The sequence below is a fragment of the Oreochromis aureus genome, linkage group 22 (genome assembly GCF_013358895.1).
Source record: "Oreochromis aureus strain Israel breed Guangdong linkage group 22, ZZ_aureus, whole genome shotgun sequence".
Classification (NCBI taxonomy): domain Eukaryota; kingdom Metazoa; phylum Chordata; class Actinopteri; order Cichliformes; family Cichlidae; genus Oreochromis; species Oreochromis aureus.
The window spans coordinates 7,188,946-7,333,124 of NC_052962.1; the positions used below are offsets into that span (position 1 = coordinate 7,188,946).

General features: G+C 42.0%; 5 protein-coding genes and 2 pseudogenes across 11 annotated transcripts; 4 read left to right on the plus strand and 3 right to left on the minus strand.

Annotated features, from left to right (window-relative positions):
* The first annotated feature begins 12,625 nt into the window (after nucleotides 1-12,625).
* arid1ab (AT rich interactive domain 1Ab (SWI-like)) lies at nucleotides 12,626-66,484 on the plus strand. 2 transcript variants are annotated; one of them, XM_031741717.2, is made up of 20 exons: nucleotides 12,626-13,932; nucleotides 34,612-34,833; nucleotides 37,157-37,858; nucleotides 38,687-38,794; nucleotides 53,232-53,472; nucleotides 54,279-54,353; nucleotides 54,820-54,990; nucleotides 55,493-55,793; nucleotides 57,257-57,402; nucleotides 57,543-57,640; nucleotides 57,724-57,933; nucleotides 58,065-58,269; nucleotides 60,155-60,287; nucleotides 60,666-60,841; nucleotides 60,926-61,055; nucleotides 61,179-61,298; nucleotides 61,478-61,574; nucleotides 61,749-62,565; nucleotides 62,848-62,978; nucleotides 63,090-66,484. In XM_031741717.2, exons 1-20 carry the CDS (start codon nucleotides 13,036-13,038, stop codon nucleotides 65,019-65,021), a joined length of 6,912 nt encoding a protein of 2,303 aa, XP_031597577.1. In that variant the 5' UTR covers nucleotides 12,626-13,035; the 3' UTR covers nucleotides 65,022-66,484. The 2 variants fall into 2 exon arrangements, with proteins under 2 accessions (XP_031597577.1, XP_031597578.1); XM_031741718.2 differs by having other exon boundaries at nucleotides 12,626-12,914.
* A 10,718-nt stretch (nucleotides 66,485-77,202) lies between these two features.
* Nucleotides 77,203-78,743, minus strand: LOC116321781. 6 transcript variants are annotated; one of them, XR_004199571.2, is made up of 5 exons: nucleotides 78,612-78,743; nucleotides 78,471-78,529; nucleotides 78,150-78,385; nucleotides 77,322-78,034; nucleotides 77,203-77,256 (listed from the first exon to the last, which is right to left on the minus strand). XR_004199571.2 is itself a non-coding variant. In XM_031741725.2 (5 exons), the coding sequence occupies exons 1-4, from the start codon at nucleotides 78,650-78,652 to the stop codon at nucleotides 77,325-77,327; spliced, it is 1,068 nt and encodes a 355-aa protein (XP_031597585.1). In that variant the 5' UTR covers nucleotides 78,653-78,743; the 3' UTR covers nucleotides 77,203-77,256; nucleotides 77,322-77,324. The 6 variants fall into 6 exon arrangements, 3 of the variants coding, with proteins under 3 accessions (XP_031597585.1, XP_031597582.1, XP_031597584.1); XR_004199569.2 differs by having other exon boundaries at nucleotides 77,322-78,051; XR_004199570.2 differs by having other exon boundaries at nucleotides 78,145-78,385.
* Nucleotides 78,744-87,935: 9,192 nt separating this feature from the next.
* On the minus strand, nucleotides 87,936-91,783 carry tpbga (trophoblast glycoprotein a). The gene is made up of 2 exons (XM_031741740.2): nucleotides 91,184-91,783; nucleotides 87,936-90,892 (listed from the first exon to the last, which is right to left on the minus strand). Exons 1-2 carry the CDS (start codon nucleotides 91,435-91,437, stop codon nucleotides 90,043-90,045), a joined length of 1,104 nt encoding a protein of 367 aa, XP_031597600.1. The 5' UTR covers nucleotides 91,438-91,783; the 3' UTR covers nucleotides 87,936-90,042.
* Nucleotides 91,784-94,422: 2,639 nt separating this feature from the next.
* tmem222b (transmembrane protein 222b) lies at nucleotides 94,423-101,442 on the minus strand. Its single transcript, XM_031741713.2, has 6 exons — nucleotides 101,274-101,442; nucleotides 100,571-100,655; nucleotides 99,333-99,364; nucleotides 99,122-99,218; nucleotides 98,900-99,030; nucleotides 94,423-96,416 (listed from the first exon to the last, which is right to left on the minus strand). Exons 1-6 carry the CDS (start codon nucleotides 101,387-101,389, stop codon nucleotides 96,329-96,331), a joined length of 549 nt encoding a protein of 182 aa, XP_031597573.1. The 5' UTR covers nucleotides 101,390-101,442; the 3' UTR covers nucleotides 94,423-96,328.
* Nucleotides 101,443-110,433: 8,991 nt separating this feature from the next.
* Nucleotides 110,434-115,839, plus strand: paqr7a (progestin and adipoQ receptor family member VII, a). The gene is made up of 2 exons (XM_031741726.2): nucleotides 110,434-110,620; nucleotides 113,385-115,839. Exon 2 carries the CDS (start codon nucleotides 113,422-113,424, stop codon nucleotides 114,478-114,480), a length of 1,059 nt encoding a protein of 352 aa, XP_031597586.2. The 5' UTR covers nucleotides 110,434-110,620; nucleotides 113,385-113,421; the 3' UTR covers nucleotides 114,481-115,839.
* A 7,925-nt stretch (nucleotides 115,840-123,764) lies between these two features.
* LOC120435827 lies at nucleotides 123,765-124,465 on the plus strand (annotated as a pseudogene).
* A 17,143-nt stretch (nucleotides 124,466-141,608) lies between these two features.
* Nucleotides 141,609-142,497, plus strand: LOC120435820 (annotated as a pseudogene).
* Nucleotides 142,498-144,179: the final 1,682 nt, after the last annotated feature.

The following is a 144,179-nucleotide window of genomic DNA, read 5'->3' on the forward strand; positions in this document are numbered from 1 at the left end:
GAAGGCGAAGCGCGGTTTAATCAAACATTTGGGGGTGCCTCTGTTTTCAGTGTCATGTGCCACCATTTCAAAGAAATGAAATACTAAGAAAAACAATCAGGAGAAATCACCCCCTTTGGAGCAAAAAGACTTCAAGCCCATGCACATGTGAATCTCCATTTGGGTGCATTTGGTCTTCGTGCAACCAAGATCATCTTTGAGCCAACTTCAAACAGTTCCTTATCGTCTGTTTCTGCGACACGAACTGCAATCATTTTTGAAACCCACATCTTTGCATTAATATTTCAGGTCACTGATGGGCGGCCAATTATCGAGTGTCACAAAGACAGAGCGTGCTACATGACGTTCGATTAAGCAACTAGAGGAAACGCTGGAGTCGTGTCGACGCTTCTCTTTGGATTTGGACTCTATCACCCGGTGCGTATGCCCCTGCTTGGCCTGATAATACCCTTCTCTACCCAGGCCCTTTCTTGACTGTCACGTCTGGTTGACACAAAGTGCTGCCACACGGATGGGGGTTCACCCCTCCCTTGAAAGCCCAGCTGTCAGTGGTTACATAATAGCTGAGCCTTGTTGGGCTGGCCGGATGGCTTTGTGTGCTTGTCACTGAATGTGATTGTGGGTAAGATTAAGCGGCGGGTGAGAAGCCACAGTTAAGGGGTTCCTACCTGGTCTCCTGCAGAGATGACAAGAAGAAGCAGAATCAGAGGTTTTGGAGAGTGCTTTAATGTGGCTCTGCGAGAATTGCATCCTCTTTTCACACCACACATTGTGTTGATGAACAGCGCTTCTCGCTTACATCCTTGATGTTTTATGTATTGCCTAAGTAAAGACCTCCGAGGGGAAAGCTCAGCTGCATGGGGGTGCCGATGAACTGAGCATCCAGTGGTGATATATTTAAACAAATGGCATTAACCAAATGCTTTTTTTTTCTCTTTTTAAACATGGGTCTAAATCTGTAAAAAAAAAACAAAAAAAATTCCTCCACACAGATTCAAAAACCAAACGCTCTGATGAATTTTTTAGCCCTCGGCCACAATCAATAAGTGCTTATGAAATATCATGTAATGAATTCACCTAAAAGGGAAAACAGGCACTTTAGAAATCACAGACCAAGACCAGGACATGCGTGTGATTCCAGTAAACATGATTTAATAATAACTCTGTTATTGAGCTTGAAACCATAAAATTCACGGGTAGTGGGTGGGGGTTGCTAATTTATTGTAGAGAAACCTGATTTCCCCTGGGCCTATTGCATTATAGCACTCTTTACCCAAGGAACTGGCAGGAACTGCTTCTGCTGGGGTACCCTCTTGCCCTGAGAGTGGATGGTCACAGTGATTCCTATCAGATCGAATCTCTTCTAAAACACCTCCAAGTCCTCCATCCACAGGCTAATGACTTGGTCTGCTGGAAGATACTCCGCTCCCTTCTCCTCTTCCTCTCTGTCTCCCTCCTCCTGCCATTCCAGACCAGCTTTTTCCTCTCTCCCCTGCTTATAACAGAGAGCCAAGCCTTACATTAAATCTGTGTTTCTGCATAACCGGCCTTGTATGTGTTTTTTTTTTCTCCTCAGTCTGCTCGGCCCTCTGCTGTCTCCCTCTCTCCTCTTTCTCTTGCAGTGGAAATAGCGCAAACCAAGCCAGTGCTTCACTATCAGCGCTTTTCTGCACAACCTGAATTCTTCCAGCACAACAGCAAATAAACAGCCATGCAAAAAGGGGGTGGGGGCTCTGAGTACAGCACGACAGTGCCATTTAAAACTGTGGCTATGGAAACCCCTCTGTCTTTTCTCCTAATATATGTTTATGTTGCTGGGTTTGATTGACAGATAAAGGCACACTGGGGGAAGAGCCTCCTTTAAAATGCATTGTCTTCAGCACCTCCTCCCTCTCTCTCTTTTTTTTTATTTTCTCTTAAAATAGGCCTCTCTGGCAGGTTAAAATGAGGCAGAATAAATTACTTTAGCTGTGTTTTGCCATTCTCTCCCTACTGTCTTGATTTCTACAGTTGCAGGACAAAAATCGCTCTCCTCTGTGCCTGAAATTAAACATTGCTGTTGTCCATGACTGTGTTCCTAGAGCTCCTTTTTTATTGTAACAGTCTCAGCTAGGATTGCGTATGTGGCGCCTGCTGCTATCAAACAAGGGATATCAAAATCTCTTGGAGAGGCATCCGGCCAAATCCTCAAGTAGGAAGGTTCAGGGTAAAGATGCCGTTACGCTGGGTTTATAATTGAAGCGATATTAGTTCTCCTTGTCGGTTTTTCATTTGCAGTAATGACTAAAGCGAATAAATGGCACTTGTTATTAAGAGGCACTTATTTTTTCACGGCACAGCAACTCTGTAAAAGTTATTTATTAACTTATTTAAATCCAAAGCAAATACTGCGCTGTATGCTAAAGGAGCATACAGTCATACATTTGCACCTGTGCTGCTATTGATCCATATTCCTCCACCTCTTGTGTCATGCCAAGAGCTTTTTAATGAATCACTTTCCGTTTGTAATGCTTCTGTAACCTAATGCTAAGTTGTGTTTGGGCCAGTTGTCTGGAGGAGACAAACCATACTACAGAGACACATGCCAAACAAAACCCTTGGTTGGCACTATGATGTGGGCATCATGCCTTTGCCAGCCTTCACTCTGTAGGGCCTGTGCCAGCCTTTTATAAATGCCCTATTTGGCAAGAGCTGTGCCCAGCAGTGTCTCTTAAGGTTCTGGTTCAAATACCCTCTTCAAATGTGAACCCAATCCAAATCCTAAATGATCCAAATGATGCGTTCCAAATTGTAAGCTCTCATATCACATTCAGAGGAAATCGTGGATTATGTTTTATCAACTCCACTGGCAACAGATGGAGAAAATCTGGAAAGTCATATGCACAGCCTCGTTTTACTTTATTGTCACACACTATAGTACATTTTGTTTGTTAATCTCAGTATCCTTGTCCCTTTGCCATGTGCGGAGAATAGGAATGGAGCTGCAACATATCAGTGTTCACGGTGGATTTTCCAGGTATTCAAAGGTGAGGTGCGTCAACCACAATTGCTGCAAAAGAGCAATTACAGTTGCATGTTCTCTTTCATCAGCAATTCAATGCAAAGATTTGAAATCTGACCCTCAAGCCAGTACCACCTCTATCTTCATCCACCTTCCTGCAGGCCAACAATCAGCCCTCAGAAGCCTTGTTGTCCCCTATCTCAGCACCTCCCCGCAGAGTCAAGATAAAGTTTTGTTTTCACAGTTGACTAGTGGGTGGGTGGTGCCCCCCCCGCCATACACACTGGCTCCAAAAGGTCATTCTTGACGTGTGCCATGGGGGCATGCTCGCTGTTATCCCACATGCCGCCTTGCAAATGTAGTGTTTCATGTGACAAAGTTTGTCCCCAACCTTTCCTCCTGTTTCAGTGACTCTGACACTCACATTCATTCCCTTCTTCCTTCCAGTTTTACTTCATCCTTGGCCTTTGTGAGTAAGAATGATCACGCCTGAAACAGCACAAACATCAGCCCCCATAAGAGGGAAGAGTTCAGGCACAACGGAAGGCGCATCTGTAAACAATGGGTAAAAGACTGGGACAAGAAAATGATTCAGCTGGAAACAGCTGAAATATATCCAATTTCAGAATATGAGAAGATTGGTCTCTTGAGCATCTTCAAGGGCCCAGGGATTGAATAACATCAGCCGTTTTTCAATATAATATCTTGTATCAACATACTGATATTATGCGCTGAAAATGGTTTCTCCATAAAAATGCTCCTTTTGGTTTTTACATAGACTCGATTTTCCGTGCTGGATAAGTGCGGCAGCTCGCAATTCTTTATTTTCTTTTTCACACCATCCATTCATTCATGTCCAATTCATCTTCTCAGCCTGCCACAGTTCATATTGATGCATGCTCAGGGCTGTTTTGTAACAGGTAGCTTAATCACACCAGTCTTCAACATGTCAGTTTTGTCCATCTCTCTGCTAGCCCACTCTGCTTTTCATTAAGTTTGCATTACAGTCTGCTATTTCACCTCCAAACAAACACAGGTCCCCTGACTGCCACCGCTGATTGGAAACTTGTAGCTCCTGAATCCCTAATTCAAACAATCATATTCGGTTCAATTAAACTTTTAAATATTCATTCATTCTTTCATGAATATACTGCATGAGTGGAATCTAAAGTCCAGTCGGTCATGTGCACGTGGAAAGGAGAGCAGCACCATCAACATCCACATAAATCATTTTTTGAAATGATTTAAATCTTTTACAACTAGTGACAACTGAAAAAAGTGTTATTTTTTTTTAAGTATTTCTAAGGCAAAACAATGCTTTTTTTCGTATTGTTTTGATGTTTTAGATTTAATTTCACACATTTTATTGTTTTTTGTTTTAAAATTAATCATCACTTGAAAGAAAAATATCTGTTTACTTATTTCATAAATCAATGAACGCCTTTTCCAGTCTCACAATGCCAGATTTCTGGATGATCTTACTGTCTTAAAATTTTTGTCACTCCACCGAGACAAATAGGAAGTGAGGGACTTTATGTGACTGTAAAGTCATTCAGGTCAAAGCAACAGCCAGAGAAAAGTTTGAAATGACATACATTTGGAGAAAAGGAAGTGAACAAAAAGCCTAGGAAAACGGATAAAGTACAAGAAGCCCTCTGACAGCACAAACCTCCAAGGCAGCGCAGTATTTACTTTTAAATACTTTGTTCTTTTTAAATGTACTTTAAGAAGTTTGTAGTGCAGTAAAAACAAGCACAAAGTGCATGGTTTTGTTATTTGCCCTGCTGAAACCCATTACATACCCAGTATAATTATTGTTTTTATTAATGTGGCTACAGTACATGTGTAGCATTCATGCCATTACTTAATACATTTGTTTAAATGTTTTTTACAAGTAATAAATATTAAAAAATCATTTAAAATTGAAGTTTTTTTAATTCTAAAAAAAAGGATTCTTATTCAGGAACAATTGTTGTGTATTTAAATAGTTATATCTGGTTACTGTAATGCACATAACAGTCATAATAAAATAATGTGATATTTAGAATCCCCATATATCATTCCTCATACATGGTGTCAATACAAACAATGGCAGTAAGGAAAATGAGGAAAATAGTTCTATTTTAGCTCTATATAGTATTATTATCACTTTGACCATCAGATCAATCTATTGACCTTAAAGGAGAGGTCAAAGGTCAGATGTGACATGATATTTTAAATCCTTTAAATCCTATTTTCTATATGTTGAAAATGCACATCACACTTGTAAGAATCAGATTCTAATTTATAAGACTTCTATATTGGTGTTAAAAGGGAGTTTTTCCAAAGTGCTTGCTCATAGGGGGTCATATGATTGTTGGGTTTTTCTCTGCATGTATTATTGTATAAATGTATAAATAAAATTGAATTGAATTATTCAATTTTCTAAAAATAAATAATTAAGTTAGCTTTTAAGACCTCGGGAAATGTAAGACAAATTTGAACGGATCCTTAAACAGACCCAACTTTTTGAGCTATCATATCATCAAAAAGAATAATTCACTTTGGCGACAGTGGGAAGGAAAAACTCCCTTGTAACAGGAAGACACCTCCGGCAGAACCAGGCTCAGGGAGCTCCGGCCATCTGCCGCGACCAGGTGGGGAGAGAGAAGGAAAACAGGATAGAAGACATGCTGTGGAAGAGAGCCAGAGATTAATCAGAAGTATGATTCAATGCACACATGCACGCAAATGCTATTTTATAATTTAGATTTTTCAAAATTTCTAATTTATTTAACACAGCTCTTGAGTGCTTGACTTCTGTAAATTTGTGTAAAAACCAACCATCCAGTGCTTTCTTTTGATATACTTATTGAAAAAATACAATATGAACATGAATTTGTTGGCACCGTCTTCAAAGATGACTATTAATATTAATGAATATTAACCAAAATATTCACAGTAGTTGGCAAGTACAAAATAATATGGTGTATTAAATGCTAGCTATGACGTCTCACACTTTGTATTTAAACATGTTTTTGTAAAGCTAAGTCAAGACTTAGGTATGCATGAATCTGAAAAATTTAGCAGCCAAATCAGTTAAGTCAGTGTTGCACTTATGCTCATGTAAATCTTTTGAGTTTATCTTAAATTGAGGAAATATGACATTATGCACCAATAAGCCATCTTGAGAAATGCATTGAAAAAAAGGCATGTATTCTTAAAAGTGGCTTATTTCTCCTTGGAGCTCCTTGGATATTTTTTTTCAAATCAGGAATTCACTCAATGTTTAAGTTTCATTTTAAAGTAAATTAAAAAAAAATCTTTTAAAAGCAATGTGGTGTTGCTTTTGTTGCAGTCTTTATTTCATATTTAGTGGTGAATCTGGTGGTAAATTCCACGTACATTGAATGTTACACATTGAATTAGCAGGGGATGATTAAATTATATGATTATTACATATATATATATATATATATATGTGTATATATATATATATATAAATATATATATATATATATATATATATATATATATATATATATATATATATATATATATATATATATATATATATATATATATATATATATATATATATATATATATATATATATATATATATATATATGTAAATATATATATATATATATATATATATATATATATATATATATATATAAAAACACCCAGCACGCCCCCTGCGGCGGTTTTATCCTTCAAGCTCGGGTCCTCTACCAGAGGCCTGGGAGCTTGAGGGTCCTCTGCAGTATCTTAGCTGTTCCCAGGACAGCTATATATATATATATATATATATATATATATATATATATATACATGTAAGTCATATGTTGTCAGCATGACTGTTAATAATTACTAAACTAGATCACTCGGTGGGGCATAACTAACGGTTATAGCCTAATACCATTTTGCAAATTTAATCAAAGCAAAATAACTGGTTTGCAATACATCAATTAGTACTAGTAACAAAACTTTGAATACCAAACTTCTGTCTGACTTTCCAAACTGTTTCTCTGACTAGAAGCTTCGAGGGAATTTTTCCACTAGAAAATTTCAAATTAATTCCAATAAAACTGACGTTTTACAATGAGGCGCATGCAGCTTTTACAAGAAACTCAGCGGGGTGTGTTCAGATCTGACGCTGTAAAATTTAGATACAGTCAGACAACAGAAAGTCGTGCATGTCTTAAAGTCGCTGTAGGTAAATTATAGACTGAATACTTGGAAATTTACTCTGTGAATTAAAAAAAAAAACTGATAACATATCCACTGCATAATGGTTCCCAGAAAAAAACTGGATATGAGAGCATAAAACAGACATTGCTGATAATGATTTCTGTAACTCGCTATGCCTAGCACGTACAGAGACTGTGGCTGGCATGTCTGACCATAGAGACTTCTACAGGAGTCATAAACAGGTTAATACTTAGAAGCTAGAATATAAACTTATTGAAAATAAAAAGAAGCTTTAGTGTTTTTTGAGGAATCCAGGTTTTGTAATCCCCTATAGAAGCCTGGGGTGGTCTTATTTTTCTTATATATTTAGCTCCTGCTTCATAGCTAAGAGACTGAAAAGAAGCTGTGTGTGATTTACGGGGACCTGTGAATCACACACAGCATTGTTTTTCAGTCAAGGAGCTGCTCACACACTGGGCTCTCTGACCCACAATGGAGCAGTTCCTACTATGCTCACAGTGATGAGTTTCCTTACTACAGAGATGATTCCCCTGACGGTTTCTTTTCATCCCCGCTGAAAAGAGAGCGAGTACTTCTCTGTCCTTGCAGGGTGGACACCGTAATTTTGAGTGCTCTTAACCTTGCCTGGCTTTGTTGAGATCGGGAGTCTTTCCTTTGCTTCTCTTGAACACACTGCGAGAAAATGGAGTGTTTAGAATTCAGCACCGGTGCCTGTGTGGACTTTATGAATTTGGGGACTTGGAAAAAAAAATGCCCCCTAGCAAATTATCACCCCACACAAAAAAAAGGTGGATGAAAGTGCTCCTGTGTAACCTGGATATGTCCTATCGGCTTTGATTTGAAAGCCTGTCATGGGGCATAGAAGTCCCCTAGTCTATTTTCACCTAAGGAACAGAGAGAGGATTTCGGTGCTTGGGAGAAAATAATACAAGGACTGATTGAATGTGTGCTCTGCAGTTCAGGGTGAGCTGTGGCCACTAGCAAAAAGTTTGATTCCATTTGATCAAATCAGGTAAGAACAATGCCTGAAAGATTAACTTGAAACATGACCTCATAAGGTTGCAGAATAATTCCCAAAGTGCTTTTTTAATATCCGTTAATCTATCAAAGCAGTATGTTGGGATTAAATGTATACTGTCTCTCCTGACTGTGAAGGCCGGGCCAACATATGTGGTTTGCTTTGTCTTAAAGCCAATATAAAAACTGTTGTCCACATTTATTAATGAACTGTGCAGGAAACCGTGCAGGTCACCTACTGGACATTTCTTACTCCTGCAGTGTTTACGAAACAGTGGGTGTATGTTTGCCAGGTGTACATTTAAACAGCAGGTTCCACACACAAACTGTCTGGGAACAAGCCGGATGCCAATTGCACTTCGCAAAGTGGCACTTCCTTCCTCTACACACTCCAGACTATGCGTTGAACTGCTGCCTGGCAACCATCTGGAAGGGACCCAACTGTTTTGATTGTGTGTGGCCGGGACAGCGCGAGTGTGGGATTGACACTCGTGTTGGGTGCAAGTGTGCGTAAATGATGGAGTCTTGACAGCCATAAATTCTCAGCGTGTACAGTATTGTCAGGTACGTGTTGTGTGTGGCTATTGTACACGTGGGTGTGCACCATGCATGTGCGCCTGAATTCAACTCCAGTCTTGTTAGGGAATTCCACACCACATTATTGGGTTGTCTTGGTGATTGTATGGCTTCATTCCCAGACTGGATCCCAAGGGATTAAAAGAAAAGCAAAACTCCTGAATGATCAGTCACCAGTTAACTCAGCAAGAGTGACACTTTTACAGTCCAGTGCTGAAATTAAGTGAACAAAGTTGCTCTATTAAAAATGCATATTTAAGAATATCAAAGGCCTACATAACTGAACAGACATGGAATATTTTTGGCTTTGTTGAGTTTGTAAAACATTTATGGCCGCAGCCAGTCCAGTGAAATGACTGTTGTATTGGAAAACCAGATATGACGATATGAATAACGGCTCTAAATGCAGCTGCTGTTTTCTTTCTTTTTCCCTTCTTATGATCTACGCCTGATAAGAAAACAAAAAAAGGAGGGGGGCACTGGATGAAGTCCAAGCTGCTGCCCTGGTGACGGCCAGGGAAGCCATGGCACCAGGGCCGAAGGTGATGCATCAAGCTCATCCTTGCAGGGAGGCGGTGGCGAAGCACAAGTAAACACTCTTAAATCATCGTCCTGGGACACATGAGGGGAGAGTGGGGGGTGTTGGGGATGTAGCGAGGAGAGCGGAATGCCACATGACCCCCCCCAACCCTTCTGGCTCTCCCTGAGCAGGCATTATCAATGGTCAGAGCAAAGACACAAATTACAGTCCAGGTGAAACAGCTTGCAGGCCTTCATTACTTCTTCCTCTTTGGTGAAATAATTGTAAATTTGACAAAAGACACAGGGATCAAAACTCTGTAGGTAGTGTGAATCTTTTCCTGCGTGTGCCAAGCCAGATTATGACAGCGAATTAGTGAGTAGTAAGTTTTCATGGTAACACTTTTTCATCAAGTCATCTGTGGGAGGCAACAGTTATAGTACAGGGACTGTATACGAGCAGCAGTATCAATTACTGTAGGTGGCTGTTGTCTGATTCAGCTCCAGCACTTCAGAGAAAGAAACTCTGCTTTCGAAGTTTCATCCTGTCCCTATTAATTCGGTGCTAAAGGAGGTCCTCGTGCCTGCTGCCGCTGAGCTTGTCCGAACAGGCAGCGTGGCATTTTAAAGAACACCATATCCTTGTAAAACAAGAATCACATAAATAAATGCATGGCACTCTCTGCTGCACAGGAGGTCTTTAGCATCATGTTGTTGCTCTCCCACAGAGATTTAACATACCATATGATCTCAGGGCTTTTAAGTCACTTTGCAGCCACACAGGCGGCTGAAAAAACAGATAAATATTTTTCAAGGTGAACCCAGATAAATGGAGCACATTTTGAAGCCTCTTCTAAAATAGGACTGAGAACATGCAGCATAGAAAGCAGATTGCAGTGCGCTTTAAATATATATATATAAATATATATGAAAGAGAGAAGAGAGACTGCACCTCTTTATAATAAACAGCAAGTTTATGCTAAAAAGAAAAAGAAGCTCCCTACCCCCTCCTCCCTTACAGCCTTCTATCTGTGCTCTCTGCTAACACACACACACACACACACGCACACACACACAGCACACACACTCCTCCCTTAGCCTATATAAGCAGACAGCAGCTGAGCTGACCCCCTCCACCCTGCATTCTCTCCTTTATTAAACATACAAAAGCTGTCTATGCAGCTTTGAAATACATGTGGATATGTTTGTTGATTTCTTAGCAAAACTTCAGGAAGAAAACATGGTCTACTTCTGCACAGATAGGGTGAGCAATATGAGCAGAAAGCCCCGCATTGTAGAGAGAAAGGGCTGAGCAGAGCAGGGCGCTGCTGCTTCCCATCCCCCACATTCACATAGCAAAGTTCTGCTGCTTTTGCAAGCGGCAGTGCTGCCTTCACGTGCTCCACGTGAACGCTGCGAATGCACAGTGTCGCAGCGTTCAGGCGCTACAGCTCGGAAGTGAACGTTATTTTTTCACAGCCTTTTCACTTAAAGTTGTGAGCATCTCGTGTTATTCGATGATATGAAAACGGAAATACAATGTTGTCAGGCTTGTCTGGTTTTTACATTCAAAGCAAAAAGCACGTGCAATGCGGTTAAGTACGTTATTTACTTTAATGTGCGCTACGTTATTTAAAGTATAGAAGGAAGGTGTCGTTTCGTGTGAAACAATGAAAAACATTATAAAATGTTCACTTTCTTCAATTTTGGTTATTACTTGTAGTTGTCTGTAGAGTAAACCAATATTTTTTCTTTCAGCTTGTGACCTGTGCGCGCGTCTTTGCTTTAAAATCTTTGCTTTGCTGTTTTTTTTTTTTTTTTTTTTTTTTTTAAATCTAATGAATTCGACACTTGTTTCCTGTAAAAAGGTCACCTTAGACCTATTAGAACAGAAGTGCTCCTTTCACTCTCCTGACATTTTTGTTGTATTCATAAAGGAGATTTGGCACTCTGACCGCACTCTAGACAACCTTAGCTTATGGCAGTTAAGATGTTAAAACGTTTTATACTCTCTTTCACATTTACTTAATTTTTCACTCCCTATAGTCTTTAATATCAGACCAGGTGACGTTGATTAGGAAAATTCCGACAGCACTTGAAAGTAGCACGAGGGCTGATGCTGCTGCTAGGAGAGCGCGAGGCAGGCAGGCAGGCAGAGAACACGAAGAAAAAGGGGGTGGGGAGAGAGAGAGAGTGGTGGAGAGACTTAGGGTGTCTGTTCCTGTTAATTGTATAGGGCTACTTTATGCTTTCTCCAAATATGTCCTGTCCACTGTGTGCTGGAGTGAGCCTCGACTCCTACATGATATGTTCAAATATTCAGCGGCCTATACACTGTCACTTTTCCCACCATCGCTGTTTCTCCTTTTCTATCTCCACTTCCTGGTCTGAGACTGGCTCAGTCCATCCCCCATTCTTCTTCCTTTTCTGCTCCCTCTCTCTCGCGCGCGCGCTCTCAAACACACACACATGCGCCACAAACATGCACAGGTTGTAATTTCATGCTTTCCTCCACTTTCCTCCGCTGTACCCACTTCTCTCATTTGCTGTTGTAGACACATGGAAGCAGTCACTTCCACCCATTAGCCCACTCTTATAGAAGATGACATTGTAGCCTATTTTGTTCCACCCCTTTCACCAGCTGATAGAAACCCACAAATGAATGTAACAGAAGCGCTCACAGCTTACGCACGAACTGCACAGTTGTGGCTGAAATTAAAAAAAAAAAAAAAAAAAATAGTATGGCAAATGAAGACACGGCAGAAGTGTTTTGATAACACAAAACAGTCAATATTTAGCAGTGAGATATATAGAGAAAGACCATGAGCACCAAGCACGTGGCTATTTGAAATATATTTGAAGTGAAAATGAAATGTGGGAAATTCTGGTTATTTGTAACGACAAACAGAGCTATTCAATATCTACTTTGTAAAGTTATGTGTATCGTAGCAGATATTAGCCCCAGTATAAAAGCATACAACTAAAATAGTGTTTTATTTCGTAGGGTTATATTCTGCATTATATTATAACGCATATTGATGAATTCCTATTTAAAATGAAAGACGCACAGAGAAATAGTGTAACTTATTTTCTAAATAAACATCTCTCCAGGAGACATTAGCTTTTTATTAATTTGCGTCATTTAATTATCCTCTGTACGGCCGGCACTTTATGCTATCAAACACCGCTTCTCGAATACGTCGACGGTTTTATGTATGCGCTCAGTTCAAAGCGTATTAGACCTTCAATAACGGCTCTCCTTGTGTATAAACAACAGGGAACAAGCAGTCCGAATCCAGTTGCTGTAGATTCCGCTCCGGGTTTTTATTTTCTCGCGACATGTCGGTAAGATGGCTGTATCTCGCGGAGCCTCGTGCTGGTTTGGTTGATTTCTAGCTCGCGCTCTCGTTCTGTAACAGAAGGCCCCCCTCCAACACACACACACTCACTTGTGTCGGTTAAATTCACTTCCCTGGCTCTGTATTTATACATTTTTTCTTTCACAAACTTTCCCCTCTCTGTTTTAACTTTAAACGGAGTCGCGGTGGATTACCGGATACCGGTCCGGGCGGAGGGAAAAGGGGGGAATGAACCGGGACAACGGGTACGTTGTTATAAATATACTTGTATTTATATTCAATGGTTATTCGAAGTTTGATTGTGTGTGAGTCGCCGTGCTGAGAGAGAGGCAGAGAAAGAGTGGGGGAGAGAGAGAGAGGGATATCATGGCCGCTCAGGTCGCTAGCGTCGCCACTCTCAACACTAGCCCGCCATCCGAACTAAAAAAGCCGGATCGGGACACACAGGAGGAGTCGGTACCGGGAGAGAAACAGCATGAAAATAAGGAACCGGGACCTGACGGCGGATCTCCTGGGCAGAAGGAGCTGCAGGACGGGACCGATGCTGGAAATGCTGGGGGAGGAGGGGATCCTGACATGAAGAACGGCAACGGGAATTTACCCAGGGTAAATAATAATAGCAGTAATCAGAATGATACAGGCGGGCCCGAAGGGAATAACCATCCCGGGATGGGACACCACCACCCGGGCCCCTTTCCTCCACCTCCTTACGGTTACAACCAGCACTACACCCGGGCCCCTTTTCATCAACATGGCGGACAACAAAGCCCTGGCATGGCAGCTGCATCGGGGCCGGGCATGATGGACTCTTACCCCCCTAATTCACACGAACACGGCTACCCCAACCATTACAACAACTACAGCCCGTTCCAGAACAGGACTTCTTACCAGGGCCCGGGATACGGGGCCATGAATTCCCCGCGTAACAACCAGCCTCCGGCTGGGGGGCAGCCAGGCAAGCAACAGCCAGCAGGAGGAACCACAGCTATGGCTGCCTCTTATAATAATCAGAGATATAACATGGGAAACCAACAACCTACGTCTACGCCAACTTTAAATCAGCTTTTGACATCCCCCAGCCCTACCAGGAGCTACCCGAATTATCCCCAAGGAGACTATAACAATCAGGAGGGGGCCAACAAGGGACCAGGGGATATGGGCAGCAGTCAGTATGGTGGGGTCCATCCGGCTTGGCAACAAAGGACCCACCATCCGCCTCCCATGAGCCCGGGAAACACTGGACAACCTCCAAACAGAAATCAGGTAAACTTCACTCACTGCACTGACACACTTTGGCTGACTTAAAGTCTCTCAGTCGCTGAGAAAAAGCACTGTAGAGTTGAATATTGCATTGGACCAGCCATTGTCTATGTAGCAAGAGCTCTAAAATGGCTGCCTCTCTCTCTCTCCCAATACCACCCCTGCAATAGTGTTTAGACAGAGAAAGAAGCCGCATATTCCGTCAGAAACAACTTTCCCAGACGTGGGTATCGGTGTGTGTCCCTGCTTGGTACAGGGCAAGAGTTTGACTAAGTAGAGCAAGAGTTAGCGGGGAGAAAGTGTGTGCGTGTGTGCAGGGAGATGAGGTGATATTTGTTCGCGGTATTGCTCTAGCCTCGCTGTCAGTGCTGTAACCGCTGTCATTTGTGCGAGAATCCGCAGCGAGTCCGGTTCTTTTCGGTGCTGAGCTCCCTCCGGTGCTATCAAAAGTTGTGTCAGTGGCTGTCGAGGCGATAAACAAGATGCAAACGACAGCGATAGCCGTTAAATAACATTTGCATAATCATTAAGAAAAAGAGCGCTGTGTCTGTTAAAAAGCCGCTGCAGGCCGGAGTAGAGATGTGTCTCAGAGTCGGGTGAATGGCAACAATTCCATCCCGATAAAGTGTTTACTCGGATCAAAGTGTGATTGTGACCGCGATTGATTCGTCTCGACTTGAGGGTTTTCATTCATTGCGGGATCGGTTCGACTCGGTTCGCTGTCTTTTTTTCTCTGCCTCTTTCCTCCATGTGCCGCCTGTAAACACGGCCCCGGCGCTCAGAGTTGGCAAAGTGCAGATTGCCTTTGCTTTGGGATTTGAATTATGGAGGTAAAATCCTGCTGTCAGAGCCAGGAGACAGTTGGTCTTAGGTTGACATGCGAGCCGAGATCTGATTGGCTCCCCCATCCCTCTGCTCTCGGCCATTTATAATTGCATCTAATGGAAGGCTGCAGAAAAACAGCCCCCTCTGCCCAGTGTTCCTCCACTGCGTAGAAAACATAGTCCCTGCCTCTCTTTTTTTGATTTTTTGTTGTATTTATTATCATTTTGAGCGATTTTGAATGCAGCTATATGGTCGTGTAATTAAAAAGATTAGTAAAAACATATTTATTATTCTAGTGATATCAACAGAAATCTAAAACACAAAGACTATTTATTTATCTGTAGATGCTAACCTATGATTTGGTTGCATTTTATTTGTGGAAGCATTTTGAGAATACAGTTTGCTCAGTTCCTCCCACTGCAGTAATTTGCATGATGATGTAGTGATGTGGATTTACCGTTGTTTTTATTTGTGTGATTAACGCTGGCACGTGCTCAGTCATGGCTTTGCTGTTATTGACCTCACATGTAAAGTTTGGGGGGTTTTTCTTCATTTTTTTCCCATTTTTGCTTGTGGGGGGAGGGGGGTACACAGCGTGCACTGCTCCTTCAAGTCAACTGACTCCAGAACAGCAGAGAGAGTAGGTGTGGTCATATAGCCCCTCTCCTACAACTGTGTTCTGTGCTGTTTCCAGATCAGGAGTTGAGGAGACTGGTGTGGCCCTGAAAGTCTTGTGGCCACGTGATGGAGCCTGACTGGCTGCAGTTGTGTTTACAAGCAAGCAAGGTGTCAGCCAAGTGTCACAGCTTTTTTTTTCCTCCTTCTTCTTCTTCCCGGCAGGTAGCCTAATTTACTTCCACAGGCAGAGTATGTCAACAGTGCTTACCTACATCTTTCTCTTAAGAGATAACGGCCCCTTGTGTAGTGTTTTATGCTACAGCTATGTGTCATAGATAGAGTAGTTAGAGTATGGATGCATTTGAGAATATTTTGTGGGTTTTGGCTTAATTAATTAAACATATATAGGCCACAGAAGGATGCTTTATCTGTGTACATACAGGATTGCGGGAGGCATAAAATTCAACTCTTTATTTGACATTTGCTTAAAAACATTTTTATATCTCTTCTGTATTCTCATTTACTTTCAGTGTCCGTTTTATCAAAACATTTTGCATGTGGCTTTTGTAAATGAAACGTGATAGATGGGCTGTTTTTTAGGACTTTATTTCCAACCAAAAGATGTTTCATCAGACTTTTCATCCAGAGAGGTGAACCCACCACTTGTTGCTTTAAACTTTTAAGGCGACAGCTTTTCACACATTTTGATTGCCACTTTCGCTGCATCCACAACAAGTTAAATTGCCGGCACTTAGAGCCGGATGGTGCACAGTTGTAGAGTGGCGGCAGAAGTGCTCGGTTCAGTGTGTTTTAGAGCAAACACCCAGATATTCCGCGGCAATTGGACACGGGCTGTGTTTGCTTATCGCCATCGCTTTATACAAAAAAACCCCTACATATTCCAGGAAGGATGAGGGGTGTCGCGCTGAGTGCGCCCATCTTTCTCCAGAGTGCCCCTCGCTGCTGTTTCCAGGAAAGTTAGGATGCTCCTTTTTACTTTCAGTTTGTCACCTCCAGCATGTGGAATAGTGTCTGTGCCCGGGGATGGCTTTAAATTTAGGGAAACTGGGATTGCTGCTGTCAGGGTGGATGAGTTCAATTTGAGCAGGGTCCAGCCTTTATTGCTGTAGAGTTGCCATATTTACATCACTTGCATAAATATTGGATGTTGGCAGTTAGATACATGCAGATTACGTTCCTGACATTGCATGTATATTAAATAGCGCACATCTGAATCCCATCTCATTTTATTTCTTTTCAGTTGAATATATTTTAGAAAACCTTGCACATTTTTCTAAGTGTCAGTGTGTCTAAATGGCATTTCTTTCATTTCTAAACTGAGCATTCATCAGGTTTGCGTAGTACTCAGGGTGTCAGATTGAGAGCTATGAACTTCAAATAACCCTTTTTATATTTTCTATTATATCTGATTGTGTCAAAGAAATGCCCTGCCACCTTTCTTGGAATTTGTTGCTATGTTTGTGGCTGGTGATAGATTGTGTTAGCACAACATCTTTAACTGATTCAAATGATATTTGTGGGGGAGCTTTAATTAATTATTAAATAGACTATAGAAGGTCCTCAGCTGTAAATATTTTAATTGCCAAGTACCTTGTTATTGCAGTCTTTCCCACACATAGACTATACTTGGGCAAGTTGCCCAAATATAGGGTGCCCTAGTGTATCCTTTTATTACTTTATCCATTCTTTTTGATGGTAGTGACCAGAGTCACCCTTGGGTAGGGTGGTTAGGTGGCTGCTGTGGTGGTCCTCGATGTTGGTCTGCTGTTTGCAGTGTCACATCCTGTAGTTTGACAGAACTCCATAGTCTTAAACCACACCAGCGGTAGTTCTTGTTTTGCTCTATAGAGCCACCATGAGCTAGAGGGCAGCTCTAACCAGACCCTGGAGTTGGTGGAGAACTGGTTCATGTCCCACTACGCTTAGCCCACTAAGACAGCATCAGTAGTCCTTGCTTTGCAATCTGCAGTCGAGGGAAACACTGGCTGATATGCTCAGCTGCCTCTCCAGTAAGTCTGCTCTGGAGGTGTGTTGAATGCTGGCCGGTCACTTTAGTGTGAACCTGTGATGCAGGTGGAGAACTGTGCTGGAATACCAAAATCAACTTCCAGCTGCAGTCTAAGATGGTGTACTTGAGAAACTGCACTAAATAGACAGCTAAATAGCAGTGACAATAGCAAACTGTCCAGCCAGGAAATGGTACTGGTCAGTGCTTGCTGGTTAGCAGTAGGTGAACTTTTAAAATAAGATACTGTTATGTGCCTCTACAGCTAAGTGTATGTGAAATGCTTTAATTAATTCCTAGAGGGTGTCAAACTCTAAGATGGGTTTAAAAAATACTGCACATGGATTGCTATGTATTCTATTGAAGCAGTCACCCTCAGTGAAAGCAGTGAATTATCATGAAAATATGCAAACAGAAGTTAAGATGAGCTATAATTTGTTAATAGAATGATTTAGCTTGAGAATGCATTAGCTTTGTTTGCTTTTATGTCCTTGTAGCCTTGTATTTTCTCAATTTCTTCCACAGGAAGACTGATGTCTAATCCAATACCTTTCCTTCATTGGATTTACATCTGTGGATGCTTTTTCAGTGGGCTAATGAGCCTTCAGAGCAATTCCTTGCAAAAGAATCCCAGGTTTTGCTGGAAAGCTGGAGGATAATTGAACATTTTTTGGTTGTTAAGCAAATGTAAAGGTAGCAATGACTGTATTTTAGCAGAAGGGAAAAGGGCTTTGACAAACTCTCATTAGTGTAACTGAATTGAGCAGACTCACAGTAACTTTAACTCTACAAGAGTTTGTCTTGATGTCAGTGGTCCAGGTGCAGAGAACACATTACCTTAATGGATATGATCTAAGACATGGTGTGTGGAGGACAGGACCTTTCACTAAGGGCAAATAAACACGTGTGGGACCCAGACTGTTTTCAAATCATAGCAAAGGGATGTCACGTGAGGCCACTGCTACATACTTGTTATGTTTAGTCAGGGAGATTGTATGTTTGATGTCTGACTGCAGAGTTTGATGTGGCAGCCGGTAGACCAAAGTTCAGGTCAGTTTTTCACAGGCTACCCACTGCTGAAGAGCTGTTCATGCTAAGTGCTGCCGGCTACATTTCAGCAGAGTTTATTAAAGGCTTCAGCTTTTCTGTCATTAGCAGTGGCACGATCAGCCTTTTAATTGGTGGCTCTGGTAATAATTCAGCAGCTGTTGGGTTTTTTTTGTTGTTGTTGTTGTGTTTTTTTTAAACAAGCCACTCACCTGCCTTGGGCCACCTGCTCAAGATGAATTAATGCGTTAATTGAATGGTGGATAAGGGCTCATATTATGGGTTCCCATAACACCTTGCGCACAAACAAATACTCTGAAGTGGATTGTAGTGGGGTTTGTTTTTTTGTTTTTTGTTTTTTGAATGGTGTAACGCCAGGTGTGTCCCCCACCTCCCACCACCACCACCATCACCAGAGATGTTCAAAAACTTTCCCTTTTGCACGAGTAAGGCCACAGTTACACATTTATTAGTTTATTTAATTAACCAATAATGACAAAGCACAATAAACAAAGTTGTAGATTAACTTGGATTTATTGTTATTATTTTTATTGTATGTACTGTTTGAGAGCGTGGGAATTTGTAATGACATTGTTTGCTGCTGAGAAAATTAGAAAAAAGTTATTTTGTTAGTTTATTTTTTCCACTTAAAAATTGAATTAGAAGATAAGTGAAGAGAAGAGAATATTTCCATAGTGTCAATGACTAGTTTAATTTCAGTTTATGCCAGCTTTTTTGGGTCCAGCCTCTTGAATTTGTGGAAAATTATCTCTCCTAAAAATAAGTGTGCATAGTTGCCTCAGTTTAGTCATTGACAGGAGTACCACCACTGAGATACAGACTGTTTATACACATAACTGTATAGCACACTATCTACCGTTATTCAGTCGCTTGAGAGCCTAATGCTGGTCTTTGACAGCTGGGCCAGCAGTTTCTGTTTTGTTCCTGTTCACTAAACACAACTCCCAGTTCTAAGAAAACACACAGCGCAACTTCCCACTACTGTTTGGACCCCTGTTTAATAGGGCTTGGTGCCGTGGAGAAGAGGAACACTGAGCATTCGAAAAGGAAGTTCACTCTCGGCTCTTTAGTCTGCTCTGCTGAGTAATGATTCTCCACAGGCCTCATGGACAGCATGCTGCCTCCTGGCAACTGTATTTGTGTGCATGTGTGTGTGTGAGAGAGAGACTGAATAGTGTGTGTGTGTGTGTGTGTATGAGGGAGAAATGGTGTCAGTGATACCCGGGGGAGGGGGTGGTGGTGTTTTGTGAATGATCTTCGTCTGCCCCTGACAGCTGTGTGTATTTTTGTGTAAAGTGCAGCAGTTACGTGGTTGTTGTGTATTTGTGTGTCTGCCACTGCCTCAGGAGCCTCTGACCTGCTCTTACTCCACGTGTCACCAGCCATCCGTCTTTCTTTACTAACATCGCTCTTTTTTTTTTTTTCTCTCAGCCACAGCACACAGCTGTGTGGTCCAGCTCAGTGTTTTTTTGTTTTTTTTTTCTCAGCTCCTTGCTGTTCCACCGGCATCTCCCAAACTTTATTGATTTCAAGTTGTCTCTAAAACAGTTTGTGTTGGGAGTCTTTGGTTTAATGACTCAAAAGGTTAATACAGACACTGTCATGGTGGAAATGACTTGATCTGAATAATTGTATCCTCTGTGTTGCAATTGAAAATACACTGGGAAAAACAAGCTCCTCGTGGACAAATGTCAGGCTTGGGCTATTGCATCAGGGCATGCTGGAATGTAAAGGTAATTCATTTCTTTTGACATTTACCTTCTAAAAATGCTTCGGATTAGCATAGTAATATCCTTCTCTGGGCCTGTGCGGGACTACAGACTTCATTTACATGACGTATGGTGTGTGTGTTTTTATGGAATAAAGTGGTTAACCTTTAAATGGGTGCAGTTGTTGATACTCTGTGGTAGAGAATGATGCTTCCTCCCAGCTTTCATGCAGCTCTCACCTTTGATCTCCGCAAAGGGGGAAAAAAAGCCAATGGCTCATCTATAAACCGGGGAAAAAGGAATATAAGGGCACAAGACGCTGCTGATTTTTCTACCTTTATTTCCTTTGTGGAACTCGTCTGTGATGTGAGCTGTAGTTGCAGTTGTGCCCGCTGGTCATTACCTCGCTTTCTGTTTTGCCTAATGTGATATTCACAGTTTTTTGGGGGGTTTTTTTGGTTGTTGCAAATAAAAGCAAAGCTGTGGAGATGACGAATCCTGTGAAAGCCCCATGTTTGAGGGGAAAACATTCTGTTAGTAATTGATAGAAAAGAAATGTGTAACAGTGAGATAATAAAAAGCTACAACATCAGAAGCAAATATCTGAGGAAAAAAAGATTTTCTGCCTTTAACAAACAGGTTAGTTGATAGAAAGTAGTATTAACTATTCTAATTAATGATCATTTATCTTTTTTTTCCACAAATACAGTTGGTTGAACTTTTCAGATGTTAGTAGAGTCATTTTTTGTTTTTGTTTTTAATTGTGTGACCTGCAGTTTCTAATTTTGTGTGATTCTGACTTTCAGTCTTGCTAAAAGTATCCTTTGTTATATAGAAATTTCAGTTTATAGTAAGTTTAAAAAACAACCCCCCCCCAAAAAAAAAAAAACAACAACAATTTGTTAACTTTTATAGGTTGGTGGACCTTTATCACTTTGACAAAGATCAATATATTGTAAAGCAGTCTTGGAAAAGAACTTGTTAGCAAACCTCCAGAATTCTAGGTAGCACTGGGTGTTTCTTTCGCACTCTGTCTTTGTGCACTTCAAAAAATGCAGACTAAGCTTAATCTATCTTTGACCAAAATAAGATCTGAAATAACTCCAAGCGAAGGAAAGGAGATCTGATCTGAGTCTTTGGTGAAAACAAGCAAACAAACAGAGGGCATATTGCTCATTCTCAAATCAATAACTGATCAGAGGGAGTATATGTTGCAGACTGTGTAACTGCTTTGTAATTGTAATGTGTAAGTATATTTTCAGCGAGTCTCTGCTGGATACTTTGACATGCACACAGTACTGCTAGATAAAGTATTTTTTAAGCAACTGGTTCCACATTTCTGTTTGTTCACAGTCTTAGTCTTTCATGTTAACAACTAGAATCTTTGGGTTTTGGACTATGAAAAAGTGGCTATGTTTGACAGTTCTTAAGAGTTTATAGATGAAAAGATGAAGTGTCTGATAGAGGAAATAACTGATTAGTTGGCAGCCTTGAAGTGAATCCCCTCTGGACTGTCGGTGAGATAAAACTTAAATGTCACTTTTGTGTCTGGAAATGTAAGAGGCAAGCTTTACTGCTCTTTGACACTAGAGATTATAAAGTAATCTACTTAACAGTTTAATTGACAGTGCACATAATCAGTAGCAACAACCTTAGCAGAAAGTGACATCAGAACAGTTCTTACTGCTGGAGTCTGACTTGGACTCTGTTTAAAGTTCAAAATGATGCTATTAAAAGTAAGGTACTTGTTGTTGCTTGACATAAAATAAATATCATACACTTTTACAATAAAAACAGGCCACGTTCCAGTTCAGTGTCACGGTTGGTTCCTGTACAGTAATGTACCAGGTATCAGCAGCCTGTTTGGTTGATGGTTTGTTGGGCACATAGATGAGCAACCAGTGCTCAGCAGGTGCAAAGCTGCACAGGGACAAGCAAAAGAAGCACTTTACTAGCAGTGTTGTTTCTGCCTTGTGTAGTGGGTGATTTCTGATGTGCCAGGCTGCTGCTAAGATTGCGCTGCTTTGGTGATACCTGTGGTGGCATGGCTGTAGAAAGAACAGTAACGGGTGTTGGCATATTTCTCTCTCTACCTGGACATTTGCATGAGCGTGTATGTGAGAGGCGATTCTACCCACAGGAGAGTGCAAATTAACAACCCCAACGGTCTCACCACTCCACTTTACTCTCTCTCATTTGTTTTGACATGTATTGAGAACAGTTTTTTTTAAATTTTACAGCTGTCTAGCTTTATTTATGTATGTGTTTAGATTATTTTAAGACTATAAAGCTCTGCTGTAAAGTACAAAACCCCTTTTATTTCATTAAAATGACCCGTCTGTGATTCAGATTATGACCAGGCATGTTTTCCTTATGTTGACAGAGTGTCTGACGTCAGCATCAGAGTTGTGACTCTAACCATGAGGCAGCCAGTGACCCAGCCAGGTCCTTAAGTGGCTTCGCCTCATTCAGCAGCCAGGGTATTTTTGGCATACTAGTGAGTGACACACTTATCGTAATGGGTCGTCCAGGGTTCCAATGGTCAGCCTGAATAAGCATCCTTCTCGGCAGCGCCTGCTGAGCCTCGGCAACGTGATGTAACCGTCTTGCCTCCAATGCTGACAGAGCATTGGAGGAGTTGCTGTGCCCGCTAACCCATCGAGTGGCTTATCTCTGAGCAGAAGAGGAGAGCAGAGACCACTTTTTCTTCCATGAGCGTTCCCGGTAAAGTGTTCGTGTGACCAGAGCGCCAGAGCCACTCTTGAACTGTACTCAACAAGCCACACCGGTGTGCTTTACAGGATGAGTGTCCACTGTAACTACATTTTAACAATATTCTAAGGGCTGCTGTGTAATTGTTAATGTGTCATTAAGTTTCAAATTGTTTCACAGGTTATAATTTAAGAAATGTTTTTGCTATGTTTCACTGTGAAGGTGGGCTTAGTGTAGTTTAAATTAGTTCAGTATTCTGCTTTTTTTTTTAAACCTGATTTGAAAGTAAAAATGTATTTTCAAAATGCCTTTTGTTCTGTTTAACAGTCTGTTGATAAGTTCTTCAACAAAGGTGCAATATACATGTATTACTTTCTATTGTGCCACTGTTGCATGTTGAACATCTGGTTTGCTGCCTGCTGTTTCTCACCACACACTGCACTCTTTCCACTGGCTTGCTCTCAGCCCTGCTGATCTCCCATCCAAACTCTCCTCACCTTGTCTCACTCCTGGGACACAGCTGCTGTCACCTGGAAATATATGTTTGGCCTGACAGGTTGACAGCTGGGAGTCACAGCCAGTGTTCACTCTCTTGTACCACCAAACCTTAACATTGCACTGACAGGCCAGGGAGTTTTCCTACGCTTTTTTTGTACTGGGTGGTAACAGAAAGATTTTCTGATCTACCTAATTGGAGATCCACACACACACACACACACACACACACACACACACACACACACACACACACACACACACACTCTGAGTCTATCAGTACAGTGTGGGAACCAGTTAGCACCTCACAGCTATGTTGTTAATCATCAGTAAACAGTCGCTCACATGTGCCAGTCGCCACAGTCCTGTTGGTTCTGATGAGTTGAGCTTCTTATTTTTAAAGTCATGATCAAGTAACATTTTGGTCAGCTGTGCAGAATCACGATTCTGTACAATTCTAACTACCTTTGGTCATGCAATGGTTAGTGAAGTCCTACTATGGAAAGCTCAGCTTATTCACTGTCATGGTTTTAGTTCTTTGAAAGCAGTCGCAGCAGAATGGCAGACACACATTGGCCAATGACTTTTAACGGACACGTCGTTAGCATGTTTTGTTTAGTCTTGGACTTAATGAATTGATGCTTTTTTTTGGTAACAGGATAAGTGCAATCACAGGAAACCCAGTGCCAAGTTTGGGCTTTAACGTAACACCCCAGCTGTATTCATTTAACAGAAACATGATTAAGCTCCTGTATTTGACACATATTAGCTTCAAATTTCACGGTGTATTAACATATATATTTTAGCATAAAAAATGTCTAAAAATTGTTTTAGCAACAGATCATATTTCTGCAATCTAACCACAAACCAGTTTGAGACAAAGAAACTGGAAGTCATTAAAGTATTCAAAGCCTTTTAACATTAATAAAACTGCCGACAACCTTGCTGTACTTTTGACCTGCCTTGTCTACACATACTGTCCGAATGCCAGGTGTTTCAGATTCCGTTGTCTTTAATAGCACATGACTGGAGTGTGAGTGGTGCCTACTGGTTTTTTAACTTTATGAACTCATCAGTTTGACACTCACACCATATTCATAGGTCTTCTTGATGAGGCTGCTTGGAAATATGTCAAATTATACCTGTTTTTAAACCATATCTCTTGAGCTTTTCTTTCCATCTCGAGTGTGGATGTTTAAATCGGATATGAACAAGTTTTCCTTCAAAATGCACTTGTACTGTTCTTTTTATTTCTGGACTTTCTCCTCATTTCTCAAACAGTCATAGAAGATGGATGACCCTCCATGAGCCTGGTTCTGCCAGTTGTCTCTTCCTGTTAAAGAGGAGTTCTTTCTCCCCACCATTGCCATGCTTGCTCATAGGGGACATCTATCCTTACCTCACTTGATCTTGATCTTGGGAGAAGTAGTTTGAAAAAATAAATTTAAGGTTAACCTGTTACCATATCTCCTATTTTTTTTTGGAAGATTGAGTTGTCTGAGTTCATGATCTGGTGGGATGACGAGCAATTTAGCTGTCATTATCTGAGTATTTGTTCCCCAAATGCAATTGAAAGTTCAAAAGCTACAAAGTCGAGCTCCAGTTAAGTTGTTTTTGTCAAACTACATTGCCATTAACTGAGCTAGCAGCATGTGCAGACACTGCTGTCTGTGCTGCCGCCACGGTTTATTTCTCCCTGTGTGATAAATGTCAGAGTAAAGTGGAAGCTAAAGAAAGAACCGACTAGTCTTTAAGGTTTTACAAATGTTCTGCTATCAAACCTTATTTAACAGACCCAGGAATACCTGTAATATATGCGACATCTACCTTTGGCTGCTTGTCATTGGAAATAAAAGTGCCCAGGAATGCAAAGGGTCCCTTTTGAGCAGCAGTGTTTTCCTTTACTCCTTTTAACCCAACCCTAATTCATGCAAGAGCAGCGCCTTGTGTTTTTTCCTAACTCCTACTTTTTTGTTGTCGCCTCTGTTGTTCTTCTAAGCTTTAAATAGCCCTGGAAGGGCTTCACTTCTTCCTTCATCTCCCGGAGATGTGAAAGCAGATTTTGTCATCCGAGTGCACGAGTTCCCTTCTTTCTCTCCTCCCAGAACAGCTTTTGAATTCTTTGGAACAGCTGGGTGAACATCTGGGTGTGTAGGGTGCTGTTGCCTCTGCTCAGTACGGATGATAGCACCAGCAGGCGCCGGCTGCCGCCCCCTCTACCCAGCCCAATCCTCGTGCTTGCTTTTATTCAGAGTCATGCAGCGGTCAGCACCAAGTAGAGGTTGATGCATTTGGAAAGCTAAGACTTAATTGTTTAATTGAGAATGTGCCCCTCCTTCTTAGCTTGCTTACTGTAGCTCACAGGTATAGATTTTTCCACAACTATTTGGACACATTGGTAGGCTTTGCTTAAGCTTTACTTAAGCTCTTCTGAACAAGCACTCTCAATTGTTTACTACGCTGGAGCTGGGACTGTGCTGTGTTTGGCACTCGGTTCAGTTATTATAATGATCGCACAGTTTTTAACACCCCCAGGAAAATTTTAAAAGTTGTCTTTTAATTTGATTTAAATAATGTTATGAATTATTAAGGTAATAAGAATTTTTAATAAGGTTTCCCAAAATGTAATTAGCCCTTAGATACTGATATCCAAATGGTACTAACATTACAGCCTGGGGCAGGTCTTGGTCATCATTTATTTAAATGAATCAGTATGATTGGTCATTGCTGTAGTGCAACTTTTTATTTTTTGGCATAAAGCTTCTGTTGTGTTTTCATGTGACTTGAAAAAAATGTCTGTGCTGTGCTGACGTGAGACCTGAGTTCTGGTTTCAGGATGTTGCGTTTCCTGATATGTTACGTTGAGGAATATACATTTTCTTTATACTAATCACTATAGCCTTAGCTTAATAAACGCTAAATGATGTCAAAACATGGACAACATCAAGATCAGTTCATATTACAGTCTAATGTAATTAGGATATATATAAAGAGTAGGAATGGAAATGGGTTAAAATCACAGCTAGCTAAATTATGTTCCAAATAATCTTTAGGTGAAAGAATTTTAAATCCAGCTCTCCAAGTTTGGTACTATTTTAAGTCTAATCTTAAAAGTGCAGAGTGTCTGTCTCCTAAATCTAAACTGGGAGCTGGTTCCACAGAGGAGGGGCCTGAAAGCTGAAAGCTCTGCCTCCCATTCGACTTTTAAGGAACCACAAATAATCCAACAGTCTGAGAGTGAAGTGCTCTATTGGGATGATTTACAATGACTTTAAATTTGATTCTGAATGTAACAGGGAGCCAATGAATGCAGTCAAGGACAGCTACAAGCAGCTTAGCCAGCGACAGGATTGCTTACGTGTAACAGTGGTGTTCTCTGGGAGCGATGAAGGCTAGAAATTCTAAAACGAGTCATCAAATTTATTTGGATGTGAGTAAATGAAATATGCGGTATGGTATATATATATATATATATATGTGTGTGTATATATATGTATGTGTGTATGTATATGTGTGTGTGTGTATATATATATATATATATATATATATATATATATATATATATATATATATATATATATATATATATATATATATATATATATATATATATATATATATATATATATATATATATATATATATATATATATATATATATATATATATATATATATATATATATATATATATATATATATATATATATATATATATATATATATATATATATATATATATATGTATATGTATATATATGTATGTATATATGTGTATATATGTATATGTATACACGTATATATGTGTATACACGTATATATGTGTATACACGTATATATGTGTATATATATGTATGTATGTGTGTTTAGGTATATTTTATGATGATTTTGTGTTTTTTCCCTTGCATAAAAGATAGGATGACTACCTCCAAAAACTATACATGTTCCAGATGTGGGAATAGTTAATTTAAGCATTATTTCCACATTGAAGACACCCATAAACATATGAGTAGATGAATTGAGAATAAAATAATCTCTACAGGTGTAAATGGATCAAAATCTAATAATAGATGTAACGGCAATTTTTGCTGCTAAACCATTTAAATAAATAAAGACGAGAGGTTTAATACTCAGCCTAGATTCTTGGCCCTCTGTCTGCTGTATGTGAGTTTAAAGGGAAGTGTTACCAGCATGACTCCTCATACAGCTGTAAAAATGTCACTAGAGAAAGTGGATGAGGACACTGTCGCTTACTGTGGAGGAAAGTGCTTAACCCTTCACTTGTGCAGCGATAGTTCGGAGCTTAAACGGTGAAGTCGGGTCACACTGGGCAGCTCCCACTGTGAACGTGAGTGCCTGCATTAACGTGGGGTCAGTTTTTGCTGTGCAGGTTCACCTGACGGACCCATAGAAACAAATCTTGGCGTCTGACTTGACATTGGTGATAAAGAGCAGGATATCCTCTGTCTTTATGGATGTGACGTGTATGACGTAGCCACCGTCTGAGGGGGGCCGTAGCCAGCATGTGTTGTTGCTGTAGTGTGTTTGCATGTCCAAGGGCTTTAACGCAGAACAGTGGTGTGTGTGTGTGCCGAGTCAAGGCCATGTGGCTGTGTGGCGGATTAAATTAACAGCAGTCCCCCCCCTCGGTCCATCTGCTCTGCTTTGCACTCAAGCTCTGCCCCACCCACTACACCCTCCCCAGTGCCTGACAAATCCCTTTCCCCAACCCCATGTCACACACGCGCTTTTGACTAGTTGCTATATCCACCAGCAGCCCTGTTATCATGACACAATATACTCCGTGCAACCTCTTCTGCCAAGAGTGCTCTGGCTTCCCTCTATGCAGATTAGCCATGTGCTAATTGTAGTTATTTATTTTTTTATTTTTTTATGGAACAGAGGGAAAAAAAGGAGGGGAAGCGTTTCCTTCAGAATTGATTAGATGACTGAGCAGAAAAAGGAAAGAGTACCGTGTTGTGGCTTGAGACACAATCCGGCACGCATATTTAAGGCTTCTGCGTGAGGAAGGTTTGTTGTACACCTTTAAGTCATGTCAAGTCGAGAACAATGTGCCAAGAGTTTCGTGAGATTCTGCCTGCAAACAAACACCTCAGAGACCTGAACTGATTCTGATGAGGGGGTTTGTAATACGTTTTGATGAGTGTATTTATACCTCCGTCCTAGGTTTTAGTGTAAATTTTATTGATTTAAATCTATTATGTATTATTCTTGAGGAAATATAGTTCTAATAATTTTTGGCATGCCAAATTATTTCCATAGAATACTGGTTACTGGCATATTTTTCATCTTTCACATGAAAAGATGCCAGTGACCTTTCTAAAGGTGTAAAAAAAACAAAACAAAAGAAAAATCAACCTGACAGGAAAAAGTGGTTGCTGCAACACTTTGTCACATACCGTTTGATCTGTGTTTGTCAGGGAATTCCCCTACACAACAGAACATCTTTTTTCCCCCCCCCCAAAGTCACATTACTTTTATAATGCCATACTAAAAATTTAATGCCCACTGAAAATGAATGTTAACTTATTTTACACTCTGATTTATGGCTAAATGCTGAGGACAGTGACGGGCACACCACCTCACCGGTTATATGACAAGCAGTTTATTTCATGAGAATAGAATATGATAGAATATTTTATTTGTAATTGAAATTAGTTATTTTCAGATACCATGTTTTTTTCCTTTGTTGTCTGATTTGCTCTTTTATGTTGTTTCTGCGTGGCTTTAGTAAACCACTGGCAGTCGCAGGGTCATGGTAAATGTTAAAAGTTCACGGACATCTATTATGATCCTTTTCGAAACCTTATTTTTATATTTGGACTCCATCATAATAGCTTTGCATGATTCATAGATCAAAATAATTCTTAATTTATCTTGTGCTGAGTCTTGCTACTGCTCCTCTCTCTGAAATGAGCCTCTATTTAATTTCTTATTTGCTGCCCCTCATAATCTTTCTACAGAAGATGTGTGCTATGTGCTTTAGATGACCATATAAGGGATATCCTCTCTGATTCTCAGTGGCACCACACAGATGCTACAGCAGGAAAAAATATATATGTGTGTGTGTTGTGTATGTAAATGACACTAAATGGGGAAAGCAGATTATAAAAGAGAAGAGTTATAATGTGACCAAGCTAATTTAGTGCTATTGTTACCCAGAAGTATATGTCTAAAGGTTGCTAACATCTCGTAGGGTTAGCCATCAAGCAAGAGAGCGCTACCTGTTAATTTGGGGGGGGGGGTTGTAAGTAGAACAATAAATATAACAGTTTCTCTGAGGTCTTTTTTTCTCCCAAATGTTGTGTTGTTTTAATGTTCAGTGCAATTTGTTTGGCTGTGTCATGGCAACATGCTAAAAGCCCTTTCAAGGTAACACCAAAAAGCAACTAACATGTTAAAATTGGTGAGAGCTCTGCATAGACTGTTGAATTTAGTCTTTGATGCATCTTTATTGTATATCAAAGTAAACTGGAACTTAATGTCATTTTTTCAGTCAAAACATAACATTTGAATTCTCTGCCGTACACTGTGGGGATTTTAACGGACAAAGTCAATTGGTTAGCCAAGAAAGGGGAAATAGTTCAAAGTGTTAAATGCTGTTCTAAAATAGACTCGAATGTTTATCATTCACAGAGTGGCCTTTGTTGAAAAACTGGAATTGAGAATCTAGCTTTTAATACTGTCTGCTGTAAGAAAGTAATTTTATAAATTCCATGAGATGAACCATATTTTGCCAGTAAGTGGCAGGTGGCAGGTTTCTCTGCGAGACCTTTATTGTGACCATTTGTCTTTCAAAGCACTTGGATTCAAAGCACTTGCACTCAGCTCGGTAGTGTTGCGTGCCTTATCGTCTTTCCGCTGTGTCCATCTTGCCCTCACCACCAAAACCACTGACATTCTCCTGTGATACATCAGAAACGAATCTCTTTCTGTCCTTTGCCTTGAACATTCAACCACCAACCATGCCCATACTGTTAAAGATATGGCTGTTTCACCTTGAAATCCAGTGTCCTTTTAAATAGATCAGAAACTAACAAATTATATGTATTTATCCCCTCTGTTGGAATTTTTTCCCCTCAGCCTTGTACTGCTAATCTTTGCTAACATAATTCTACTTTTATTCATTTTTTTTGGTTTTGATAAAATTCTCAACTTGAGGGGCAGCAGCAGTGCTAATTCTGTAAGCAAGAAAACAAGGAACAGACTCTTGTATAGCATTCACAGGCCTCTGTCTACAAGATGCAGTAGACTCTTTAGTTGGGTTAAAGCAGACATACGCGCACCTACAAAGGCCTCTACAAAAGCTCTCTGGGAATTTGAAGGATGTGTAATGGTGTGTCCGATGTGAACAACTTAAGCAATGCAAGGAAAATACTGGTAAACAGATCAATGAAGTGCCGAGCAGTAGGCCGGCCACAGCTATCTCCCAGCCTGCAGAGTACAGATGTGTTAACATGATCGAATGAGGCAGAGAGGTAAAACAAACACCCTGCGTTCCTCATCTTTATGCTGAGCTGTAAACCATATGCATTTAAACCCATCGAGCCAAAACATGTATGTGATAAGATTATATTGAGCGTGGTTTTAGACACGTCCCACCCATATTGTGTGGTCATGATGGCATTTCATTGGATTTTTGGAGTTTGGCTTCAGCTACTTTAATTATCCAAACAGGTTATTGAATGCTAATTGACTAACTACATTGCAGATCAAATTTTCCACATTGCCAGTAGTGTAATAGCAGATTTATAATTTATGTTTTTCTTTTTTGTTTTTTGGGGGTTTTTTTGTGATTTAACGCGTATGAAGGCCAAAGCCTGCAAAATAGGGCTCAAGGTAGTAGTTATTTTTTATGCTTCACTGATTTCTAAAAAGGTCAGTGACTTTGCAGTTAATTATTACAATAGTTGCGTTACGTAGAAACAAAGTTTATAAATCTGTTAATGCCGTGCTGCTCATTGTGGCAAGTCATAATCACAAATTATTGTGGTCAGTAATGTCATCAGCGATTAAAAACACTTGCTCAATTCAGGCTTTTGAAGCATCATGCATTTGTTGAACTTTTTTTTTTTTTTTTAAGAGTGGATTTCCATGAACTCATGAAGCCTGTCAGGTAGGGCAGCTGCTAGTCCCCACAAGCTAGAGCCTACACCGTGGAAGGTCTGCGGGTATATCAGGGAAAATAAATACATTTATGCTGTCAGTATACTGGGAGAACTGGTGCACGTAAAGTGGAAAAACTGCAAAACAAGAGCATTATTGATTCAACGAATACGACAAATAAATTTTTCTTCTAAATGTTGTTTTCATAATCTTTAGAAGCACAACTTGCACACAAAAAAATTCAATGGAGTGCAGTCTGGCTTTTTCACCTCATTTTCCTACAGAAAAGATTTAGAATGTTTAATAGTTATGAGTCAAAAAATGAGAAAATGAAGCCTAATTTTAAATACGTTAACACACTTGTGAACAGAGCACGCTCAACTTAACCATCTCCTGACCTGATCAAAGCACCCCTATCTGCATCTGTGGAGTGGGTGATAACTGAGACACGAGAGGGAGAGGAGTGGTTGTTTCGGGAGCCGTTACTATGCACGTTCCACTCTGGGCTGGAAACCCCGATTGTAGTCGAGTCGTACTTGCGAGCTCTCTCCCCGCTGAGCTGGGCGCCGAGCTGTCATGGCTCTTAATGGAAAAGCCAGTTTGTTCGCTCATTTAGAAATATTCTCACTGCTGGCAAAAGTATCGACCGAAATTGGTGAGGGGAAGAAAGGTTGATTGTTTTATGGCCCAGTCATCGCTGGGAGATTTTTGTCTAAATGAGAAATAGATTTTACCTTTAGTGTGCCGGCTTTTGTAGTTTGTTTGCATGCTAGTCATTTTTCATGTGGATTGGAGGACGTTACCAGTGATTCAGGCCTCGGTGGCACACTTTACAGATGACTCAGGAGGCTCCGTCTAACTGCTTAAGCAGCTCATTAGAAAAGAGCTATAGGATATTTCTGTCCAGTGAAAGAAACCGCTCCAGTTTTTTTTTTTTTTTTTTTCTCCTCTTGGCTCCTCGTTGCCATAATTGGACAAAAGAAACTTTTAGAAATGTGTAAAAAAACCAGCAACAATGTGGTGTCTGCTTCACTGCTTTCTACCAGTCATCTTTAAGCTGTGCAGAGTGATGTTTGGACTCCTATCTTGGCATGACTGGGGAGGGGGGGGCAGCAGTCCTTTCTTCGAGTCTCGGGTTAAAAGTGCATTAGAGGTCACAGTGAAGCCTGTTACCTCTTCCCCTGGTGCGGGCGGTAATGACCCAAGGGAGTGCAAGATACCCCATCCCACCTCCCACCGTTCCCACCTACTCCTTCCCTGCACAGACACAACACACAAACACACACTCTTCTGAACCTGGAGGAGCTCAGGAGAGTGTGGCCTGGGGGAGGCTAGAGGGAAAATCTGGAGTGGAATATGTTATCTTGGATAATGTCGGTTGACCACGCTGACAGCTTGTTGATCCACCCCTTCTCCACACACCCCCACCACCACCTCCAACAGCTACAGTCTTCCGCAACACACACTCATATTTTCACACACTTGCAAACACACAAGCCTCCTACTGAGTCACCCCCTACCCCGACCTCCCCCTCTTTCATTGCAGCACTGTCATTCATAGAGTGCCAAAGCCTGCTGCTTTATTAAAGCCCAGGAAGAGCAAGCCCTGGCCCGGGTTCAAACAGCAGTGCAGCTGGGACCTGTTACATTTTCGGCAGACTGCCCTCTCCGTCTCACTGGCTATAAATAGCCCCAGTGGTTGTCTCCCTTAACCGAGGAAAAGAGGTTTTTGGGGGAGGAAAAACACACCCGTGCGCACACACGCGCGCGCAGACACACTCATACTCACACTTGCACACAGATTAATAACCGTGGGAAGCAATGAAAGCTTTGTGTCTGCTGCCCGAGGTCAGCAGGCCAGGAGGTGTTGCTACTTCAAAGACCCCGTTGTGGCTTGTACTTTCAGACGCCGCTGCGGTGGGTTTGATGGGAACACGCACAGGCTGTCAGAAGTGTGATGTGTTGATGGCATCAGACCATGGCAAACGAGCAGAAAACTTGTTGTGAATTGCTGTTTGTTTGTTTATTTCTCCACTTGATGACCAGTTAATAATGCTGCAGTGAAATCCCATTTTATTAATTTTTTAGAAATATTGGATATACTTTTTTTTTTTTTCATGCCGGGGTAGTGTTGTGTTGGAAGGGATCCCACCATGTGTTTTATATACACACACACACACACACACACACACACACACACACACACACACACACACACACACACACACACACACTTTATGACATAGACATTTTATGACAGTGGTTCCAGCTGTTGACAGATGAAGCTACCTCATTATAAACCACCACCAACCCAGAATATGCCATCTGACTCCGTAACATTCCCTGTTTTTACCGTGTGAATCTCTACGAGTCCAGGATGCCCTAGGTCGTTCCCTACATCCACCATCCAACCCCTTATCCTTACATGGCTTCCAGCTGAGAGGTGGGCACAGCTCCAGCCACCGCAGACACTTCCACTTCCTTAAGCTTATTTTCATAGAAACCTTTACCAACGTCTCCGCCGTAACAGTATCCACCCACTGGCACAATGATCTCCTGGGCCGGGAAATGCTCCTGGCGGATGTAGTGGGCTTATTCATTCATTCATGGCCAATTTTTTTTCCCTTTCTATTTGGAAAGTAAATCCACTACAGTTTTTTTCCCTCCCTTCTGCTTTTTGTTCTATATTTGCTTGATTACACTGTGGCTGGTTTATGAGATGATGCTCATAGGACACACTGCAGTGGAGTCATGCTGAGTAATGCCTTCTCAAGACAACTCACTAAAAAAGGTTCTAAAATAACTCTAGGTAAATTTGACCTGGACTGCATTTTCTCATCCTTTCCTGTCACATCACTGTGCTCGGAACAAGGTCCCTTTATTTCTATCATTATAGAGCTTGTTAGGAGGTATGACTGAACCCTCTAATAGGGACTCTAGACATGCCATTACCATCAGCACTAAAATCACAATAATTGTGTGGATCACACAGTTATTTCTAAAGTCAGCTTCACCATACAGCTTTAATGTCAGAATTGTCATTCCAGCAATCTATTTAGTCATTTCATGGATGTATTACATATTCTCTTTGTATCTCCTCCAGCCTCCAGGCCCAATGGACCAGGTAGGGAAGATGCGCGGCCAGCCATATGGAGGGCCCAACCCCTTCTCGCAGCAGCAGCAAGGACCTCCTACAGGGCCTGGACCCCAGCAGGCAGGCTCTTACCCAGGGCAGGGCTATGGCCCTCCGGGCCCTCAGAGGTACCCTATGGGGATGCAGAGCCGACCACCCGGAACCATGAGTGGCATGCAATACGGACAACAGGTCAGTAATGATTAACTTGGCTCTCTATTTGTACAGTTTTAATTGAAACCTTACAGAACCAATATTTGCTGTCACAGAGACTTAAGACATTTCTGTGTAGATTTTTTTTTTAAATATCTGGTGATTTAGGCTAAATTCTTTTCATTAATTATGTCAGTAAATTTAGCAGATTGTCCACTAAGTAGGTGATGAGATGTTTTTGTACATTTTGGTTTACTGCATAAATTTAAAAGTCCTTAAAAAGGAAAGTAAAATCATTTGAATAAGAAATATGACAAGAAACACATTTGTGAGGTGATATGGAGCAGTCGAGTTTAAAAAGCAGCATTGTGCAGTTAGAATTTGTTCCATAAATTTGCACCATCTAGTGAGAAGAAGACATGAACTAGGATAAGAAACTACAGCATGGTTTGAGAGGAGAGCCTGTAGTATCGATGGGGTGACACTATTCTGCCATACTGCAAGAGTAATAGAGCATTGGGTCAACTATGTCATTACTAGAAGGTCTAATCCAGGTCAAAACAACCCTTCCTTAGCAGAAGATATTTAACAAATGTCATGTATCCAGGTACAGTGACTTTAAGGAGTTGAAAGCCATTAAGGCACGACCCTGTTCTGACTGTCATCGGGAAGATGGCGTGGTATGATGTGTATGCGTGTGTGTGTTGATTACCAATGTCATTTCTGAGCCTGCAGACAGTTAGCTTAGCATAACAATTGTAATTGAACAAAAAGCTAAAGATCTGAAAGACTTACAGTGTGACCCTGTATCTGGTTTGTTAAACCAGATATATCTTGTAAAGTAGAGAAGTTAAAGTGCATTAACGCATTGCCAAATAACGTTCACCTGCTCTGCTAGACATCAAAGTAATATTGTCATTGTCACCTTTAGTGTCACTTACCTTGCATACTTAAACAGGACTTAAAATAATAGGTTATAATAGGCTATGTATTAGGGTGGATGAAAACCCCAACCAAAATTCTGCCTCTTCTGTCACACCCAACCCTTTGCGCGCCTTCCTCGACTACATCCATGAACCTCCTCTGAAGAGTCTCTCCAAACTGTGTTTCAGTATCTTTTTCACTTGAATCCCAAAAGACTCTGAAGAAAGAAGAGGGGGAAAAAACTCTTTACAGGGATAGACCCAAAAGAGAGCAGCCCATCAGTTTCCCACTGTCTGATTTATTTTCATGCTTGAAAGCCAAAGATGGGGGGGAAATCCAAGCTGTGTCGACAGGCACAGTGGGCAGCACCTTCTGACAGCGTTGTCCAATTGAAAACGGCAAACATCCAGTTTGCCATAGCTACTTACTCATAGCTAGGAATAAGCCCCTTCTTGAACTCTCTCAGCCAGGCAGTTCATCTTAACAGAGAAACGCATGCAGGGAAATCCCGTAGAGTCGAGCCTTTTTCTTGTGCGTCCGCTGCCTGTGGTCTTGTGCCCATTGTGTGGTGTGATTATCTCATACTGGCCTGCCTGGTGTTTGACCGTGGACTCGATAAGTGCCCTGCAGAGAAGAAAACGGCTTCCCCGCCTTTGTCAGACAGATACAATACAGCCACTTCATGTTGTTTTAAATGTGAGGCCATTCTTTACTATCTTGTATTTTCTTATAGTTCTTGAGTAGCTGAGCAACACCCCCCCCCCCAATCCCACTTCAGTCCCCTTGCGAAGAAGAAAAAACCCCACACATGGCTCCCTCCCCTTCTTCTTTTCTTATTACAGTGTTTCCTCACAAGGTCAGCGCTTTCTCCTTCCATGTTCCTTGAGGGTAATGAAACGAAAACACTGGTATTGAAAGGCATTCCGCGAGCAGGTTCGGGCAGAATATGAAAAGGCTCATATTGAAGTTCAAGGAGATGAAGTCAAAACTCAATTTTTATTTTCATGCCAGTAATTTAAAGCAATACACGGCTGAATTCCGACACTTGGATGCTTTTTCTTATGTGCTTTGACTGATCAGTTTATAGTGAGGAACACACCACTCAAACTGAGGGGTGGGGGGGCAGTTTGTCTTTTCCGTTTAATCTGTGAGGAAGATGAAGAGATGCTCTGATTACTCTGTGGAGAATGAATGGTAAAAAAAAAGAAAAGGGGGAAAAAACTAAAGAGGTGACTTTGAATATTGAGTTATTTTTATATATTTCTGCAGATCCCGTCAGCACACATGCTGTATTCAGATAGTGACTGATATTCCACAGAGGGGCTCCGGATAGTAAAACTGTGCCTGGTTGAGTCTGCTCGCACTTTCAGCTCAAGCATCGGTAGTCTTCCCCTTTGAAAATAAACTACTGTTGATAACTGATATCCTATTTTTTTAGATGTCAGCATATGGACAACAGGGCCCAGGAGGCTATGGACAGCAAAGTCAGGGCTACTATGGTCAGCATGGCCCTGCACCTCACCCTGGACAGCAGCAACCTCCATACTCTGGCCAACCCCAGGGGACCTCTGGACCTTCATACCCCCAACAGGGCCATCCTTCACAGACTGCAGGCCAACACGGGCAGCCAGGACCCCCATACCAACAATCTCAAGGTCCCCACGGCCCTCCTCAGAGTCAGCCTCCGTATAGCCAGCCCCAGCAGTCTCAGCCAGGACAGCCACCCTATGTATCTCCCCAGCAACAGCAGAGTCAACAACAACAACAGCAGCAGCAGCAGGGACCTGGTCCGCAAAGTCAACAGGGCTCTCAGGGCCAGCCTGGGTACCCACAACCCTCTGGGCCAGGGCAGCCACCACAGCAGCAAACCCCACAGCAGCAGCAGCAAGGGCCCCCACAACAACAACAACAACCACAACAACAGCAGCAGCAGCAACAACAACAACAACAACCAGGAGGTCCACCACCTCAAGCCCAACAGCCTCCAGGTCATGGCCAGCAGGGCCAGCCATCACCATATTCTCAGACACCCCCGCTGCAACAGCAGCAACAACAGCAGCAGCAGCCACCACCACAACAACAACAACAACAGCAGCAGCAGCAGCAGTCACCTTATCAGAGGTTCCCACCTCCTCCACAGGTAATCCTCACACAAAACTCTATTAGAACACTTTAGCTGTAATTTGATGTGATGTGCTGTGTCAGGGGCAACTGTGTTTCCATTAGCAGGAGATTCCTGCGCTGACACATGCTCCTGACTTTACTGTACTTAATCAGTGCTGTAATGATGTCCGTGCCGATCTAACAGTGGCACTGCAAACTGAAAACTGCCTGCTTCCCAGGAAATGCCTTCACCTGATAACTGTCAGTAGTCGGTTGAAAAGAACATTGCACATTCAGCTTTCCATAGCAAAAACACATGGAAGACGTGAGATGCTGCTCTGCAAGGGTTAAAGAGTGAAACAGCCATGAGAGCTTTTGAATAAACCTTTGGTGTAGCCCATTCAGAGCTGCTTTGTTGGTAATTAAGCTTTAATTACTTAGTTAATTAAACAGGCTCCTGTCTGTTAAATGGATAGTATGAACAACAGGAAATGGACTGCACAAGACTGTTGACAGAACGGGGCAGTTTTTAGTAGTTTCTTATTAAAAAAATAAATTAAAAAATATGATAAATTGAAGTTGAAGCACAAGCTGTAGAATAAGCAGCGAGTTTTCCCGTGCCATGTGATCCCTGTGGCGACACAAATATGACGTACAGTAAATATTCAAATCACAGTCGGTCACGGCTCTCGACATTTATCCAGCCCAGTGGAGATCTGTTATTTGTATCAGTGTGACAGCGGTTATATTAGCTGTGCACTGCAAAAAGGGAACAAGCAGCAATAAATGCTCGACTCTGAGATTTTTTTATTTATTTTTTTTATATTGTGTCCGTTTTGTCTCCTGTCTTCATTCTTCTGATCAGGAACTCTCCCAGGATTCCTTCAGCTCACAGTCCAGCGCTCCTCCATCTAACCAGCCCAACAAGAGCAGTCAAGAAGACAGCATGCAGGCGCGGCCATCCAGTCTGCCGGTGAGGCTTCTGTCTTCGCTTTTAACTTCTGAATTTTGTAGCAGGTTTCATCGCCAGAACTCCACAGACCAGATTCACAGACGCCCTTGATGAGTATCCCACAGAAGTAGCATTTTAAACTAACATTTATAAACCATTTGTAATCGTAATCGCATAGTCAGCCCAACATGTAGGACAGCAGTGATATAATTAGTGATGTTAGTCAGACTTGATTGGATTCAGAATCTATAGCCATATGTGGTAGAGGAAAATCACCCTGCTCCAAATGTCATTATGGCTGCCTCTGTGAACATGTTATAATATTTTCCCTTTATTATTCGATAGAGTGGAGTGGAGATTGACAGGAAATGTGGGGATAGAACAGGGGAATGACATGCAGCAAAGTTCTGGCTGGGTGTTGATCCGGGAACTAGGCTGCTTTAGCCGATTTGGTAAGCGCCTAAACCCCCTCGACCATGGGTTCACCCCTTAAATGAGATTTAAACAAATCCCATCCTGGTGTTTCTTACTCTGTACCCATTTCTCCTGCTTGAAGCTAAGACTAAAATTGAACTTATTTCTCAAAACAGTTGATGTTCACTAGGCTTTGCTCTGTGATTCAGTTTGAGTTACTTCATAGGTGAATTTGTATAGTGTGACAAATGCACTCAGAGTGAAGGAAACATACAAATGTGGAGTAAATGTTGGCTTTTGGATCCCAGCGTGCAATCGATTGACTACCAAACCATTGGATTCACAAGCACAGTCTATTCAGAGCAATGTGATGGAAATGTTATACATGATCACAACTCTGTGGGTATCATGTGCTTTAGTAGAAAAAGGCCCAATATTCTGTTCGGCAGATGTTAGTGGAGTAATAGCTTTGTTGCTAAATTCACAGTATCTTGAGCAATTTTTCCCACCTAGATGGAAGATTTGAAACCAAGTATGTTTCAAATCTTCCCAAACTTCCCCCAACATGTCGTGGCAGATCATTGTCCCTCTCCTGCAGCCTGGTTCTGCTAGAGGTTTCGTCCTCTTAAAGGGGAGATTTTCCTTCCCACTGTCGCCAAGTGCTTGCTCATAGGAGGTTATCTGATTGTTGAGGGTTTCTCTCTGTTATTCTAGGTTTTACTCTATAATATAGCGTTTTGAGGCGATTGTTGTTGTAATTTGGCACTGTATAAATAAAGTTGAATTCAGTAGTATCTGGATATCAGTGACAACAGCACAAGAAGAAGAAAGAATTTTTGAAGGAGAGGTAAAGAGCGCTATATTGTTAATTTAGACCCCAACCCTTCCCACAAGAAGCCGATAGCACGAGCGAGCAAAGTCCCGTTTTCCATTTGCTCTTAAAGAGCAAAGAAATCAGAAAGTGTGGAAAAATAGTTCTGCCTGGATAAGGATTGTTGAAAGTGAAGCAAATCTGGCATCTGATAGCCCTCTGGCTAAGATAAAGGTGAGAGAACCCCCAACCCCACACACACTCACTCACCCTCCACCAGCCCTCCACCCCATGCTCCGTGTTAAAGAGGTGTCTCGCTGTAACACGTTGCAGTTTCCATGGCAGTGTTTATAGGTCAGACTGCAGATCTAACCTCATTCTGGGCCTCAGGGAAGGAGAGTGAGAAATGAGATCATTAATAAGAAAGAATGAAAGTGAGGGAGCCGAGTTTGGAGGGTGATGTGTGGGATTGAGGGAGTGCAAGCAAATAACTTCAAATAGTGTGAGTGATTGGTTGGAGTGGAGGATGCTGAAAGAGGGAGGGATGAGAGGCACCGCTGTCTATGCCAGTAGGGGATGCCCTTAGGATGTGTTTCCCTCCTCTTTTATTTATTTCCCTTATTTATTTATACACCTCTCTGTGGATTCGGCCATTGGTCGGGAAGGCCAGGCCAGGGCTATTTTTATTTATTTATTTATTTATTTTAACTTTCTATCTTCTCAGGGATTCCCCCATCAGTGCTGTCTGATTGGCCGACAGAGCCATTAATCTGGTTATGGCAGGGGTAAACAGATCTCCTCCTCCCGTTCTTTTTCCTCCTCATCCCTGCGGCACACACACCAAAGTGTGTGCAGATGAGACCATGCTAACTCAGAGTATAACCCTGCCAGCCTGAGTCAGAGCAGCTGAGGTGACACCTGCAGGTGTTAGAAGTAGATGTGCACCGATGATACCTGTTGTACAAGGTGCTGAAGTTATTCTGTAACCTCTGCCAAACTATAAAAGCGGCAGAAAATATCACCAACAAGTCAGAAATGCTGAGAAAAGGATTTGTGACAATGAAAGTCTACATAAAGAGTGGCGTAAAAACTCCAATGCTTTGTGGGATAGAACTGAAATATGTCTAAAGACTGCTATGAGTAAGAAAAAAATAGTACTTAGCCCGGTGCTTTCTCCGAACTCAGAATAGTTGGATGTGTTGTTAAAAAAGAGCCACACATTCATTACAGCCTGCATCACAATTCTGCTGTTGTTAACAGGACACCTGCTTATACAGACAGTGATCCTTACTACTAGCTAGTTGAGGTAGGCAGCTCGAGCTATGCTGCATCACACACATGACATGGTGCTCTCTACTTATACCATATAACAAACACAGCACAAATTGGCAGTCTGTTTAATTTTTGTCGCTGTTCCGCATCACTATCCATCCCTTCTAACACCTCAATGTCCACCGCCAGGCTCTAATAATCGTCACTCCACCAGTTTTTGTGCATCATTTCTGGGAAACTGTGAGGTCAGAGCCCAAACACCAAACACTAACTGCTCTGCTGTAATAAAATCATTTCAAACGTGAGGTCACTGCAGTAAAGAAAACGAGATGCATACTTGTATTAAAAAAAATGAAATGATAATAATATTTGTGACCAAGGACTACAAATATCAAAAAGAATTAATGTAGTTATAGTAACTCGCTAACTTGAGCCGTTTTCGTGCTTGAATGTGAAGTTGCCCTTTGTCCCGTGTTGCACGCACCAGGAGACAGTCAACCCCGATTTGTTGTCACTACTGGAAAGCCTCTGTTTGGTTTAGTTGGGAATTGGCCTGGATGGGTACCTATTGTATGGGCTCACCTTGATGTCATTAGAAAGCAAGCCAGTTTAGAAATAATATGTGTAATATCTGATCTGATTATTATTGAATTTTTCTATTTTAACATGCAGTTCCCCAAATAACTGAGAGAAAGATTGACAGCTGCAGTCATTTATGAAAACTGCCTTACTCATTGTCCTTCTGCTGTTGCTTTATGACTGTATGGGTGTAGCTTAAATAAAATAATCATTTAAAAAGAAAAGAAGATCATTTAAGGGGTCTTGGTCAGACTTGTTTGGGTTCATATGTGTTGGTTTGACCACATATGAAACCAAGGTTGTGTAAATCAAGTGTGTGTGTGTGTGTGTGTGTGTGTGTGTGTGTGTGTGTGTGTGTGTGTGTGTGTGTGTGTGTGTGTGTGTGTGTGTGTGTGTGTGTGTGTGTGTGTGTGTGTGTGTGTGTGTGTGTGTGTGTGTGTGTGTGTTGTCCACACACAAATTCTTCCTTGTATTCTAGCCCAATAAATGTGGAGGTTTAATGTGGTATGATTATTTTTATTTTCCACTTATTAGTGGATTGATGAGTGTAATAGATACTTATTTTGAGACAAGAACAGGAAAATTTGTAACTGGTATTAAATTGTGTTTGTGCTTCTTCTCTCATTTAGGAAGACTTTGCTAATCTAATCTTAAATAACTAATTAGTCTTACACCAAGCAAAGGAGCATATTTAAGTGCATCTGTCAGAAAGAAAGGTACAGTTTATTTTGAAGGGGAAAAAAAGATGTTTATTTTATAAGAACCTGCAGTAATTTGTATAGACTCATTTCTTTTAATCTGCCTGAGATCCTGTTTGAATCCCGATCCAACAGCGACTGAGGGGTAAATGCCATTTAGCTACTTTAGTAGCATTCGTGCAGAGCCAGCCAGACATCACCTCATCGAGAGCACAGATGGGTCTGTTTGAGGCAGGTGCTTAAAAACCCAGCGTCTGTTAGGCCGCTGCTGAGGTGGGAATAAAGGTGTACAGAAGGCTCAGTGCCTGCTGGAAGGCGCAGGTAGGAGAGCAACAGTCGGTTTGAGAACAGGGCTGCGGATAAGAAGTGGAAGAGAGAGAGATTAAAACATAGAGACACACACACATGTGCGGTCAGAGTGGAACTAGCTGAGCAGGTTCAACTGGTTCCTGGTTTGTTTTCACTCTGGCTCCAGGAGACACATGCACAGTTTAACTGTTGAGTATTTACCTCGCTGTTCATTTGATCAGTTCTGAGGAATCCTTTTTTATGTTTTTACCGTTTGGTTATCTAACTGAAGCTTGTCTTGGGGGGGGGAAAAATACAGCAGCAAAGTAGTAGTCTTTGTGGTCTTCGAATATTCATCTGGCCTTATAACACTTGTGGCATTTCAAGGAAAGGAAATGAATTAAGAGATAAGAAGTAGGAGAGAAAAAAGGGTTTTTGTTCTTTTTTTCGATCAAATACTTCACATTATTGACACAGTTTGTAATGAATAACCGTAGTTCATGATTAAAGGGGGGACTGCCATTTTTTTTAAACACATGAATGATTTAGGTCTTCTTGAGGAGTTATTTAATTTCCCCTCAGGCAGCTCCCCAACGAGTTAGACGTCTGTGCTAATGTCACACGTCTGGGAAACACCTTTAATGTTGACGTGTGGTGCTGGTCAGATTTTTGGGGTGTCCGTGTGTGTTGTAGTAGTAGCCCTGCAGATGTGAATACTTGGGAACGCATTCATCGAGGGCCCAGCAGAAGTAAAGCAGGCGTCTTTCATACTCCTTAGATGTGACACTTCCTCTCTGTGTCAAACCGTGGAATAACTAGCAGGTCACCATCAAGCCCCGTCACTCCCACCCACCTCTCTTCTAGTCTTTTTTTTTTTCTTTCTTTTTCTTTAAAATCCCCTCTTGTCCTTTCCCAAGTCTTTTGTACACCCTTTCTCCACTGTGGGGCTAATCCCACTCAGGACCGCCCACTGCTTGTGGTGCTCCTCTTTTCTGATGTGTCTGAATGTGCTCTAGACTTAAGAGGAAGGTCACATGTTGGTCATACACTTGCACTCGAGTTTGTTTTTTCTCTCCTGTCCTGGTCCTCTGGTTCCTCTTCTCACAATAAGAGTCTTTACCGTTAGGAGAATGTATTTCCCTAATTATGCAGATTCTTGAGCCTTATGTGTAAAGTCATTGATGCATTTCTGCTATTTGTGTTCTCAAGTTCCTGTTTTTTGTTGTTTTGGTTGGACAGCCATCCACTGAAGATCCTAGTTTTCCCCACCTTTAAACGTATCACTGCTTATCTTGAGTCCCGCCTTTGCGTGAATCCACTCTTATCCAGAGCTCAGGGACCACCCACATCAACAACAGTCCCCCCCCCTCTTAATGACCTTTAATGTTATGTGCCAAGCCTTCTGATCTGGAACCGAGGGATCTTCCAGCCTTGCTGATCAACTCCGAGTCCCCCCTCCCCTCCCTTCCCTTCCCTTCCCTTCCCCTCCCTTCCTTCTGCCTCCAATCCCCATTCCCTCCTCAGCCCAACCCAGCTCTGCTCTCATGCGGCAGCTAAGCTTGTTTTTGCGACATAGCTCTGGAGCAATCAGCCTGACAAGGCCGGCCCACTTTTTTTTTTCTCTCTGTCTCTCTCTCTCTCTTTTTTCTCCTACCCAGCCCAACCCCCTCAGCGCCTTTTTCATTATTACACTCTGTTTTTGTGCAGCATTTCTTTATTTCTGTTTGAAATATATTTCTATATGAATATATTTCTTCCCCTCTCTCTCTCTCTCTCTCTCTCTCTCTCTCTCTCTCTCTCTCTCTCTCTCTCTCTCTCTGGCTCGTTCCTCTTTCTGTCTAAATTCTCGTTTTCTCTTTCCCTCGCCTGCGCCCTCCTCCCCCTCTCTTCCCTTCCTCGTTCGCTCTCTTCTCTCAGTAAATCAGCTTTCATAACGCTGTGCAGCGCAGCCTTGTTTTGCGAGGTTCTGACAGTATTCAGAGTCCTGGGCCAGTTTCCTGTTGCTATTCTGGGGGCCTTGCTTCCTGTGTGGACATGTCTTATTCAGATTCCAGGGTGCCTCCCCCCCCATTCTCCCAGCTCGTCTGTTTCTTTCTCCTTCTTTTCTTTAGATGATTTTTAATGAATGTATTTGAGGAAATTCAGTCTGTTGACAAAGTGTCTTGTTTTGCATTTACTTCACTGAATTGTTTCTTCACCTGAAAAAAAAACCACCCCAAAAAGTAAAAAAAAAAAAAAAAAAAAAAAAAACACACACACACACACACACACACACACACACACACACACACACACACACACACACACAGTGTGCATCAAGCACTCTCCCTCTCCTTTCTGCGCTCTCTGCACACTCACTCACTCTCACACTCGCGCGCACACTCTCCCATGCCCCTCCCCTCTGCCTCCATTTTTGCTGGGCTGAGCTAGTTTTGCAGCACAAAGACTGTGGCTGACTGCAGCACTGTATGTCCCTGGCTTTCTCTGGCGCTCGCTGGAACAAGCTGCTGAGCACGGACGGATGAAAAGAGGCTCACAATGAAATTAACTCTCACTCTGCGAAATATCCTTTTTCATATTACATATCATTTTTTTCTCCTATCCCCAGTTAATTCACTGCTGGTGTCCGTTGCTTTAGTAGCGCCCTCTAGACACGCTGTGTGACAGTAAGAGGGAGGGGCGTTGCTGGTCTGGAAAGCCGGCAGACTGGCTGTAGAGGTCTGGAGCCTCCCCACCCTTCTAGCTCCCCCACCTCACCCCGAGGCCCCTCCAGCCCCCTCGGCCCTGCGCATCCCATCACCCCTCACCTCGGGCTGGGCAGCTGCCTGCCTCACTCGGGCATCTGTGCGCTGCCCTGGGACTCCCTGCTACTATTGTGATCTCCACAAAAGGCCCCCCACGCACACACCATCTCCCCATTATTCACAGCAATCAGACCCCTCCAACCACCCCCTCCCTCCCTCCCCCCTCCTCTCCACCGCCTCCCTTCATCTACTCTGTGGTAGCTCCACACAGGCTGCTGCAGTGTTTGTGTGCATTGCACACCTCCTTTTTTTGTGTTACCCCCACAGTGAAGCTCAATTAGGCAAATGTGGAGCGTTTAAAAAAAGACCTCCCTACTTATTGATTAAGATTCATAGTTGGCCTAGATTTTTATTTTTATTTTTTTTTTTGACTGCAAGCCTGTATCACACAGCAAAGTAAAAGCCGAACAGCACCGATCAGTGTTAGAAGGATTAGACTTTTTTTATGCCCTTGCAGCCTCCGTGTTGTTTTGTTTTTGCTGGTTCACTATTTCATCTTCTACTTTCTGGTCCATGTTATTATCCTACCCACGTGGCTGCTGCTGCTGCTGATAAAGTAGCAGTGTAATGTTGATCTCTCGGGAGTTTGAGCTTGCTCATCTGTGGAGGTAGTAGACATTGTGTCTGAGAGATCTGTCCCCAGCAGGGTGCTGTGAGCGTTGTGACACCCTGCTGTTGTTGTCACTATCCACCTTTTTTATTTACCTTGGGGAGATGAAATTGCACAAATGCCATTTGTTAATTTCAAACACTAACTGGGGTTCGAGTCATCTGCTTGGTGGCTCATATATATATATATATATATATATATATATATATATATATATATATATATATATATATATATATATATATATATATATATATATATATATATATATATATATATATATATATATATATATATATATATATATATATATATATATATATATATATATATATATATATATATATATATATATATATATATATATATATATATATATATATATATATATATATATATATATATATATATATATATATATATATATATATATATATATATATATATATATATATATATATATATATATATATATATATATATATATATATATATATATATATATATATGTATATATATATATATATATATATATATATATGTATATATATATATATATATATATATATATATATATATATATATATATATATATATGTATATATATATATATATATGTGTGTATATATATATATATATGTGTGTGTGTATATATATATATATATATGTGTATATGTATATATATATATATATATATATGTATATATATATATATATATATATATATGTATATGTATATATATATATATATATATATATATATATATATATATATATATATATATATATATATATATATATATATATATATATATATATATATATATATATATATATATATATATATATATATATATATATATATATATATATATATATATATATATATATATATATATATATATATATATATATATATATATATATATATATATATATATATATATGTATATATATATATATATATATATATATATATATATATATATATATATATATATATATATGTGTGGTAAGGGTTGCATGGCGCACCTATAGGGTGCTTTAACTGTGCCTGGAGTTTCTCGTCTATCTGTGCTGTGTGTGTGAAACCCTGTAATGGCTGCTGCTGCTGCTGTTTGAGGCAGGGGCCTGCCTTGCTTCTCCTCCTTTCTCCAGTTCTTCCCTCATAGTGGGATGGGAGTGCCCCCTTATGGTTGAGCTCAGCCCTGCAAATCTTGAGCTGGGGCTGGAGCAGCCTCTCCCCAGGTCTTTGGTTGACTTCCCATCAGCCCTTGGTACGTGGACACAGTCCCCAGATACAGGTGGAGGCTCTGGGGTGGCGGCTGACATGTCGGCAACGCCCACACGTCTGTCTTCTTTTCAGCAACCCGCTGGCATTTCATGGTAATTTAGCATGGAGTTACTACTGGTGGTTTGACAGAACAAATATCTTAAATTGTACTTTGTCTAAGAACTGTGTGTCATTTGTGAATGATGAAGACAAGTGCTCTGATCATAGGCGAGAGATAATGTGCTTTTGGGCTCAGTAAGTCAAGTCAGCACATTCAGATTCTGAGCTGAGAGAAAGAGAAGAGAAACTGCGCTGAGGAAAAAAAATTCACTTGATCTTAAGCTTGAAAGGGAAGCGATGACTTTTCCCATGACCCCATTCTGATATCAAAAGCCTACTTTGTCCTGAACAAGTGGTAAATGCGCAGCGCTGGAGTGCTCTGCTGACGAGGTCGTTGGCATATAAACATAAACATCTCCAGAATGAGATGGCAAAAAAAAAAGACAAAGTTTGAGCGTGCCCTTCCCGCTTTGTGCTTGCGTGTTGTCTCCCAGGCCTCCCTAACAAATGTAATTAAAGGAGCTGGAGGGATGTTTGGGGGGTGTGGGGGGGTGAACAGGGCTTTGGTGCGTCTGCGTTTCCTGTAACAATGACGGGCTTCTTCTTTTGTAGTAGCTGACTGCACCGTGACCCTGCCAGGCACGCAGGGAGGCCGTCGACAGAGACAGACAGACCTAGGAATGGCAGCAACAGGGGGGAGGGACTGTGTCGGCTCTAACGTGTCAACCACGTGGATCACAGTAACCATGGCAGCCCTTGACATGCAGCCAGCTTTCCCCCCCTCCTTCCTCTTCCATCCCTTTCTTCTTACTCTCTTCACTTTGCCACAGCGGATGTGTCGACTCTGTTGTGAGTGAGCTGGGTTTGTTTTGTTTTGTTCTTGCTGTATATATTGTGTTCAGCATCTGGAGGCCTGAGAACGAGGAAGCTTGCCAGCCCAGGCAGCGGGTGAGACTGTGAGGTCTGAGGATGACAGAATGAAGCGGGTCAGGGAAAGTGTGTGACTCAAAGATGAACTTTGGCACCCCCCTCCCTTCTCTTCTTCCTCCTCCTCCTCACCGCCACCACCACCAGATCTAGTTACACCACTGACCAGGGTTACATGTTCCAGATACGTGTCATTAACTCCGAGCCACTACGCTGCTTCTTCCACTTTCTGCTTCTCATAACCTACCAAAGGAAAAAAAAGAGGGAGAAAAAAGGCTGGCTTGGCAGACTAATGGCTCTGGTCGAGCTTGATTGATTCAGTGAAGTAATCTGCAAATGGAATACATTAGGACGGCAGAGAGCAGAGCAGATGACTCAGAGACAGCACGGGCGAGAGAGAAGTGGAGAATGTAAGAACTGTGGGAGCAGCGAAGATTTTCAACATTTGTGAACAAGAAGTGCGTTAGAAGAAGGAGGAGAAGGAGAATAAAATTCTGGAAAGTTTGTATCGTTTTTAAAATGAATTTAAAACGAATTCATCGTTCGAAACGCCGCTTTTCAGCCTTTGAAAGCTCCCGAAGACTATTCTGCACTTCTCAGCTCTGAAGTTCCATGTTAGGCAGTGCTGGGAAAAAGCACAAAATGGCTGCCACAGAGAGAGGCTTTCTACAGAAAGAGCCGCAGCTTCACTGCTGCTCTCTGCAACACAGCTCACCGGTCCTCCCCTTTCCCCCCTGCACATAGAGAAATGGCTCGTTTCTGTATTTTCATATTGTCACTTGTCATATTTGCCATTGATAATGCTGCTGTGACCTTCCTTCAAGCCCCCCCCCCCCTCCACACACACAGTCACACACCCCACCTGTGCTCACACGCTAATCCAACTTAACCACGCCACCTCTCAACTCCTCCTCATGCCTGATCTATGTCCTCTCTCCTCCTCCTCATCATTTGCCTTAAATAATGAGCGCGTTGAATAGCAGAGCCTCAGCAGCATCAGTATCACCAGCAGCCACCACCCCTCCCCCTCCGTCCTCTCCTCGCTGTCCGGCTTGTGCAGTCAGCAGAACAGGCTGGTGCTGTGCAGTATTGAGCTGGGAAAAATCAATGACTGCAGAGTGGGAGTAGGTAGGAGCTTGTGTGTGTGTGTGTGTGTGTACACAATTCTTCTGCCTGTCCAAGCTGAGGAATCAGAGCTGTCAGATATTTACAGAATGTTAAAGAGCTCAGTCTGTACGCTGCATACGTGCCACTGTAGCAGTGCACACAGGCTGCACAAACGGAGCTTTTGCCAGCATTATCGTGCCATTAAGGGATATTTTAATGTTTATGGTTTTCATGCCGTGCCATGCAGCGTTGTCACAAAAACACATTTGTTTGGTTTTTTTTGTTTACTTTGCTGTTTTTCTCAGATGTTATGTCACTTTAAAGTCCTGCTGATTTATTCTGGTCCCAGTCTGGACCTGTTAGCACCAACCAGCTTCTTTTTGTTTCTTACAGATATTCTGTAATCTGGAGGAAAATAAAAATGGACGACTGCTCTCACAACTTTATTCCAGCTAACTCAATCCCAGATTTTTGCTGGACACCTGATGCACACTTCAGTGTACCAATTAGCCATGCACGCCACACGGTGGACTTTAAAGTGTGGCAGGAATGACGACCGCTAACAGTCCGTCTCTGAGTTAGGAGTTCAATTTTAGCACCAGAACAATGCAAACGTGGTTATTTAAAATGATTCTCTTGAGCTTTAATTAATGCTGTTTGGAAATGGTCGTTGGAACCCAGACACGCCTCCAAAGATCGTTGAAATCCTGGTATTGCGTGATAATATGGTGGTCGTACCTTTAATGGGTTTAACCCGCCATCCTAACCCATCTAATCTTGATTGGTTTAAAGTGATAGTTGCTTTAATGGCATGATTCTTGTCTCTGTATTTAGCTGGTGGTCATCAACCTCTAGGCTCCAAGACAACAACATAATTGTGTGCTTTGTGCGTAACTAGTTTGGAGTTATATCGCTGCCAACCTCTGATTAAAGGTAAATCTGGGTTTAATAAAGAAAAAAGGCAGAAATGGAGATTTATTGTGTGAAAATAAATGCATATGTTTCACACAAACTATAATAATCAGACAGTTTACCTCAATCTCCAAATCTTAATATGGTTTAAAAGCCACTGTGAGGCAGTATTACCAAGAATGAAGACTGATATACTCGATTGATCTTGTTCTGCTTTTACACCCCCACGGATCTCTAGAAGTACCCCACAACCACAATCATGTGTTAAATCCCTTCTTCTGTCTCATGACGGCCGTGTGTACGTCTTGAGTGTGCATCCTCCTGCTGAGGTGTTTTCTCCTCAGCTGAACCCACTAACAGAAGCCTTTCCTCTTTGGTCTGTGTTGAAGAGGCCGTGGTTTAGAACTTGTTGTTTTGTGGCTGAGACTTGACTCTGAGCTGCAGCTTCTGAGTCTCTGTGAGTACCAACTACAGAGGTGGTCATCGTGGCATCTGGCCAGTCGGAGCCCTTCAGATGGAGCCCTCTGTCAGATGACCAATCTTGTGATCTCTTGTTTGGGAACAGGAGAAGGAGGGGGTGGGTGTAGGTCAGCTGACGATGCTGGCTGCTGGAAAAAGGGTTCCTGCTATGGTTGTTTGAGCAAAGAATGTCACGCTGTTCGGGTCCCTGTTCTTGATTCCAAAGCACGGAGACCTAATGATGTGCCTCTAACCCACTTTTGCATTTGCGAACATTAGTCAGCCAGGGAAACACTTTGGAGTGCGATACTCCCTTCCTGCTGCGTTTCACGTGGTTTTGTTGGTGCCATATTTCTAGTGTGGGTCAGAGAGGCCTGGGTTTGTGGAGTCACCGGAGCAGGAGAGGAAGAGCTGGAGGGAGGGAGGGAGGGAGGGAGGGCCGAAGGAACGGGGTGAGGGGGGATTGGAGGGGGAGGGAAGGGTGGATTCTGAATCAGCGTCGTCCTCCTGTCACTCCCTCTGGGGTTCCTCCATCAGGTCACATCCCAAAAATAGCAACGGGCGCCGTTTCAAGTGCAAAACCGCCGGCTTCGGGGCTGCAGCCAGCCTGCGAGTGTGAGATTTCTATGGGAATAGTTGGCCACAATCCAATGAGTGCTGCTTTTTTTTCTCTCTCTCCCACCCCCTCCTCCTCCTCCTCACTCCCTCCCATTTTTTTCCCTTCCTCCGATGTGACTGGCAGATGAGCTTGCATTTCTGAGTGAGCACATGGGCTCCACGTGAGTGGCCAGTGTGTAAACATTCACCTTCCCACAAACATAATCATTGCCGGCTGCCTTCCTACCTTCCTGCCCGCCCGCCCGTCTTTGTGTCGCAGCCAGCGAGGCTCAATAACAACACCACATGGCACCAGAGCCCGTGCCCAGCACCAATTATTTCAACTGCCTCCCGAGATGACTCGCTTCAAATGTTTTTTTTCCCCCCACTTTCTCTTTGCAAGTCAAACTCAGCTCTCCTTGCCAGCACGGATCATTATCGGCATTATGGGAGTGATGTGTGGAGTATTTTTAAAAAGGTGGGAAAAGAAGTCATTGTACCCAAATGTATTATTGAACTGTAATAGGGCTGGCAGGCTTCTATGAGAGAATAACATACACACCCCGGTGAGGGCAAAGATTGCTGTAATGCATCAGTGCCCATTTGGATTTCCACTCACTTGATTTGACTTCTCTTGACTTTGACATGACACCGAAAATAAAACAGCCTCACCCTCCTCGTGCAGGTCAGGAGGAGAAAAGCCTGAATATATTCATCATTTCTTATTCATTTCTCCCAAATGTGATTCCCAGAATGCAGCTGCTTTCTTTCTCCAGGTTTTATACGTTTTTAGAGCCAGGCTGGACTCATTTACATCCCAGCGTACACACACACAGAGCCTTACCTTTGATATCAAGTATCAGTTCTTCCACTTAATTTTTCTCTTCCCATCATAAGCTGAGCCTCCACAAAGAGTGGCGGAGATTTTTTGTTTTGTTTTATGTGATGAAACCTGAAGAGTTTGCTTGTTCTGTATTTGCAGCCCATATGCTCATCAGCTACTTTTAAAGGTAACTTGTTGGATAATGCGTCTTTTTGCTGCAGCCCCGATCACATGGTCATGGTTGTATCACAAAGAAGAGACTAACTCCATAATTCTGGTGGATTTCTGCTTCATTTGTTACCATATCTGAACATTTCATCTTTGATTAGACTAGCATGCCTTACTACAGCAGTTGTAATGATATGATATGTATCCCGGTGTACCTACTGACTGCACTTCACTGCATATCGAGTTGATATTGCTAATTGCTTGGTAATTTCCCTTCATAGCGACACAGTTTTAGCTGACGGCTAGCCGTTACAGCTTGAGAACTGTAGCATTGGCCTTTTTCTCCTCGTCTGTGGGCCTCACCGCTGTTCTGGAGCTGCTTATCTGCTTGGTGGTTCTTCATGTTAAGGAGAGCTCATCAGCAGCTGAGTCATCATCACTTCACAGAATAATGCAAATGCTTCCACAAGCTGTAGGAACTGATACTTTATGGAAAAGCGACAGTGAAATGTAGTGACTTGTTGTCAGTAACAAGTTGGTTATTTGCAGAAGTGATGTGAATTGTAAAAATAAATTTGTTAAGCCACTCAGTACAGTGTAAACTAACGAATGTAGTGTCATCGTTGACTCATGTTCTGATGCTCTTCTCTTTCAAGGATTTATCCGGCTCCATCGACGACCTTCCCACTGGTACAGAAGGCGCTTTGAGCCCGGGTGTCAGCACCTCGGGCGTGTCCAGCAGCCAGGGCGAGCAGAGCAACCCGGCCCAGTCACCCTTCTCCCCGCACACTTCACCTCACCTGCCAGGCATACGTGGACCCTCGCCGTCACCTGTGGGTTCCCCAGCTAGCGTCACCCCTTCTCGCACCGGCCCTCTGTCCCCTGCTGCTGTGCCAGGTAAACGCACAATACCGTTAATACTGTTGTATCAGACCTACAGCAGCAAACAGCTAAAACATTATTCTGTTTCTACTCTGCTTTAAAACAGTTGTTTTAGATTTTTAGGTCTTCAAGTTCAGTCGTTTTGAAATGGTCTTTGAAATCTGAAATTCAGCTGCGAAAGACTACGTAGGGGGATTTTATGGCAAAGAAAAATGTGAAAATTAAAACCAAGTTTGTTCTAGAAGAATAATACATAGCATTATGTGGGTGTCAGTAGAGAACAGGATAAAGTACAAATGCAGAATATTACAGGAAAATAACCATAAATATGATGTTCTGAAACAACTGAGCAGTTATTTATTTTCACTTGCCAAAGATTGCTAAATGTAAAAATGGACCTGCTCGATACGGCTAACCAACAACAATAATTTAAATGTCTTTGTAGTCAGCTATTCATTGTATCAAGCAGAAATCCTGTCTGACATATTTAATAAAAAACAGACAGATTTAGAGCTTTAATTCAAAACTCGATGCGGATCACATTTGTAATTTATGAAGCGATTTGCAAGATATGGAACTTTAGGTTTCTCCTAACATGATGCTAGTAAACCATCCGCTGACGGCGAGACGGAGGTTACGATGCCACCCGCTGCTCATTGTGGAGAGACTTGCCACAGTTTATTAGCTTGAATGTGACTGGCTCACACTCATTTTATGGCCAGTATTTCAAAGTTTAAGAGCAAGAATTGATTGTAAATAAAGGAGACAAATTTCCACAGTTCCCACGGTAATTTCAGACCCATGTCATCGCTGTCCCGCAGGTAATCAGATGCCTCCTCGGCCGCCCAGCGTCCAGTCAGACAGCATCCTGCACTCATCCATGAGCCAGGACAGAGGTGAGTGTGTTGGAAGTGTTTGCAAACAGAAACCCTTTAAAGAGTATCTCCTCGTGTGCTCAGTGGCCAGCAGTGTGTGCGCCGCATTCTCAGCAGCTTTTAGGTGCGATTGTTTGCACTTGTATGCATTCCTCCCATCTGCAAGCACTCCCCCAGGCTTTGCTTCTAAATAAGAATGCTCTACTTGCCAGGTCAAATGAGAGCAGGCAGACACACTGTACTGTGTTGTGTTTGTGAGGAAGTGAAGAGCTTGAGCCATAATGTGTTGTGCAAATGTATGCTAAAGCAGATGTAGCGTGGAGTTTTGTTTTTGGTGTTGTTTGTTTATTTTGTTGTTTAACATAAGATACAATAGACATCTAATTATTACCACTTAATATTGGTTGCAGAATTAATCAAACTTTGCTGTGTGTGTGTGTGTGTAAAAACTAACAGTGTTGCTTAATGTTCCTTGTCTTTTCTCCAGTGTACATGCGCAATCCTCAGATGCCTCCTTACGGGTCCCCTGGACAGCCTGGCTCGGCCTTATCTCCACGCCAGTCTTCAGGAGTCCAGATGCATGGTGGGATGGGCCCATATCCTCAGAACAATACCATGGCAAACTACGGCCCTCAGGGGAGCCAGTACGGCCCGCCAGGTGAGACATGAGGCTGTGAGTGTTGGGTGTTGTCGCTTTCAGGGCCTTCTGTACAGCAGGAAAAATAAGAGTGCAGCGTCTCTGCTCTGTCATATCAAGCAGACTTTTTTCCTTTTTTTTAATACTAAAAATATTATGAATGAGTTTACAGTGGTTGTCCTGTGACCATCACAGTTTCATAGATAGCCCAGATTTTTTTTCTAAGAGGCTTTGAAGTTTCCTCTCACTTCTTACATTTATGAAATTATATCAGTGCACTTTGAAGTCTCAGATGGTTTCTGTGGGCTTTGAAGAAGTTCTGCTATGAGTCATAGCAGAGAACAGCGGGAGCCAGATAAAGCCCGCTTCATCAGGCTGCTTGTTCTGACAAGCTGAGGTAAATTTAGAGCCGGACTGGTAAAACTCTTTATCCCGTCAGTGAGAAGTGACTAGATGAGATCTGTTTTAGGCTGAAACACAACAGGAGGGCATGAAACTAAATGTTGATCTGTAACACTTTCAGGTTATCCCAGGCAGCCCGGCTACACAGGGATGCCCAACGCCAATTACCCCAGTGGCCCCAGCATGGGTGGCTCCATGAACCCCATTCCCGGTCAGGGCAGCGGGGCTCCGTATGGTAGCATGCCACCGGGCAGGATAGGTCCTGGGCAGATGGGCACTCGGCCTTACGGTCCTGCCATGGCCTCCAATATGGCCGGCATGCCTCCTCAGGTGGGGTCCGGCATGTGTCCCCCTCCAGGCATGACGAGGAAGGATGGTGGTCCTTCCATGCACCACGGACCAACAAACTCTATACACAACAGGTGGGTGTTCCTGGCTGCATCAGTCACATCTGTGTGAGCTTCGGACTGTTCAGGGTTATGGAAGTTATAGCATTAAGGAGATTTTCTCATCATTTAGCTCTCTGTGTGTGTGTGTGTGTGTGTGTGTGTGTGTGTGTGTGTGTGTGTGTGTGTGTGTGTGTCTCTTGGTTTTCCTCACACACAAGCCAGTCTGTTACATGTTTTAGTGCTTGAGTGGTGGCAGTAGCCAAAACACTTATCTATCACAGAAGAGGAGATGGTCTCTGCAATCACTGAATCACATCCTTCCTAAGCAGGGATGCCTGTTGAGCCTACAGAGCAGCTCTTGTGGGCTTGGCAAATGCTACCCTGTGACTTGATGTTTCCTACAAATTAAACTGAACTTTGTGAAGGAAAAGACATCATTCACTCATGCAAAGTCTGTATTTGCAGTGGATTCTTTCAGGGATTACTTGTGACTAATTATTAGTCGATTAAATAATAGATTAGTCAACTACTCTAGAAAAAAGTTACAATTAAGCACAATAATCAGACGAATACTTTCTGGACTCACAGTTTTGATGCTTTTGTTTTTGTTTTGTTTTTTAAAAGGAAACGCGACCATATTTGGACAAGGCCCTAAGGTTGCGTCTATGAAATGGTTTTAGAGACTGCTGATCTTCTTATTTTTGTACTCTTTGCTCAAAGAAAGGTAGAAAAATAAGAATGCTAGAATTGCATTCACCAAAAACTGCTGCACAGACATATTGGATGGGCTGGGTAGTACGATTAAGTTGACAGCAAACCATATTATTTGTCAGAAAATTCCATTAAAATTTATCCAAAAGGCAGCAACAGCACAAACACCGTCAGGAGGTCCAGTTCAGAGACTCGAATTAGCAGAGCTGAGACATAGCTCACCTCCAGCCGCCTGTGTCAGCGCATCTGTCAGTCATAGCGGCCATAAAAGTCTCTGAATGTTTAAGTTAAAAACAACAGTCAGTCACTGTGGACTTGTTCTACAGGAAAATATTTATAGAAGCTAAAGTATTTTTTGTATCAGGCTGTGAACGTGCTTTTTAAAACATCTGAGTCTGTGGGGACTGACTTGCTTTTGGAGCCAGGTTCAAGTGACCATTCTAGAAACGGCACTAATTTCACTCTGACACAGCCTTGAGATAGTACCATTCATTTTCTGGAATAAAATACTGCAGAACTGAACTGACTCACAGGGATTTCATCTACCTTACCTCCCCACCTTGCTTGTTTACAGCTGTCACAAAGAGAGGGACTGTTTGCCCTGCTAGTGGCAGGCTGATGCTTGCCATCTTAAAATAGAAATAATTAGTTTAAGTGACCAGTAGTTCTAGTGTCTGCTACAGGGGTGGCACCTTTTAATCATCAGGTTGACTAGTGCACATCCATAGTTTCTTTGTGGTTATTGTTTTTTAGCATTTCTTCTAATCAAGCATTCTTTTCCGTAGGCCACCCAGCTATCCTAACATGTCCCAGGGCATGATGGGAGCAGGCTCTCCGTATGGCCCAGGCATGAACAGCATGCACAGTATGATGAACCAAGGTGGGCCAGGGCCGTATCCAATGGGAGCAAACATAGCCAACAATACCCCTGGTGAGTACAAGTTAAACTGTAGCCCTGATCAGGTGATTGGAGTACAGCTGCAGGCCTGAGGGTTGTGTCTATAAAACAGTTTTATTGACTGGTAATCTTTTTATTTTTATACCCTTCTGTCATTGCCCCCTTTCTCCCAGGAATGGCTCCAAGTTCAGAGTTTGGCATGGACAAAATGAACCCTGCTCAGAAGATGAACAACAAAGTGGATGGGACTCCCAAGCCAGAATCCAAGAAGGTACACATTCAAAGTCCAGCTTTTTTTCCCCCGCCCTGCTTTTTTCTCGTTCTTACGATTTTCTTCCGTCACCCGTCCAACAGAAGTCGAGCTCTTCCACCATCACCAATGAGAAAATAACCCGTCTGTACGAGCTTGGCCCAGAGCCAGAGAGGAAAATTTGGGTGGACCGATACTTGGCCTTTGCTGAGGAGAAAGCCATGGGCATGAACAATCTGCCCGCTGTGGGCCGCAAGCCCCTCGATCTCTTCAGGCTCTACATATCCGTCAAAGAGATCGGCGGCCTCACCCAGGTACACCTGGACTTCCACCTGAATTTGATGTGAATCCTTCAGATCAGAAAGACGAGCGTTGGTGATTTAAAAAAAAAAATAAAATACGTATACAGCTTACTGAACCACCTCCTTCCTCTCTCGCCCACCAGGTGAACAAGAACAAGAAGTGGAGGGAGCTGGCTACCAACCTGAACGTGGGCACGTCGAGCAGCGCAGCCAGCTCGCTCAAGAAACAGTACATCCAGTGTTTGTATGCCTTTGAGTGCAAAATGGAGCGCGGCGAGGACCCTCCCCCAGACTTCTTCAACACCGACACCAAAAAGAACCAGCCCAAAATCCAGCCTCCCAGCCCAGGTGAGCGCTGCTGCTCCGCTTCACTGTCACGCAGTTTACTAGCTCCTTAGATTTAAAATGCAGTGAATGAAGCTTATTTCAGATTTCCCATTCTCCCTTGGGCACAGTTTGGATTAAGTGCAATTCATCACATCATCGCTGCTCTATTTGCCTCACATGAGCTGTCTATAAACTAGTCTATTTTATTGTATCCCATTAATTGTAGTTTTTAAAGCCATTCATAGAGCATTGTTTGTCATCTCATGTAGGAGCTGCCACCCTCCATAAATCGCTGCTCCCCTATATCGGAGGAGTTGTAAATGACGACGGCGTAGCTGTAAGTCCTTTGGACGGTTTCACAAACACATGCCTTGGGGGAATAGTCCTTGGCATTTGCACAGGACATGACGAAAGACTTGTCCTTTCCGACTTCCCCTCTTTGATTTTTGTGGCAACGGTGATGACAGCAGAATGCTAAATGTTTCAATGAACTGGGTAAAAGTCAGCAGATGAACTGGCGCTCATTCATACCAGTTGTTAAGGGTGAGGAGGTTGCAGCCAGGAAGGGTCATTGCTTGTTGCATGAGAAGCTGTTTATTTTGGAGGGGACTCCTTGTTTATAGCTGCCAGGAGCAACCACACCGGGAGCAACCACGTGCTGCTTCAGTCTGGCAGAGACCCAGGCTGTCAGACACGGGGCACTGAGTCAGCGCCGGGGTGTTGTTACAGGAGACATCAGGGTGCTTGTCAGCTGGCATCAGCCCTCTAGTTAGTACGAAAGAAGGGCAGGGGAGGGTTTTGGGGGTGGGGGTGGTGGAGGAAGTAATGGCAAGAGAGGGGCAGGAGGTGATTTGGCGATAGCGATGCTCCGTCAGTGGCGTGTCCTCGCTGCCTGGTGCCTGGCCCTGGGCTACAGCAGCACGGCAACACTCCCTGGAGATTAGTGCTGAGCCAGAAATGATGAATGGGGGAAGAGGTGTGTGTGTGTGTGTGTGTGTGTGTGTGTGTGTGTGTGTGTGTGTGTGTGTGTGTGTGTGTAAAAGTCACACGATTCTCTCTCTGACTCTATTTCTATCATGCCCTCCCTCCCTTCATCTTTAGTAGAGGGAAATCCCTGCCCAGAGGGAGGGGGGGTGAGGGAGGGTGAGCCAATGAATGTTGTGTGCATGCGTGAGAGCTCGAGAGGCAAGAGGGTGATGTGAGAAAATGTGAATAACTGTGACCTGCCAGTGACCCGGGTGTTGTGTGTGTTTGTGTGTGTGTGCCAGTTTAATGAATGGGAACCTGTGACTCATCAGACTGGCTTGCTAATAGTGAGAAGTCCTGAGCTGAAGTTAAGGATGATTGCTAGTATGTCACACACACACAACACAAACAAAATATCAGTCACTCACACACACACACACACACACACACACACACACACACACACACACACACAGATTCACACATAGCTGGCTGTCTCCTGTCTCTACAGCCCAGGCAGTAATCTGTCACAGTGAGGGTTTACATCACTGTTCCTGGAGCCCAGCGGTGGTTGAGGAGGGGGCAGGCATCTTGCGATGAGCTGGAAGATTCAAGATTTTTTGCTGGCTATGCACTCAAAAGCCAGTCAGTTCGACACAAACTGTGTTCCTCTGTGCAGCGCTCAGGAATTTCTTAATGGGATTTAGGATTGCCAAAAGCAGCATGTGCTCTAAAAGCCCCCAGCAGTGTTCTGCCTAACCCGCCTCACTATCAACTATCAGCTCTTGCCTTTATTCCTTGAGCGAGAAGGAGGAGGAGAGAGGGATGTTCTTTGAATTCTCTGGAATCTCTGAGTGTTACAAACCAGAACACTTGACTGTTTTTCTTTTGTTTGTTTTTCCTCCCACTTAGTCATTGTGTGTATCCTTGTGTTTTGCAGCTGGTTCTGGATCCCTGCAAGGACCCCAAACTCCTCAGTCCACCACTAGTTCAATGGCAGAGGGGGGAGACCTGAAGCCCCCCACACCAGCCTCCACCCCACACACGCAAATGCCCCCAATGCCTGGTGTAAGGTATGAATCAGAAACCAGTGTGGTGTTTCTGCGGCGTTCATAGTAAAATCTCCCCCTGTGGTGAAATTGGATCAGAGAAGCAAGAACTGAAATACAAAAAACAGCTAAATATGCTTTAAAGTTATCACTGATGGGGTTCTGTTCACATGTACACACAAACACCAGACTAGTCAACAGGTGTATGAAAGGATTATAGTTATAAGTATGCACTTTGGGCTTAGAAGACTACAGTAAAAACTGTGTCTTCTGTGTCTTGTTAGAGGCACAGACAGAAAACATTCAAAAAAATAAATTAACAAGAAAACTTGGAAAAGTCTTAATTAGTATGAATTTTTAAAAATTCCACATTCTGCTAACAAGCCATCTGTTTTCCTACAGGAGTAGCGTTAATCTACAGGATCCCTTTGCTGATGGCGGAGACCCGGCGTTTCCCAGGAGGAACGCCATGACTCCCAACTCTCAGGGCTATCAGCCTGGGATAGGCACCCCGGAGATGATGGGACGGATGGGTCCCTACGAGTCCAACAAGGACCCTTTTGGAGGCATGAGGAAAGGTGAGCACCGTCCATGTAACCAAACCCCAGATTCTGTAAAGGTTTGTTCATAGCCGTAACTAATATTATGTTTATTTTTTTTAGCAGGGGAACAGTTCATGCCACCCGGCCCCAACAGTGGAATGGGGGAACAGTATAACAGAGGTCCACCAGGCCCAATGGCCAACATGCCAATGAGCCAGAGGCAACAGTACCCGTATGGATATGAACGAAGGTAAATATACTATAGTTGTAAATAAGATAAGATGATTGTGATCTGACCTGTGCCATTTCAGTGTCCCTTTCTCTTTCCAACTAAATCAAATCACTTCATGATTATTGCTTGCTGGTTTTATAGACAAGAGCCAGGCATGGGCCCTGATGTCAACATGGGACCGGGAGCTCCTCAGCCCAACTTGATGCCTTCTGGAGCTGACACAGGGATGTACTCGCCTAGCCGTCCTCCACCACAGCAACGGTCTGTACCATTCAGGGCAGAGACTATTCTGTATAAAGATTAAAAGGAGAGGCATGGTTGCATGTCAGCATTTTGTCAGTGAGATCATGATAGATTTCAAGATATTTACAGAGTTTCTTATTGTAACTGAATCATTTACTGAAATGAAGAAATATAGTAATCTGAGTGTGTATTTTTAGGCATGAGTCCTATACAAATCAGTTCCCTGGCCAAGGAGCTCCCCCTGGTGGGCCTTACCCAAATCAGCAGCCAGGAATGTATCCACAGCAGCAGCCAGTAAGAACAGTTTGTCCAGCATTTGCAGTACTCCTATTACTACTTGGGTTTCTCTTTTTCAGTGTTCATGTAATTATGTACTGTGTTCTGTTCCAACTGAACAGAAGTATGAGCTGTTGCTAAAATTATTGTGCTCAGTTGAAGATTGTAATGCTTAATTTTGTGTGCTAACAGAACTACAAACGTCCTGTGGATGGTGGGTATTGTCCTCCTGCCAAGCGCCATGAGGGAGAAATGTACAACGTTCCTTACAGTGGGCAGCAACAGCCAGGACCCCAGTCCTCGGGTCCCCAGGCCCAGCAGGACATGTATAATCAGTATAATGCGTACCCTGGAGGAGACCGCCGACCGCCAGGCCCACAGAACCAGTTCCCCTTCCCCTTCGGGCGGGATCGAGGGCCATCTGCAGGCCCCAATTCCCAGTCCCCGATGCCTCCCCAGATGATGGCAAGTCCCATGCCTTCAGGCCCTGATGGTTCCCAGGGCCCAATGTGGCAGGGCCGCAATGAGATGGGCTACCCCAACTATCCCAACCGACAGGGACCCCCTGTGGCGGGCCAGGGTCCCGGCTACCACGGCATGAACCGCTCAGAAGACATGATGCCATCAGATCAGCGCATGAACCACGAGGGACAGTGGCCTGGCCATGCCAACCAGCGGCAGCCTCCATTTGTCCCCGCCGGCTCTGGACCACCCATGACCAGACCCCTGGCCTCCACCTACTCGGCTTCCCAAAACCACATTCCTCAGGTGTCGAGCCCAGCACCCATGCCCCGACCCATCGAAAGTAGAACGTCGCCCAGCAAATCCCCTTATATGCATCCTGGAATTAAGGTGCAGAAAGCTGGACCTCCAGTTCCCGTGTCCCACATTGGCCAGGCTCCCGTGCAGCAACCCATGATCCGGCGAGATGTGGCCTTCCCTCCTGGCTCTGTGGAAGCTACCCAACCCCACCTGAAACCCCGCAGGCGGCTCACCATGAAAGACATTGGTAAAACTTGATTTGCCTGATAAATTGTAACATTACACATGTAATAAACAATATGCTGATGCTGATGTCTGGATTTTTCCATTTGATATTTCTCAGTTTGCGTTAAGACAGCTTTCAGATAAAAACTGCGTATTCACACTAGGTGACACAAGTATGTAGTATGTATTCTATGTAGTATGGAGTTAAAGTCCCAAGATTAGTAAACCTTTACATGTTATTTAAAGCTGCAGTGACCAATCATGGTTACTTTTAGTTATATTCATTCTGTTTCTATTTTCAAAGGCACTCCTGAGGCTTGGAGGGTTATGATGTCATTAAAGTCTGGCTTATTAGCTGAGAGCACCTGGGCCTTGGACACCATTAACATTCTACTGTATGATGACAATAGCATTTCTACTTTTAACCTTTGCCAGGTATGTTGCACACATCCACAACCTGTTAGCATTTGTTTCTGTCAACATTTCAGAATGACTTGTCACATGGTGTTTGGCCAAATTTGGTGACCCCCTTCTTTGTTTTCACAGCTACCTGGATTTCTGGAGCTGGTAGTGGAGTACTTCAGACGCTGTCTCATTGAGATCTTTGGCATCCTTAAGGAGTATGAAGTAGGAGACCCTGGCCAGCGCACCCTAATAGACCCCAATGCAGCTGAGGACTCTGATGATGAACTTCCCATGCCTGAGGGCGAGGACATGAACTCGGACGAGGAGGACGAGGAGGATGAGGAGGTAGAGGAAACAAAGACCAATCCTGACACTTCTTCACTGGTCCAGGTAAAGGAGGAGGAGGAGGAAGAGGAGAACTCTCACAAAGATAAGTCTTCAGAGGATGAGGAAGAGGAGAAGGAAAGGGAGTCTTCTATCAAGGAAGCCAATACCTCTACCTCAGGGTTCTCCCACGACCCCAGTATACACTCGGAAAAGCCCAAACAGGCTAGCAAGTTTGATAAACTCCCCATCAAGGTGGTGCGAAAGAAGAATCCCTTCCGGCTAAACCGCTTGTCCAAGCTTGGGCAGCGGCAGAGCTTTGACAGCGGCCTGATACACTGGAGCGTGGGTGGTGGTGACACTACTGAGCACATCCAGACCCACTTTGAAAGCCGGATGGAGCTTCTCAAGCAGCGAAAACAAACAACAGCAGCCACTGACAGCCGCAAGAAGGTCAAGGTGAATGGGACAGCTGGAGCAGAAAACCCAGAGAAGCCTAAATCCACTGGTGACGATAAGGTTCGACAGCAGCAGCCCCAGTTTTCTGAACCTCACAAGTCTCCAACAAAGACTACCACGCCTCCTCTTCCCATTGGCGCACCAGTCACTGCCACCATCGACGATGTACTATCCGCTCGCCCAGGGTCGGTCACGGAGGAAGTAGTTCGTGGAGGTGCCGAGGAGCAGAAGGAGAACGGCAAGTATTTGTTCAGCATCAACCCCGATCTCCAGAGCCGCCGCAACATCAAGATCCTGGAAGATGAACCTCACAGCAAGGATGAAACGCCACTTAGCACTCTATCAGACTGGCAGGACTCGCTAGCTCGGCGCTGCATCTGCGTCTCCAACATCGTGAGGAGCCTCTCCTTCGTTCCTGGCAATGACCTGGAGATGTCCAAACACCCTGGCCTCCTGTTGCTGTTGGGCCGCCTGGTGCTGCTCCACCACAGGCACCCTGAACGCAAACAGGCGCCTGTTACCTACGAGAAGGACGATGAAGACGAGGGCGTGAGCTGCGAGAGAGACGAGTGGTGGTGGGACTGCCTTGAGGTGTTAAGGGAGAACTGCCTGGTCACTCTGGCAAACATCTCCGGCCAGCTGGACCTTTCTATCTACCCAGAGAGCATATGCCTGCCTCTCCTTGATGGCCTGCTCCACTGGGCTGTGTGCCCTTCAGCAGAGGCCTTGGATCCCTTTCCCACGCTGGGGCCCCACGGCTCCCTTTCACCCCAGAGACTGGTCCTCGAGACCCTCAGCAAGCTCAGCATCCAGGACAACAACGTCGACCTCATTCTGGCCACTCCGCCATTTAGCCGCTTGGAGAAGCTCTACGGCTCGCTCGTGCGACTCGTCGGCGAGCGCAAGGTGGCCGTCTGCCGTGAAATGGCGGTGATCCTGCTAGCTAACCTAGCCCAGGGTGACAGCCTTGCAGCGCGAGCGATCGCTGTGCAGAAAAGCAGCGTGGGCAACCTACTGGGCTTCCTGGAGGACAGCCTAGCGGCTACACAGTACCAGCAGAGCCAGAGCTCCCTGCTACAAATGCAGGGTGGACCCCAGTTTGAGCCTACTAGTGTGGACATGATGCGGCGGGCAGCGCGGGCCTTGCACGCCCTGGCTAAGGTGGAAGAAAACCACTCTGAGTTCACTTTGTACGAGTCGCGGCTACTGGACATCTCGATGTCCCCACTTATGAACTCTCTGGTGTCCCAAGTAATCTGTGATGTACTGTTTCTGATCGGCCAGTCATGACAGCCGTGGAGAGGTTTCAGCTCTGCCTCTTTCTATTCCCCCTAAACCACCTTTTTGTGTGTGCGCGTGCGTGTGTGTGTGTCTGTTAGTTGCGCGTGAGTGACGAAAGCAAAACTTTTTTTTTAGTTTTGTTTTGTTTTTTTTTAATTTATGCAAAATCACCTCGGATTCCACTGTCTTTCTTACCCCTGCTTCTCTCTATAAGGAAGGAATATCATGAAGTAGCTGTTGATTTCAAACATCTGAAACTGAAAGAAACTGGCAAAGAAGAACAGACTGGGACCCAGGCATAGGACAGAGTGTGCTGCTGCCCTGCAGAAAGGACTCTTTTTTTGTTTTTGTTTTTTTTATTGAAAAAAAAAAATCTCCAGAGAGAAAAAAAAAAAAAGAAAAAACTGTAACCAAAGTTGCTGTCTCGTTTACAGTGAGTTTGGGGGATACACGTGTTCGCTTTCTCCCTCGGGGGAGGGGGGTCGTCAGGGGAAAGAGGGCACAGACTAAACAATATTATGGTTCGTGTTTGGAGGCTACATAGACTCATGGACTGTGGTGTGGTATAATTGCTGTAACTTTGGATGCTATATACTCAGCCCCACAGGAACCACATTATTGGCTGTGAACAGATGTCTGTCATGGGAGGCCTGTGCAGTAGATTGTAGGACTTTTTTCTGTACTGTACACCTTAAAAACTGTAAACATACTGTAATAATACTGTTTCACACTGAGATCCGCTGGCTTGGCAGCAAACTGTAGTTTTTAAAACCAGTTTTAGTTAAATGTCGAGAGAGAAAAACGGCTTTCCCCCCAAAGTATGGTGAACCTACAACACCCCGACCTCTTCTCTTTGTCCCTTGATTGTATGACTTGACCCTTATATTCAAAAGTCACCTCTTTAGGACTGGTCCTCAACTCTAGATGCAGTCCAAGCTGCAGTGTATATATGATGTTGTACATTACACTTTCTCTTTCTCGACTTCTGTTGCTCTTCACCGTTTTTAATCTTTGACGAGTTTCCCTGCATCGAGAACGCCATGTGATTACTTGACGCCCGCCCTCTCCGTTACTTCAGCGCCTCACCCCGCTCGTATCACGCTGTGTGAGCGTGGGGACGGGGGTCGTTAAGCTGCTGTCCGATCCAGCGCCACCCCCTCCTCTCAGTAAACACAACTTCAACTTTCTGTTCGTCTGGGTGTAGAGAATATTAACACAAATCGGTTCCATTCGAGCTCCTTCATAAACGACAAACTAGACCTTGATGAAGAAACTGTTTTTATTTTATTTTTTTTTTCAGTGATGCGGATTCTGCATATTTGTATTTCAGATGATGTAGCTAAAAACTTGATGTAAATTCCTCTTTTTTCCTTTTTTTGGCTTAATGAATATCATTTATTCAGTATGAAATCTTTATACTATATGTTCCACGTGTTAAGAATAAATGTACATTAAATCTTCGTAAGACATTTGCTGTGGATTTATTTATTATTCTTCTTTGCGTGGTTGAGGCCGCAGTGAATAAAGCCCTGAATTTTTTTATTTGGCTCGCATTTCACTCGCGCTGAGACAATCTGATACGACTAAAGCAGCTCAGAGCGCTTGTGTTTTGCTGACGCTTTTGATATTTACACACGGATGCGGAGACACGGCACATCTCATCTCTGTGCAGTATGCTGCTTATTGAATGCACAGCCATGTTTTCCCATCCCTGCATTGATTGACATCTCACCCCCATGTTACAAGGCTGTCCTTGTCCCTGGGTCGCACATGCTGATATTTACATATATATTTACATTAGTTGGGGAACAGCCAGAGCGCTTCGATACATACAGATAAGCTAGGAGATGACATTTACTGCAAGAAAAGCTGACTTTTTTTTCCCTCCAGAGTATCATCTGATGATTTGACAAAAGTTGCATTCAGTTTGGAGACAGAGCACCTGGTTTAATGTGTGATGGGGGAAATAAAAGCACCCCTACTTATTTAGCCACAGCCGACAGGATAATGAAGTTTTAAAGTATTTCCATTCTTGTCCTCAACGGAGAGACAAAATAGCATCCATAAAAACAAAACAGTCAGCATGAGCTAAATGTGGCAGCAAGTAGGTTTTCAAAGCCTGCTGCCGCTTCTTGATGTTGTTTTACTTTAGTCATATTTATTCAGCAAGTCTCACTGAGATCAAGATGCAGGAAAAAAGTGAAGTCCTGGCTTGCTTTGGGGGGGGGGGGCGCTTTAGTGGAATTCTTCAAGGCAATGGATCTGAAATAACCCAAAGTGCTATAGATAAGTCCCAGAGATCACCCACAAACTCTGATCATAATAAAATGAGGGATATACATAAAGTGCAGCTTTAATGGCTCTAAAGGCTCACCAACCAATTTAGTATTGTAGGTCCATGAAGTAGCAGAAGCTGCAACAGTCTAAATCCTCTACATTTCAGTCCAGTCCAGGTTTACGCAGACTGCAAAAAGCTTCGATGTCTTCCACAGCTCTAAAAGCATCTAACAGCTGGTTTGAAAGGCTCAGAAGAACTCCCAACAGTTTAATATAAATCACTGTGTAAAATTGGCAGAATGTCCCTTTAATGATGAGGAAACACTTGAGCCTGAGTGAAGGTGAATGATGAAATCCTTGTCCACACATACAAACCACCACATCGTAAAGACTTTGTAGTATCACATTATCCCAGCAGAGCACTTGACTTTCAGGCTTCAGCTTTCTTTTGCTTCCAACAGTAGAATAGGAGACAGAGACTTAAGCCATGAGCAGCTCCCAGATTGGCTATTTTCCACCTTACACATCATTCTGCTCAAAATAGTATTTCATACTTTTGTTTTAAAAAAAGTGACTTTATTGTGATATGTTGTTACAAAACAGTCCTTTGTGTATAAAGATGATACTTAGTTTTTATACTTATCCCAACTAGCTAGGCCTTGTAAAAATACAAGGTGACCCTGAACTGTTCCTTAGTTATGCTACTCTAGACTTCGGCTGGTGCGGGACTTCCCATAATGCACTGAGCATTTCCCCTCCACTGCGCACTTTTCACTGCTCAGACTCAGGGGTTAAAGTGTAATTTGGCAGGTAGGGAGGGGACCGTGCGTAGCAGTGCAGCACGGGGAAAGAAATCACTCAGAAATGAGTCACTTGATAATCTGTACTTCACATTATTTCACCTGTTTGTTCACGTCCCACAGTTTTAGAGCCACTGACCTAACCTAAGGGAAGTTAGGCATTCTCAAATTCATGAAAAGAAGGCAGTCGGATTTTATTTCATGTTTTCTGGTTCACTAATCACTAGCGATTAGTCTTGAGGGCGTTGACTGTCGATCAATGACTCTCACTCTTGGATGAAAGGTGAAATGTCTCCATAACCCACTCCTTACCACTGAAAATCTCTTATCTTCCATCCTCTATTTCTGAGTTAACAAACATTAACATGCTTTTTCTTATTTTAAAATAATGAAACTGTACTTTGAGCTCAGAGACTGTGACTTAAACTGCACAGAAATCATTTGTTTGCTGATATATGTCGAGCTGTTTCAAATGTTGGATTTCATATTATGTCGTTTTATGTAGTTGCTCCATTTTTGCTCACTCTCATTTTGTAGTGCTAGCTAAATGGCTACATGCTGAAGTTCTGCAAGAAGAGCGTTGACCGCTGTGTACATGAATACAGACATGAGAATGGTTATGGGGGTCTGGCTTACTGGTAAGTGGAACTGTGGGATGATTTGCAGGACAAGTATCTCCTGGTATCGCCTGAAAGCAAAGCCAGGCTGTAGCACACGAAAAAGCAGCTCCCTTTATATTAATATGTTTTAATTTGCGTAATTTGATTTAATTAATTATTGATCGAAGATGGCAGGTCACTGTTCTCAATGGTTCTAGCACCCTTAACACCTGGTTGCAATGATATTGTTTCCCACAGAACTAGATAGTGTTTGTGAGAGTAGCTGGAGTAGGGAACATGCAACGTTTGATGGTGTGCTTCATCCTTGGTGAACTTGATGTAGACATTTGGACCTACTCTCACTGAGCGCACGCAGTGACATAAACACTCAAAATTCAATGACAGAGGTGCTCATCACTTTTATATGTTCAAGTGCATAGTGTGGAAGATGTCATAAGGCTTTGAGGCAATCAGATGTAAAACACAGTATTTATGAGTGTTTTAAGTTGTAAATCAGTCAGATTTGACCCAAACACGACAGGAAGGTTCATTTTGTCCCACTATAATCTCTTCAGGTCATTTCTCAGTAATGGCACAACAGCAGAGGTCTTTATAGAGTCCTTGTAGGTAGGTATCATGGTCATACTGCAACTCACCAGTGAATTATTTATGGCTGTAGAAGTCAGTTACATCTCTGTAAAGCCTAGTTTTGACAGTGACCAGTTACTGTACACATTAATTGGGGGTTATTTTAGGTAAGTTTAAGTTTGAATAATCTTTGATCAACACCAAAGAGAAACTAAAGTCTAAGCAGTAATTTATAATAGAGAGATGATGAGCTGTTTGTTTTAAGGCGAAGTGGCTGAGTCTGTGCCGGGGAAACAACAGACCGCGACTTATGGAGCCAGTTATGAACTGTCTTCCTCTCTGTCAGCATCTCAGTAGATCCCTACTAAGAGGAGAACCATTAAAACAACCTCCAGTTCATCTACGAACCTACTCGGCGCCGTTCATACCGCCACCTGAAGCCAGCTGAGGCCTAAAGACATCTGTCATGGATTTTTTTCCAAAGAGCCATGACAAACACTCTTGACAGCCAGTAGTAAACACATGCTGCCAGAAATTTTCCAGGTCTCTAAAGAGATTCTCGAGCCGTTATAATCACATCAACAAAGCACTTAACAAATCTCCCAAAGCCCCGTCCCACTCATCCAGAGAGTCTTCCAATGTACAGTAGTGCTGGCAGCGCTGATTCCAGAGCATGTTGTGCTGAGCTGCGTACACACTGGAAACGATTCACTCGTCGTGCATCGCTTTGAAGCTGCCAGCCGGTCGCTTGCAGACATTCCAGACTCCCGTGACCTTATAATGTATTTGCTAGCAGGTTATATATGTCAATCGCTGGTCGTCTTCACTCTCATTGACTTCAGTCACTAACCTGAAAGTTTATTGCAGGTCCGGTCCACTTTGCCTCACCAGCAGTTATTTCACATGTAATTGCATGAAGTTGCCAAATATCTTTTACCTTCTAAGGTCTCTGGTCACCACGTTACTTCCAGTGTGGACACGTCCTCTTTCTTTCCCCTTCCTTACAAAACAGATTTTAGATGAGTAAGAAACCTTTTGAAGCCCAACATCTGCAGTTGTTAAAGCAGTACATGATCACGTGCAGCATGTAGAAGGTTGGAGCAGGTTTATGATGCTATATATGCATCAACTGAGGAATCGCGTCTTTCATTTTATTTAACATTTACACACACTATTTAATTTGTGTAAGTTATGTATTTTTTCCTACAACTCAGCTGGCTCCTCTCTCTGCTCTAAAGACATGGTGCCCTCATCTGGTCACAACATCAAATTACAGCGTGTGCCTGCTTAACAGCTGTAAAAGTATCTCTTACCCCCCTCACACCAGTGTGACAGAGCTGGTGGGAGCAACTCTGACACACTCACTTCTTGTATTGTGCAAAGGTTTAGGGCCAAGGTTTAAAAAAGCTGTCAGGTTTTTCATTGGACATTGGCTGCTTTTGCACATATTTCCACTTCTTGTACCTGTGCATTTACAGAAGAATGCTTCTTTTTGGGGGTTTTTTGTGTGAAGATACTTAACAAACACCAAAGAAACTCAAGGAATGAACCAGAGTTTTGCCTACAAATAACACACAACTTTGCAAAGAACCAATTTTAAATCTTTAGGTATTGTGTTCCTAGCAGCGTAACACAAAACAATCAGTTGAACACCATCTGAAAGTCATGCTCTTAAGAACTAGGAAAAGATATCTAGCAATGACCTGACACGGCATTTGGTATCTGGTTCTTCAGGGCACCCGTCTACTGTTGATTAAAGTCTCATCTGAGATGCTTTCAGTGGATTGGGGCCTGTCAAGAAGACACTTTTTAGGAAAGGAAATGGGGAGAAAAGGCTGAGGTATTCAAAATTACACAAAAACTGGATGAAATACGATGGCAACAGGTAGTGTGGAGAGCTGAAAATATTATTTTTGGTTCTAATTGTCATCATTATATATGCAGGATGTCAGGAGGTACACAAGGCACAAGAATGAGTATCTAGAGTCATCTGTAAAACATGGTGGAATGGTTTGGGGCAGCATTTCAGCCAGCTGTGTCAGTGATCTTGTTAAAACTGATGAAATTATGAACACAGAAAAGTACCATCAGATTGTGTGCAAACAGAACAAAAAGCAGTCAACATCCAAAGAAGAGCTTTGACTGTGACGACAGGGAATAAACTTAATACATTAAAACATAAATATATAATGTTCTTAAACACACAAATATGAATAAAAAACGCTGACTCCGTCACACCTGCTGCAGAAATGTCTGGTAATTAGGCCTTCCCAACAACGTCACTGCACAATTCAACCGCAAGGGGGCAAACTAGGCTTTTCCGATGAGGGCTCTCTCTCTCAAATAAACAATGATACATCATATGCACGTGTTTGTGTGTACATGTGTGTGTGTGTAAGCGTGTTCAGTTCATTTACTGTCCCTCAGGTTGGGGTATGTTGATAAGTGAGCAGCCAGACACGAGCCGTCTCCTTCTCCCAGGAGCTTTGTTTAGCTCACTGCAGTTTGGACTTAAAGAGTTTGGTTTGTGGCATCTTGCATAAAAGGAAAGGCAGAGGTTGGAGAGGACAACCTTAATGTAGACAATATAATACATATGAACCTTATTTATTTAAATGATTTTCATATTATTAATTATAATTGTCTCTTTAATCAGACTGAATTCAGGAGGGGGGGACATAAAGCAGGCCATTATCCCCTTATGATAGTTTGCTTTGTAGCTCAGTGTACATGGGTGAATATGGATGCACAAAAAGTGCAGCTGTTTACTGTGGAGCACTAAGGAACATGGAAGGTCATCAACAGCTCATATATGTATATTTTTTGTTATATAATATATAATTAATTTGAATGATCCCACAGTTATGTGGTAATAACTTCAAACTGTATATGTGCCACTGTCAACAAGATGGGTCAGATTGGGAATCCAAAGGAGGATAGAGAGGAGTCTCATCCCAAGTATTTTGGCTTATATCCTGTCTTTTTGTTCATCTAAAAAGACCTGAAAGTATCAGTGAGCTGAACATGCATTTGGTGATGCGTAAATAGTAAAGGGACGGCTCCTATATAAAGCACATTCCCACTCTACTTCAGCACTAAAAGCACAACATGTCTCATATAAGCTTTTATTCTCCATCCAAGTGCTTTCTATCTTACATTCACAATAACAAATGCAGCAGGAGCAACTCAGAGTTATTTGTATATAAGGCACCAAGTCTCAAACCAGAGAGGTTTATTTGCAAGGTTTAGTGTTGATGACAAGCAGTCAACCATGAACTGTAAGTACAGGAAAACAACTTCCTCATAGGCTTGGTTTTAGAAAAGTGTCGTCTTCTTCACTTCACTGCTGCTCCTTTATGATGAAATGTTTCAGTCCACTAAAAACAATCCACCCAAGATGTGCATAGATTCAATTTCATGTCGCCATTTTGCGGAAAAAAACAAAAAAACAAAACATCACTTTATGTACAATTATCTAGTGTTCAGTGAGGTACAAGTGTTTTTCTTTGATAGTGGGGGGATGGGTTGTTTCTGGGCTGATGTGCAAGTGGTAGATAGCGCTCAGGCTAGCTGCAGAGCTGATGCATTCATCTGCAGGTCAGAGTGACCTGCTGGGGGCAATAAACAAGGACCCCACCCCCCTCACCCCAAAAAACCCAAAACAAAAACACACAAAAATACTGGATTTTCCATGTCGCCGTTGCTCTTTGCACTTGCAATTGAGCCCCTGGCCATATCACTGAGATCAAACCCAGATATCACTGGGGTTACTAGATATGGTATAGAACAAAGGGTCTCCTTATACGCAGATGATTTGCTTCTTTATATCTCAGAACCAGCATCCTCATTTCCTATGGTGCTCTCAATACTTGAACAGTTTAGCCTTATTTCTGGCTATAAGCTGAATCTCACCAAGAGTGAACTGTTCCCCCTGAATGCTGCTGCACAGAAATATCAGTGTACAACACTGCCTTTTCGAGCTGTATCGGACAACTTTACATATTTAGGGGTTAAAATTACAAATCAATTTCATGCTCTTCCATCCATCCATCTTCATCTGCTTTATCCGAGGCTGGGTCGCGGGGGCAGCAGCCTAAGCAGAGAAGCCCAGACCTCCCTCTCCCCAGCCACCTCCTCCAGCTTATCCGGGGGAATACCAAGGCGTTCCCAGGCCAGCCGAGATATAATCTCTCCAGCGTGTCCTGGGTCTGCCCTGGGCCTCCTCCCGGTGGGACATGCCCCGAACACCTCACCCAGGAGGCGCCCAGGAGGCATCCTTGTCAGATGCCCGAACCACCTCAACTGGCTCCTTTCGATGTGGAGGAGCAGCGGCTCTACTCTGAGCCCCTCCCGGATGGACGAACCTCTCACCCTATCTCTAAGGGAGAGGCCAGCCACCCTTCGGAGGAAGCTCATTTCTGCCGCTTGTATCCGCGATCTCGTTCTTTCGGTCACTACCCACAGCTCGTGGCCATAGGTGAGGGTAGGGACGAGATCGACCGGTAAATTGAGAGCTTCGCTTTTACACTCAGCTCCCTCTTCACCACGACGGACCGGTGCAGCGTCCGCATCACTGCAGCCGCAGCACCAATCCGTCTGTCGATCTCCGGCCCTTCTCCCATCACTCGCGAACAAGACCCGAGATACTTGAACTCCTCCACTTGGGGCAGGAACTCATCCCCGACCCGGAGTGGGCACTCCACCCTTTTCCGGCTGAGAACCATGGCCTCAGATTTGGAGGTGCTGATCCTCATTCCCGCTGCTTCACACTCGGCTGCGAACCGCTCCAGTGCGAGCTGGAGGCCCTCACCTGATGAAGCCAACAGAACCACATCATCCGCAAAAGCAGAGATGAGATTCTGAGGCCACCCAAGTGAAAGCCCTCCGCCACTTGGCTGCGCCTAGAAATCCTGTCCATAAAAATTATGAACAGAACCGGTGACAAAGGGCAGCCCTGGCGGAGCCCATCACCCACCGGGAACAAGTCCGAATTTCATGCTCTTTTCAAGCTTAATTTTGACCCACTTGTGAAGAAAGTTAGGCAGGATTTGGACAGATGGTCTCTACTCCATCTGTCTGTAGCAGGGTGCATAAATACAATTAAAATGAATATCCTCCCAAGATTTTCTTTTCTTTTTCAGTGTGTCCCTGTATTTATCCCAATTTCCTTTTTTGTTAAATTAGACAAGATTCTCTTGGGGTTCATTTGGAACAAAAAAACCCTAGAATACGCAAGATATATCTTCAAAGACCGAAAAAGATGGGAGGGATGGCTTTACCAAACCTTATGTTCTATTATTGGGCATGTAATATTCGTATTCTCAGGTACTGGCTACAGGGGAAGGCATGAATAATGCCCGGCGTGGCTGAGCTTGGAGATTTCCTCTTGTGCCTTATCCTCTTTACCAGCCCTGATTTATGCCCAAAAGCAGCCTCCGAGTGCAGGTTTTTATAATAACTCTATTGTCAAAGTTACCTTGAAAATATGGTATCAATTTCATCGTTATTTTAAGTTGACCTTTTTTTCCCTTCAGTCACCTATTTTGAAAAATCCCTCTTTTCAGCCTTCGTTAGTTGATGGTGCTTTTTATTTGTGGGCCTCTTTGGGTATCAGGTCTTTTTCTGATCTGTATATTCAGATACATTTGCCTCCTTTGAACAGCTCTCTTTGAAATTTGGCCTTCCAAAAAGTCACTTTTTTCGCTACTTACAAATCCGGAGTGTTGTTAAAGAGAAATCCTCTCAGTTCCCATCTAGATCGCCTTGTCATGACTTTGATAACCTTCTATCACCTCCCCCTCCATCACAGGGCCTGATTTCTTGTCTGTATGGGAGAATATGTTCCTTTGGCAACTTCTCAACCTCAGCTATTAAAAAGGCATGGGAGCAGGATTTGGGGTGTGTGATTCAGGATGACTCTTGGGATAAAATTCTTTACCGGGTCCATGGCTCCTCACTATGTGCCAAACACGGGTTGATTCAATGTAAGATTTTGCACCGCGTACACTGGACTAAAGCGTGACAATAAAAGTGATTTGATTTGAGATTAGCTCAAATATACCCCAACCTTAGCCCTGATTGCGACCGTTGTCATCAAACACCTGCCTCTCTAATACATATGTTTTGGTCATGTCCATCCCTCAAACAATACTGGATTAATATTTTTCTGACTTTATCAAAGATCATCCAGCTAACCCTCCAACCTGTGCCCTTAACTGCTTTGTTTGGGGTTCTTCCCGATACAGTTGTCTTGCCGACGCCCCAAGCGGATTTGGTAGCATTTCTCACCTTATTGGCAAGACGCAGATTATTGTTATGTTGGAAATCCCCTTCTCCCCCATCCTGGGAAATCTGGATCAGAGACGCTTTGCATTTTAGCAAACTCGAAAAGATTAAATTCACCCTGCGTGGGTCTATGGCCAAATTTTATAAGATCTGGCAACCCTTTTTTGACCATGTTCAGACTTTGCGGTCTCGCAACGCTCCCAATTAGCCAGCTCAGACTTTACTCTATTTTATTTCATCTTATGTTTAAGTATATGGACTATTGTGCCTGCGCCTTATGATGGTATCTACTTACCTACTTTATACATATTTCTTTTCTCTTACAGATTTGACCTCTCTTTACAACTAAGCTGACCACTATTTTTTGGGGGGTTTTGTTTTGGGGGTTTTTTGTTTTTGTTTGTGCCCATCTCCATTCAAATGACATATGTAAATGTTCCATCTTTTTTGTGTCTGTGTGAGCTCTGAAACTCTCCACATCTCTCTGTACACTCAGGAACTGTTATCTTGTACTTCAGGGTTTACTATTCGTATTATTAGACTGGACCCTTCCCCCACCCCCCCTTTGTATACCCACTGGTACTCCTATAATTATGAGGTGGGAGTGTATGTTTCATATTGTTTTATGTTCTTCAAAAGGAAAACTGCATATTGTTCAATTTCTCTTTTGCAAAAATGGATGCAGAAAATTTAAAATATATATTAAAAAAAAAAAAATACTGATTTTCAGAACACCTGCCAGGACAGAAATCTACTCCTTGGTTAGAAGGGTGCTCTTGTGGACCCAATAGATCCACAGAGGGTATGTTTTGGGTCCTTTTAACTATATACATACATTTTATGCAGGCTCAGTTTTACAATGACCTCAGTGCCACCAGTAACAGTTTCACAGGGTGCGATTTTAATATTTTATCTGTAGAAATCCTACTGACATAGTCTGAACAATACTTTCAAATTAAACTCAGGAAAGTGAGTTTGCTGACAAATTATTGGCATGTAGTCTAACATGACCACAGCTGAACCATGACTCAGCAGCTTGAGCCATCTGTCTAAACAGTGCTTTCAACCCAGACTGACTCAAAAAAAGAAAGTAAACTCCAGAAAGTAAATAGCCCAGTCTCCTGTCCCCACAGGAAACAATTGAGATGTTTCGACTGATCTGACTCAGAGCACATCATTTTGTAGGCTGGGTGTTTACGCACAGCTCTTTTAACTGCTTCAAGTACAAGTTGCTTTAAATCTGGGCAGTGCCAGGTGCAAGTCATCCAGGCTAATATATACAGTGACACAAGTGTTTACAGTAACTGGACTCTGTCTCCACTGTGTCGTGTCAAATGCCCTGTAAGCACTTCCACAATTAAAAATTAACTTTTCTTTGAGAGGTACATTATGGTGTCGCACAGCGCTGATACTTCTCAGCTGCTTTAAAGAACGCAACTTTTCATAAGAGTCATTTGGAAATAACCTAGAGTGAGATTGTGTGTTCCCTGAAGTGGATCTTTGCATCAGGAGCAAGTTTTTCCCGTAGTTTAGCATCACATCATTTACTCACTAGAGGGCACCAAGTCTACATCCATAGACAAGCTTTGGCTTTTACTAGTATCTCAGAACTAGGAGGTGAAGTCAGGACAGAAGACAAGATTTCAATTCAATAATTTATTTAAGAAAATGTTCAGTCATGTCTTCTTGCTGCACCTGTTGATAGGAGAGACCCTTTAGATACCAGGCATATAAAAAGAACAAAGTAATGAGATACTCACCTTCTAGTATCTTGGACGCAACTTGATTCTCATCCATTTGGCATACGGATGCTCAGATTTGCTTGGGTTGAGATATTCCATCTGCTGTGGGGGAGGTGTGGTAGTTTGTGGCACCTGGTCAACCTCTTCGTCACCAAGCCGTCTGATAGCATAGCCTCCAAAGTGTTCAGGGACCTCATAGATCCTGGTTGGAGCAAAGCGTTGAGCCAAATTTCCCACCGTGTTACTTCCATAGGCAGGCAGACTATGAAGTTCCTGAGCTGGATTCCTGATTCCCCATGGTGCTTGAGGGTTGCTACTGGTGGGCCTCTGGTCTGTGAAGGTGTAGCTGGGTTTGTAGCTCACCATCATGTTCGAAGTGGAAGATGGCATGTAGCCTATTTGGGTGTTTCCAGTATTCACAGGAAGCCATGTCTCCCCAAATCCATGGACAGCGAAGTCTCTAGAGATACCCAAAGGTTCAGACTTATGTTGAGTGACCCGTTTTGCAGGAGCGCTTGCTGATGTTTGCCCCCGTACAACAGCACTGGCGGGTTTCTGGAAAGAGGCTGGTTTAAAAGAGGAGCTTCCTGTAAGAGTTTGAAGAGACGCAGAGCTGCTGGATCCAGCCTTGCTAGTTTGGAGTGTACCACGCTGAAATGGCCAAGTCATTTCCTTTCTGCTATCAGGAAGGCTGTTCTGGTTTTCACCAAGTCTATTCAGCGAGTTCCTACCTGCAACAGCAGAAAGTCTAAAAGGGGAGCGGTTTGGCACCTCTTGAGAATTAACGCTCTTCACATTTGTGTACCAGTTAGGTTTTGTCATCAAGCTGCTCTGTACTAACCTTACCAAGTTTCGGGCTGGTTCTGAAGCAGTCTGTTCATAGCTGCTAGCAGAAAGCCCTTCACTATAGCCTCTGTTAACTGTAGTCCCTGTGCTGAGGCTACTGCTGTGAGCTACACGTGGAGAAATGAAGGCCTGTCTGATTTGATCCTGGGAATAGCTGCCATCCAGTCTTCTTAGTCTACCATCTTGCTGTGGAAAGCCAACATATCTGTTACCGTTGCGCATCTGGGGGCTATATGCTGAGAAATAAATAGAGTGTAAGCCCACTGTGGTAATAAATCACAGCACTAAAATAACTTTTACACATACAAATCCCCCACTTACTTTGTGTAGCCCATGAACAGCACACATGCTCTGCTTGAACTAAGAAAATCAGCAATATCCTGCTCAAAAACAAAACATCAAGGTCAGGAGAAATGGAAGAACAACGAGGTGTAACAGAACAGCTGCAAAGCAGCACCTTACCCCAAACCAGCTCCACAAGCCCTTCCAGAGTTCCAAAGCATGCTGCCTTACTCAAAGCAACAGTAACACAAACCCTCTGAAGCTGCTCACTCTGCATGTGTGTACCGCAAAGAGGTGACATTTCTAGCAACCTGTATCCAATCACAGGCTAATGAGCAGATTGTTTACAGCTGCTGTTGTGCTGCTGTCAGGCTGACTGCTGGAGATTGTTCCAGAAAGCAGGTCTGACAAAGTCTCATCCTGAAGTCTATTAACTCATTTTTTGGTTACAGATGATCACTTAGCTCAGTCGACTGTAACTTTGTTCACCCAGAGTTACGTGTGTGGGGATAGTGGAAAAAAACCCATCATCATCACCATAGCAACTGAGAAAATATAAAACTGAGCCTTAAGTTTATAAATCATTTTGGGGCTTTTTTTCACCTTTATTAGAGAATTTTTGTAAAGATGAGACAGGAAAGTAGAGAAGATGTGCAGCAAAGGGACTCAACCAAACCTGGGCTGTTATATTTAGACTCATGCCTTCTGGTCATCTGCTCAACCACTAAGTTAAATCAGCATCCCGCAGAGTTTTATTTGGAGGAATAAGGAACATGAGTGTCAGTGTGAATTATAACATTTTTCTAAAATAAATAAATAAATAAAAATGGAGGGGACCACTTTCCTTTCGCATCATCTGCTCAGTCATCCTAGCTGGAATCTTTTATTAATAGACCAAACTGGAAATCCATCAAATCTTCACATTTATTTTTCTCGTAAATCTCAATATATTTTTATTATGCTTTAACCTGAAATAGAGAAAATGCAAATGAAACCAAGTGAATATAGCACTATAGATCAAACAGATACATATAGAGCAGTTAAATTCAGTTCAACTCAACTCAATTTATTTAGCTCCTCATATCTAGAAACTCTCGGAACATCAGGTTCACTAGAGTTTATTTACATTTTTTATACAGCACCAAATCACAACTGCAGTCAATGAAGGTGTTTTATAAAGTAAGATGAAGATCCTGCAATATTACAACAGTGGAAAGGAAGAACTCCCTTTTAACAGGAAGGAACTTTTTACAGAACTAGGCTCAGGGAGGGGAAGCCATCTGCTCCTGATGGGAGAAAGACAGGATGAAAGGCACACTGTGGAAGAGAGCCATCCATCCATTCAGGGTCATGGGGTGCTGGAGCCTATCCCAGCTACCATAGGGTGAGCGGCAGGGTACAACCTGGACAGATCACCAATCTGACACTGGGCTAACGCAGAGAGACTGATAACCATTCACAGCTATGGGCAATTTAGAATCACCAGTTAACATGACCCCACTAACTGCAGATGAGACTAAGCCGGAGAGAACCTGCAGAAACTCTACTCAAAAAGGCCCAAGCCAGATGGAAGAGTCAGGACCTCCTTCCTATAAGGCAATAGTACTAACCCCCACACCACCATGATGCCCAAAAGAGTGTCAGAGATTAATCATCAGTAATAATGATTAAATGCAGCACAGTGAGTGAAGAAGAAATACTCGTCATAGGAACCCAGATATATAGAGGATTCAAAAAGGAAAGTTTTAAGTCTAATCTTAAAGTAGAGAAGGTGTCAGTGGTGGAACCACAAGTAAACCAGCTGTCAGAGAGCAAAGTGCTAAACTGGGTAAACTGGGATGATATGGTACTTTGAGGTCTTTAAAATAAGATATTTTATATATTGACATTTGATATAAAATAATATATGATATGATATGATATGATATGATATGATATGATATGATATACCTTTATTAGACCTATTAAGTAAACTAATATTGGAAGAGCATCCAGAAACATTTGCACCAAGTCAAACGCAAACACCCTCACATGCTGATCAGTCTCAACCCCTTAGGAAAGGCTGGTTCAGGTTCCCGTGCAGCATGTTGGGAGCAGTCAGAGAGAAACTCAGAGTTTGTTTAAGAAACAGCTGCTAGTGAGCAGGTCCGGTTACCCTTTAACTGATAAGTGATTGATTTTCTTTCTAGAACAAAAGACCCAAAGTTTCCTTCGTGCTGGAGGTTAACAAACTAACTAACTGACTAACTAATTTTCTGCAAACAGTAACATTTAACTTACCTGCTCTGCTAGGCAGAGAATTCACCTCTCTGTGTCAAGCTTGACCTTGACAACCATCATATAAGTCTCGTTGGCCTTGTTAACAATATTAATGATGCCTCCTCTACCCCCTGACGCTGAAAAGACCCAGGTGGCGGTAATGATGCGGTCGACTATAACCGTGACAAACGGCACATGAAGATCAATGTGCTTCCACCTTCTGTTTGCAGGTTATAAATCAGGCGCTGCAACACCAGCACCACAATCTCCATATCAGAGATTTCAGCTTCATTTGAATTCTGCTTCTTTTTTATATGTGACTACACAGAGTGATAAGCAGAATGCATGTTAGATTTGCATGTGACTGTGATATCATCAGCTTCCTCTGTTTTTCTGACTGATCTGTGACCATGTGGGATGCTCCGCATGAAAATGACCTTTTATACTGTGAGTGTAGAACACACACGCACTAAGGACACACTCCCTGGTAGTCTGACAGGTGTGACTCTTCATCCCTGACTGTGCTTAGTCAATAGTGATGACAATTCCCTGCAAAGACAAACGAATCCGTCACCTTGTCCTGCTGTCCATCACATGTGCTTCATCAAACACTTCTTAAGCCTAGCTTTAGTCAAATTTAGAGTCCCTATTTTTCATCTTTTAGGGACTTAAGTGTCCAATATTCTCTATGAGTCACGGCAGTGATAGCAAATTTCCTTGTCTCCGCTCTAGGAAAGAGTGACACCTCACATGCGATGACCAGATGAGTGTGGTGGCTTAGATCAAAGACACAATTTCCTGTCAGAGGAAATAGCCCAGAAGAATTTTTTTCAGGAGCAGTTTCCTCTTTTCTGAATTCTTTCCATTTACGCCTATCAACATTCATACAAAAGCCCTCCGCTGGAATCCTTCCCTGATGACAAAGGCGTTATGATGACACACAAAGAATGCTTTAAAAAGAAACCTACGTGTGACATTAATCAAACTGTAAATGAGAGCTATGCTTCAACATAGGTGACTCTTCTCTCCTTGGGGATGGTCACTCTTGCTCAAAATTCTGCCCGCATCGGGTCTCACACTCTTATATTTTCTGCCTTGATGCCGATTTCTACAGAGCAGGGTGTTGTAGCAAATGAAAGGCATTGTTCAGTCTCCGCAGACCCCTGACCTGTAGATGATTGGCACACAGACTCATTTTAGAAGCCTCTCTCCTGTAAAGGTTACACTGTGTAAGGTTTCACTTTGCTCATGAGCTCCGTGCTGGCTAAGACAGATTAATATCTGCGTGTGCAGGACCACAAAAAGGGGGTGCGGTGGAGGAGAAGGCAAGCACAGCATCCGTATCTAATTTATGTGCAGAGCTATGCAGGATATGGGGACTTTTGTCAGAAGGGTCAAACCATGCAACGCCTGCTGAATCAGAAACTTTTGTTAAAAACAAAGATAAAGATACTCAAAAGTGAACTGTGTGTTTCTCTGAACTGTGCATTGCATTTGTAGTAGCAGGACAGTGTATGTGAGATTAAATCCAATTAAACTGTATTCATAGTAAGGATAGAGCATGTTATTTAGCAAAAAAGTAGATGTTTTGTATTATGTTCTTTATAAAAATAGAGCTTCATGGCATTGAGGAATAATAAATTATAGACTGTTGCGGGGGGGCTGGAGTCTATCCCAGCTGTCATGGGGTAAAAGGCAGGATACACTAAAATGGACAGGTCACAGTCTGTTGCACTGTCACAGACAGACACAGGCAGCCGTTAACACCTATGATCTATTTAAAATCACCACTTACCCCAAACTGCATATATTTAGACTGCCAGAAGAAGGTGGAGAAAGCAAGGGAGAGCGTGCAGAGCCAGTGGATTCAAACCAAGCCTCTCCTCGCTGTTAAGTGACGGTGCTAACCAGCGTTCTTCCAAAATCATGCTAATATTTTCCCTTTAAAAGACATTGCATGTTTTTTTAAGGTGCCAATTTTTCCGTTTAGAACCTACCCACCCAGCAAAAACCTGAAGAAAAGACGACTATCCCTGACTTTAAACTACAGTATGATCTAGTGAAAAAGAAAACATAAAAGTCTCCTTCTTAGGTCATTAAAAAGGACATATCTTCTTCCTCAACATCTCACCCACAGCCAACTATGGCACATAGATGCCTCTCCCTGATTCTGCTGGAGGTTTTTTCCAGTTAAAAGGGACTTTTTCCTTCCCACTGTCACCAGTGATTTTAAGTGCTTAATCACAGGGGATCATCATCACCTTACAGTATCAAGTGCTTTCAGGCAACTGGGAACTAAATGTAATACCTCTGCAAACTCCTCAACTAGAGTCAACTTTAGAAACTGTGTTTTATATTTTTTTACATTGAAAAACAAAAACACATAAAAAATAAAAACAAAAGCACAATGAAATTATTGAAACAACAGCCAATTATGATTGCCTAAATTTAACACTTAATTTAACACATTTGTAATCCTGATGTGCCACTTTTGACACCTCTTACCTCTCTAAAGAACAGAAGGTTGCGCAGTACGTTACTGGTACATGGCTGAAGTCTTTGTAGTAGACTAAGGATGAGTTTTCACCTTTCACTTTTCAGCCAAATTAAACATAAAATGGAAATCCTTTGAAAGGTTGGCCAGATTTAGCCTTGAAAACAATGTTCATAGACATCTACTATATACATTAGGGGGTATGGAGCCATGAGCATTAGATGAATATGTGTGGACACATTTTAACCTTTTAAATCCATCTTTAAGTCTGGCTCTTGTCAAAGTCTGACTTCATTCTGGAGTTTTCGCAATATAATACGTTCTTAGATCTTTTTTGTTGCTTTAAGTTTTATTTTGAAATAATCTGCATTTCTGCCTTTTAGTTGGTTTTACTTTTTGTCTTCGTCTGGGTTCCCTCCAGTTTTCACACCAACTATCCAGTCAGTCCTCTGTAGCTGTACCACCTGCTGCTTTCTTTAATTTTTCCTGATTGTCTTGTCTCTATTCGAGCATTTGAGCCGTCAACTTGCCTTCCACTTGTTTTTGTTTCTTTGTTGTTTTTTTAAGTTTCCTTGTATGTTATTGGTTTTCGGTATATGACCTCTTGGACTGTTTTCTGGAGTTCTGCCTGACGTTAGCCTAAGTTGTTTCCCAAAACCCACTGACCACCCATTTTATTGGCATCTAGCTCATATCTAGTCTTGGAAGCTTGAGAACAATGAGTAAATTCTCTAAGTGGTAACTCTGTCATCCTAACAGAGCTAACCAAGCTAACAGAATGCATAGCTTTATGAGACATAGCCTCTGGAGCCTCATATAGCCCAGAATCTCTTGGACTAAACATAAATAGCCCACTTTGAGACTAATCAAATGTCTTTCTTATTAATTTATGACTATAGGAATTGCACAGCTTGGTCTGACATTAAGAAGCAAATGAAAATGACTACATGTTAAAGTTGGGCCTAGTTTTCAGGGTTACAGTATTGTACAAGGTAAGGTTCATGGTCAATAAGTCATTTAATAAGTAAAACGTGTATTGTGTGTGCTATCAATACATTAAATGACATATCTTCACACTGTTTCATATCAGGCTGAAAGTAACCATCTGTTCTGTGTCAAACAGCAAGGCTGTGGGACAGAAAGCCTAAATAATAAGCAGAAATATGTCAAAAAAGCACCATAAGGTAAGGGAACTGCAGAGCTTTCCATTTTAATCCATTGATAATATAAAAATATTCATTAGAGCAGGTTCTAGTGTGTGTAACAGTCTGCACCTTTTGATTTACACTTGGTTTAATTAAACCTAAATCCTTTTTGGAGAGACTGACTGTACATCTAACACCTGAGACTGATACTACAGGCAGGATGTCTCACGCAGTGCTGTAACTGGATGTTCTCATTCAAAGTGACCCGTATCAAACTCCTTCATGTAGCAAGATGATGTAAAGTCAGAGAGACAGACAGTCAGCAGATGGTGTCTTCGCTCCGGAAGAATCTACCCTTTGGCCTCCGAACTGATTCTCTCCTCCTGACCAATCAGGTGCCTCGGATCCCTGTGGGGTGCGTAGGGCCACCTCCAGCTCAGGCATCTGGTCAAGCATTTGAAATAATGAAGGCAATAATAATGAGCTTAAGACTCCTCCCTCTGGGAGGGCGAGAGGTCAAACTACCTACGGAGAGTTCACACCTAACACATTCCAGAAACTTAAGGATTCGTCATCATCGGAGCGGCTGCACTCCCTCCCCTCGCTGTTTCCAGAACACTTCCAAGTTATCTCAACTTTGTCCATATTTTTGTTTTGTTTTGGTCATCAGTTTTAACCAAAGGCATCACTGAGATGTGGGAAGAGATCTCTAAAGCACTGGATCCAAACCCGCAGCATAAATCATGAAATCATACAAACGTGGAGGCTTGTTATTATGGCTGACTGGGATGGATGCTCAAAAACAAGAGAAAAAAAGGTGCCGTAAATCCACAACTGTCCCGCAAATCTGTTATTTCTAATTCATGTATATTTGCATCCAGGCTGAAAAATACAAACAAAAAAAAACATGTTGGTTAAGACTGAGCTGATGCAGACATTAGAAACCTCAGACTTGGTTTGTAACGGTGGTTTTGGCCAGCTGACACACGGAGTGTCCCAGATTCAGTCCTCTTTCTGTTTTGGTCTCCACCAACTCCTCAGCAGTTTAGGCAGCTCTTTAGCTGCTTTGTCATGTAACTAAAAAGTCTCCAATTTGAGGAACAACTTTCATACTGCACATACACGCTTTTGACACATTGCTCCTGTGAAACTAATGATAACTGCAGCTTCACTTTTCAGTTGAAATGGCTTTTCCCATCACTTCCTGTAGCTAAAACCTGGAAGAAAAGGCATAGCCAGCAATAAATTAAGCCACTGCTCACAATACTGTGTTCAAATGACTCCACTCTCCAGCCAGACTATCGTATTTGCCCTGCCTGCTGCTCATTTCCAGCCCGGCTCATTGATGCATGAAGCAGATGATGAAGTAGCACAGGAGTTGTGAGTATCTTGTCCTTTTTTAAAAAATGGGTCAAGGCCATTTATAATCACCAAGAAACGGCAGCCATACTCTATTTTTGCGAACTGGCCAGAGGAGAGAGTTCTTAATGAAGTATAGCTGAATCAGTCGCATGGCTTGATTATGTTTGGTGATCATCTTTACGCCATGTTGGGCTCCCTTGAGAATCTTAAATCAGAGACATAAAAAGAGTTGAACTCTCTTCTCTTTAAACTCGAGTACCTGGAAAAAGCCTCGGCTTTGGGGTTTCATCAAGACTTTGAGTAGACACAGATGAGTGGGACACAGATGAAAACAGATCACTTTAACTGAGAACTGCCCAGCCTTATCCTCCTACAACGACCACATCAACGCTAAACAAAACTTGTGACGAGCCACAATCGAGGGACTGGTCCACGGCCAGCTGGAACACAGCAGAGCCCACAACAAGGCTTTAGGACACTCTCTGCTCTCAGGGTAGAGGCCCAGAAAAGGGGGCGGGGAGGGGGATAAGTCACAGGGGATAGGGTGGGGGTATAAGGCCTGGCAGTCCAGTGCTTTTTCTTCGTTTACAGTCGTAGTCAATTTGGAGATCAATAGAGATGCGATTATGATGACTTCAGAGGGCAGCTGCATTGTTGCTGTGGAATGTTTTACATAAGCGTTGCTTTCATACAAAACTCTGTTGAGAGGCATTTGTTTCTCATTTATCACGGGTCTGGGGACTCGTTGTGGTTATGCACCAAGAGGTTTTTGTTTGAATTTCAAGAGCATGAAGAATCCCATTGCGACATGCGGAACCACACATACACACACACACACTCGGTTTTACACAAAGCGGGGACAGAGGGATTGTGCAATCAAGCACAAATCGAATCCATTTGTGGAGTTTAATAAGTTCAAACTGAAATTTCAGTCCTCGTCGCTTGTTTTGTGTCAGAAAATTGAAGCTGCGATGATACTGCCGCTTATTGCGGTCTCTCCTTCAACACTTGCTTGGATTGTTGATGGTATATATCTGATATATATCTCGGTAAAGCTAAATACAAACTATTCATTTGCACCATTAATTTGTTTGAGGAAAGACCAAACATACACATCGTATGTTTTTTGCAGATACTATGATGGCAGTGTGTACGCGTATGCACCATTCTAAATGTGCGGTTAGCTCCAGGCCTTATAAAAATGATAAATGGGAGGCCAGTTGGTTTTAATGGGCACTTGGGCCACTTGTACCAACTCCTCCTTCCTTGCATCCTCTGGCAAACACAATTAGCCTCATTGATCAAGTGAGCAGCAGAACAATGGGTAAGTACCCCACTGGAGTTTTTAGTCTCCACCTTCACTGAGCAGACTTGTAAGAGATGATGGATAGGCAACATCTGAGAAGCTGGGCCATTGACTTCGCTGACCTCACGCCACAATCAAGATAGCTGTTATAGTAAAAGTCTAGCAAGACTAAGGTTTGTGCGCACCACATTGGATCTGAAGCAGAGTGTGTGTACAGTTCAGTTATACCAAATGTAAATAATGACATGATCCCCATGATGGGAGAGACAGCTGTATTTGTCATACCATGCCAGTGGAGGAAAGTGGGAGTGGGGGGAGGTGGAAATGCCACTTTGTCTCTGTCATCACGCTGCTGACTGTTGTGGGTTTATTTTTATTTTTTCTTTAACATGTTCAATTCCTCGCAGATGTGGCGATCGCTTTCAAGGCATATTCTCTATCACGGCCATTAAAGCCCAATGTAATGGCGCCAAGATGTTCCCCGAGACAGCAGGCGTATAAAATCAAAAGCCTGCTGCGCTCCAGAGGAATAAGTGAGAAAGAAATCCTTTGAATATGTATTTTGCGCGAACCGCACGCTGCACGGGAACATAAAGCTGTTACACTTTTTAAAACTGCTTCCTCAAAAGAAACCTAAAAAAAACCAGCCTGTGGGAACGCAAGACATGGTGAGCAAAACTGAAACAGAGACATGATCTTTTAATCAGATACGTGCGGCAGTCTGAGGGAGAGGAGTAATTGGAGCAGTTTTTTCCCCCTGTTTTTAACAAGCCTCTCTTTAGCACAGGGAGTAATGGAGAGCGCCTGGATGGGTCTGTAGGTTCCTCTCTTTTCCTTGGATTCCTGCTGAGGCAGTCTCCCACAGCCCATATAGCAAGCACACCATACATTTCTCAGACAGGCAGACTCATAAAAAGACAAAAAGGCACTGCTTCAAATCCACACTTTAATGAGTGAAAACAGAAGTAATGACATGCAGGGAATCATTCTTCTTCTCTCTGTCTTGCAAATTGACACCAATGACCCGTGGCCGGCTTAATGCCCCGGTTGTGACACGTTGCGTAATGCCAAATGAAAACTTTTCCCGGGATTTTCCCCCCAGGAGGAGATTATTAGGAATGATGACACTTGAACAATAGCTGGATCAGAGCGCTCGACTTTGTCATCGTGAGTGAATCCTATTACGTGACAGCATAATGGCCGTCTGTGAAAACAGAAACAGAATGAGTGTCAACAAGGCGTCTTTTCAGCGCCGGAAAACAAAGCTCATTTGAGGCGTCTCGCCACCCGAGCCGTCCCTTTGTGCACGGCGTACGAGCCTCAATTGTTTTCTCCTCGCCGAGTAAATGCCCGGCTTAATGTGGTGCCGCAGCTCGGGAGAAATGATACTTCGGGAGTTTGGTCCGGACATTAACAGTACGTTCATTTCTGCTGTTTGCATAACGCACAAGATTACATTTGGGCTAAATGACAGTAGACATGTACAACTTTCTAATGCTTTGTCATTCCACATGCAGTGAACTGGTTCCAGGTTATAAACGCTTCTGGGCCGCTATCAGGGGAGTATGGAGAACATCTTGATGGGATGAAGATGCTACTTTGGCATCAAACAAAGGCGAGGCTGTTTCACTTAACTCCAGGCCTCCTTTGCCCCACAGACAGCTAGAAATGTGGGTAATAAACAAACTGATGAATGGCAGCTTGCCATCCGCTCTGTGTGTTTGTATCAATTTGGAGCCTCAGAAGGCCTGAGAGAAGCGCTTTTGTCTTCTATAAAGTCGAGAATGGCTGAAATAAATATGCTGTAAGGATACATTTTGATTTATTTTGACCATGCTGGATTGAGATGCATGCACATTTATGTTTAATTTCTAACGCCCCCCCCCCGCATCATCAGCAGTCCACCTAAGTGTCAGGGGTAGGGTTTGAGCCCAGGGTTTGTGGGGGGTGGTGGTAAAGTAACCATAAACCTACCCCTGACCCTAGATGGTTACTGGTGACCTTCTGGATGTTAAAGAGGTGAACGAAGAATTATTGGAAAAACAACTTCCCCTAAAAGGACACTTCTCTCGAAATGAAAAACTAAAAGCCAAGAGCATATTCTTTCATCCTTTTCACAAGACTTAATGCCCTTAACTGGTCAGAGCAAACTGCTGAATGAAACAATGTAGCTGGTGTTTCAGAATCATCTGTATCTTATCATCGGAAAGACAGAAAAAAAAATCCCTTAAACAGAAAAATGTGGAGAGCCAGACTTTTCTTTCAAAGAGCCTCCAGAGCAGCCTGTTGTCTTTAGGGAGGGAGAGAGGGAGGGAGACTGCTTTCAGCGGCCTCGGGCCTGGGGACTGGTTCTCATCATTTTGACAATAAAACTCAAGGAATTGACAGAAAGCGACATTTCATTGAAAAAAAAAATAGCAGAAAAAGGGGGCCGGAAGATTTCCGCTGGTCTGCGCTGGATTGTCCACCCCTCCCTCTTATCCGACTGCCAAAGAGGAGCAGAGCGGTGATATTTTTTTTTTAAAGGAGAGCATTTGGAAAAGCTTTCTGGTGGTTTAATTCCCCTCCAGCACCCTGGGAGGGATGAGGTGGGGGTGAAATGGTTTAAAGATGAATGAGTGATTGTGCTTTAAATTCCCAGAGGTTTGTTTTAATAGTGTTGAGTTTGTATGGCAGCGTTTTGTTGCTTCTTTTCAAACAGCTAAATACTGAATGACTGTGCCATGTGGGAAACAATACCTGACTTTAGGCACTTGCTGTTACTTTTGTGGAGTACATAAAGAGCAGGAGCAGATATAAGAAAAGTCAGCCAGCATAGTCTTTTTGGAACAATCGTGCCCACTCGGGACAGCAAAGGAATAGCGATAGTCCGGCTTAAATGGGGAGAGATGGGCAGTGCATGCTTCAGTCACCATGGCTCAAAGGCTCTGAACATGTTGCTTTGTATATATTTACACATCTGTACATTTTTTACACTTTTCTACTGATACATGTGTGTGGGGGTGAGAAAGTCTGTCTCATCAGAAAATACAGCAAAATGTCCTCTCACACATCAGCGCTGTTGGAGACCTGTGATAACCTGGGGTCGGAGTCCATTTCGAAGCGGTAATGGTAGCCTTCCCACACCTCCCTGCAGGCGTCTCGCATGTCATAGATGCGCTTCTTGATGCCTTTGCGGTTGAGGTAGAGTACAAAGAGGAAGATGAGGCCGATGAAGCCCAGGACTATACCCAAGAAGACATAAGAGGTCTGCAGAGCGAGGTCTGCCGCAGCATCTCTTTCGTGGCATCCCAGAGTCATCGTCCCCATGGCAAGCAAGGACGTGTTTCTCATGCTGGCCGGGAAGGCGCACGTGAGGCTCTCGACGTCTCTTATGCGATTCTGTGACCTGTTGAGCCACTGTGCAAAAGGTTCAATTCCACATGTGCACGTGAACGGGTTCTCTCCCAGCAGGAGAGCAGCTCTGGGCAAGGAGTCCAGCTCTTGGAGGCCCTCCTCTGACAGCGTCTTGAGGGCATTGAGCGTCAGGTCGAGCACCTCCAGCTGCTCTAAACCCGAGAGGGTGGAGTTCTGGATGGCCACCAGGGAGTTGTTGGAAAGCCGGAGCCTCCGCAAGCTGCTCAGATAGGAGAAAATGCGAGGGGGCAAAAAGATGAGACTGTTGTCCGACAGGTCCAGTCCTCTCAGGGTCTCCAGAGAGCTCCAGCGGAGAGCCGTGCTCAAGTTGGTCACCGCAGAGTGGTTGTAGAGGGCTCGGCTCAGGTTGAGCTCCCGCAGAGACTGGTTCAGGACGGCGAAGGCCTCGGGATGAATAACAGCCAGCTGGTTGTTGCTCAGATCCAGAGAGCGAAGGCTGTGCAGTCCTTTGAAGGTGAGGGATTCCACCTCAGAAATTCTGGATTTGAAGATGAGACATCATTAACAATCACCACCAAGACTGAGAGAATGAAAGCACTTTTACCTCAAATCAAACCTGAAAGATAACTGAACGTGGTCATTTTAACACAGTCCCACTACTCTGGAGACAGGTAACAGAAATTAAACCAATGGATTGGTGCAGTTCAAGAACAATGAGGGACATGTGAAGAATGAGAAAACAGAGTTTTGTCATAGACAGTTTCAGTCCTTCGGAGCTTTGCATTAGCACAATAACAAAGAGCCCCAGAGGTCACAGGGAGTTTCTTACCTGTTATTGCTCAGAGATAGGTTGGTAACATTCTCCAACCCTTTGAACGACTCCGGACCGAGCCGGCTGATCTGATTCCCCGTTATAAACAGATTCCTCGTGTATCCCGGGATCCCAGTCGGGATACTCTGCAGGTCTTTGGAGACACACTTCACGGTGTGAGCCGCCTCTGAGCACTCGCAGCGCGGAGGGCAAGACGCGTAAACGGAGGCGAGGAGCGCGCAGAAAACAATGCGCTGCGTCAAATCCAGCATGTTGGAAAGGAAAACAAAAAAGTGTCCGGTTAGAGAGCGGCGGCAAGAAACAGCGACAAAGAATACACGCACACGGGGAGAAACGATCAGCTCCACCGAAACATTATGATCACGAGCTGTCCCGGCCGGGAATGCGCCGTTAACTTTGGATCTATGCAGTGTGGCCGGGAGGCTGGCTCAGATTTCCATGAGAACAAAAGTGAGGGTCGTGCTGATCAGAGGGGGTGTTTGATCCTTCGGGGCGTTGCTTCTGCTCCAGCAATGAAGTTAAAAGGACCATCGAGGAGTGCAGTTGATCTGCGGGGAGGGGCTTCTCTCCGTCCGGATCTACGAGATCTTCCCCTCAGCCCCGAGCAGAGAGCGCAGGCATGAAGGATGGATGAGGAGGAGAAAGTGGCCGGGTTTCAGCGCGCTCTCTCTCTCTCTCTCCTTTTTTCTGCACTCAAATATAAATGTGAATGTAATGAATTATGGACTTTAACGGTTTTATTTCAGAACAAAGAACAAGCAAACATAATCGTCATTCCCAGCTCCCCAGGTGGTGTGCGCTAAATGTGGGGGAGGAGTGTTTGGGGGCCAGACCTTGAGCCTTTGATCCCCCCTTTTCTTTAACACCACGATGATCTACAGGATAATGAGACTTTGGGCCACTTGGCAGCTGAGTATGAAAGCTGCGAGGACTTCCTCTTCTTTATAAATTTATTGCGACAACTTCCAATGACTACTACCTGAACGACTTCCGAGAGTATTTAAAGATGAGCAAGGCTCGCATATCATGACTCAGTCTTAAAACATCATCCCTCCTGCTGACAGCCCTGATGAAACACAGCAGTCACGACTGAATGATGCGAATTCAAGAGAGAAAAGCAGAGCCACAAATCTCTATAATAACTTTTATACGTATTAAAGCTGGATATCGGACACATTCAGAGTTTGCATCTCTGCAGCATAGAAGATATGCTGGGATTAGAGAAACAAAGGAGGGTTTTTGACATTGCAGACTGGTAGAGGTATACATGGATGGTGGCACTAATAATAGCATCCCAACTGTCTTTTGTGAGCAGTCTGAATCGCTGTGACCACAGGTCTCCGCATTCCGGGGCCCGGCTCCTGGATACAACAAGGCACCGCAGGAGGCAACATCTAAAACCATTCACATCATCCCCACTCAGTGTGGCATTCCCGCACATGGCCGCCCATAAATAGGCCCAGAGTACTACTGATCTTCACAATCTCTCTTTCAGAAATATACCTTTATATTTATGTGTTAGAGGCGGCAATGTTGTGAGGCTTGCCGGCTGTTCTCAAAAGGACCATTCATTCCTCCACTGCCTTTTATGGCTCAAAGCGCGCTAAATGAGCTGCTTCATTAAGGACAGGTTTCACATTCAAAGACACAGTTTGCCGTCCGTTTTCTGACATTTAGCGCAATTACAGAACACCAAAGGGATTTTCACTTTACTCTTTGTTTCTACTGGGATTTTCCACAGACAGGTCCACCAAGTCTGCACCTTAAATGTCACTGCAGTTTAGGCATAATGAGCACATTTCCACGTTTTCTTTAAAGCCATGCTCCTTCTTGGACACAACTCACAGTGTAGTCTGCTCAGTTCAGTCATTTAAAAGAAATAGTTGACATCTTAGGGCATACATATGCATTTTTAAAGGGATACTGACCTACTCCACCACTCCAAATAAATGTTATTTTATGAAGCAAAAAGCACCTTTTATTTATTTTATCTCTACAAAAGGCCTCATGTAGGTTACAACTACACGTCTCATTGCCCAAGTTCGCTGAGTTAATTGTCTTATTGATCATATTAGCCTTATGCGCTACTTACATGGTTCTGGTCTTTGCATGCTCACTTAAGTTATTCATCAGAATTATTTTTCTCTAAGAAATATGAGCCATCTCATGGTGACTTTTTTAAGTGAAGTTTTCATTCGTTAGTGTGTACTACTCCCTTCCCAAACCAGCAGAGATGTAATTCACTGCTGCTGCCTCTTCAGTGCCGGTGTTCTGACAAACCATCCTATTTTGGCAAAAAGTCCTACCGTAAGTAGTTTATGCACATTTCTACTGTCAGAGAGTAATTCCAGCACAAATTTAAGTAGGATATGGTGGTTTGCCACTTAGCTTTGCCCATCAGAGTATGCTTGTAGGTAACATTCACGAAGGTAGGATGGTTTGGTACTTAATTTTACCCGTCAGAGTATTTTTCTAGCTAATATTCATAAAGGTAGGACCGTTCGCTACTTAATTTGGTGTTGTGCGCATGTAGGATGTACAACGAGTAGGATGGATTCCCAGAACACCTGTGAGGCATCAGTTTCCCAGACTTGGTGTTCCTGTAGCTCAGTTGTGCACTGGTGTCTCCTTCCCTTTTCACTCCAGTTACAGGCAGTTTGTTCTGTTCTGTAAAGGGAGCAATACACACATTTGAAATCTTCCATTTACGAAAAATGGAAACTCTCCCCCCAGAACAAAACAAATACTTGACCACATTTGATTTTTTAAACTTTGATTGAACTCACAAAGCTGACGATCCAGACCCCAGCTAGTTAAATTTATTCACTCTTTGATCATCACAGCAGTTTTTCAGCAGTGCAAATTAATAACCGGAAAATAATCTAATTATCTACAAATACTAGGAAATCGTGTGTTATGCTTACACTGATACTCCACTGGAATCACTGATGATTTTTAATCAATTTTCATGTTACAATAGGCTTAAAAAGCAGCTTCCCTTTTCCCCTGTGGGTGTTGTTACATCTCACCTGGTTGAGAAGGCAACTCATTTATATTAAAGGCTACTGCAGATGGCTGGGTTCAAGTCTACCCTAGATCATTTCTTCCTGTATCTTTAAAGTATTACTAAAATAATGTTTTTATATTTTATAGAGAGCTGCCAATCTAGTTGGGATCCAGATTGTCCCCTTCAAACACATAAACAGGCATCAGATCAACATCAACTGAGGCAGGTCTGGTACAATCTAATATTTTATTCATTTTCACTCAATTTTACCAGTGAATACAGAACATTTTAAAGAAATTAAGGGAAAGACCGAGTAATAAATATAGAAATCAATTACTAGGCAGGTTGCTGCAATGATATGCAGCCGATTAATAATCGAGAAGCGATAGCTATGAGCCAACCACCAACATCCCTCTCCAACAGTTTCACTCTCACATGCATGTAATACACACATGCTGGCATGCAAGTGCATGCTCTCTCTAATGTGCAGAACACACACAATCAAACACTCATCCAGGCACAGGTCTGCCTCACTGCCAAGCAGACATTACAAGTACAGTAAAGAGAGCCATTCAAATCTGAAGAGTGATCAAGTTAGCAAAGTATATAAAGAGCACCTGATGTACAGTCTGATGTGTAAGTATTTACAGGCAACATGGGTGAAACACACAGAACTAGAGGCCACAGAATTTCTGCTTCCAACAGGAGCCTGAAAATGGTGTTAGCCTTGGAGTTACTACAGAAAACCCCTTCTAAGCTCACACTTAAATGACATCTACTTTGGATTATTGCAGGATGTTGGTCGGTATACATCAAAGCTTTGCGAAACAGTGCTGACATTTCACAATGACCTTCCAATCTGATCTGCAGAGGTGAAAAACAGCAGGAGCGAGCGACGCTGGTCAGGCGCCGAGGTGGAAACGGGGGATTTTCAACAGGGGTCGGTGAGCGTGAAAAAACCTGAGGATCCTGGCTACCTGCTGCTTCTGGCAGCACCGCAGACAAAGAGAGGGCTCAACACTTTTTTCCCTGTTTGATTGCAAACAATGAGGGGATTTGAAGCTGCTCACGACAGCCATGGCAACGGATTTCGAGTGCCAACCATCATGTATATTTCTTTTTTAGAAGGAGTCAAAAACGACCATAAAGCTGAAAATGCAAAGAGAGGTCGTTTTGAGGCACTGACTCTGGCTTTTTCTCGTAAAAGTCGAACGCAGCAAAGGGACAACAAAACGAAATCGCAGCAGGTTTCATACCTCTGACATCAGCTGGGTTTTCATCAACACCTTTAGAGTCACAAACTGTTCCACTACTGAGAGACTAAGATATGGAAGGACACAGTCTGTGCTGGTCTCACAAAAAAGCTTCTCTATTCTCTTCGTTTCTCTAATTTTCTACCACAGCCACATTCATTGAGGTTGCTACAATTGTTGCACTGATAGATAACAGTACCATGAGGTGATATGTGTAATGCATGTCCAACAGATCTGAGAAAATATTTCCCTTTTGAAGATGCAAACTCTTTGATATCCTACAGAGTAAGAAAATGCACAAAAACAAACTGTTTTTGTGTATTTAGGTAGACGTTGCATTGCTGTGGAAGAGCTACATTAGGTCAAGCATGTGATGCAATAGATTCCTGCAGAAAGGCAGCTAACTGAACTAACATGTTGGTGCTCCTCGCTATAAAATTGGCATCCTGGAAGCACTGAATCATGGGATTACAATCCCAATCCGAGTAAAATCTGAAAGCAAGGCATGGATGTGTTTCCCTCAAAGAGTTCAACAATGTAGGTACTTCTTTTCAACTGTTTACTGTTACACTTTGCAGGCGGCAATGGCTTAAACCGCCAGTCACACTTTTAATATTCAGAATCCAATAAATGCTTTTGTGTAGTCCTAGTCATTGCAGGCGATTATGAATGGACTTCCACAACTGGGACATTCCAGCATCCACACGGCAGTAAAGCCAGTGATCAGCAATCAAGCTCGTCCTGGACAATCCTGTCCATCAATCTTCTCTCGGAGGTGAGGAGTCTTTTTCACTGGTTTCCCCTCTCCTGTGTTGTTCAAAGGTCAGCGCCACATCTGACCCACAAGGGGGTTTCCACCATGTCCCTAGACTTGCTCCCAGGTCACCGGAGGTTGAGGGCCAGGGCCACTGTAAGGACGATGCCCATGAGCATCAGAAAAGGCAGCCAGGTCTTCAGAAAGCCTGCACAGCTGGAGAGAGATGACAGGAAAACCAAGGTGAGGAAACAAGCATGCATGTGGTGATGTACACAAATACAAATCGGGGGAATGAGCTCTTATTTTTTTATGAGCCCCCTCCCATCCCAACCACAGCCCTTATAATGACCAGCAGAAGACAAGGGACATGGCATCTTCAACCTTGTTCTTCCTGTAACTATGGCAACAATCAGTGTAGATGATATGCACATCTTAATTTTTTTTTGTTTAACCCTGCTGAGAGGCAAAACAAGCAGCTGGTGTGGAAAGCTAAAAAACTAAGAGAAAAATAAGTTAATTAGAGCACAGACATCACACACACTGGTGTCTGGACTTTAACATTTGGGATAAACAAGCAAAATAGAAAGTAACTGATGCCAGCCACACAAGACATTTCTAAATGTTCTAGAAAGCAAGGGTTGCATGTACGCTGTGTCGGAGTAAAGTAGCAAATGTTCAGTTGATCGCAGGGACATTTAACGACATTGTATACAGGCTGTTATTAATCTCTGGCTCTCTTCCACAGCATGTCTTTTATCCTGTCTTCCTTCTCTCATCCCAACCGGTCGTGGCAGATGGACGCCCCTCCCCGAGCCTGATTCTCTAGGAGGTTTCTTCCTGTTAAAAGGGAGTTCTTCCCTTCCCACTGTCGCCAAAGTGCTTGCTCATAGGGGGTCATATGATTGTTGGGTTTTTCTCTCTATGTATTATTGTAGGTCTTCCTTACAATATAAAGCACCTTGAGGCGACTGTTGTTGTGATTTGGCGCTGTATAAATAAAATTCCGAATTCTATACAGCCGTGCGGACATCAACTTGAGAGAAAAGAAGGTCGATGATGTTAGCGATGCTTCTGTTAAGCCACACTCAGCAAACTTAAATTGTGTGTGTGTCTCTGTGTGTATGTGCACCATAGTATATAAGGCACAAAGGGCTACACGTTTCTGTGGCATCTGTGAGAAGACTAGCGGAATAGCAAGATTTTTTCTTGAGTTTAATCGACCAGTAAAGCAGTCACAAGAAATATCCTTAGATCAAATAAGACTAAATATTGAGGCCGCTCTGCATAATTAAGTAAGAGTGATTAAGTTATACTAAACAACCCTTTAATATTTTAATCACCAAGCAGGTAGTCAGAGCACATTTTCAATTAAGAATAATTTAAAAAAAAAAATAACTTTGAGTGACTGCGACAACTTCAGAGGTCTCATCTATTCCTGATACTTTCTGACAATTACTGCAGTTTTGCTGGGATGTGTAGTTTTCTTTATTGTCATGCTATAATTTAAAGACACTCCAGTAATGTCCTATATACACTCTTATTATTTCCCCAAGAATCAGGTCTCTCTCTCTTGTCCTGAGACACAACAGGTTCAAGGCATACCTGTGAAATTATGTCCGAACCCCTGGGATTCCACAGAGAAACCTCATTCACAGGCTTCAGCCCTACTTCTTAGGCAGGCTTTGAAGAGAGCAGCTGTGGAGTACAGGGCTTGCACTGTATCACCTTCTAAGGTAGACAGCCTTCAGATATCTTGAGAATAAGGATGATAGTCACTAATACTATGTGCATTCCTCTGAAAGTAGTTCACTTCAGTGCTCCCCGGTAGATTGAATTTTTTTAAAAGGATACTGTTAATCTGTTCATGCTGATCTGGACCAAGTGAAACATCGAGTAAAACATCACTAGATCATTGTAACTGAGGTTCGATTTGGATAGAAGATTCATGTGATTAATAATTGTGTTTGCTTTTTAGCAACAGTCTACAGTTGAGTCCTACAAGAGGTTTAAAAAAAAGAAAAAAAAAGAAAGAAAATTAGCATGAACTGAGCCTCTAAATGGGTTTGTAAGCTTCTCCTGAATTCTTAATACTTTGTCAGGAAAACAGTAAACCGGTGAAGTGATTTATTGAACCATATAAACATGCACGAAAATAGAGTACATAAGGCAAAATAAAAAGTTTGTGTACAATTCTAACAAGCTTGAAAATCAATCTTTGGTATGACGAAGTGAAGCTTTTGATCAAAATGACTGATCGGTGGATGAGCTGGGGACTGGTTGCTGTCAGTTAGGATTACTCCAATTTCTCTCCCTTCTCTGCTCTCTGTTTCACTGTATGTGCATCTCATCCCACAGACAGTATAGAGCACATAAGAGACAAACAGAGCTTGTTGGCATAGCCAACCAGAAATGCCTCCAGACTGATCTTAGTTGTTCTTCATGCACTGTTACGTTTAGGTTCCAGTAAGCCAGTAAATTGCTGCTGATGTGTGGTGCAGTACACGCAGAACAATGCAGAATGGAAAGGAATGGATCCACTATTCAGCCTAGCTATTTGAATTCAGTACTGAACCAATATCTGATACACACCAGAGTAGGTCATCAATAACTTCCTGTTGCACTGTTTGCCCACTAAAAACTCCACATCAACTGTTTTTCTGTCTCTCAGGTTTCCATACACACTGAGCTTGTCTTACCTCACATGCTTTCCGTGGATGAGAGCGAGGAGGCAGAGGTTGACCATGTTCCAGGAAGTGCTGTTTTCATATCGCATCAGATTCAGAGCCATTGCGACATGCGAGTGGCAGTTATCACAGCATAGGTTGTGCTTTGGAGAAGACAACATTATCAAGAATCATTCCCAATATTGCCTCAACTGTGAAGTGAAGAAAAGTCATTCACACAGACCACATATTTACCATCCTGTGTTTATACTCCTCTGAAGCGTCATGCACAGCTGTGTCCCAGGCATTGGAGCCGCTGGTGTAAACCTTGCTTACATCAAGCATCCAGTATCTGGATTTGAGGAAAAAAAACACTTTATTGTTGTGTATGACAGATGTAAAGAGACAAGTCGTTCATTAATTAAAAATACGTTTGAAATTACATTCAAATATGATTTTTATTTACTTTGTTGGTTGTCCAAAAGCCATGTTGTCCTCCTGCAAAAGATGAAATATTTCTTTAAGTCACCTGTGGTCACTGAAACGTGTTTTATGTTGTTTGGGGTTTTTCTTTTGGGTGGTTGGGTTACATCAAAGCACTAAACAAAGACACCACCATTAGGCCAAAACTTGTTCAGCAAACTATTTAGCAATGTAAGGTTGAATAATGATGCCTAATGAGCAGCACCAGAGACATTTTCGGCACCCTAATAGCCGGAATATGTAGTTTAGCATCAATTTAGGAAATGGGTCTAACATCCTGTTTGTTAGGATTCGCTATTGTGTTCGCTTGTTTGTGTATACAAGTCAAAATGGATCCAAGCTGCAAGCTCTCTGTACTCTTTCTTCTATTACAAGGAATGGTGTACCTTCCATTCCCATTAAAGAAAATGACATTTTGTAACAAACAAATCTGAATGTTTAAAAAAAAACAAAACAAAACAAAACAACATATTTGGGTATTATTAAATTCCTAAATAGGAAAACGAATTATTAATAAATTATCCTTCGCTTCATGTTTGCTTTATGTATTAATAATCATGGCAATTTTATGTGCTATAAATATTGGATAGCGGGCTGTTATTAACTAGTTCCAAACTTTTTTCTTAGCTAGAATTTTTAAAGAATCTGTTAAACAATAGTTTGATGACACAAAAGTGCTGCACAACAAAGCTCTCTTTAGGAATTTCTACAGCCACAAAGACAGAATGTTTTCTGACACAAAAGCCAAACATCGCTATTTTTACCACAGCACAGCATAATCCAGCGGTGGCACTGCAAATGTATGAAAATGCTCATGAGATTACTGGGAGAGTACTTTGTAGCACTAAAACGACACTTGATTAATGATTTCCTGCACTACTGTGAAACATTCTTACTGGTCCTACTGGAAAAAATCGATGTCTCAGATTAAAGCACAATAGTGCTGTGCCTTCATTTGCTCATACTGTACAGTGTATATTTGTAGATGTACAGCCAATCTATTCATTTCTATTTTTTATTCTGTGTCACAACTGAGAAATATTGGATTTAAAGGCAACAGGTCGCAAGGCACAGCGCGTCCGATTTTTATTGGACCCTTTGTTAAAACTAACAGTGAGCTCTTTACGCTCATATCTATCACGAACAAGGGCATTTTACCATAGTAAATCCAACATAAAAGGCTAAAAGATTGTTTGCTGCACAACTTCAGTCAGTACTCACTGAAACAAAGTAAGGCCCAGCAAAGTCCCGGATGACTCCAGTGGAAGTGCAGATACCCATGTGACCAATGAAGGGAAACAGCCATCTGACAGAAACAATTAAAAAAAAAAAAAAAAATAAAAAAAATAATACACACAAACAAACGTGCAAAGTTACCACAACTACATTGAAGTACTATTTAAGAGGCCCTGACTGCAAAAGTTGAGATTACACAAGCCAACACAAACACACATACACACACGTTTGATTAGTGTAATACTTACTAGTAATATCACTGAAAACAAAGGCAATAGTATGAGTTTTAAAGCAACTGCATTGTCATATTAAAAGTTTGAGTACGATATACTTTTGCAGAACTATAACACTGACTACTGACCCAAAGTCCTCAACGCCTGACTTTAAGGATATCACTTAACAACTGGCATGTTTACCACTTTGTTTGCTTCGTATCGGTGATCCAAGTATTTGCATATTTATATTTGCACTTACAAACATCTCCAGTTTAAACCGTGCTCATTAAATGTAACCGTTCTTCATGCACAGCTGTAACTCAGACATTTGTTAGCAGCGAAGGTAATCTAATATAAATCATTTTTGGAAGAAGGGCAGCAACAGGAAGGTACTGTGCGTCTGCTAGCTAGCTAAGCTAGTGCTGTCACTTCGTGCACATTCTGGAGCAGTTAGCCAAAAAGCGATAACTCACGATAACACGGGGATAGGTGTCCACACTATACAGTAAGGATAGCGACTGGCCTCCGGGTTAATTTTCTCCGAAGCTATGTGGTAATTCTTCATGCTCTCTTTTTCAACATCCGCCATCACCAGCTGTGGACTATGAACTTCGTTTGTCCCACCGCGTCAAGCTACCCGGATATTCAGGGGGAAAAAAATCTTACTGTCAAAATAAAATACCACAACTACTTTTAGTTTGGCAAACATCGTTAAGACGGCATCAGTATCAACAGTTATGCTAAATTCACCGACATTATCGCCACATCTGAGAAAACTAGAGACAGAATAAAAGCGCAAACCACTTTTATAAAAGTTACATCGTTTACTTTGAAAGGTCCAACCAGAAGCGCCTTCTCTTATTTGATGAGACTTCACTATTCTGGCTTCACTGTCCTGTTGGATTCGTGACAGTAGTTGTTTCCGGGATACTTTTATGCCTATGAGGAATCAGTCACCAGTGGGATACGTGTGTGCGTGTGTGTTTGCACACAAAGTAGGGAAAGTTGTGTTTGGTCGATTATTTGTTCTAACAATGCTTCTTGGCAATAAATCTTATGCTGATGGAAAGTCGGTTTATTTCCCATTAAATGGTTCCACATTTGTAAGGAAAATGCATTTTTGTGAGTATGTGGATTGCATCCATAAAAATAAAATAAAATAAAATAAAAACAAAATAAAAAAAACCCCACACAAACTGGGATCACTAACTTTTCTGAAAATGTACAACCAAAGAAAGGGGTATCCAGGAAATTTTTCTGTTTTTATTCCATTATTATTTCCTTTATTGACAAAGAAAACATTTATTCCTTTTATTTTTTCACTCAGAGTGGATACAGCCTATAAGTGCTTTACTCAAGAAAAGCTCCCTGGGTTGTACTTACAGTTGTTAACACTCATCTAAGAGCAGGGTGTGGGCAAGAGGTGCTGAAAGGAGGAAAAGGAGGTGGTCTTCAGGGAAACCAAGATAATAAGAGCGGAAGAAGATAAGAACGTGTGTGTGCGCATGTGAAAACCTATAGTATCAAGGTTATAAAAACATCAAAAAGCTTAATTTTACATTTAAAATAAGATAATTATTTAATCCAACACAATGGGAAATGGTACAGCTAGCTCCCATGCTCCCTGTTTCTCATTGTTACGCCCCTCTGCAGCCCCTAATCTCCTCAGTGTGTTCAGCTGTTGTTAATTGGCCACACCTAGTCAGGTGTGGATAAAAGCATACCTGAGACAGGCTTTCAGGGGAAGCTCACTAGCCCTTGCCTTGGTAGTACCAGCTATTTTAGCCAATTTGCTGTGCGTTAGATAGCAAGATAGAACCTCTTCTCACCTAAATTCTGGTGTTCGTCTCCTTATTTATGTTCCATTTTTTGAGCCGGGTCGTAACACTCATGAAAATGCCATAAAATGTCAACACATGGTAGGAAGAAACAGGCAGACATGTGGACACGTTTTGCATTTGATGTCAAGGAAAGTAAAATGCTTTGAAAACTGTGTGGACAACTCTCACTAGTAAAAACACGCCAAACTTTTACACTGTTAGTCAACTGAAACACTATAATCTTATGCTATTTAATTGAGTAAAACTATACGAATTTAGATGCCTAAATTATGACTGAAACTAAAAGATGTTTTAGTCAAAACACTCAAATTAAAGTTTTTCGTCTCAAAATAATTGAGCCTGTGGAATGAGTCTGATCTATTATACAGTGTGTGGCTGTGGCCAAATATTTAGGAACATCCTTCAAAAGCAGTAATAGCCAAACCTTCCACTTAGCAGAGAGATATGATAGGGCACAAACAAGACAACGATGATGATGATGACATCACTCTATTTGAAGGGGGCAGAGAAAACATTTTTGTGAGACTTACAGATTTTCACTCATCCTTCCATGACCTTTTGGGCATATTTGTACCTGCACTATGTATCTAAATTACTTTGTAACTTTGGGGAACAAATACATCCACTCAGACTCTTTAAGACTTTGCCAAGAAAACTTCCCAGTTTTGAGTCGAACAGGTCCGTTGTTATCATCCAAATTCAATCTCGCCACCAGGGCTTTAATGGAACTTCTATCCTGTTTATTGCAAAGGCCCTCTATTTGTTTCCATGCCAGCGCACAGAAACCCTCCAGCACTGTGGAGGTGGAGGGCTCCAGAAGGAGTTATCTATGGCAGTGGTGGAAATGGAAACAAAGATGAACCCAAGGGATCCACCAGGGCTCTGTGTACTCTATACTGGGTCCCATTAGATGTGACAGGTGATAAATTGTGCGAAGGGCAAAAACAAACTACTCAGCAAAAGCAGGCAGACGTTGATAAAGGAAGGCACACTGGGCTCATCATTGGGGAGCTGAGGGAATTCTCCGGCAAAATGCCACCTCGATTTCTGGCTGAGCCATCCAACCCAATTAGGCCTGGAGACGGGCTGCTTTAGGGACTGTAACTCTGTGACACGGTATTCTTTTCAGTCATAGGTTTGGAAAGTAAAATGTCAAGCATCCGATAGTTTCCAGTTCAGCTCCCCGGACAGTGGTTACACATCCAAGAAATGAAAAGAGGGTCTAATTACACACTTTTAGAAACATATTTAGTTTGTGAATGTTTCTGAAAGGATGTGTAAAAAAAAAAAAAGGAAAGGAGGTTAAAAGTTATCATTTTTACTGGCTAAAAAGGGCGTAATTAGAGAGAGGAAAACACTCCCTGCCTTTGCTTTGCAGCAACACAGGGCTTTCCCTCATTGTTACTTTACAGTCACAAAAGCGGAAGTGCTTGTCAGACACACACGCACACAAACCTACTTCTTACAATCAATCAGTCCGCTGATTGATTGTGATTTGCTGAAGTGGGGATATTGATATCTTTTTTGATATTACATGAAGGCTCACATTTTTAGGTCTGTTTGTTTTGAGGGCTAAAGTCCCAAATATCTTCGCTCGCTGCAAATAGTATGTAGCACTTAGTTTGTTGTGATATGAATGACTGACTAAAGAATCGCAGGTACAGCAGAGCTTAAAGTAAAATGATGAGGGGGTCTAAAAGTGTTGTGTTTACTTCTAAAAACACTTTGATATGAGCTGAGCATGAGGTCAAATGTATTGTAGTTGTAATGCAAATCTTTCGTAAGTCACCATTTACACTGGACTAAATTAATCCACACTTCACTAAACACACTGCATCTTACTGCAGGCTGCAGACTTACTTAATAAGATCAGACTGGTGATGATGTTCAGGAGGAGGAGCACATACAAATGGCATGGTGGAGGAGTACAAGTATCTGACGCTCCACAGCACTTTCTCACTTTCAGTACCGCTGCCATAAGGACACAAGCAGGAAATCTTCCATACCTCGTGCAATAATGCTCTACAGTGCAACATATGTGAATAGCAGATTCCTCTGTTCTTCTGATAGTGACATTCATTTTTTTCAAAACTGAATTAAGTAACTCACTTAAAATTCTTTTTTGTTTGATTTTGGAATATTTTACTTGTTTTATTTTATCATTATTTGTATCATTATTTGTATCATTATTATTATTATTATTATTATTATTATTATTATTATTATTATTATTATTATTATTAGTGCATACCTATATTATAATCCTGTTCGGCTGTAAAATAAAAATTATTGTAATGGTTTCATGAGATGCTATTGTTGCATAAATGTAAATAAATACATAAAATTGTTGCTAGATGACACCATACCATCTGCTATAGATAAGAACCTTGAGAGGCCTGGGACCAACCTGTGTGCCAAGTCTTGTTGCTTAAATCCTGATTGTGTAGCAGGAATTGTTGGACAATGAAACAAACACATGGATTATTATAGGAAGATTATAATTGGGGTGTTATATTAACAGCTATAAGAGATATAGCAAAGTTTATCAGTGAAAAAGAAAGACAAACAAAGAGTCTCTCTCTCTCTCACACACACACACACACATACACATATATATACATTTTATATACACACACATACATACATACATAAACACATATACAGTACACACACACACATATACATACATGTATATGTGTATATCTCTCTCTCTCTATATATATATATCTCTATCTATCTATCTCGATATATATATATATATATATATATATATATATATATATATATATATATATATATATATATATATATATATATATATATATATATATATATATACATATATCAGCTGGTGCTTGCAAGGTTTGTTAGTGAGCTGGAGACATAGACAGTAAAATAAGAGATTTAATTTTAAGGTGTTACTTTTAGTTTACATTTTTGTCCACTAGATGTCCCGCTATTCTAGTTTTACAGGAGTGTACTTTTTCTTAGGAATGTACTTCTGCTTTTGACTCTTTTCAAATTTAGTTCATATTCTCCTTTATACACAATATAACTGCCATATTAACGTAAGTGTTTTTGTCCAAATCTATGTCTTCACTATGTCCGATATGTCTTTGAGAATGTTAGAATCAGCTTTAGTGTAGCAATGCAACGACATTTCTCGACCCTTACAAATGATTTTTAACAAAATAAAAGTAGCAAGTATCAACACAACAAAATAAACTCCAATGTAACAGCATCAAAAACAGACAATGTCAACATTAACCATGAGAATGTTAGAGCGTGGAAAAAACAAAGTAGAAACAGGGAGTATGTATTACTAAACGAGTGTGGTTAACAACAGGAAGTGTGCAAATACTTCTGTGAGAGATAAACAGTGAGGAGTGGCAAACATTGTAGTCTTTGCGTTTTGGTTTTTTTTTTTTTTATCAGCACACTTATGTCTATATTTAAAACTGTGAAGAAAAACAGGGTTACTGCTGATGTGTCTGTAACACTAAAAGACACTCTGCCTGCTCAAGTAAATGTAGATGAAGTTACACACACGTTATGGATGTTATGTGAAAGATTAGAGCATGAGTACAAATTTACAGTTCTAATACTGCTCAAGAAAACCAGCTTTTAATGAACTTCGAGACAGTTTCTTTCTCTCTAATTAACTGGTGGCTCTGTGAATGTGTGTCTGACTGATCTTTGCTTATCAGAAACAATTCTTTAATTCTACTTCACACTTGGCAGGTACATAGCTGTGAACCAAGTATGCTGTTAACTTTGAAGTTGTTGGAAAGACGAGTCTCACACTGTGGACTAACACTGATTTTATGTTCCACATTCAAAATAATTAGTCTTCTAAACAGAAGTCCTTATGGGACATAACCTATTTTACCTACTTTATTTGACCGCAACCAATTGCTCTGAAAAAAGAAGAAACAACCACTATAAATAACTCTATTTGTCAGGTCATTCTATGTCAAGTTGCAATCAATTACGTCTTGATGCTAAATGGTTTTGGACACCATCCAGCTGCTGAAAAGATCAAAGCAAGCACTTATTCAGAGTTGAGCTTTCTTTTCCTGTCGTGGGCAATGTGGCACGAAAGAAGTGGTTAAAACTGTTAAGGATAGTCTTTAAGACTTTCAATAACAATCTTTTCTTAAATTACAACAGCATAAGTTATTATGGCATGCACATTCAGGTTGATAGCCAGAAGGGAAAAGAAGGAGGTCAAACAAAAGACACAAAATAATTTTCTGAAACATGGAAAACACACAAGAAAAAAAAAGAAGAAGACTATTATTCCTGTATGTGGGTTGATGCAAACAGTAATTTGACTGCAATACTGCCTCATCGTGTGCGTTGTATTCCAGTACATGTTGTGACCTGGTGCTTAATATGGAGGGTTTCGTTTACATAAATAAGCCATTTACAATATATAAAAAAGAAGCCCTTGATACTCACAATAATGCATATTAATGCATCCCCCTCAATGCTCATGCATACAATACACAACACCTCTGGGCATTTAATGCATTTTACATGTTCACTCATCATATGACTATATGGCACAACCCCTTGGGGTTTAGATTAGATTAGGTAAAACTTTATTAATCCCTCGGGTGGGTTCCTCCGGGAAATTCAGTTTCCAATAGCACAGCACCGATAGAAGTTACAGAATGTGAGCAGAACATATATAAATACAGAGACATATATAAATACAGAGTAGGGCTGGGCGATATGGCCTAAAATCCATATCACGGTATAATTTGAAGCATGTGCTGTAACGATATATATTGCAATATATTCTTTTTTCTGTATAACGTATTTTACACACTATAAGGCACACTTACAATCCTTTAATTTTCTCAAACATCGAGAGTGTGCTTTATGTATGAATTCTGGGTGTGCTTACTGACCTCGAACCTATTTTATGTGGTACACAGCACGCCGTCAAAAATGTTTTAGTACGACTTTGGTAAACTATGAAGGTGCACCGCTTAATGGATTGTTGGAGCATTACGGCTGCCGTAGTCAGGAGCCTCGCGGAGTAATCTGGGTCCTAAACTCCGTTAACATCAGGTCCCAAAGTCAAACGAACACTGTGGCATCACTGAGATTTAAAAACTGTCTAAATTCTTTCATCTTTAATAAAATGATCGGCGTTGCTGCTTTACCAGGTGTAACAATTAAGTTTAACATCCAGGCATCCATGAAAACAGAATGTATTAAATTCAACGGAGTTAGAAGTTAGCAGGAAGTTAGCTCGCTAGTTTCCACCTAAACAGATGTACCATGTTCTGACAGAGATTTCTGAAAAATTGAAAACGTACAGCTCTGCTATCACTTCCATCACAAATAAAGACAGAAAACTAAACAGCAGTGACTTTTGTAGGGTTACTGAAGTCGGACTAGCTGGTATATAATGATGTGCTACGTGACCGCTAGCAAAACAGCTACGTTAGCATAACATTAGCATAGTGAAGCTGAAGGATGAACGCTAACTTTTTACCACTCGATAAAAGTTAACGTGAGAGTTTCTGCTGGTTAGGGAAAAATGGAGTTGCATGGCAGAATGCTATCAACGGACCAAACTTCAGTCAGGAGAACAACTGAGATGATCCATCCGCAACATGAGGTTAGTCATTAATATACTGCAACATCATGGGAATAGAACAGCTGCGAGAGAATTCAGCACTAATGAATCAAGGCTAGGGAAGTGGAGGAAGCGCAGTTTTTGGCTTTCCCCATATTCCAAAAGTGCTTCGTCTCTTTGCTATTACTGTCGCTCGGCATAATTTGCAGATGATGTTGTTTGCAGCCGCTGCAATGCTTTCGACCAAAACAGGCGCAGCTTGATGACACCATCAACATGCGCTATCGCGGTAGAGCGGTCAAAATCTCTACCGTTGGCCAAATTTATATCGTTTCTACCTTATACCGTTTATACCGCCCACCCCTAATACAGAGTATACAAAAGGGATAAATAGAATAAATAAGAATACGAATACAAAGGAACAAGGGTTATGCTAAAAATCCAATATTATTCCAATGTTAATCCTAAATCTAAACATGCAGATATGACCTTCATTTTGGCTCACTCCCAAAAGCAGCACCTTTATAATAGATCTGAGAGCAAAGTATAGTTGGTACAAATTGTCCTCTTTAAAAGGCACTTCAGAATTTGAGTTTATCTCCTCTGTCTTGTTTCAAGGTTTCCATTCTAAGAAATTCAGAGAAAACTTTTCTATTGCAATACAATGTACAGGTCCTGTGGTGATAAGACAATATTAGAAAGGCAACGCATGCAATGAAAATGCGTTCCTATATCGTGCTTTCGAGGTCTCAGTGGCATAATTCATCACTGTATGCTCCAAAGGTAAAACTGTGTGTTGTGAAATATTTATTCACACTATACAGCTTGTAGTCTGCAGAGGTTATGTCTGACCAATTATTCAGACAAAATAATTACAAAGATCTGTTAGTTTATACTTAAACCACAAAGGACAGTACACAACATCATTAAATCTCACAGTTTACAAAATGACTTGTAACACCTGCTCATTTTCTTGCCAAAGATTTTATAAGAAAATAGATATCTCGAAGCCATAAAACCAGGGCGTATATTAATATAGGGTGTGTCCTTTTAGTTTTATTTTCATCATAGTTTCCAGAGAAATTTGTTTTAGGGTGAACTTTGTTTTTTCTGACAAAGTGTGTTAATCACATTTTTTTTAATGTGAGAACTTTTTTTGGTCAAAATGACTACAATAATAAAACACGTTCGTACAAGCCTCACTATTCAAATCATACTTAAGTGGTGTGGTCATAGCGTGAGTGCCAGGTTATGTAATGCTGTCTGTGTAAACTCTAAACCTCCGGAGCAAAGTCAATGATAACGAATGTTCCAGAAAAATCACCCCGAGGCAGTCTAAGCACCTTCCTCTGCCCTTCCCTCAAACAAATGAACTGATTTAGCATCTGTCCGGGACTTTTGAGACTGAATTAAATGTCTGGAAAGGCCTCTTGTGATTCAAGTTTATTTTCTAATGTCCTCCCAAATGTAGAGTAAGACATATTTCCTAATAAGCTCATGAGAAAACAGCTTCTAAAAATATTTATCTATAACATATTCTTGTGCACGTGTGTGCGCGTGTGTCAGGCTTAAGGCAACGCACTTCGGAGACTTTCTTTCGGTACTTCGTTTTAATGTTTTTAGAAAACCACCTTCTTCCTCAACATCCACCCGGTGTCAGAAAAATAAGAGCACGACTCACCTTCCGGTATACCTTTTCCAAAATAAAACTGTAACCGACATTAAGTTTAACAACCATCCCAGACAATTAAGAATCTCGAATGCAACGAAAAGATAGGGGTAGAAGAACTTCCAATGAGTTTTTTTTTTTTTTTTTAATTTTATAATGCAGAAAAAGCAAATCTTCGTATTTCTAGCAATTATTATTAGATTTGACTTCCAATTATCAGTAGTTTTTTTTACAGTACTTAGTTTTTAGAGCATATGTTCTATACTTTGGGAAGTACCCCTGATATGCCTCTTTGTAACTAAAACAAAGTCATTCTCCTGCACAAGAGACTAGCTTTAATGCGTGAAAACTGGAAAGGTGTTGAAGACAGTGTGTTGGTTTTACATTCATCGGGGGTATTTAGCACTGGACTCTATAAGGTTCAGTTGTTAGTTCAGTGTTGGGGGTGTTTGGGGAGGGATGACATTTTATTATGTATGTATTTATTAATTTGCAACGGAAACAAAACTATACTGCTAACAGGAATAACAACGATGTATGACTGAAAAATAAGGCTTTTAATTGGGTGGGGTAAAAGACTAAACTTCCGGCCGCATTTCCAGCGCCTCGACGGTCGCTTCAGAAGAGCGATTCAATCTGTTGAACGTACTGTCGGCAGGCGGAGGAGGAAGGAGCGGTCGTTTTACCGGCGGACATCGACAAAACCCAGGCTGGCAGGTGAGACATCATCCATTTATGACTTCATGGGTAGTTGAACACTAAACAGACCGCTAATGTTATGGACACATTAAGTCGAATAAGTCTCCTTTTAATTTTAAAGAACTGTTTTGGGAGGGAGGTTTTCTCCCCAAGACTCTGCAGGTAGCATACACACGATTATCTGGTAAATCGACACCACTTTAGCGAGGGAGGTTTGATATTCAACAGGCTGTAGCATGCTTTTAAAAATGGGAGGGGGGCTTATGTAGGCAGTAAACTGGTGTGAGGTGCTGCGTTTTTTCTCGATGTCGCGTTCTTATTCTACAATAGCATGCTACTGCAAATTAATATACAAAACTTTCTTTTTTTTTAATCCTTCCTTTGCTGAAATACAGACCGGAAGAGGAGGCTGGAGAACCGAGCTCAGGACCGGTTCTAGCCTGCTACAGTTAAGTGAGGGCGGCCAGTTACAAAGAATAGACGCAACTTGGGCCAGACGTTAACATAAACAGCTAGTTACCCACAGGTTGCAGGGTTTGAGTCTTTTCTCTGAGGTCTGTTCACATGATTTCCGTCAAAAATCACCACAACAAAATTCACCTGCCAATCCAGCAGGACAGCACAGTAGCACCTTGGTCACACACTGCACCCCAACAGTGTACTGAGTGAGATAAGGGGAGCTTTAACCTTTCATCATCTTTCCATTGCTTCCCCTCTTGAAGCCCATTACAACTTTTGCTTCTTCTAGATAGGACTTGTGGACCAAATGTTTTATTTGTTGCATCATCTTGGCTGAAGCTGAAATAACCTGTGAAAGAGAGGATAAAGCACACAGCTGCAAACGAAAGGGGCGCGCTTTGTTTGTAACACAAGGGGGGGAAAGCTGACGGGTTTATATGACGAATTTTGTTGATACTTCTGAAGTACAGCAGTCAGGAATCAAGAGCTGTAAGAGCCGCACAGTTCATCCAAACATAGAGACACAAACTCTCTCTAAACCCATACGACAAAAGCTGCCTCACTCTTCTTGGTGTGTCAAAATGTTTTACTGTGAAGACTCTTTAAAACCGGGCCCTCACAGCAACAGCAAGATAATGACTTGAGAGCAAAATAACTGCTCTAATTGAAAACTTAGTAATACACATGCACGAGCACACATGAAGTGGCAGCTTCTCTCAGAGCTCTGCAGCCAATCATCAAAGATGTAAATAAGGAAAAATGTTTCTGTTTTTTGGAGGGGAGTGTGGTAATGACTAAAACATCTCAGCATAGATATATTGTCTTGTTACGCGCATTAGCTTAAGGTGGGAAGAGAAAGAGCATTAGGACATAGTTTAACAACACAAAACTGCTCCGACAGGTAGAGTGGAACTACTCTACCTGTCAGTGACTCTATATGACATCTGCATGAGGTAAAGCAGGCTCTATGTTTGAGTGTTTCTACAAGCACCAGGACTGTGTATTACCTTAAAAGTGTAGTGGTTGTAGATTTCCCTAACATGTGTAAACAAATCCCTGGGAGTGTTGTGTCAGCAAGGGCATCCAGCACAAATGTGTGACAAATCAATTATTTAGATCCATCTACTATGGATGACCCCTTGCAAATAAGGGAGCAGCTAAATGAAGCTTTTACAAGTAGAGGGCCTGTGCTTGTTGCCTTTCCCTGGCTTCATAGTAGACGCTCCAAGAGACACAGTGGTTTGTTTCTTTAAACCTCTGGGACTTTGGAGAATGTTAGCAACAAAAGGATGGGGGAGTGGGAGATGTTAGAGACCTGTTGTAATCTACTCAACAATAGACGGATGCTCATAAACTTATAATTAATGCATTGAAAATGCATAGTGGGTTTGCTGTTTGTGGAAGACACCATGTTCCCTCACTGTATTTGAATACAGTGGTCAGGAAGGCTCTCCCTTCTAACTAATCACATTTTAAGTATGTGGGTTGAGAGCAGCCGCATACATAAAACACTGAAGTTGAAGGAGAAAATAAGTCATAGGCGTTGATTTGTAGTCGAGGAAGATTTGAATTCATGCCTTCAGACTCAAGATATAAAACATTATACCCGTGTTTGATCATCAGAGAAGGGCTCCTGTTGACCAAAGAAGTAAAAAGTGATAGATGCCATGCTCTTCTTGCTGGCCTTATCTCCTTAACTGAAGTCTGCACACTCCAAAACATGTTTACACTTCCGGAAGCATTTCCAGATGTTTATACACAAAAACAATCACGAACATGCTCATTTATACCAATATTGTTACAATTACTCAGTGTCAGCAGATTAGACATGCAGCTCTCCCGTCTCTGAGCCGCTGCCAAGAGCTGGCTGAACAGCAAAAACTTTTTCTAGGCTAACATTATACCAGCTAATATTAGGCACGAGCATCATAAAAATCCCACTTTCTCTTGATAAACAGCTAGACTACATTCTCCCGTCATGTGAGAATTTATTCGTTAAGTATCAGAGTTCAGCAATGTTAGATCCACTTCCAAGTTTCATTAACACCAGCGAACAAAAGCTAACTGCTCTGTGTGTGTGTGTGTGTGTGTGTGTGTGTTCATATATACATATTATATACAGGGTTATTATAAAATACTTCACATCAGAAGAACTGCCTAATTGTGCTTTCTGCTTTGAATCCAGAAAAGATCTATTCAAACAATCCCTAGAACCATCACAACAGCCTGCTTTGCCAATGTATATCACTGTTGTTGGAGCATAATGAAATGGTTGAGAATAAAACAAATTTGTGGGTTTTAACTCTAAAAAACTTATCTGCAGGAACTACCCAGTGTGCATCAGCCAGCTACTGACAATCATGGCAACCATTGTGATGGAGAGCATCGGCCGAGTGTTCATCAGCCTGCAACAGATCCGGCAGGTTCCCCAGTTGCTGACTGACGCTGCACCCTCCATGCCCGGCACCGTCAGAGACACTGAGGTTCCCTCCTACTTCCGGGAACGCTACGTCTGCACCGGCTATCGTCCGCTCAACCAAAACTGGCGCTACTACTTCCTGTCCTTGTTTCAGCGCCACAATGAAACCCTAAACATTTGGACTCACCTGGTGGCATTTTTAGTGTTGCTGATTAAATTGTGCCAGCTTACTGAGACTGTGGACTTTATCAGTGATCGTCATTCGTGGCCCCTGCTCATCCTCGTCCTGTCCTCTTTGACCTACTCTGCATTCAGTGTTGTAGCTCACTTACTGGGAGGAAAGTCCGACCTTGCTCATTATTGCTTCTACTTTCTGGACTACGTAGGGGTAGCGCAGTATCAGTACGGCAGCGCTGTAGTCCACTTTTACTATGCTGTTGATGAAAGCGTCCATGGACTGGTGAGTGGTATCTTCATGCCCACTGCCACAATCCTCAGCTGCCTTTCATGTTTGGGATGCTGCTACGGCAAATACTGCAACCACAGCCTACCAACGTGGGTGCGTAAGGTGTGCCAGGTGGTGCCTTCAGCACTCGCCTATTCCTGGGACATCAGTCCAGTGGCCAAGAGACTGTTCTTCTGGTCCAGCAGTGATCCAGCCATCATCTACCACTTTGGCCAGGTGGCGTTCTTCCTCAGCTGTGCCTTCTTCTTCACCTGCCCTCTGCTGGAGCGCTGTTTCCCCGGGCGGTGCGATTTTGTGGGACAGAGTCATCAAATCTTCCACGTTTTCTTATCTTGCTGCACCCTGTGTCAGATCCATGCCTCCTACCTGGACTTTGTGGGCCGCAGGAAGTTGTACTCAAGTCTGCACGGAAGTGGTGATGCTGTTCTGTTTGTGGGGCTGTATGTGGTCACTTTGATTATGTGTGTTGGAATCGCTGCTTTAATGCTAAGGAAAGTGAAACAAGTGCTGGACTTCAAATCAAAGTCCAAATAATCATACAAGCCTTCCTTTAGTGTCACTCCTTTGATAGAAAGGGAACTGATTATTTTTGCAGCATCATGAATAAATAAGTAGCAAATTGCAAGAGGGATAAACAGTGATATTAGAATTTTTATATTCTTATGGATTATTTCTGAATAACACAGAGTTTTTATGTATTAACAAAGCCTGGTGCTTTATTTAAAAGAGTACAATTCTGTAAGTTTAGCAAGATCATTAAAAGTAAAAAATTATTGCCTACATGTTATTCTGTCAATTTACAGTAGTGTTATATAAACAGATGATATGTACTTTGTTAAATTGTCACGTTGTAAGGATATGTTTGTAGTAATGTCTGGAGAGGATCTTAAAATGTGCAAGTAATTATTTTGGATATGTCCAAAGTCCCTGACTTTTCAGTTTTCAGTCAAATGGCAATATTTTATTCAGTCGATGTTATTATAGGCCCTTGAAAGATTGGTGACCTATTCAGAGTGTACCATGCCTTTTGGCCCATGACAGCTGGGATATGTGAGGTCTGCCCCCCTGATCCTGAATTGGATAAACAAAAGAAACTGGATATATGGATAGAGGGATGGATTTACGTTGGTTTTTAACAATGTAACTATAGGCATTCTTTAAAGGTGATTACTGATCACAACTAAAATCAGTATTTCTTTAGGATAAAAAGTCTGCTACACAATTCATGTTCAAACACTACAGCAAAACCAAGTCATATTATAATATAGTGTTGCCAGAGAGCTGCAGTATTTCAGACCTTCACTTTGTGCCTTGGTAGGCATTTTCTTCAGTTGCCTTGAAGGCTGAGTGTTAATGTGCAGAGTCTTCGAAGGAGAGCGTTGGGTTTCTGCATGTAGGCTTTAAAGCTTTGAGGACACACTGGAATGTTGACGTCGACTGCCAGTCTAAGATTTAAACCTCATTTTTTGTTGTTGTGCCACCACAAGTTTCAGCATCATAGCACTTTGGAATATGTATTTAATGTATTTAAGAGAGCTAGATTTTTTTTGTATGAGGCATTTAATATATAATGAAAATCATTTTCAGGTTGTTGTTTTTTTTTCATTTTGTTTTTATACCCTTGTATTCTTCAAGTGTATACCTTTACTGTAATCACTACTGGCAGTGATTGATTGTGCCTTTTAAATGTTAAAGAAATGATTATGAATGTCACATAAGTGCAAAGCAAGGGAGGTTTTTGCTGGTGTTTGTGGGAGATGATAATGCTACTGACCAAGAGGTAAACCAGTGGGATTAGTCAAATAAGCATCTCTGGAGGCAGAAATAGTCTTGTTTTGTTCTGTATGTAACAATGTGAAATGTCTTTCATGTATTAAACCTTTTCTCTATTCATTGTGTGAATTTGTAACAATACTTGCACAACCACAGAAGCTATAACAGTGCTTTTTTTAATGAGGGTGTTAGGTAATGTGCTGCTGAGCCCCGGGGTCGTAGTAATCTTGCCACAGCTTAAAGTATTAACAATGATCAATACAAAATTAGGGAACCTGTTGGTATTGCTGCTAGAAACAAAGAGGATAAGTATGATGTCATGTACTTGCATTTATATAATGCTTTTGTAATTTTACTGATCACTCAGTTCATATTTCTTGTTAACCTTTGTAAAGTAGCCTGGATCAAACATCATCGTAGCTCATATGTAGGCGGACTCTGCAGACATTTTGAGTTCCCAGAGATGTGTAGTTGTTGCAAAGTTCTTTTCATGACATGAGCAACAAACCCAAAACTCACCAAATGAACTCATAATAACCAAAAATTAAAATCACATGAGCTAGGTAACAGTTTACCTCTTTACCTCATGCAAACCAGCCTGTGACTGACTATAATATAGACCTGTCAGTTCACATTCAGTTAGTTTAGCCAGTACTAACAGCTTAAACCAGCAAATCTAGAAATCAACATGAACACACAGGATCAGATAAAACTCACTGTTCCCACCACTTGCTTGTTTACACAGTTAAATGGCTCCATATGAGACAAACACTCAATAAATGATTCCATAATCCTGAAAACAAACAAAAGAAAATGTTCCTACAGAGAAAAAAAACAAGAAACGCTCCTCTTGGTTATCTTAGTGACATGACATTGCCAGTACTGTAAAAGTCTGGAACTGCTGGCCCTTCCCAAACACTTGAACTATATGGGGGCTCAGAACAAAGGGACAAACAACATTTAAATCTACAACTTAATAATAAAAGATACAGCAACATATGAATGTGTATTTTTCTTAGTCTTCGGAACTGCTTTTATGTTAGTAAGTGAAGAAATGTTACCTTAGCAATGGCAAATCATAGCAAATAAGCACATGTACAAAATAATATGATTTGGTGTATGAAAATAATATTTATGAGACAAATGATAAGTAAGAACGCATGTAAAAAAAACACACCAGTCCACCATGTCCTTTTCACGTTTTGGAGAGACAAAGTTACAGTAAGCTGCAGTAACAGCAGAGGGAAACATTTTATTTCAAGCCCTTGATTTATGTCCCGTGTACACACTTTTCTGGATTTACGGCCTCAGTTGTGAGGTTAGCATCATAGTGAATACAAAATGATGTTTATTTTGAGTTTTCTTTTTTTTTCTTATTAGAATCAAACAGCCTGAAGCACAGTCTGCTTCAGGCCAGGCCTGTCTTGTGATTGACAGTTTGCTACCATATGAGTATGTACTAGCAAAAATGGTGATAATACTGACCCACAGTGTTATTATGCACTATTGCACAGACTCTGCCATGATTGAAATGACAGTAAAGCTGAATTGAAATTACACATTTCATTGCTAAAAAAAATTTGTATTTAAAACATTAAATTAAGGATTTGTAGTTTTGAAAAGTAATTTGTCAGGTTGTGCAACTGAGATAACATCTTGCTGCCAATAGTTTCTTAACACTTTATGCAACTGATTTTTTCTTACTTTGTATCTATTATATGTACATATATACAGTATCTCACAAAAGTGAGTACACCCCTCACATTTTTGTAAATATTTTATTGTATCTTTTCATGGGAGAACATTGAAGATATGACACTTTGATACAATGTAAAGCAGTCAGTGTACAGCTTGTATAACAGTCTAAATTTGCCATCCCCTTTAAATAACTCACCACACAGCTGCTGGCAACAAAAGTGAGTACACCCCTAAGTGAAAATGTCCAAATTGTGCCCAATTAGCCATTTCTCTTCCTGGTGTCATGTGACTCATTAGTGTTACAAGCTCTCAGGTGCAAATTGGGAGAAGGTGTGTTGAATTTGGTGTTATTTCTCTCACACTCTCTCATACTGGTCACTGAAAGTCTAACATGGCACATTATGGCAAAGAATTCTCTGAGGATCTGAAAAAAAAAGAATTTTTACTCTATATAAAGATGGCCTAGGCTATAAGAAGATTGGCAACACCCTGAAACTGAGCTGTAGCATGGTGGCCAAGACTATACAGCAGTTTAACAGGACAGGTACCACTCAGAACAAACCTCGCCACTTTCGACCAAAGACGTTGAGTGCACATGCTCAGCATCATATCCAGGGGTTGTCTTTTAAAAATGGATGTCTGAGTGCTGCCAGCATTGCTGCAGAGGTTGAAGGCGTAGAGGGTCAGTCTGTTAGTGCTCATACACTGCATCAAATGGCTTTCGTCCCAGAAGGAATCCTCTTCGAAAGATAATGCACAAGAAAGCCTACAAACAGTTTGCTGAAGACAAGCAGACTAAGGACATGGATTACCTGTGGTCTGATGAGACCAAGACAAACGTATTTGGTTCAGATGGTTCTCAAGGTTGTGTGGCGGCAACCAGGTGAGGAGTACAAACACAATTATGTCTTGCCTACAGTCAAGCATGGTGGTGAGATGTCATTGTTTGGGACTGCATGACTGCTGATGGCGAGTAGGGCTGGGCGATATGGCCTAAAATCCATATCACGGTATAATTTGAAGCATGTGCGGTAACGATATATATCGCGATATATTCTTTTCTTCTGTATAACGTATTTTACACACTATGAGGCACACTTAAAATCCTTTAATTTTCTCAAAAGTCGACAGTAAATGTGTGACAGTGTGCCTTATGTATGAATTCTGACCTCGAACCGATTTTATGTAGTACACGGCGCATAGAAATCTGTCAAAAAATGTTTTAATACAACTTTGGTAAGCAATGAAGGCGCATCGCTTGATGAATTGCCGGAGCATTACGGCTGCCGTAGGCAGGAGCCTTTCCACCATTGACTGTAGAAAACATGGAGGACAGCTCCCCAAAAATGAAGCCAAAACATCTCTATCGCCCCCTGGTGTCTGGCTGCAGTATAGGTCATAAACCCCACCTCCTCCATGTTAGCGGGTCAGACTAAAATAAATTAATTCTCCTTAGATAATTTTTTTTTCCAAAGATTCTTTATTTTGTTATCAATAGTTCTCATGCTGATTGATGTCCAAGGGGTCTCCTTTCCCATAAGTTTGATTCTAATTCCTACCGCGGTGATGTTAAATTGGGGTGAAACGTCATCATAACAGCTTTGACTGGCAGCTGCACTCACGGAGAAACTTGCGTATCTCTGTTCGGGAATAGCAGATAGAGCGTAGGCTCTGAGAGGAGGGCCAGCACCACCCAGTGACAGCAGACAGATCATCCAACATGTTAAATGCAAAATGAACTGATGAAAACAGTACAAAGGTTAAAGTACCACATGTGCTGTAGTGAAAGCTGCAGCTTTATTGATAAAGTTAAAGACAAAAAAACAAAAGGATTAATCACTCATGTAACTGTGTCACTATATATCAGCATTAACAGGACCTCAGTTTGGTGTTTCACAAAGCTGCTGATCTCAGACCTGCACAGCTTCCCTTTTAAACACTTGATGTACTCAGCTGCATGAAGAGCATATGAGATTTTCTCTAACACAACTAAATAAAACCTGATGAAGGTCAAACGTCATCACTTGTATGTTGTCATCTGGAATTCTTTCACAGTTTTTTGCAGATAGTGTGTTATTTACTATAAAGTGATTCAGAGTTATTCATCCCAGAGTAACCAGAGAGGATCATATATTTTTAAATATATAAGTTTCTACAGGACTGAATATATCTTTATGTAAAAGTCCGGAGCCTCTGGAGAGTATCCGAGTATTTATAACATTAGACAAACCAAAGGTCTCCATCACAGTGTTCATGAAATACTGGGTTTATCCATCTCCTGGGGCAGGCCTACAGAGGAGTGCTGAAGATTTCCCTGTGAGGGAGCTGCTGGTGTAGATCATGAGTCCTGCTTGATCAATGCGATGAGCTTCAGTCTTCCTGGTGTTTCTCAAATGATGCCTCTTTCAGTGGGGCAACAGAACATCTGGCAGAGGACAGCTGTGATGAAAGAAAGAGAAGAAGTTTCTCCAAACCTCTGGACCCAGGAAACCCAGTTTGGCCTGGTGGTCGCCCTCACTAGTTTCTCTCCAAGGTGAATGTAGCTGTTGATACAATATGGACTCTGTTATTAAATGAAAAGAACAAATTAGACTACATTACTGAAACGTTCTGCTGCTGTTTTTAAAGTTTCCATGTTACCAGGATGTAGAGGGCTCTGAAGATTTAAACAGTTTTAGATCCATTACACTCACAGTCTTATGTTAAAATCTCAAAGGACAGCATTATATTTTTGATATTAAGAGTAACTCTGGGCTTCTGTAGAGTTTGCAGATGATCTCATCGCTGTCTAAAAATGGATTAAAAAAAACCCCCATAAGTGCTGAATCCTTCAATAACTCAGACTATTAAGAGTATTAGGTGTGTAGCATCGCTAACTAGCTAGCAACAAGCCTCCAACACAGTGCGTATGCTAGCGGCTAATCTAACTAACGAATTAACAACAGAGTGATTTTAGAACTATAAGATGATAAGCTGTGTGTCGTTTTTTATAACAGTGACATGGTTGTATTTACCTTAATTAAACGAGTCGTCAGTCCTGGTAAACCAGCAAAAGAACTCGAGCAGCCGGGCTACGTAAAAAGTGTAGGGGGGCGTGTTTGCGGTCACATCCAGCGGGTGTGTGGGCGGGAGCGTTACACAGTCGCTCCACCTCAAGTCACTACTCCAAATATTTTGGCTTCATTTTTGCACAATGGTAGGAGGCGGAGTCGCGTCGTCCATGTTTTCTACAGTCAATGCTATGCACCTGCTGCTAATAAACAGCACAGGGGGCGGGGCTTAAGCTCGGACAGATCAAAGGCCTTTGCAAGGTCACAACAAAGGAGCTTCCAAACCCAGGTCTCAAATAGACCCTTAGCGCTATACTCCCTACACAAGTGAACTCCAAAGTTGTTCCATCTGAAATACCGCTGAAAGTCTAAAAAACCAGTTAAAGTCAACCTTTATTAAATATGTCTCACATTTATGCTAGAGCTAATGATCGCGTTTCTCGTGCAAAGGTTCGCACAACTGAAGCGCTGCGGGAGGAAGTCTTAGCAGGGCAAAGGGCTGAAAAACGAGTCAAAGACGAGGGAAAAAGGACTGCAATGCTCCAGTCACTCCTCAACAGCTGGGAGGAGGCAATCAGACTAAAGAGAGAGAGAATGCAGGACGAACAAAGGGAAAGGCAGGAGTGGGGTGAGGCTGGCAGGAAGGCTGACATGATGTTATTAGCAAAGGATATGGAAGAGGCGCGAAAAAGGCGTGAAAAATGCATTGAAGTTTCTCAGTATAATTACAAGAGAGCCAAAGAAAAACGTGCCTTGGCTGAACTTGAGAAAAAAATTAAAACACAGCATTTGTTAAAGGAACATCAGGCCACCGAGAACGAACTCCTTCGTCGCAATATGGAGCTGGAACTTTTCAAACCCGCTCGTCAAAACATCCCAGCTTTAGACAGAACAGAGGGAGAAAAACATAGTGTGGTTTTAGAAAAGGAAGATTCAAATGACTTTCAACCAAAGCCAAAAGAACCACTCCTGCAAACTTGTACTGGTCTGTTTCGTGTGTTCCTTTGTCGGGAACGCAGCAGCTCAGTACAAACAACAGCTAAAACGGAACGAGTTCAGCTGCCAACAATTAATAAAACAAACAGGCGTGTGTCTATAGCTAAAGACTCACCAGCTAATGCTAAAAAACTTATTCCCACACCCCCTCCCCTGTCTGAGAAACCACAGAAAACACGGTGTGCCCCCATTATTAAAAACCAATACAAGGTTGATGCACCTTATGCACCACGCTTATTAGAGACGTGGGACATAAACACAAATAAAAATTTACTTCCACCCCCCCCTCCTCTTCCTGTTAAACCACAGAAAACACGGCGTGCCCCCATTATTAAAAACCAATACAAGGTTGATGCACCTTATGCACCTCGCTTATTAGAGACGTGGGACATAAACACAAATAAAAATTTACTTCCATCCCCCCCTCCTCTTCCTGTTAAACCACAGAAAACACGGCGTGCCCCCATTATTACAAATTAAGACAGGGTTCTTGCACCTTGCCTATCAGGCTTATTACAGACATGGAAATATTAACAGCAGTAAAATATAAATAACACCCCCCAACTGGTCGCAGCAGATAGCCGCCCCTCCCTGAGCCTGGATCTGCTGGAGGTTTCTTCCTGTTCAAAGGGAGTTTTTCCTCCCCACTGTCGCCATGTGCTTGCTCATAGGGGATCATTTAATTGTTGGGGTTGTTTTTTCACAACAACAGTTGTGATTATTTTCACAACTGTTGTTGTCAAAATATAACTGTTGTTGTGAAAATATAACTGTTGTTGTGAACATATTCACAACAACAGTTATATTGCAAAGTCTTCACCATCCATCAGCCATTACAATACAATTAATAAAAATCTGGAACTACATAAAAATGTTGATGTTTGATTTTGTTTACTTTTGTTTTGTTTACTACTACGTGTCTGACAGTGATTATCTGAGTAGATAAAACAATGGTCCTGTACCACCAACATCATTATGGAGTTGTGTGAGAATGACTGGGAGAGAGACTGGAGGACTACTGTGAAATCAGAAAAAGCAGTGTAGTTATGGGGAGGTACTTCCTGTACATTGCTTCTCCAGCTGTGTAAATTACATTTTTCTCAGCAGCAACAGTTTTGGGGTTAGGAGAATACCAGGACCAGTCAGTGCACAATTACCAATTCATCAGCTGCATAACAGCAGCTGTTGCCTCGCAGCTGGAGCGCACTGTACTGAGTGAAACATTTCCACACTTCACAAGAAATAAGGACAGAAAAGTTTCGCCTCATCATTCCCCAAACAAAAGGGTTTCATTTCCAGGTGCCAGGAGGACTAAGATCCCACTAAAGGCAGAAAAAAAGCAGCATGCATACGCCCCTTTTCCATTAGTACCTTCTAGGGGTGGGTTTTGATTATCAATTTTTCGATTAAAATCAATTCTAGCTTGCATAACATGATATTGATTCATTAAAATCCTGAATCGACTTTTAAATATAAATTCATTTTGCCCAAAACGCCAGAATCTCAGGTTAAACCTTACAAAATTTCAACAACCACCCAACAGCTAAAACAGTAAATGAGAGCTGGTGCACGGATTCTGCACAAAGACGTAAACACAACAAAACACGGACCCAGTGCATCAGAATCAGTGAGATGTCTGCTTTCTCACCCGACGGCACGTACATGGACATGCTGTCGGGGCTGAAAGCCGACAGCTCACTGATTCTGATGCGTCGATGGCTCCGCTCTTTGTGTTTGTTATTTTTGCACTAGATTCTGAAGCTGCGGGTTTGATCTCTCTCCAAACAACATTGACTGAACCAGCAGCAAAAGAAGATCCAAACTAGCTTCACGTTTCACTTCACATAAACATCGTCATGAATTCCCTCTTACTTTTGCTGTTTTGCTTCCACCACGATAAAAATCACACTTCATGCAGCAGTGGCGGTCCTATCAAGAGAAATCCCACTTTCTCTTGATAAACAGCTAGACTACATTCTCCCGTCATGTGAGAATTTATTCGTTAAGTATCAGAGTTCAGCAATGTTAGATCCACTTCCAAGTTTCATTAACACCAGCGAACAAAAGCTAACTGCTCTCTGTGTGTGTGTGTGTGTGTGTTCATATATACATATTATATACAGGGTTATTATAAAATACTTCACATCAGAAGAACTGCCTAATTGTGCTTTCTGCTTTGAATCCAGAAAAGATCTATTCAAACAATCCCTAGAACCATCACAACAGCCTGCTTTGCCAATGTATATCACTGTTGTTGGAGCATAATGAAATGGTTGAGAATAAAACAAATTTGTGGGTTTTAACTCTTAAAAACTTATCTGCAGGAACTACCCAGTGTGCATCAGCCAGCTACTGACAATCATGGCAACCATTGTGATGGAGAGCATCGGCCGAGTGTTCATCAGCCTGCAACAGATCCGGCAGGTTCCCCAGTTGCTGACTGACGCTGCACCCTCCATGCCCGGCACCATCAGAGACACTGAGGTTCCCTCCTACTTCCGGGAACGCTACGTCTGCACCGGCTATCGCCCGCTCAACCAAAACTGGCGCTACTACTTCCTGTCCTTGTTTCAGCGCCACAATGAAACCCTAAACATTTGGACTCACCTGGTGGCATTTTTAGTGTTGCTGATTAAATTGTGCCAGCTTACTGAGACTGTGGACTTTATCAGTGATCGTCATTCGTGGCCCCTGCTCATCCTCGTCCTGTCCTCTTTGACCTACTCTGCATTCAGTGTTGTAGCTCACTTACTGGGAGGAAAGTCCGACCTTGCTCATTATTGCTTCTACTTTCTGGACTACGTAGGGGTAGCGCAGTATCAGCATGCGGCAGCGCTGTAGTCCACTTTTACTATGCTGTTGATGAAAGCGTCCATGGACTGGTGAGTGGTATCTTCATGCCCACTGCCACAATCCTCAGCTGCCTTTCATGTTTGGGATGCTGCTACGGCAAATACTGCAACCACAGCCTACCAACGTGGGTGCGTTAAGGATATAACATATTAAGGATTGTCCATTAACATAAAACTGTTGTCGGAACCATACTGAATTTCACCAGAGAAACATACACAGACACACACATATATGAAGAGAGAGACTATGTATAGTATGCAAACAGCTACCAAACAGCCATTATAATTCGTCATACAATGAAATAGGACAAATCAAGAATTGACAATGTCTAATTAATATTGTGCTGAACACAGTCCAAAAGATTCAGTAAGCTACATCAGTGTCTACTGTTTACTATCATAGCCAAGTGACACTTCACTATCCCTACTAATTGATGTTATCTTGTTGTATCTCTGTTGTGGTCAGTGCTATCCTCTATGCCTTTACATGCTGGGACAGCAGGTTGAGGGTCACAGATGCCAACAGACTGAACTGATCCACAAGGCCAGTTATGTTGTGGGGGTGGAGCTGGACTCCGTTAGGATGGTGTATGAGAGGCAGATGTTGTCCAAGATAAAGACAATGTTAGATAATACCTCCCACCCACTCCATGACATGACATGCTGGCTAGTCACAGGAGCACGTTCAGTGAGAGACTGAGTTGACCAAAAAGCACCACTGACCGACACAGGAAATCATTCCTGCCTGTGGCCATCTCCCTGTACAACTCCTCCATCTAACACACTGTGAACACTGCAATAGTTACATCCTTTTTACACACGCTCTTTTCTACTCTGGAATATTCTTGTCAATTTTCTTGACATTTATTTATAATCACCTCTGTTAATCCTTGATGTTTATAACTGAGTGACCTGTATATATTAGTTCTATTTCTTAAATGTGTAAAATCTGTAACATAATGTATTGTTTGGAGTTTAGTCTGTTACTGTTACTTTTTTTTACCATTTCTTCTTGGAGCAACTGTAACCCACATAAATTCCTCAGGGATTAATAAAGTATTCTGAATATGATTCTGATTGTTTCAGGATACATGACCTGCCTTTATCCAGTGACACATCTGCTTACCTGTATCTTTGGCTCGTTTCTCCTCCTCTTCTTTTCTCTTTTTTCTAAACTGAGCACCTGATGACTTTGAACTTTTCTTGTCTATCTTCCATTGGTTTTAATTTTGCACTCCAGCATGAACACCCATCCCCCAACCCAAGGATCACAACAACATAACCTAACAGACCTACACCTTAGTTCACAGATTCGCTTTGTCTAGGATGTATTTCTGGGATTTCGCACAACCCAGGATTCAAATTATGAATACATAATGGGCTTGGATTTACAACATTATGAATGAAATGTGCTCTATTTGGAAGAAGCAGCCCCCCTCCCCTTTCGACAGGTTGTGTGTGAGACATTAAATCATCAAACTGTAAAATATAAATTTTAAATTGTTATTGATCCCTTTACCCCGAGTCCTAAAGTGTATATTTATTTTCTTACTCTTCTTATATTTATTGTTTGTTTACTTGCACTGCTGTAACTGGAGCCTCGTCGTCTCGTCTCTCTATATACTGGACTGTATGTAGCGGAGATGACAATAAAGTTTACTTTAACTTCAGCAGCGAGCAGGCGCACCGAGGGCTCTCGCGCTCACTTTTCGCATACAGAATTTCGAAAAAACATCGGTGCCAATTATAAGTCTGTATCATAATGTCTGGTGTTTTCGTGTTTATTGGTTTGTTTCTACTTTGTTTTATTTTGCGAGTTGGTTATTAGATGCTGCTCCATCCGGCCAGAGAATCCCCCACCGCCCCGCCCTCTCCTCCCTGTGCCGCAAGCAGCAGGCCCCTTACTCCCAGCAAATGGGCGCTAGAAAACCGATTGGTGCCTATGACATTCCCAGTATGCGCTGGCTGACGTCGGGGCAGCATGAGTACGAGCAAATTTTTTTTATTTTTTTTTTTATTTTTTTTGTTGCCAATGTCCGTGATGCCGCCCCCCACCACGATGCCGCCCCGGGCAACCGCCCGTGTCGCCCGTATCAAAAACCGCTACTGTCATGCAGAACTCTCCGTCTCTCTCTCTCGGAAATAGATTCCCATCAAAAACATCTGTTTTCTGCTTTATTACCCACCAGGCTACCGTTTAAACTTCCAACAAGAAAGCCTAATTTCTTCAGTTCAATACTGAAAAACATGTATCTACTGCAGAATATTTTTAAGGTTATATGCTATAAAATCCCAGGCCAGGAAAATCTCCTTCATGTTTTTCTGTGTTTTATCCCCAAAAGGATTATTCAACCTGCTACAACACAAAATGAGAGCAGCCACGAATAATCACATTCCCAAGTGATCTGTGGTCTCCACCACAGATGTTAGGGTGACCAACTGTCCTCTTTTCCCCAGACATGTCCACTTTTTACGTTCTGTCAGGGGGTCCGGGGATTTTCGAGACTGATGAAAATGTCCGGGTTTTCCTACAGAGTACCTATATGTGTGACACCATCCCCGAGCTGCAGCTTTGTGAGTTGCACTCACAGACGGGACAGACAGCGCGCAGCTTGTGATGTTTAAAAGATGCTAAAGCGCAACTGCAGCTTTTCAGACGAACTGCAAAAGAATTTTGCCTCGTACCGTCACGGCACGGGTAATTTTTCTTATACAGATGAGGCCTTATTTCTGTACCCTTATTTAATTCCAGAGGTTTTGAAGTTATTTTATTTTTTTGCCCTTGTTGACTTGTAAAAGCCTATATGACATTTTTGTTTCACCATTCATTAACCGTACAGAGAAAGCATCGCTTAAATATGTTAAAATCTTCTTTGAGCAAACAGTATTATTAAAGTTGTTCATGACTGAGCCAAGTGTCCTCTTTTTGGAAATCAAAATATGGTCACCCTATTGTATGTATTTTGAGGTGACAGCAAATTTACACTGTTGTACAAGCTGTACACTGACTACTTTACGTTGTATCAAAGTATCATATCTTCAGCATTGTCCCATGAAAAGACAATAAAATATTTACAAAAATGTTAGGGGTGTACTCACTTTTGTGAGATACTGTATGTATATACTGCTTAAAAATTAATTTCTTTTTTGCATGCAGAGAACAAACTGAACAGGAGTCAAATTCTTTGTTTGTGTGCACAAACTTGGATAAAGATTATTCTGATTCTGAATCTAACTTATCTAATGCTGGCTAACTAGCTGTCTGTTAGCTAATGCTAGCTAAGTTAGCTAATCTAGCTAGGTTAGGCACTAATTTAGCTGTAAGTATTTCATAAAGTAAATGGGAAACAGGTTGTTGCTTTACAAGCTATTTAATCATTCTATAATGCACATGCAGGGCTGATAGGGAAGAGAGCTTAAGAACGTGGGCTTGCTTTCCTTCATTTTATAGCTAAATGCTATTTACTATCAATTAAAAGTAGCATAGTAAGCATTTCACAATGATCCTAAATAGTAGTTAGACAAACAGCAACCACATTAGTGTGGCAGAAAACAAAAAAACAGATGTCACAGGTCTGTCTGCAATATTAATGTGCAAATAATTTAGTATATTCCACTTGCAACAGCAATAAAAATAAACAAAGACGTGCACTGACACCAAAGACGCTATGTCACAGTGGAAACAATGCAGATGGAGTGAAAGACAATGTTTTTCTAGTGTTGTTCCTCATTACTGCTCAATACTTTAAACAAAATCAAAAAATTTGCTAGTTAAAAAAGCTAATTACAGTTAATTTGCACAACAACTGTTAATCATGTAGAAAAGTGATCTTTTCCCCTGCTGTCACCACTGCTGCTGTGTTTCATACAAACAGACTTTTACCTTGTTAGGAACAAAGTAAAACTACTGCTGTCTGTACAACAAGTATCACACCAAATGTGTAATAGACACACCAGTTCACCGCTTGGAGAGGCAAAGCATGAAAAGGACACTGTGGACCGGCATGTCTATTACACAATTTGTCGTGATATCAACTTGGGCCATTAGAAAGAAAGAAAGGAGATTTGATACACAGACCCAACTATGTTAAACTTTTTTCAAAAACTATTTCTATTTTTGTTTTTGTTTTTTTCCTATATGGTGCAATTAAGCACCTGAGTCATAATTTATTTATGCATTTTCAGTGTTACACAGATAACCACAAAAAATAATGATGGATCAAAATGAATGTTGGTGTCAATCTTTGGCCCATCTAAAGACCTAATTATCAATCAAATATTACTTGAAATGTATTTTATGGAAAATATTTAAGTTTTTCGTTTTTTTTCTGTTAACAAAAACAGTGCGCTCATGTACCCAAACTGGGATTTAAATGTGTCTCACATTTATGCTACAACTAACGATCAGGTTTCCCGTGCTAAGGTTTGCACAACTGAAGCGAAATTAAGTAAACGGCAGTTAAATGGGGAAACCAAAGAAACATGCTAGCATACATGCTAGTGCTATAAGCACGCGCATGTGAAGCAGAGCATAACCAAACGAAGCAAGGTTGTGACTTTGATAAAGACATTTCCCAGCATACTTTTGTTCCAAACTTCATCAAGGCCCTCCAAACTTCAATTAATATCTCATCAAAAAAATAGCAGAAAATCCGTCAAAGAAACTCGCGGAAGCCAAAGAAAAGCCTGTTGCGAGAGAGGAAGTCCCAGCAGGGCAAAGGGCTGAAAATGAAGCCACAAAAGTAGAGAATAAACGCATCAAAGACGAGGGAAGAAGGACCGCAATGCTCCAGTCACTCCACAACAGCTGGGAGCACGCAATCAGACTAAAGAGAGAATCCAGGATGAACAAAGGCAAAGGCGGGATTGGGGTGAGGCTGGCATGAAGGCTGACATGATGCTATTGGCAAAGCATATGGAAAAGGCGTGAAAAATGCATTGAACTTTGCCAACAAGAGAGTCAAAGAAAAACGTGCTTTGGCTGAACTTGGGAAAAAAATCGAAACACAGTATTTGTTAAAGCAACGACATCAGGCCACGAAAACAAACGCCTTCATTGCGATATGAAGCTGGAACTTCTCAAAGCCGCTTGTAGAAACATCCCAGTTTTAGACACAGAGGCGAAAAACATAGTGTGGTTTTAGAAAAGGAAGGTTCAGATGACTTTCAACCAAAGCCAAAAGAACCACTCCTGCAAACTTGTACTGGTCGGGTTCGTGTGTTCCTTTGTCAGGAACGCAGCAGCTCAGTACAAACAACACCTAAAACGGAACGCATTTGGCTGCCAACAATTAATAAAACAAACAGGCTTGTGTCTGTAGCTAAAGACTCACCAGCTAATGCTAAAAACTCATTCCCAACCCCCTCCCTGTCTAAAATCTCAAAATTCACTGTTAAAAAATAATGATAGCGCAGACAAAAGAATTATATTCATAGAGACTTATTAAATTATATAGTGCAATGAAAACTATTGGGAAGCAACAGACACATGTGTCAACAGTTTTAGGAATAATTTAGATTTTTGTGTCTGTATTGCTAACAAAATGCCAGCAGTTACAAAAATAGCATAAGTTAAACATGAATCTTAAAAATAACACTACAATTTTTTTTAAAGTGACAATTTCTCTAGAATAACTCACTATACAACTTTATAAGTATATACTATATAAGGTAAGCCACAATAAACTTACTTCTGCTTTAGTTTACAAAACTGTATGCATAGTAAACCATTTTTTGCTGACAAAGAAACACTTCCTCTCTGCTTATTTACAAGATACCAACAAGGTTAAAAAAAAAAGAAAAAAAGTAATTTGTCAGAAACGCTGATAGCACAGGTCTAAGCCAGCACCCATAGACTCAATGGCTATCCAGAAAAACAAGTGGTGCCCAACAAAATGTATGAATGCGACCAACTGTTCAAGTAACAAAAAAAAGTCTCTGCAAATCTGAAAGTCTCCGTTTGGTCGACAACAGACACACATTATGCCCATATCGTGGTCTAAACCAATCAGAATAGCCTAGGCCCAACAGAAGTGGATGTAGCTGAGTGTAATGTGAAAAGATGCAAAGAACTACTGATACGTTTTTTTGTTAAATTAAGGCCTGAGCCGTCTGAAATTCATAGCCAGTGCTCTGACACGGAGCCATCAATCTTTGAATGTTGAAAAAGCACAGTGTATCCAGAAAACACATTATATCCTGCGATAAATGCACTGCCCCAGTGTCCCCTCTCCCCACTGCCTTTCAGCGGCAGGCAGCAGCAAACAGGTCGTCAGAGGAGGTTGATGTGATGATTAAGTTTAACACTGTCTACAATATTGCCAAAGAGTGCCAAAGCACTTTAAGCACAAGCACAAGATTGTTAGCTAATCATTTACAAATCCATATTGTCTGTATGGACATCAATTCCCCCCCAAAAAGGTGCACACTGTAAAACTGTGGTGTTAAGCGATCCGGTTGAAAAATTTGGGTGCGCCTAACTTTTGTGCTGGTGCACCAGTGCAGCCGTGGCAAAAAGTTAGTCTAGAGCCCTGCGTTTAAGTAACATGTGTCTGGGCGTCGCCCGTAGCTCAGTCGGATGAGCAGGTGACCATATGCCGCACGGCTGAAAGTGGCCAGAGGCCGACCGACTTGTTGCCGGAAGGCTTTCCCTCGCTCTTTCCCTCCGCTCTCCTGTCAAACTTTACTGTTTCTATCCATGAAAGCCATTTGAATGGCCAAAAAATATATTTAAGGAAAAAAAAAATAAAAAATCTCTGTCTGGTTGTTCTTTCCTATGTAAATGGAGTGGATGTTGTGCAGCTGTATGCTCACATTTTGTAACCAAACAGGTCAATTAAATGCCGTTGTATAAAAAAAAAAAAAAAAGAGATATGCATTTCTCCACTACTGTAATGTGGGAAAAAGTATACTGAAGAAGGTCAATACTGAAGAAGGTCAAGTTGGCAATTACATGCAGTAGCGTGTGATTATATAGTGATTAGCTGCAATAAACTGGTGAAAATATCAAATCTGTTCCTGTCTATATGCCCAGAAATTCACATTAAACAGAAATTCACAACTACTTCACTATTTAGGTTCAAAGTTCAGCTAGAGCCTCTCAGAAATTAAGACATTCTTCCACATATACTGACAAGGATCCTGCAGCATAGTGAAATAACACTCAACAGACATTCTTTTACATAGGAATATAATCACATCACAACCAGCTGGCAACCAACTGAGTTGACTTCCCAACTCAAAGAGAAGAGTCACAGACAAGTAGGGATGGGAATCGAGAACTGGTTTTTGTAGAGAACCGGTTCCCAGTAGTCCCATTTCTTGGAATTGTTAGTTCGCCTGCTTATCGGTTCTTGTGCTCGCTGTACTATCAGCTAATTTTCCATGTCAGACATTACTTTTATTACACAAAAGGACGAGAGTGCGATGGTAAAGTAAAGACTGCTCCAGGACAGAAACAACTGCATTATGCTGCTAACACAACTCGGCTCTTTACAAGCACCTGCACAGACAGCATGCTAACGCTAAGCTAGACAAGAACCCAGAGTGATATTAAAGCTGAGTGAATGCCAACCCCAGCCCAGTAGCCAGACCTCGAACTTCAACAAGTAACAAGCAGATGAGCAGGCAGGCTGCAGCTTCTGCTTCTAACTGTTCATGTTTCTGAAGCAGAATGACCATGGCGATCACTTTAAAGTCTATTTGTACTCGTTATTATCTTTGCTTTGTGCTCTACTAAGACAAAGATGATCATATGGGTATCCTTATTAGGATAGGGACTTCTGTTGGTGTGTGAGACTGTAGCCTCAGGTCTATATTCATATCCGGTAATTATGAGGCAATGCGTTTCAGGTTATTTTACAGAGTAACATGAAAATTAAGTACTAACAAATTACTTTTTCCTGGGAGTAATTAAGTACCGTACTGCAGACTGATTGCAATGTGTTGGTAATATGCCTGCATTTCTAAATTAGACAGCAATTGTCTGCAAACCTTCATGAATCAGCCTTCCAACAGGAAATCTCTGTCTTAAAAATGGTCGTCACAACTTCTTGCAGTTGATCACTGACAGCAAAGTACTAAATGAAATCCCCAGGAAACACCCAGTTTGCATGCTGTAACTTAGAAGTTTGTCAAACGGTACTAAACAAATACACATTTTTGTCACTATGCAGCAGTATGAATAAAATGAAATAAATCACTGTTGCTGCTGCTTTCAGACAACTCCTGTTTGTAAACTCAAGAAGACAGGACAGTTGGTGTGTTGCATCAGTGGCCTCACTTCAGTTATTTTTGTAGTTTAGTGTAATTGTAATTCACAGAAAGTTCCATTTGTCAAAGATAGGAGGATTAGGAGTATGTAAGAGGAGATTCTTTGACAGGCTTTTTGTAATGACAGATGGTCATGTTCGTAGACTCTGCTAGCCAGCAAGCAAGACAGACACCTTCTTGAAGTACCCAGGTAGTGTAGGGACAAACTTTGAACTACCGCTGTGCCAACAAGCAAAGTTTGCAATGACAGCAGGATTGTTGTAAGTGGTGTGCATCATTCTGGTTAAACAAACCAAATGAAAACAAAAAGAGCCACTTAATGGAAAGACCAGTTATAATCAGAGTGAAAAAAGGAAGAAGAAAGAGGGAGAGTGGAGCAGACAATAATTATATATAATAATACATTAATGAATAATGTTACCGCATCTAGCAACAAATTGTCTTTTGCTTACATCAATAATTAACATCAGTGAACTTAACAACCAGAAGAGACTAGTATCAGCTCTGAGTGTTTATCCTTTTACTAGCAACTAACTTGGTGTTAAATATGTCATTAAATAGAATTTAACCTAAGTATCACAACAATGCTGATTGTTTGAAATGTGACGTTCACAAATTTATTGCAGACTATATTACAGAGCTTATTAAAGCTGTATAAATTAAAAAAAATTTAAAAATAACATAGATATAAAAAGATTTTATACAAGCTGTAGACTGAATAGAAATGCTAACAGGGCTTTGGAGTTGACGGCACGCCGCAATGTTTTGTGGGAGCAGGACGCCATTTTCCGGGTCCACAAATCAAAACAAACACACTGTGTTGGAACGACGACTACAAGAAAGATGCTTAAAAGCAGCTCAAAAGAGAATGGACTGTATAGAGACCGATTGCGTCCAGAGGCGAAGCGGCGGTACTTGCAGAAATAGCGTGCACTGGAAATGTGGACCCGTATGAAATATGGCCGTGGAGTAGAAACCTTGAAGACCTACCGCTACTGACTTAGCCTGATATATTTTCGTACCTTGTCTGTGGAGTCAGCGCGTACAAGTCGTCATTCAAACAAAGGTAAGTCAGCTCAAGCGCTGCGAGTGAAATGCGTTTGATTTTCCCCCGAACATTCAGATTAGTGCAGCATAAATTCATTCATGAGGGGAAATTACAGTGAGAACATGTGGAGGCTGTTAGAGGGATAACATAGTGAGTTCAGTGCATTAATGTGACATTGTCCTGAAGGATTTAGTTATTCTCTATGGTTAAAGAAATTGCAATAATTTATTCATATTTATTATAAATAATTCTAATTATACATCTTGCTTCCATGTTTGTATCCTGTGTCACTAAAAATACATTTTATTTTAGTTTTATACATTGATTAATGACCTGCAGAATCTCCTTATCATATTAAGTGATTCATAATTGTCACTTTATGCTTTCTCCATTTTGAAAGGGATTACATCCTTGCATTACATACTTTAGGTTCATTTCCTGCAGGTGGGTTTCTGAGAGAGAACAGGCAGATTTAGAATATAACATGCAGCGTTCTATAGATGGATGCATAAAAAAATGAAAAATTACATATATGTGCCAACTTTCTAAACACTGTTACATTTATGGTAAAGTAGATTAAACACATTTCTGTCGGCCTTGGCTCATTAGTTCTCGTCTTTAAATTAACTTTGTCTGTGTATGTTTCAGGCACTGCACTCTTAAAGACTGAATGAACCAGCATTGCAGCCATGGGTCACTGTGAGCATCACAGGATAGGTTGAAGCCGCCCACTGCACCTGTATGGCCGGAGTCGCGGAGACCTGCACTCGCTGCTCTTCTGTTTAATGTAGAAGGAACAGTGCGGATCTGTGGCACAAGGACTGTTACAGAGGAACCTGCATACTGGGTTTTGCTGGGTAATATGACCAAGATGCAGCCAGAGGTTGGCCATAAGACAGACTTCTCCGCTTCAGCTGTCCAAAAGAAGGCTCTTGATCAAAACATAAACAGACCATCCGTACTGAAAGGTAAAAGGAGCCGTCCTCAAAAAAGAAAAATCCCACCTGCTACTGTGGAGGAGTTGTCACTGCTATTGGATACTTTACTGGAACACAGTAAGACTGTGGGTTGTGGGAATGACCCATAATGTTTTATCTAGGGGTCTAGATTTATGCCTGAAGTGCACTGCCATGTAAATAATTTGCATTTAATGAATATGTACTGACAGAGTACCACTGTTCAAAAGTTGAATAAAGAAACAAACTAATTTCTGCCTCTTTTTTTTAATTAAAACCACTTTATAGAACATCACATCAGTTACAATGTAGAATCCACGTCATTTAAAGTTTACAAATGACAAAATGTTTACACAAAATCATGACAGTGTTTGATATCACCCACTACTAACATTACTTTATTTACTGTATCTTTGGAAAAATTGCTGTTATTTATACAGCAAAAGACTTAAGAATATTTAACAGGAGCAAGTTTCATTTTCCCCTGGTTTTACTACCACACTGTTCACCAAAACGCAGCAAACCATCGCCATCTTATCCAGAAGGGTCACCTCTTCACCCTCACATGGAAGAAGCAATCTGATTGGCATGGTGGTATGTTTGTAGCCCTGGAACCCAGTCACGATGTGTTTCATCCATTTCATAGGCTGGTTTGCCTGCAATAATGCCAAATAATTAGCAACTCTATAAATAGAAGGTAGTTCTGCAAAATCAGTCAGTAGGATGTTTGTTCTAATTTGCTATGAGCTCAGAGTGCATCGGAAATAAAACTAATAGGCTATCCGGTTGTTCAGTCTGACATCACTAGCCGTGTCTGGGCCTAAACTCCGCTGCAGGTCCATATATCAAACGATCACTGTGGCATTACTGAGAGTTGAAAAACTGTCTAAAGTCTTTCATCTTTAATAAAATGATCAGTGTTCTGCTCTACCAGGTGTAACAATTGAGTTTAACATCCAGGCATCCATGAAAATGGAATTTATGACATTTAACGGCGTTAGAAGTTAGCAAGAAGTTAGCTCGCTAGCTTCTATCTAAATACAATATAGCATGTCCTGACTGCGGGGTTTTGGAAACAAATTCAAACGTACAGCTCTGCTATCACTTCCAACATAAATGAAGACAGGAAAGTAAACAGCAGTGACTTTTGTAGGTTTACTGAAGTTGGGCTAGCTGGTATATAATGATGTGCTACGTGACCGCTAGCGACACAGCTATGTTAGCATAATATAAACAAGCTAACTTTTTTTCCACTCGATAAAAGTTAACGTGAGTGTTCTCGGTGGTCAGGAACAAATGTAATCGCATGGCAGGATGCTGTAAACGGACCAAACTTCATCCAGGAGAACAACTGAGATAATCCATCCACAATACGAGGTTAGTCATTCATATACTGCTGCATGGGCTGTGCTGTAGTTACATCGTAAGGTTTTAAAAACTGAGCTTAAATAAATGATTAGCGGTAATAAAAGCCGAGGGAGGTCAACAGTGATCACTGACTATTTTAGGAGCTTTTTGAGATTAAATAGAAGAAAATACAAAACATTAAACATGTTAACAACACAAAAGCCATATTAAACGCAGACTACTTTAGGCCCGGAAGTAGGATTCGTCACGTCATCACTGAACAACCGGATAAAGAGTGATATGAACATATTTAGAACTTACCGGAATGAAAATGTCTGGAACACACCAACAGATATTTGGAGATGTTAGGGAACTGGATATCAGCTCGTCTCACAGCTGCTATCCAGGCTAGACGCCTTCATTTGGTAACATCGATACACGCGCTGCCTCGTGTTGCGTCCAGGTTGGGAAAGAATGAAAAGATAAACCATTTTCAAGCTTATTCTCTTGCCGGTCGTGCGATCGAACATTGCAGCCGACCACACAGCAAATACGAACCATGGCTGTTGTGTGTGCCTTCGCTCACTTTTCACTTCCGCTAGACCCCCAAAATGGCGGATCGGGCCAAAATCCTTTCCACGCCCACCCCCGTGACATCACGCTCCAAAGCCCAGCATGGGGGGGGGGGGGGGCTTACGCTCAGATCAAAGGCCTTTGCAACGTCACAATAAAGGAGCTTCCAAACCCAGGTCTCAAATAGAGCCTTAGCATCGCTATACTCTACACAAGTGAACTCCAAAGTTGTTCTGTCTAAAATAACGCTGAAAGTCTATAATACCAGTGAAAGACAACCTTTATTAACTATGTCTCACATTTATCCTTTTGCGATGGCACAAACATCAACAAACTTCAACAAGGCCCTCCAAACGTCCTCTGTTCAAATGCCAAACAAGGTACTGGCAGATCTTAAAAAATTCAGAGCTCAAAAAGAAAAACAACTAAAAATTAGCGAGGGAATTAATGTGTCAGACATATTAATTCAAAATCACGAGCACAACGCTAATCTTAGCACGCTTAAAACATACGAGGTTCTTCGTGAGCAAAGATTACAAATTAGAAGGAAAAATAACCTTAAAGCTGCTCAAAAAGAACTCGAGTTAAAGGAGAAACAGGGGGAAAAGCCGTTAGTGGAACACCTTGAACACGAAAAAAGAGGGGAGGCTGAAAGAAAAGCCATGTTTAAGTCACTCCACAACAGCTGGGAGGACGCAATCAGGCTAAAGAAAGAGAGAATACAGGACAAACAAAGGGAAAGTCGGGAGTGGAGTGAGGCTGGCAGGAAGGCTGACGTGATATTATTGGCAAAGCATATGGAAGAGGCGCAAAAAAGGCGTGAAAAATACATTGAACTTTGCCAATATAATTACGAGAGAGCCAAAGAAAAACGTGCTTTCGTTGAACTTGAGAAAGAAATGGAAGCACAGTATTTGTTAAAGCAACGACGTCAGGCCACCGAGAACGAACGCCGTCGTCGCGATATGGAGCTGGAACTTCTTAAAGCCGCTCGTAAAAACATCCCAGCTTTAGACAGAACAGAGGGGGAAAAACATAGTGTAGTTTTAGAAAAGGAAGGTTCAGATGACTTTCAACCAAAGCCAAAAGAACCACTCCTCCCTCATTTCCTTCTTTGTCGGGAACGCAGCAGCTCAGAACAAACAACAGCTAAAACGGAACGAGTTCGGCTGCCAACAATTAATAAAACAAACAGGCGTGTGTCTGTAGCTAAAGACTCACCAGCTAATACTAAAAACCCTATTCCCACACCCCCTCCCCTGTCTGAGAAACCACAGAAAACACGGTGTGCCCCCATTATTAAAAACCGATACAAGGTTGATGTACCTTACGCACCACGCTTATTAGAGACGTGGGACATCAACACAAATAAAAATTTAATCCCACCCCTGCCTCCTCTTCCTATTAAACCAGAGAAAACACGGTGTGCCCCCATTATTAAAAACCAATACAAGGTTGATGCACCTTACACACCACGCTTATTAGAGACGTGGGACATCAACACAAATAAAAATTTAATCCCACCCCTGCCTCCTCTTCCTATTAAACCAGAGAAAACACAGCGTGCCCCCATTATTACAAATTAAGACAGGGTTTTTGCACCTTGCCTATCAGGCTTATTACAGACATGGAAATATTAACAGCAGTAAAATATAAATAACACCCCCCAACCGGTCGCAGCAGATAGCCGCCCCTCCCTGAGCCTGGATCTGCTGGAGGTTTCTTCCTGTTCAAAGGGAGTTTTTCCTCCCCACTGTCGCCATGTGCTTGCTCATAGGGGATCATTTGATTGTTGGGGTTGTTTTTTCACAACAACAGTTGTGAAAATATTCACAACTGTTGTTGTGATTATTTTCACAACTGTTGTTGTGAAAATATAACTGTTGTTGTGAACATATTCACAACAACAGTTATATTGCAAAGTCTTCACCATCCATCAGCCATTACAATACAATTAATAAAAATCTGGAACTACATAAAAATGTTGATGTTTGATTTTGTTTACTTTTGTTTTGTTTACTACTACGTGTCTGACAGTGATTATCTGAGTCGTGTAGAAATGTTTAGCTTATTTTAGAGTTTAGACATGTAGGAATGTTTAGTTTGTTTTAGAGTTTAGAAATGTGTTAAGATAGAATGTAGAATTATGGTCGAGACACTGACACTGCCCTGGATATAAATAAAGGCCTGACTGTGTCACGAACTTAGGAGTAGATCTTAGGAGACCCTCCCCAGTTGAACTGTGAAAGTAAGACAAAAAGGAGTTAATGCTGAGTGGAAATTCCCCAGAGGATACCTGTGTGGGGGTCTCAACATTTAACTTGATAACTGTGGTCTGGAGGGGAGATGGTATTTATGGCCCCTAGGAAGAGACACATACCCACAGTGTTTTAACTGATATACTCCCACACCTATATGCACACTCACTCACGTGCACGCACATACCAGGTATGCACACACAGGCACTCACGAGCACTCACATAGACACGCGGGTACGCGCACACACAGGCACTCATGTGCTCGTGCACATAGTCACAGACACAGAGTTTGCAGCACATTGTGGGGGATTTATGATGGGGTCGCTGCTATAAAGCTGGGTGTAACTAACAAAGAGGTGAAGATTGTTTCAGAGGGACACCGGCCTCGTCTTCCCTTCTAGAAGTGCATGCTTAAATGAAGATGAATAAAGATGAATAAAGATTTTGTAAAAATAATTACTGAGTTCCGGTGCCGTTTCTGGATCCCTCGACAAATAAAGAACCGGGGTAAAAACTGAATTCGTAACAGTAGATAAAACAATGGTCCTGTACCATAAACATCATTATGGAGTTGTGTGAGAATGACTGGGAGAGAGACTGGAGGACTACTGTGAAATCAGAAAAAGCAGTGTAGTTATGGGGAGGTACTTCCTGTACATTGCTTCTCCAGCTGTGTAAATGACTTTTTTCTCAGCAGCAACAGTTTTGGGGTTAGGAGAATACCAGGACCAGTCAGTGCACAATTACCAATTCATCAGCTGCATAACAGCAGCTGTTGCCTCACAGCTGGAGCGCACTGTACTGAGTGAAACATTTCCACACTTCACAAGAAATAAGGACAGAAAAGTTTCGCCTCATCATTCCCCAAACAAAAGGGTTTCATTTCCAGGTGCCAGGAGGACTAAGATGCTACTAAAGGCAGAAAAAAAGCAGCATGCATACGCCCCTTTTCCATTAGTACCTTCTAGGGGTGGGTTTTGATTATCAATTTTTCGATTAAAATCAATTCTAGCTTGCATAACATGATATTGATTCATTAAAATCCTGAATCGACTTTTAAATATAAATTCATTTTGCCCAAAACGCCAGAATCTCAGGTTAAACCTTACAAAATTTCGACAACCACCCAACAGCTAAAACAGTAAATGAGAGCTGGTGCACGGATTCTGCACAAAGACGTAAACACAACAAAGCACGGACCCAGTGCATCAGAATCAGTGAGATGTCTGCTTTCTCACCCGACGGCACGTACATGGACATGCTGTCGGGGCTGAAAGCCGACAGCTCACTGATTCTGATGCGTCGGTGGCTCCGCTCTTTGTGTTTGTTATTTTTGCGCTAGATTCTGAAGCTGCAGGTTTGATCTCTCTCCAAACAACACTGACTGAACCAGCAGCAAAAGAAGATCCAAACTAGCTTCACGTTTCACTTCACATAAACATCGTCATGAATTCCCTCTTACTTTTGCTGTTTTGCTTCCACCACGATAAAAATCACACTTCATGCAGCAGTGGCGGTCCTATCAAGAGAAATCCCACTTTCTCTTGATAAACAGCTAGACCAGGGGTCAGCAACCTTTTACACCCAAAGAGCCACTTGGACCCGGTTTCCACGCAAAAGAAAACACTGGGAGCCGCAAATACTTTTTGACATCTAAAATGAAGATAACACTGTATATATTGTTTTTTACCTTTGTGTGAACAACTAAGGTGTGCTGCTTATGAAATCCATGAAGTGCTACAGAGAAAATTACATTTTATTTATGTAATCAACACATTTTGAACTCTTAAAGAAATATAACAAAAGCAAAGACACCCAGCTGAACTAAAATGATCCATGTAGCAAACAAAAACTGTTGTCAGCCGCCTCCCTTATATCGCCTTTGGGCTTTTGGAGCCTTGACCTGACTTTTAAAAAATAATTGGTAAAAAAGCTCTATGCTGCTGAAAAATTGAAAATAGATATTTGCAAAATTCTGCCTAAATATGTATTTTACCTGGTTAATGCGCGCGGCGGCGGGGCGTGGTCTGCAGCGCCGCTGCAGGGAAGGCGGACGCACCTGAGCGACACCCGCAATCACACCTCGCCGCCTTAAAGTCTGCGCTATCTGTGCTGTTGTGTTGGTGGTGTGTGTCGGGCTGTATGCGTACAGCAACCGCGTGTGAAAAGCGCGTTCATGCAAACATCGTCGGGTCTGCCGTGGTATGTTTACAATGGGACTTCTGCTCCTGAACCTCTGCGCACAGCGTCTGCTAATCGGTGCTGTGCGAAGTCAGTTTACGCAGGACTGTAAGCTGTCATCTGTCGTCTGTGAGGCGTGAGCAGTGTTTGTCTTTAACATAGTTCACGGTGGAGCTGCTGACATAATGTGGATCCGAAGATCCATAATTGGCCTACCCGGGGTTGAAAGTCTCGATAAACGCACAGTGTTTCGGCGGGAATACCGGCTTCCGCGAGTGTGACGCTTGTATTGAGCGAGGAAAAAATAATAGAATATAATTTTATATTTATATTTCAATATCACAATAATCTTCCAATTTACAACTACAAGTTTAAAAGAACTAACATAAATAAAATACACTTCAGCTAAATACTTCTAATTTATTTTCCCAAACCACGCGGAGCCGCACTATAAGGACTAAAGAGCCGCATGCGGCTCCGGAGCCGCGGGTTGCCGACCCCTGAGCTAGACTACATTCTCCCGTCATGTGAGAATTTATTCGTTAAGTATCAGAGTTCAGCAATGTTAGATCCACTTCCAAGTTTCATTAACACCAGCGAACAAAAGCTAACTGCTCTGTGTGTGTGTGTGTGTGTGTGTGTGTGTGTGTGTGTGTGTGTTCATATATACATATTATATACAGGGTTATTATAAAATACTTCACATCAGAAGAACTGCCTAATTGTGCTTTCTGCTTTGAATCCAGAAAAGATCTATTCAAACAATCCCTAGAACCATCACAACAGCCTGCTTTGCCAATGTATATCACTGTTGTTGGAGCATAATGAAATGGTTGAGAATAAAACAAATTTGTGGGTTTTAACTCTAAAAAACTTATCTGCAGGAACTACCCAGTGTGCATCAGCCAGCTACTGACAATCATGGCAACCATTGTGATGGAGAGCATCGGCCGAGTGTTCATCAGCCTGCAACAGATCCGGCAGGTTCCCCAGTTGCTGACTGACGCTGCACCCTCCATGCCCGGCACCGTCAGAGACACTGAGGTTCCCTCCTACTTCCGGGAACGCTACGTCTGCACCGGCTATCGCCCGCTCAACAAAAAACTGGCGCTACTACTTCCTGTCCTTGTTTCAGCGCCACAATGAAACCCTAAACATTTGGACTCACCTGGTGGCATTTTTAGTGTTGCTGATTAAATTGTGCCAGCTTACTGAGACTGTGGACTTTATCAGTGATCGTCATTCGTGGCCCCTGCTCATCCTCGTCCTGTCCTCTTTGACCTACTCTGCATTCAGTGTTGTAGCTCACTTACTGGGAGGAAAGTCCGACCTTGCTCATTATTGCTTCTACTTTCTGGACTACGAGGGGTAGCGCAGTATCAATGCGGCAGCGCTGTAGTCCACTTTTACTATGCTGTTGATGAAAGCGTCCATGGACTGGTGAGTGGTATCTTCATGCCCACTGCCACAATCCTCAGCTGCCTTTCATGTTTGGGATGCTGCTACGGCAAATACTGCAACCACAGCCTACCAACGTGGGTGCGTTAAGGATATAACATATTAAGGATTGTCCATTAACATAAAACTGTTGTCGGAACCATACTGAATTTCACCAGAGAAACCTACACACAGACACACACATATATGAAGAGAGAGACTATGTATAGTATGCAAACAGCTACCAAACAGCCATTATAATTCGTCGTACAATGAAATAGGACAAATCAAGAATTGACAATGACTAATTAATATTGTGCTGAACACAGTCCAAAAGATTCAGTAAGCTACATCAGTGTCTACTGTTTACTATCATAGCCAAGTGACACTTCACTATCCCTACTAATTGATGTTATCTTGTTGTATCTCTGTTGTGGTCAGTGCTATCCTCTATGCCTTTACATGCTGGGACAGCAGGTTGAGGGTCACAGATGCCAGCAGACTGAACTGATCCACAAGGCCAGTTATGTTGTGGGGGTGGAGCTGGACTCTGTTAGGATGGTGTATGAGAGGCAGATGTTGTCCAAGATAAAGACAATGTTAGATAATACCTCCCACCCACTCCATGACATGACATGCTGGCTAGTCACAGGAGCACGTTCAGTGAGAGACTGAGTTGACCAAAAAGCACCACTGACCGACACAGGAAATCATTCCTGCCTGTGGCCATCTCCCTGTACAACTCCTCCATCTAACACACTGTGAACACTGCAATAGTTACATCCTTTTTACACACGCTCTTTTCTACTCTGGAATATTCTTGTCAATTTTCTTGACATTTATTTATAATCACCTCTGTTAATCCTTGATGTTTATAACTGAGTGACCTGTATATATTAGTTCTATTTCTTAAATGTGTAAAATCTGTAACATAATGTATTGTTTGGAGTTTAGTCTGTTACTGTTACTTTTTTTTTACTATTTCTTCTTGGAGCAACTGTAACCCACATAAATTCCTTAGGGATTAATAAAGTATTCTGAATATGATTCTGATTGTTTCAGGATACATGACCTGCCTTTATCCAGTGACACATCTGCTTACCTGTATCTTTGGCTTGTTTCTCCTCCTCTTCTTTTCTCTTTTTTCTAAACTGAGCACCTGATGACTTTGAACTTTTCTTGTCTATCTTCCATTGGTTTTAATTTTGCACTCCAGCATGAACACCCATCCCCCAACCCGAGGATCACCACAACATAACCTAACAGACCTACACCTTAGTTCACCGATTCACTTTGTCTAGGATGTATTTCTGGGATTTCGCACAACCCAGGATTCAAATCATGAATACATAATGGGCTTGGATTTACAACATTATGAATGAAATGTGCTCTATTTGGAAGAAGCAGCCCCCCTCCCCTTTCGACAGGTTGTGTGTGAGACATTAAATCATCAAACTGTAAAATATAAATTTTAAATTGTTATTGATCCCTTTACCCCGAGTCCTAAAGTGTATATTTATTTTCTTACTCTTCTTATATTTATTGTTTGTTTACTTGCACTGCTGTAACTGGAGCCTCGTCGTCTCGTCTCTCTATATACTGGACTGTATGTAGCGGAGATGACAATAAAGTTTACTTTGATTTCAGCAGCGAGCAGGCGCACCGAGGGCTCTCGCGCTCACTTTTCGCATACAGAATTTCGAAAAAACATCGGTGCCAATTATAACTCTGTATCATAATGTCTGGTGTTTTCGTGTTTATTGGTTTGTTTCTACTTTGTTTTATTTTGCGAG

Coding starts and splice junctions, on each gene's coding strand:
- tmem222b (XM_031741713.2), bottom strand. CDS start 101,389: ATGGCGGATGTTGAAAAAGAGAGCATGAAGAATTACCACATAGCTTCG. Junction 100,656..101,273: donor ACACCTATCCCCGTGTTATC/GTGAGTTATCGC, acceptor TGTTTCTGTCAG/ATGGCTGTTTCCCTTCATTG. Junction 96,417..98,899: donor ATCCACGGAAAGCATGTGAG/GTAAGACAAGCT, acceptor ATCTCTCTCCAG/CTGTGCAGGCTTTCTGAAGA.
- paqr7a (XM_031741726.2), top strand. CDS start 113,422: ATGGCAACCATTGTGATGGAGAGCATCGGCCGAGTGTTCATCAGCCTG.
- tpbga (XM_031741740.2), bottom strand. CDS start 91,437: ATGCTGGATTTGACGCAGCGCATTGTTTTCTGCGCGCTCCTCGCCTCC. Junction 90,893..91,183: donor CTATCTCTGAGCAATAACAG/GTAAGAAACTCC, acceptor CTTCAAATCCAG/AATTTCTGAGGTGGAATCCC.
- LOC116321781 (XM_031741722.2), bottom strand. CDS start 78,652: ATGCTTTGGAACTCTGGAAGGGCTTGTGGAGCTGGTTTGGG. Junction 78,530..78,611: donor GCTTGTGGAGCTGGTTTGGG/GTAAGGTGCTGC, acceptor GTTTTTGAGCAG/GATATTGCTGATTTTCTTAG. Junction 78,386..78,470: donor CTGTTCATGGGCTACACAAA/GTAAGTGGGGGA, acceptor TTTATTTCTCAG/CATATAGCCCCCAGATGCGC.
- arid1ab (XM_031741717.2), top strand. CDS start 13,036: ATGGCCGCTCAGGTCGCTAGCGTCGCCACTCTCAACACTAGCCCGCCA. Junction 58,270..60,154: donor AATCCAGCCTCCCAGCCCAG/GTGAGCGCTGCT, acceptor TGTGTTTTGCAG/CTGGTTCTGGATCCCTGCAA. Junction 62,979..63,089: donor CTACTTTTAACCTTTGCCAG/GTATGTTGCACA, acceptor TTGTTTTCACAG/CTACCTGGATTTCTGGAGCT.